General features: G+C 45.4%; 1 long non-coding RNA gene across 1 annotated transcript; it reads right to left on the bottom strand.

Moving 5' to 3' along the window:
- Positions 1–27441: 27441 nt before the first annotated feature.
- Positions 27442–122812, bottom strand: LOC115094331. The gene is made up of 3 exons (XR_003857528.1): positions 122417–122812; positions 110484–110520; positions 27442–27746 (listed from the first exon to the last, which is right to left on the bottom strand). It is a non-coding gene; the product is annotated as an uncharacterized LOC115094331 (long non-coding RNA).
- Positions 122813–144179: the final 21367 nt, after the last annotated feature.

The raw sequence follows: 144179 nt of genomic DNA, 5'->3' as shown, positions 1-144179 counted from the left end.
GCAGGCACTTCTTCTGCCCAAACCAGCTGAGCTGACAGTTCAGCTATTTACTTTGATTTGTGATAAAATGAAGAGCTAGGGCCTAGATACCATTTGCCTCTTAGTTTCTGGTCTTTTTTTTTTTTCCCCTGTGCCTTTTCAAGGACAATTGCAGGATAGCAGGGCCAGTGTACGAGTATTTGGCACTCTAGGTGAACCTTTGGTCATGCACCCCTATTCCCAACTTACCTATTAACAACAACCGCTCCAGCATAGCGCTCCCTTCTTTGGCAGTATTGACTCTCCCCCTCTGAGCCTCGTGCTGGTGAGATTTTGCCACCCCCCCCCCCCCCAAATTTTGGTGCTCTAGGTGACTGCCTAGTTTGCCTAATGGAAGCACCGACCCTGCAGGGTGGAAGGAACTCCTCCCACCCTCAGCAGTGCCATGCCTTTGCTAGCAGGGATCACCTCTGCTGCGGTAATCATCTCCCCAACGGCTCAACGCACCTCTCTAGCCCAGAAGGATGGGCTCGCACGCCGTGAAACGCACCAATGAAGCATTACTCATGCCCAGCCAATATGCCTGCAATAAACAGTTGTCCTTAATACACGGGTCTGAGAGAGAGAGAGTCCTGGGAACAGAGTCTGGCGCAGTTAAAGGCAAAAAAAAATGGCAATGTTTCTTTTTTCTTTGCAAATCAATCCCTTATTCAATTATGAACTTCAGAGACACTTCTAAACAAGGGGAAAGACTTTGTTTGTTCTAAGGGTGCTGAATTTCGCAGCCCACTAAGGAACACAGTTATATTAGGAAAGGGATGTTATAATTGGATTAAACCATGTGTTTTCTTTAATTTGGTGGCGCTGGAGATTGATGCCTTCTCCCCCATCTCCGCCCGCCACAACAGCTGTAACTCTTCATCAGGAAACCACACAGATACTTGAACTGTAACGCTGGGACGTGAGGAGGACTCCACAGCTCAACCTCAGCCATTTTCTCTTCCCCCCCCCCTTCTCTTCTTAGTTTGCTTATTCATTCTTTTCCCTCTTTTCTGCACGCATGTTGACTGCTGCTCTTTCTACTTTGCATGGCCAGAGCTTTGATCTAGGAGTCAACAGCCGTCCTGGGACATGAGCCTTGCTCAGAGGGAGCCAACAAAAAACAAAGCATTGGTCTTGACTTTTCAAGTCAACACATTTAAAAGGAAAATAGATGCTTACTGACAGCCTGCACAGTTTTCTGTAGCCAGCACAGAGTCAAGTATTTTTTTCATGAAAAGAAAGTTCTTGAAACATAGAAACGTGACAGCAGAAAAAGACGAAATGGCCTATCTTCTCTGCCCTTCCAAACCAACTGCTCAGATTTACAATCCCTGCTACTGCCTCATAGAGCCCCTGTGCTTGCCTCAGGAATACAGATACTGTCTTTGTCTCCAAAACTCCCACTGGGAGGCAGTTCCATGCATCCACCAGTCCCTCTGGAAAGAGATATTTCCTAACTATACCCCCTTTTCACCCTCAACCCATGACCCCTTGTTCTAGAGCCCTCTTTCCATTAAAAGCGGCTAGCTTCCTGCACATGGAAACCTGGGAGGTATTTAAATGTCTCTAACATATCTCCTGGATTCTGTCTTTCCTCTACGCTGTACATGTTTAGATTTTGAAGTTTGTCCCCTTACAATGAAGATCACTGATCATTTTAGTAGCGACTCCATGTGGTTTATGCCTTTCTGAAGGTGCAGTCTCCAGAACTAGAACCTCACAGTATGAGGCTGCAACATAAGGACATCTTCACAGAGAGGGTGGTGGATGCATGGAATCAGAACCACTTTTACCTATGGCCAAAAGGGGCAGCTGTGTCGGGCCCTGCAAAGCAAGGGTCTCATTGTATGAGTACACAGGGCGTTGCCCCATTGACTGTTTTGGCCAGGGCCAAATCTCAGGCATCAGAACAGTGCTCTGCTTCCTGCTCCAACATCTCCCCTCCCGGGCAGCGTTCAGGGAAGAGGAGAGGAAGGATAAACCAGGAGCACAGCAAAGCATAGCCTCTTTACTCCCTAATCCAGCCTCTCCCTTGCTGTCATTCACGGACAAGAGGGAGGGGGTTAGCCTGGAGCAGACCCTACAAAGAACAGCGACTCTGTTCTCTAATCCGTTTCCTCCTTTTGCACCCCTCTCCCCTCTGTTCTGCAGGGAGCGGACTGCAGAACAATGACAAATTCTGTTTTTCTCTGCATATTTTTCTTCTAATTTGCAGTCACCCGTTCTGTATTTGGTGAGGGTCTGTCTGTGCTCTAGATGTGTGACTGATGTGAAGTTCTGTGTAGGGATCTAGAGCAGCCTGGCTTCTTCTCTCTTTCTGATAGGAGGTGTATTGGTATTTTAGGGTCCAGTGGAATATTCACAATGTTTTCGTAGGGCCTTTTCACAGGTAGGGTTGTTGCTATTTGGGTTTTGGGAGTGAGTGCTGTTTTGTTATAGTAGGTATGTTTTATGAGTTGTAAGTGACACTTTTGCAGGGTTTTTTTTATTACTATGCAAAGTGTCTGTTAATGAAAGGAGTTTGTGCCACTGTTACTAAGATAGCATAGAAACTTGTACCCAGTCAGTATTAATCACATCATCAGTCCTAACTTTTTTGTAAAGAAGGAAAAGATTTCAGATGCCAAATCTGAGATAAATTCCCAGATTTGGTAACGTGGCAAAATCACCAGGGAGACAAAACTCCTATTTTTTGTATTTTAACCATGCTGGGATTGTCCCACCTCAAAATTATTTCTGAGCAAAAAAAATACATCTTAACAAATGTTTAGTCAAATTAGGAAGCAATTTCAAAGTCTGAAGGTTTCAAAGTTTCTAAATGTAACTCAAGATCAAGATACTTAGCTCCTATGTAGTAAAACAATTCTTAAAGAGATGAACTTTCTTCCCTCGTTGAAAGGCTTTTGAAATTAAACCCTCTGACCTGGCCAGTGTTTCAACCACAACGGCTGCCTCGGGGAGTTAACTTTATGCTTCCAGAATCTCTATCATTAAAAGAGAAAAAAAAAATTAGAAAAAAAATAAGCAAATGTCTTTACAGAATCGATCTCTACGTGCCAATTTGCCGATGTGTTCCTCCTACAACAATCGGCATTCATCTGAGGCGAACGCCTACAAAAGCTTGAAGTAATGAAGGGTAACTGCATGAAGGTATGTAAACCGATAAGTGCCAATCGTGTTCAGCCAAACCTTCCTACCCTGAATATGATCAAGCAGGTCAACTTGCAGGGATACTTCCTTTCAATTCTTCATTCACCTATGTCCAGACACGTCGTGCTGTTTTCTAAAGTCCAATCTCCGTATTCCTCAGGAGTCCCCAAAGCTCTATTACATGTAAGCATTTAGATCTTGTACTGCAATATGAACACAACGGAAATGATGGAGCTTGAATTTTATTACCCAGATGTCTTTAGCCCAACTGGACCTTGAACATGTCAATCAAATTATCCCTTGAAGTTACATATCTAAGTAATGTGAAGGTTCCTCTTCCATACTGATCTTAAAAGAGTCAGAAAAAAATGTCCCCATGCAATGCTGGCATTCTGGCCTTGAGGTTCGTTACCTGCAGATTCGAGGGTCCACCTTTGATCTTGCTGAATGAAACTCTTGTCTCGATTACCTCCCCGTGTCGATTGTTATAGGAGTAGCACATCGTCAAATTGGCGCATTGAGATTGATTCTGTAATGAAATTTGTTTATTTTTTCTAATAGTTTTTTTCTCTTTCCATGATAGAAATTTTGGAAGCTTGCATACATCTGAAGACTTTTAGACGTCGAAATTGCTTCCTAATTGACTAAACATTTTTTAAGATGTATTTTTGGCAGAGAAATAATTTTGAGGTGGGACAATCACAGCATGGTTAAAATAAAAAAATAAAATAAAATAGGAGGTTTTTCTGACTCGTGATTTTGCCTTGTTACCAAATCTGGGAATTTATCTCAGATTTGGCATCTGAAGTCTTTTCCTCCTTAACAAAAAAAAGTTAGTTCTGATGATGTGATTAATATTGACTGAGTGCAATTTCCTTTGCTATTATAGTTTTTTATTGCATCGCCAGCCTTTCTATTTTTTGAATTGCTGTTACTGAGATGACAACAGAAGTAGAATTTTATTCTTATGGTGAACTGTAAGGGGAAACCTCCTCCTTCAGCCCAGCGAGTCATTTCAGAGATTACATTCAGTATGGATTTCTTTTAATTTAATCCAAAAATATAAAGGAATCCTCCCACTCTCCTTTTCTCACTCATTTCGAGCATCGGGAAAGAAAAGCAGACTCTGGCGTCAAGTCTCATTTTTATAACTATAAAGTGAAATTATTAGCAGAGGTAACAAGGCAGAGAGGGATTTCACTTTATAAACGTGAAACTTGATGCCAGGGTCTACTTTCTCTTTTTACATATAAGTTGATCTGAAAGTGACACTTTGGATGCATGGAGTTTGGAGATTCCCCCCCCGAGGAAGAGGAATTTAAATGATGGTCCCGTGTTGGGGAAAAGAAGGGGGAAGTTTTATAATGAAAGAAAAGAGCTATGAGAAGTTTTAAGTGCATATAACAAGCAGAAACACAAGTAATGTGGATGTTCGTATTGGAGCTATGTGGATAAGTAGGACTGCAGCAGAGGCTTTGCCCAGCACGATGCTCCTGTGCATATATTAAATCATTCTGGTGCTCGAAGCGATAGTGAGAAAAGGGAGTGTGGGAGCATTCCTTTCGGTTTTTCCTTTGGGTGCACGATCCCCTGCTTTATTGGCCTTTTTTAAATTTACACATTAAGGCATTTCTTGATTATTTTTTTTTCTTTGCATTCTACCACCAGAACTACAGATGCCACTTTCATCGGACAATGGGACATGCGTTCTGAAATGTATTTATTACGTATATAGAGCAGGGTGGCCAACTCCAGTCCTCCTCGAGAGCCGCAAACAGCCCTGGTTTTCAGAATATCTACAATGAATATGCATGAGATAGCTCTGCACACAGTGGAGGCAGTGCATACACATCTATCTCATGCATATTCATCGTGGATATCCTGAAAACCAGACCTGTTTGTGGCTCTCGAGGATTGGAGTTGGCAACCACTGATATACAGCATATCTCTAGCTGTCTGTCTATATGACAAAGTTTAATATTTAAAAGAATGGGGGTAAATATACAAAGCAGGCCATGTAAGTAACTTAGCCGGTTGCCCGGTTAGAACTAATCCGGCTAAGTTACGTTGTATATTCTGCAGCACAGCAAAGCCGCTAAATATACGCATGATTGTGTGCACTTCACCAGATAAGGTACCCAGCTAAGTTTAGACCTGCTCTATGGGGCATCTAACTTAGACGTAAACTTATGTGGCTAACTTGATCTGCCCAGTACATGCCTACTTTTTGGGCGTGTATAATTTTATGTTGTAAATCACTTAGGAAGATATTTTTCTGTTAAGCGATAAATAAATGATTTTAAATAAAAATAAATAACTGTATAAGGGACTTATGCAGCTGTTAGGATTTTGCCTGCTATGCAGCTTTATTCTTTTGACTCCTGCAATGACACCTCCCCACCAGCAGAGGCCTTCAGTAAGCCTCATCAATAGCCTTGACGGGGGGGGGTGTTTGAGGGAAGAGAGTAGTGGGTCAGGAAGTTAAGGGGCTAAGAAATCAGGGCAAGCCAGTGTTCAAAGTCTTCTACTGATGCTTAATTTGACCTTGGGCAAGTTACTTAACCCTCCATTGTCTCCGTACAAACTTAGAGGGTCATTCATCAATCCAAGTTAGGGCCTTATCGTGTGATAAATGGGGTCTAACATGCGATAAATGTGTAATGTTTATCGCATCGCGTACGAGCATGCAAATTTGACAATGAGTATGCAAAAGCTGGCTTTTTATGCAAATGAGGGAATCCTACCGCATATCGCACTAAAATAATGCACAATAACACAGGATTTAACGTGGGAAATAATACTTTTTTTTTTGTGCAATAGATGGAAACCACTTAGGCCTAGTTAGGCAACATCGTGATAATGGAGCAATAGTTGCAATAGACTGTCGTAGACAAAGTAGCCCCTAAATAAACATTACACCAAAGAGATGTGGCTGGCCTAATGTATTCATAGTGATTGTCAGTCCAAAAGAAGAACGTCTTGCCATTGCCATTGTGTAGGACTGATTACACAGTGTACATAGCTTACCATAGCTTGCGCCTTTTTGCTTGCCTCTGCAGCCTTGGATTGTTGTGTCTCCGCTCCGCCCACCTTACCTCGTTGGCGACTCCCTTCGGGGTTGATGGAAGGCTAGCTGCTGCGGCGTCTCCATGCTGTTCTCCTCCAGCGTTCCCGGACCGGCTCGACGCTGCAAGCCGCCATGTTGACCAGATGCCTAAGGGCGCGCGGCCCGACTGATGTACCAGTGTTGGCGCGAACCTCAGCAGCGTCCCCGAGATGACGTTACCAGCTCCAGATACTTAAGGTCTTAGTTTTCGCTAACAAGATGAGTTAGCAAGGGATTCGCTTCCTCCTGGTCGCTGCGGATGGAATTCGCTCTCCGCAAACCCAGCTACTCTGCCTCCTCGGACTTCACTAGAGGTACCCACTCCTCGGTGGCCTTGCTCTCTCTTTCTCTTTTCAGGTCGCAGTCCGGAACCGATACTCACTTCTCAAGGGCCCACGTCCCGGACTTGCTCCTGAATACCACTTCTGCTAAGAAGTCATCGCTGCTTACAACATTAGTGAGTTTCTATCTATCTCTCAGAGCTTTCCCTGGGTCCAGGTACTCGCTCCTCGAGGGCCTAATGCATACCATCTCCTGGACTGCCTCAAGAGACTATTGTGTGAGTGTTACCATCAAGGACTTGTTCCAGAACTCTGCATATACTGCCTACTCACTTTCTTAGTTTCTCTACAGCTCAGCCACCTGGGGATCGCTGTTCCAGTATCTGAGGGACTACAGCTCAGCCGGGCATTCCAGCTCACTACTGACTCCTTTGGTGATTTAATGTATTGCTTCTAAGAAGTCTGTTGCTTAACATCAGTGAGTCTTATCTATCTCTCAGAGCTTTCCCTGGAACCAGATACTCGCTCCTCGAGGGCCTAATGCATACCAACTCCTGGGCTGTCTTAAGAGACTATTGTGTGAGTGTTACCATCAAGGACTTGTTCCTGAATGCCGCATGCTGTGCCTACTCACTTTCTTAGTTTCTCTACAGCTCAGCCACCTCGGGATCGCTGTTCCAGTATCTGAGGGACCACAGCCCAGCCAGGCGCTTCCAGCACACTACTGCCATCTCTGGTGGTTTACTATATTGTCTAATAAAAGAATTAGTGTGTGTCTGTCTCTTACACTAAGCCTGACCAGTGGTCCCTCTCGGGATTTCCCCCGAGGGCGTGGTCACCTGCCACTGGTCCAAGGATTCACCCACAACTATTCTAAATAACAACAGATTGCTAACTACCAGCTTTATCAACAGAGCTTTAATGACAGATTAATGACATGGATCCTGTCCTAGCCCTCACATGTTGAGCAAGATAGTGGCATAGGTATGATGGAACTCCAGAAGGGTGTAGGACATGGAGCCAAGTGCTCTCAAGGCCATAGAAATCACAAGTGGCTGAGCTGCTTCAAGGCACAGCCTGAAGCTACAAATTGATACTTACAATCATCAGTCACAGACTCGACATGTTACAGCCCCTTTCCTTAGGTGACATCCATGTGCATCTGAAGATCTCCACATGTACATTGGATATAGTGTCACATGGGCCTTCCTTTCAAAGACACAGGTATCAGAACTGTCTCAGCTGTTTCTAAGGCAGTACTGACCTCAGAGTGCTCACAGAGCACGCCTTCACTTACAGCCTTTTTGGAATCACATGACCAATATTGTGGCAATCCCAAACTTCTCACAGGTCATAGCAAGCTAGCATATCTCATCGGGATTGCACACTACAATGCACAGCTGTGCCCTGCTTCACCTAGATAAGCAAACGGTTAACACTCATGTACAGATGGTGAGGATCTTGGCCCATGGTCTGTCATATTGTTTATGACAGCCTCAGGGAGGCTATATGAGGATGTTGGTCAGACTATCTGAAGGCTGGTTTGGGAATAGGATGTTGAAACACACCTCTGAAATGGATAGGTTATCTTTTTTTAGTGATGATTTTAGCTTTTTTTAGTGATGATTGTAACAGCACCCACATGTCACAGAACAAAAAGTTCACCTCATGGAACCCAAGGCAAAGCTGGGTTCGAGGTTAATAATCTAGCCTGACGTGTCACAGATAGCCAATGGGAAATATAGAGATGTCCAGGCACCGCAAAGGCCTTTGCCTGTCAAGCTCAGAGCTTTATGTAGGAACATAGAAAATCTGCAGGGTAGTATGTGTATTCCAATTTCTAGTAGCTGTTACAGTCCTTATTCTATCGGTGGCCACTCTTAAAGCCCCTAGGCTGAGGACTGCAGGGGAGACAAGCTTGCAGAATAGTCATTTTCCAAGCTGATTTGCGATCTTTCAAGTTGTATGAGCTTTGAGGTCCTTATCTATCCATATGGCTGCCATTACTTGTGGCCAACGTAGCATAGTAGCTGTCCTATAGGATGGGTGTCCTGTGGTCTTTGATCTGTTTGGACTTTGTAGATACTGAGACCAAGGCAGGGGTGCTGATAGACTCTCACTCATCAACTCTCTGCATAGCATTATGGCTGGAGAAGGTGATGTCAGCTGATCAGCTCATGATCCCAAACTCAGCCTCTTTCTGAAGCCTGGCACTGTGCCAAATGTATAGGCCAACTACTTCCAGAGGTAGCATGTAGTAGGCATGATGTTTTCAGCACTTTCAGTGCTGTAATGTAGAAAGAGAAACATGTTGGGGCACCTGAGATCTGGAGGGTCCCATGTTTGTAATAAGGGCCAATCAGTGAGCATATATGCTTCCGACAGATGTCTATCAGCCTGCCAGATATAAACAATCTTCAGTGAGGAGTTATGACACTGACCACCTTATTAGCAGGTAGGGACAAGCATGGCACAGACATCATAAATGGTTGATGATGAACAGGCCAGGAACAGCCAAATAGGTCCTCGGTAGGTAACCAAAGTGCTGGAAGTATTCTGTAAGCCACACTGTCCTAAGAGATATGTGTGGCTGGGTGAGTAATTTGCTGTGTTAGCCTCTGTCCATATCTATATCTGGGGGTGATGTAGGGTTCATAGTTATCTTCCTTACCATACCAATGCATACACCAGAGTATGTACTGTGTGTGCACCCATTTAACCTATCCTGTGCTTCCACTCTTTACAATAGATGCTACAAATATGCTAATGTATAGGTGGGGAGAATATGACCTCACACATTGTAACCAAACATTCCACCTTGGCCTGACACCATTTATCATTCAGTTGAGAGGGGAGTGTTAAAATAGGCTGCGTCAGAGCTATGATATGCTGTGACACTTTGCACACCTCAGTCCCCTCAACACCTGAAACTCTTCCACCCAGTACCTAGAGTGAGCCTATTTGTATTGGTATTTGGGGGGGGGGGGGTGCCTGGTTGGAAGAGCTTCAGCTGTTGGGGAGGCTGTGATGTTTGTGTGTGTGTGTGGGGGGGGGGGGGTGGATTTAGATGATGTCCACTTATTTTGGGGATGCAGGGAAGAGGGAGGGCCAATGGCACCCTCGTTAAGGTTCTTCAAATAAATGGATTGGGGGAGGGGTCTGGGCCAGTGTGTGGATGATACCTGGGTCAGGGGAGGGGACAGTAGCCTTGCCAGGACACTTACTTGATGTTCTCATTTTCTAGACAGAGGCCTACTTATCTAGTCATCTGTATAAATAGCAACAACTGGGCAAATTACAGGTATTCTCTACACATGAATAATCCTTGTTCTTCAAGGAGTGTTTTGAAGAATAAGGAATTGAGTGTTGTTGAAGGGAGTATTTTGTAGAGAAAAAAGTGGGAGCATTTTGAGTTTTTGGAGAACAAGCAAGGGAGTAATTAAAAAAAAGTAGTTTAAAAGATAGGATAATAAGAGAAAAATTATAAAATGGAATAGAAGGGAATAATTTAATTAATTTAATTAACATAAAGCTGCTGTTAATGTATGTTTGTAATATTTTGATATAGTGTGTGCTATGTACTATTGATTGTATTGTTTTCATGAATGAATGTGGTATGAGTGATAAGAAAATATGTAATGTCAATGTTTTTTTTATAAAAGAAATGTTTTTGTAATAAAGTAATGAAGGAGGTGGAGGAAGGAAGAGACACTGCTTTTTCATTTGTTACCTGATTCCTGTGGGAAGTAAGACTTTTTCCTGGTGGTTGTCTCTTTGAGTGTGCCGGCGAGAGAAAGGGGTGAGACAGAAGATCTACCCCTCAACGGACTTAAACAGCATTTCCGGACTCTGAATACGTCATCACAGGGGGACAGGCTAACGTACAAAAGCCAGCCCCCTGCGGCGCATCGACAACGCCGGCGCGTCGCCGAAGCCGCGGCTTTGGTAGGAACAATTCGCTCTTTCAGTGATTATAAATACTTCCTAAAGTTTCTCACAGAAGAATCTTAAGAACAAAAGTTTTTACTATTTACGTTATTCTCTTTTACTTCCTTTATGCCTCCACCCGAGAAGTAGAATTTAAATAAGATCATTGAGAGAAAGTGAAGGGCTGAGGTTTTTTTCTTCTGAATATATTACCTTAAAGGACTATGCCGCACACAAAGAGGAAGGCAAAGATTCGGGAGATGGTAACTTCTTCTCCCATAACAGAGCCTTCTCAACCTCAGATTCATTCCTTTTTCCCAACTGCACTAAATAATCAACCGGAGAGCCAGGCCATTGAAGGGTCGGGTATGGAGCGGATGCCTACCCCTCCGGCTGAGACATCATTAAGTCCCCGTGCTCCGTGCACTCCTCCTCCACCTCTTACAGTTCCTTCTGAATTTCTCCAAATTATTTCCTCAGAAGAGTCTGGAGAAGGAGAGCAGACTAAGGATGGGCAGCATCAATCCAATATACTTAATAATGTTATTTCTGCACAAGTAGTCAAACCATCAGAGGTTACAATGGACTCTATCTGGGCTGCGATAAAAGCATTAGAATTGACAATTGTTAAACTAACTAAAGCAACAGAAGTCTCCAATCAACGTTTTACTAATCTAGAAACTGTGATGACAAAAACAACAGGGGAAATACATCTCTTAGAACAAAGAATGGAAAAACTGGAGACATGTTATCAGAGATTTACTAAAACAGAAATTTTGTATAAGAGGCTTGAAGCTATAGAAAATACTTTAAAATATTTAAATTTAAGAGTATTGAATTTCCCGAAGTTAGATCTTATTTCACCTTTGGAAATGTTTAAAGAGGATCTTATACATATTTTGCAAATGCCTCAAGAATCCATTCCACCAATTTCAAAAATTTATTATATTCCATCAAGAAATAAAACAACTATAGAGGAGAAATTAGAAGAACCTAAACTGAATTTGACAGCAGTTTTAGAAACAACAACAGAAACAGCAATTGCAACAAGGGTAACCTTGCATGTTACCTTTGCATTTGCATCAGATAGGGATGCAGTATTTCGTTTCTTTATGCGAAAAAGATCTGAAAAGTTTCATGGGGCTCCAATTTGGATATACCCTGATCTTTCTAGACAGACACAATTAAGAAGGAGGAAGCTGTTAGCCTTAAAAACTGAAATTGAGAAAATGGGTGGGAAAATGACACTTAGATTCCCATGTAGATGTGAGATAGTACATTTAAGTCAAAAATTTATTTTTTATGAAGTCTCACAGGTTTAAGATGTTTTTGGATTCAATAGCCCAGGGGTCCTTAGTCTTGGAAACGGAAGCTAAGTAATGGAAGTTAGTGCTCATCTTAAATTCAATTGTTAATGTTTGGGGTTTCCAAATGTTTACCTTATAACCGCTTTATAATTTCTTTATACTTCTTGAGTTGTATTTTCTTATTTCCTTTCTTAATACAGATAAATAATTGCCTATTTATTTAAGGAATTTATTTCTAAATGTATGGTTTAACACATCTGTTAATTCATTTCTATCGTATATGTTAAAAAGCATAAATTAAAAATTAAAAAAAAAAAAAGTAATGAATATTGTTTAAAAATACAGGTATATATTGTATGACTAGTCATCTGTATAACATATCCTGGTAACGAGACATTGAGCCCACCAAACAAGGCCACATCACTTGACGCTTACACTGCTATATGTACATGCTGGCAGGTTAGGCCTGCAAGAATCCCCCTTATGTAGCTGCACGTCTTTTGGGTGCATAGAATAGGTGGCATTTTTGTTCAGCTGATTATAGGGGACAGGGTCTATTGCTAACTGGAGCCACCTCACTTGTCCACTACCCATCCTAATGATTATGCACCTCTGTCTCATGCAGATCATCCTTACCTAAGAAGTATGTACAGACGAACTACCCAAGGCAGTGCAGGGGTGGGAGACACTGTGTGGAAGTCTGCCGGGTGCCAAGCAACAGCAGGCCTCATCACTGTCTGCTCTTGGCCAGTGGGCAATCTCTATCCTACACACCTCTGTGATTCCTCCTCAGGTGTCACACAGCAGCTGACATGGTCTTCTAGCAGACTGCAAGTAGATGACTTCTTTTTTTAAACAGTCAGACCTAAAAAACCTTTTATGTTGAGTTCCTTTTAAGTGGAATGAGGGGCCCTAAGTAATCTCTTGTGTGGTGGTAAGTGTCACTTCAACTAACACCACACAAGAATTACACTACTCCATGGGCCTGGAAGCTGCAGCTGCATATTTCTGCTCTCTAGAAATGAGCAAGAGCTAGTGCTTTATGTACTTTTCTAATAGGCATAGCAGCATGGAGGCAGCAGTAGGATGAGATGAGAAGAGTTGAGACACTAGCAGAAGGACCAGGAGATGAGACATGATGAGAAGAGACACTAGCAGAACCATGACTGAAGACCACATCAACGAGGCAGGAGTACAGGCAGAGCATAGAGGAAGGAATTATAAATAGGCAGCAGGACAACACAGGTAGAAAGTAGACCATCCATATCAGCACACCGGCACAGGAAGTCTGTACAGAGGTTGGGCCCAGGAGTTGTATTCTATCTAGCTAGCATAGGAATTCTTTACAGAGGACCGGCCAAGCTTCTTTGGACAAGTCTTTGCTTACATTTTTTTCCCTTTATCCCTGGGGCCTCATGGGCTTGTTCCTCTGCGGGGCTTTTTGGTTGGGGGTAGCATCTGTTTGGAAGACCAACCCCTGGACTATCCTGCTAGCTGGGGACTGCTGCATGGACTGGATTCCTCAGAAGCTGGAGATGGCATTGGTGGAAGCTCTGGCAATTGCTGAAGAATATGCATCAATGCGTTGGTCATGTTGTTTATGGAATTTGCCACGGTGGTTAGGCCCTGCATAAGGGCTGCTGTCTGATCTCGCAGGGCCTGGGTGTAGCTGATCTGAACCCTCCTCAGGCGTCCCCGCTCTGCCTGTATGTGGTGGAGTTGGATGCCATGCCTCCTTTCCATGCAGTTGAGAATTTCGTGCATTGTCTGCTCCATTTCTGCTGGTGCTGCAGGTACTGGGGTCAATGCTGTTTTTGGCATTGTCTGGCACTCCAAAGCTGACATGTACGACCTGGTGAGTTGATCCTGCTGCTGACATGGCATGCTGGAGGCAGATGGGGACAGCTGAGATTCCTCCCATTGCAGGGCTGAGTCCTCAATGAAGCCAGTCGGGTTAAAGATGTTCTTGTGGTGGCTGCTGCTCCTCCTCCTCCTCTTGGTTGCTCCACTGGGTTTCGGCATCTGTTTGGAAGAGTGCAGAGAAAGATAGGGCTGCACTACAGCTCCCTGGGGCTGTGCTGCTGGTTCCTGAGGCTTTACAGCTGGGACCAGCACTTAGAAACAAAGAAGAAGACATAAGTATGAATGCTAAGTACACATGTACTGTTTGATATAAGATGCACACTTTGCATCAATCAATGTGAGCATCTTATGCCAAAATATGTGGACATCTGTAGCAGCCTTGACATTTACAGGTGAGGTGGTCTTACCGGCTCTGGCTCACATGGTGTCCAGCTGCTCACCCATCCCCTCAAATACATCGGGTCCTAGCCATTGGATTAGGCGATCCTCCATGGGGTCATCACAATGAGGCAAGGGGCTCCTCCTCCGGTAGCACATATATGTATTCTGGCTTGCCACCTTGTTCTTAAGCTGGGCCTTTATGTCATGGTAATGGTGGGTCACCTAATCTCCAGGCCTTTCTACTCCACTGTGGTGGGATATGGCCTGGGTGATAGTGTCCATCAAAAAAAAGAAATGCAAGCCTCTGCTGGAATCCCCTAAAAGTAATCACCACAAAGCATTATAAAGGGATTCATTGTATACTTGACAAAACTCTGATTCCCGGTACCCCTGCCCAGGGTTTAAAATCACAGTATGATTTACTCCTATGGAGCCAAGTGCCGTTTTTACTTTATTCAAAGTCCTAGTAATATGCTTATTGTCCTTTGTATTTTTTGTGCTTTTTTAAATTTCATTATGTTATAAAAACCTTTTGTGCCCTTTACATACTATCCATATCTACTCTCCTTTAAATGGCTCTACTCGAACCTGACAGACTTATTTTATTTTCGCCTGGCGATTCTGGGCTCTCAATCTTCTTTTTTTTGAGTTGAGCTACTTGCCTGCCCGACACCGCCAGTGTTTCAACGCCAGTGCATCTGCTTCAGGGACTGGAGAGCTGATGAAAGACAATAATATAATTTATCAAAATGTCTAAATCCAGAGTTTTGTCCTCATGATTAAAAACTTAACTTTGCAGCGTTTCATGTTTCCCTTGCCGCCGTGAAACATGTCGGACGGTGTCCATAGTGACTCTTCCAGTTTTCAAAGAAGGTTGGGACCAATCACCTTGAAGAAAGTGAAATCACTATGAACCTCCTCTAAACCCCTAGCAAAAACTCACCTCCTCTCCTCTCTCCTACGCCCGGCACACCCTGGAAGAGACAGCTGCAGGAAGCCGGTATATATAAAGCGAGACAATAATGTGCCACGAGTAAGATGATGCACATCACGCTAGAATGTCGCGCAGTGTGTTAAATTGTCACGAGTTGCGCAAGTTAGCTACGCGATGCGGTAGATCGGAAATTTGCCTAACTGCGTCCTTTTTTTTTTTTTTTTCCCCAACAGATGGTAACGCACCATATTTCTGCTTTATTTACAATTTGATGAATCAAGGCCCTAGCTTGTAAGCCTTCGGGTGCAGGGAACATGTACCTGATTGTAACGTGCCTTGGAAAGACAAGTAAATAAATCTAAAATACATATATAGAAAAAATGAAAGGGAGCCCATCCAACAAAGTTTGCCCAGGGCCCTGTAAGGCCGTGCATGGAGTGGTTTCCCAGGGGAGGTGGGTAACAGGTTTAAAAAAAAAGCCTGGCAGCAGCACAGAGGAGCCTTTTGTGGGTAAATGAGAGTGAAATGGGAGGGTGTGGGAAAGAGAAGGAAAGTCTGCATGCAGCACTGCGACAGGAAGAAGAGAGGGCAGAGACTGGATGCTCCTGACTATTTTTACTGCCTGGAGCTTCTCCTTGTCTGTGATTACCTCAGGCACACCAGACTACCCTTCAGATTGAAATTGCTTCCTAAGGAATTTTACAGAAAAGCTTGCATCCTTAAACACTTATTAGCCTTATAAAGGAATTAACTCTACCCCCGTTTTTCTGATTTTTTTTAACTACCTTGGTTGTGTTCAAAAGCTAATAAGATTAAGCTATTAAAATGTCTGCCAGCCCTGTCCAATGGAAAATCAGCTCCATAGGAATGGTCATTAGTGCTGGTAATTCCACTTTTTTTTCGCTTTGTTTCATAAAGAGAATGAGGAATAATAATAATAATACACCTTTGTCCCTGAATATTTCATTTCATTTATTAATATTTATCAGTCGCTTTCCAGATAAAAATTGCCCAGAGTGATGTACAACAAAACACAATATAACACTAGACTCTTTTAGATGAAATCTCTCTGTTGAGAGCAAATAACTACAACAATTAGGGTAAGGGTCTTCAGATCTAAGAATGTGGAGAGAAGAATAAGCAATAGGATCAACAGAGGGATGAAGTGAGTCGATTGCTCACTGACAGGCCGATGCAATATCAGGCGCTAAGGTCATCGCACCGCTAAATGCGCGGTTGGACACCCGTTTTGGATGCGCTAGACTGGGATTAGCGCGTCCAAGCCAGCGTGTAACTAACGGCACTCATCACGTGTAAATGCGTGTCGATGAGACTATTAGCTAGTACACCCGATGTAAAAAGTTACCGCATGCTGGACGCACACATTTTTACGCTCAAAATTTAACGCCAGCCCCAGAGCTGGCGTTAAGTTTTGAGGCGCCTCAAGCCATGCACAGAAAAGTAGAAAATACTGTCTGACTTAATATTGTCGCGATACTAAGCAGGAGGAACCACAGAAGCAGCAAGAAAAAAAAAGGTCTTTAAAGCGGTTTGGTTCTGAAAAGACGCTCAATTTATGGGCGTCCGTTTCCCTAACCTGCGCACAGCCACGTCTCCTGGGCGCTCGATGCCATGGACATGCTAGGGATGCACAGTTTACACCTAGCGTGTCCTTTTTAGTGCAGCGACTCATTTGCCTATTGCATCGAGTGCTCAGGAGAGGTGATTGTGCGTACGTTAAAAAATAAAAAGTGCGTCCAATTTGGACGCACGTTTTTAGCACATCATTTTGCATCGGCCAGAGAATGTGAGAAGCAGGAGATAAGTAATGTAATTATATATAAGGAAATCAGACCCCCTTGATCCTCAGGGACAAACCCCATCTTCTTTCTTGTGTCACTTTCTTTTAAGTCACCTTGAACTTTGAAAAATTACACTGGAGGCCATCATGAGTGGTTACATTGTGAGAATTCATGAATGTATTTAAATTAATCTTTTACTAATTTAGTATACAAATTATAAAACTACATTAAACAAAATAACAACCAACCCAGAAAAAACTCCCCCAAATAAGCCCACCCCACATATACTTTAAAGAAAATCCCCTCCAACTCATCCCATATAATCAGTCAACATAACCAATGCATAAAATAGCAATCACTCACCTCCCACCCCTCCCACCTCCCACCCCAAATACATTTAACTATGAAAATCAATACCCCATAACCCCCACCCACTCCCCTGCACACCCTACTAACTGCAGATTGATAGTGATTAAATCGATAAACTCCATCAATTCATCTCTACGTAGTGGAGATTTAGGGAATTCCTCCTTGTCCTGCCCTGGTTGCCAGTAGACGAGGATGAACTAGAGGTGAAGGAAAGGCCAGAATCAAAGTCATTGTTACGGTTGATCCTTTGGAACCATGCCAGAAAGGAAGAGCGCCATGGAGTGCAAAGCCACCGAAGATCCCTTTCGGGAGTCAGTGTCATCGGACAGTAGGATGGCCACTCTGTCAGGTGTAGAAACAGTAGACGTTCAGAGCTTACTAATCCATTGCCACTTGTTCAGTACTGAATTAGTAGAAAGTGGTTTTTAAACAGGAAAAAGAAAAGCTTGATTTAAATCATATCCAGACAGACAGGTAGCCTGAAAGATCTCTTATCAGTTTACACAATGAGAGTGGCTTTGGAATGGTCTTCAAAACCCTCTCAGTTCTGCCACTGAGCAGGACAACATTAACCACAGCAAACCGTGCACGTCTTTTCTTTCAGGGAACAGTGCTGCTGAAGCAAAGTCTTGTTAATGAGTCACTTTCATGCCTTCTTGCTCGGGTTTTGCACCCCACTAGAGCGCATCTAGCACAGCTGTGACTATTTCACAGTACGTCAGTGCCACATGAATGCCTCTCTATTAGAAACGCCAAAGCATGATCGCCAATGGTGAAGCTTCTCCACCCTGTTAGCACTGAAATAAGGCATCTGCTTAGATAAGAAACATGAAGGTCTGGATGAAAGAAGACAAACATTCCCTCGCGATCAATCTTCTTCAAAGTTAAAATACCCATGTTTGGCCAACTGTGTGTTTGACTCTTCTTGCTACGTTCCACAGGAGAATGGAAAAATGTTTCACAAAAGCACCAGAATATTCTTCTGCCTAGGGGATTCCATCACTTTGCACACATTCTCACCCTGTGCCATGGCTGACCTTAGGAGACTGAGCTCAGGGCGAATCAGCAGCGGCGGGGCCAAGGAACACAAGTACAGGGCCTAGGATGGTTCCCACCCGCCTAAGGATGGCCCTGCTCTATGCTGAGACTTTTCCTATTATGTATAAGGTCAAAGCCCCTGTATGTATGAATGACACATCTTTCTTGTTAGCCAAATGAAAGATTCCAACTTTCTCTAGGACCAGTGCAGCCGCTTCACCTCTCTACTGTTCAACACAAGCAGCACTCAACCAAATTTACAGAAAGATGGAAACAGAGAAACTGATGTCAGGTAAAGACCTCCAGTTCCATCTGGTCTGCTCGGTTCCACCTTCCTGCTGCAATGCCATGTACACCACTAGATCTCCAGCTTTCTCCTCAGTTCCCAGCTGCTGAGGTTCCTCAGTGCTTGTCCCAATAGTTTTAAAGTATGGTGGTTCCAGTGCTAGTCCACTTGAATATGTAGAAATAAGGAGCAACAACCAGGCTGTAGGCATGAGCATTTTACTGAACTACTTCACTACATCTGTGACTGGATCTCGAGCGCTAAGCTCCCTTCATCCAGTCTCGAATTCTCATACAATTTTCTACCACTACCACCTCTGCTGAGGTTGTTCCATTCATGCACTGCTTCTTCCTTATGTTACTTTCAACTCATGCCATGACCCCTGGTTCTAGATCTTCCTTTCTGTCATGCTTTCTTGCCTCTTGAGGTATTTGGCTGGGCCTGTTCACCTGCCATGTTTCCACAGAAATATTGAGGTCTTTGTGCCTTATAATAAACCTGTTGTGCATGGACTGAAGGCTTGGAAAGGAATTTCCCCAGTCGGAGAAAGCCTCAGCTCCCAAAGACGTACTCCCTGAGTACTTTGTAACATGGCAGTAAGAGCTTCAAGTTACGCTCCCTAAAATACACAACTGAAAAAAAGAAATTCAGAATTACATGTCAGACAGAGTGATTCCAGGTCTCTGCAGTTATTTAGAGGTAGGAAATGTTCTCACAATTAGCTGAACTACTGAGGGCAGTGCAGTAAATCGCTGCCTGCAGAGCAAGGAGATTCCAGAATATTTGTTGAATTTCAGCAGTTTATCATCCTCCTACATGCAAATTTACCACGGAATATATCCAAACGCATTGCGATGTCTTTAGGGCACAGAATGAGTGCTGATCGAGCATTTTTTTCAGAAAATTATCAACAAAGGCTGAAATGCACATTCGCAGTCAGATTATTTTTAACCTGAATTAATCTGTCAAGGGCAATGAAAAAAATGCCACCAAAACTGCCACCCTACATGTTGAAAAATGAAGCATCTGCCACCTGCTTTGTTTGAATTCTCAAGGTCTCAGGTAGGCTGCAGTTTTCCAGAGAGGGCGCGTCACCCTGCTCAGGCCCTGGCAAGCAGGCACAGGTGACTTCTCTTGGAGTCTTGGTCCAATGTGAGAGATCTGCAGCCTGTAACTTTCACTTGTTGTCGAGCCCCACATATTCTCGTCCTGTCAGAGGGTCCTGTCTCTTTTTCTGCACACCGAGTGGGTGGAGCGGCACTGGCACTTTTTCTGTGGCAGAATGCCTTTCTGTCCAAAGGTCTATTTGAACCAATTCTCTTGCAGCATTTCTCTCAACATTTTGGTTTATTTTTGCAGACAGCTGGGGAGACCCTTGTAAGCAAAAGCTCCTGCAGGTTTGTGTAGGTGGCTGTGAGTCTGTGCTTGCCTAAATTCCTGTTCAGCACCATCCCAGCCTCCAGGACTGGATTCTGAAAAGGTGTGCACTGTATGTGTCTGCATGTGAGAGTGCGTACATTTGCATGCAACTGAGCAGGCACCATGTGTGTTTGAATGTGTTTGTGTGTGTCTGAGTGTGCACCATATGTGTTTATGTATGGGACTGAGTACGTTTGTGTATCCAAGAATGCACCGTGTATGTTTGTCTATGAGACTGAGTACATTTGTGAATCTGAGCACTCACCAAATATGTTTGTGTATGGGATTGAGTATGTTTGTGTATCTGGTAGCAACTGCAACTCTGTGCAGGCTACCCCCATGTTTCTGTTAAGGGTAGTAACTGCCGCACCGTGCAGGTTACCCCCATGTTTCTGTTAAGGGTGGTAAGTGCCGCTCTGTGCAGGTTACCCCCATGTTTCTGTTAAGGGTGGTAACTGCCGCACCGTGCAGGTTACCCCCATGTTTCTGTTAAGGGTGGTAAGTGCCGCTCTGTGCAGGTTACCTCCATGTTTCTGTTAAGGGTGGTAACTGCCGCACCGTGCAGGTTACCCCCATGTTTCTGTTAAGGGTGGTAAGTGCCGCTCTGTGCAGGTTACCCCCATGTTTCTGTTAAGGGTGGTAAGTGCCGCACCGTGCAGGTTACCCCCATGTTTCTGTTAAGGGTGGTAAGTGCCGCTCTGTGCAGGTTACCCCCATGTTTCTGTTAAGGGTAGTAACTGCCGCTCCGTGCAGGTTACCCCCTTGTTTCTGTTAAGGGTAGTAACCACCGCTCTGTGCAGGTTACCCCAAGCCTTATATATTAACAAAGGAACATTTTACTGGATGAGGAGCATTCTTGAAAATTCAGACAGTGTTGTTTGAACGAGCTTTGCTTTTGAACTCGGCCGTAGAAGCAGTCCTGCGCTTTTTCCCTAATGTCCGTATATCAGTACCCCAGACCGTAAAATTTACAGCACGTGTTGGTTGTCCTCTGAATTTAATTCCCCCTTTCCCCCCACCGCTATGTGTGTTTGTGGATGGAATTGAATATGTTTGTGCACTGTGTGTGTTTGTGTATGAGTACATTTGTGTGTGTCTGCGCATGCATCGTGTTTTTCCACCTTACTGCAGAGCTGCACATGTAATTTGAAACACACACACAACAACCAGATTTTCATCCAAACAAAATGCATGCACAGAAATAAAATTTGAACAATTGGCTGTTATGTGGTTATATATATGCAGGTCACTTTACTCACTGCAAAATGGAGAGCAACGTTATGCACATAAATGTAATATTATTTTCATGCACGAATTTTGAAATTTGAAGGTTCATGTCTGCATGCTTTGTGTGTCTGTGAGTTGGGTGTCTGCATGCTATGTGTGACTGTGAGCTGTGTGTCTGCATACTGTTTATAACTGTGAGCTCTATGTGTTTGTATGTATGCTGCATGTATGAATGTTTTTGAATTGTGCAAGAGTTTATGTGTCTGGAGGCTCTATGTGTATCTGTGTCTGAGCTGTATGTGTGTGAATGTGAGCTGTATGAACTGTGAGTGTATATGAGTTGTGTGTATGTCTGCAAGCTCTATGTGTGTTAGTGTGAACTGTGCCTGAGCTGTGTCAACAGGTTGTATGTGTGTGTGCTTGCATGCAACATTTGTGTGAGTGTGAGCCGAGTCTGCACACTGTATGTGTGTGTGTCTGAGTAGTGTGTGTATATGTCTGCATGCTGTATGTGAGCTGTGTGTGTCTGAATTGTGTGTATATCTGCATGTGTCAGTGTGAACTATGAGTGTCTGAGTTATGGGGGTGTCTTCATGCTGTTTGTGTGTAACTGTGAGCTGTATGTGAGTGAGTCTGTATGCTTTGTGTGTTTGAGTTGTGTTTGTGAGTGTATGGAGGTGTCTGCATGAATGTGTATGTCTGAGCTGTGTGTGGGGGTGTGTCTGCTTGCTGTATTGTAGCTGTGACGTTCTCACCCAGTACGTAGCAGCAGTGGACTCAGCTCTCCTTTTCTGACATAGGGGCCAATGCAATAAAGTGTGTCCAGGGTAACGCACATGTTTACACATCGTTGGACACTAGAGATGTGCATTTGTCTAAAACGAAAATACAAAACGCAACAAATAAGGCTAATTGGATTCATTTGGAGGCCCCCTGAATGAAACGAACCTTATTCGTTCATTTCAATTTTAAAAAATGCATCGGGCCTAGGCCGAGGTGCCGGTGTCGCATTTGGACATAAGCCTAAGTCCATAGCAGGGACCGTGGTCTAGGCCCAACCATGACACCGGGGTCTCAACTGAGGCCTACGGAAAAAAAAAAAAAAGAACTTACCTGATCCATCAGGTTCCATCGAAGGCCGGGTCCGATGCTGCGACCTGACTCGGAGGCCTGGTTCCGGTGCTGGGGCCTCGGCCCGAACCCAGGCCCAACTTCTGGGCCCCGGCCCAGTGTCAGGCCCAGGCCTCTGTGTTCAGGCCTGGGAGCACCTCGTCCAACATCTTTGTTCTTACATGCTTCACTGCCCAATGACAGCGTCCGCTGGGGTCACGCCAGAGTGAATTAACTCTGGCATATTCACCCCCACGGATGGCGTCATTTTGATGTACGGCAATATTGTACACATGCCATATGTGAAAATGGTGCTGTCCGCAGGGCTGAATATGCTGGAGTTCACTCCAGTGCGACCCCAGCAGATGCCGTCATATGGCAGTGACCAGAAGAAATAAGGCAGCAGACGGGGGAGCTCTCAGGCCTAGACACCGAGACCTGGTCAAGTTGCAGTGATGGGCCTGGTCTGGGCTCCGGCTTAGGCTGAGGCCCTAGCATCAGGGCATGGCCTCCGAGTCGGGTTGAGGCATTGGGCATGGGTCCGGGCCAAGGCCCCGATGTCAGAACTTGGCCTCCGGGCCTGGGTTCGGGCTGAGGCCCTGGCACCGGGACCCGGCCTCTGGGTCAGGCTGATACTTTGGCTTTGAGTAGGCCAAGGTTGCAGCATCCTATCATGTCCTCGCCCTTGAGTAGGCCAAAGTGGCGATGAGCTACTGCCTCCTCAGCCATCGCAAGGCCGAGGTTTTGGTCTGAGCCTAGGCCCAAGCCAGCAGATCCTTATTGGACTGGGTAGTGGGGTCCGGGGCCAGGTAGAAGACCTCGTTTTCTGGCCCTTTTTTTTTTCTTTGTTTGATTTGTTTTTCTTCTCATGGCTGAAAATGAATCAAACAATCCACGAACTAAAATTTGTGGAAAAAAGGCCTCCCGAAAATGAACTGAATAATGAAAATGAAAATATTTTCTCTGCACATCTGTATTGGACATATGTTTTGGACTTGCTCGATTAACACCCAATGCAATAAGAAGATTAGCACATCCAAAACAGTCACCCAAATGCGTAGACGATAGCACCCATTACATGTAAATTCCATGTAGATAAGGCTATTAGCTATTATCCCCAATGCAGAAAATTGCTGGGCACCCAACGCACACTTTTTAATGCAGCAAATTTAATTCCAGCCCCGGAGGTGGTGTAAAGTCAATCTGCGAGTCAAGGGCTTATGAGAAATTTTAAAATACGGTCCTCTGTGGATCCTCCTACTTAGTATCATTGTGACATTTAAATTTATTGCTTGCAGTGTTGAAAAATAAGTGTATAATGGTTTGATTTAAGGAAAAAAAAATTCTTCTGGCGCACAACTTAGACACCCATAGCAAGGAGTGCTTAGCTATGGGTGTCTTCAGCAACCTCAGCAAAGTCGGCTAGAAGCAGGATAAAAATGGATGCTCGTACTGAATGCCTGTTGCAATTGTGGTCACCTGATGCTTTTGAGTGCTAGGGATGCGCAATTCTCCCCTAGCACGTCCTTTTCTTTATAAAGCCCCTCATTTAAATATCACATCGGGCGCTCATGGGAAGTGGTTGTCTGCACATTAGGAAAATGTGCACTCATTAAATACATTCTGTGGGCTAGGCAGGATGGTTATTCCATATCAACTGTCCAGTCACACATCGCAGGTTTTTCCTTCTTTCAAAAGATTGGTGGTTGGGGTAACCCGGTGGTGAACTTTGCAGTGAAGCGAGTGTTAGGTGGTTGAGCGAAGGGTCAGGGTCGTGGTCGTCAGGGACAAAAGGCAGCCGATCAAGTGTTCTGAGCTCGTGGTGATTTCGGGGCAGTTGAGTGTGGTATGTTGGTTGGAGTATGAGGTCATGCTTTTCCAGATGGCGTTCGATTTTGCATTTTTTTGGGACTATGAGAGTCGGGGAATTGGTGGCAGATTCCAGAGATAACGCAAGCAATGTGGGGTTACTAACAATCAGTGTGTGGATATTTAGGGATCAGTGGTGCTTTCAGATTCATAGGTCAAAAGTGGATCAGAGAGGCCCAAGGGCAGGTGGTTACCTTTGTCCCTTCATCAGATGCTTTGACTTGTCCGGTGTGTAGTGGGTAGGCTTTCACGAAGGTGAGACCGTTGGTCAGAGTTTCATTCTTGGTACATGCTGATGGGTCCCCCTTAAAAAGATTCCAGTTTGCGCAGGTGTTGCGATTGGTGGTCTTGAGCCTGGAGTGGAATGCAAACATCTATAGTATGCATTCTTTCCTTAGCAGGACTGCTACAACTGCTGAAGAGATGGGGTAGCCTGAGGATCTGATTCGGTTCATAGGGAGGTGGCGATCTGGGGCCTTTGCTCCGTATGTGAGAATGTAACGTTGTGGGGGTCTGTGGGCTTGGGGGCGAGTTGTTGTGCATTTTGTTAATGGTTTTACATGTTCTTTCAGAGTTGCAAGGAGTTCACATTGATCAGGGGTGTGCCTGGATTGCGGGCCACTCTTTTGTACACTAGGCTCAGCACAGGGCATTGCGGAGGCCGTATGGGGAACATCTGAATTTGGAAGCAAAGAAAATGAGGATTCATTGGTTTGGTAATTGTGGAATGAAGTGGGAGCAATTGTTTTCAGTGTTTCGGGGGTGGTAAAGGTATGGGGGGTTACTGGAAATTATTTTGGTACATCTCGGGGGTAACAACAATGGGGCCTGTTCTTGCACAGAGTTTGTTGCAATGGCAAGAAAGGATTTTGCAAGCATAATGAATGAAATGCCAAATACATGGGTGAGTTGGTTAGACATGATTAGATTTAAATTGAAGAATGGAAGCATGATGTTGAGAAATTGAATAGGACAATTGGGAGGTGGGTGGAGGGGCAAGGTGGTTTCTGGGTAAGACATGAGTGGGCGTGGGATGGTCATGAGGAGTTATATCGAGCAGATGGTGTCCATTTGTTGGAAGAGGGGTTTGATTTGTTTAACAACACAATTCAGAAGACTTTGGAAAGGTTGATTAACGGGAGTTAGTTGGGCCTCAGTATAGGGCAACAAGTGTAACTGTGGTTCCAAAAGCTTTCAACTGTGGTTGCTCTTGTTTAGTGGCAGAAACCCGAGCTCAAATTGTCAATTGTTAATGATTTACGTTGTTAAAGAGGAGGCAGTTGGAGGGAGGCAACTCGTGTAGCCAGGGGACTGTTATACGAGGCGCCATGCTGTAGGCTCGCCCTCGCTTGGATGTGGCAGGGTGAGGAATAATGGAGGACTGTTAACTCTGTATGCCACTGGGGGCATGGTGGCATGCGATTTGGTGGGGGGAGGGGGCTGGGATGAATATGATTTATCTTTATATTGTTGTTCGGGCTCGGGTTATTTTTTATTTCACAATAAACTGCGGCTTTTTGTAAAGCCATATATTGTGTATTGTGTTGTTGTAGGGGGAAGGAGGGAAAGGTAGACGATGCATAAGTCCCGCCTTGCACATGTTAAACAATAAAATACATCATAAAACACTAAAAACTACAAGAACAAAAGCAGAAAACAGTGACCCGAGCCTACAGAAAGGCCTCAGGAATAAAAGAATGCCTTAGCCAGTTTCCTAATGTGTAGATTAATGTGTGGCCAGATGAACCTCGAGTCAAGTTGTTCCATACAAGAGGGCCACAGAAGAAAAAGCACATTTCCTGGTCCATAGCAGCTGGGCCTTTTAAAGAGAGCGCCCTGTGGTGAACGAAGTAAACGTGCAGGAATGTAAAATACAAACTGGTTTTGTAAATAAACAGCACCCCTGTTCCAAAAGCTTTCAACGACAGACAGGTGACCTTAAATGATATGACACAGGTAATCAATGTAATTTGGAAAAACAGAGGACAAAGATTCCCTATAACCACAGCCAACAACAATGCGAGCAGTGTTAACTGGAGACAGCGAATACCGTATATTTAGATGGTAACTCAATCAAAAGAGGATTACAAAAGTCAAGTCTAGTAGTAATTAACACATGAACTTCTTGGTGAAAGATCATAAATCAGGTCTTACAGACCTGCCTGTTCTGTGGAACCATGGACAGAGAGCTGTCAGTTAGGACCCTAAGATTATGAACCTGGTATGGCTACCTCATCAAAAAGAGAATCATGTTAGATCCAGGGATTTTGGTCTAGTCAGTCAGATGAAATGCAAAGCCTGGGTACACACTGGCCCTACAGGAGCCAATTTCAGTTCCTGGTCCATCAGGCTCAAAGGTTTATAGGGCCTAATTCCAACAGTAAGACTTGCCATCATGTTCTCCAAAGGCTGAAGCAGGAGGCGAAGAGCTATGGGAGCAAGCACAAAGCACAATGGACAGGGAAGAGTTTTCATTTAAGAAGGAAACAATATTACTGCACCTTCCTGCTCTTCCATGTGCAGCTGACAACTGAAGACATGTCATCATGTGATAAGCTGTGTAATCATGTGACTTTTACCAAATGTTTACCACGTTCACCAAGAAGACTTCTACCTTCTCATCTTAGTCACGCTCAGCACTGGTCTTGCAAAATGATATTATTATATATAATATTAATATGCTCAGCCTGATCTTGTCTGTCTGTTGGCAAAGTGATGGAATTTGCATGTGCTGTCCACCAGCCACTAACCACCAGATTATAAAACAAAATATAAAAAAAAAAAAATACAGGTCCTGGTTCTGACCCAGTCCTGCTGCACTGAAGCACCCCCAGGATCCACTGACCCACCAACCTCTCCCTACCCCATCCCTTACTAAATCCTGCTTCAGTGGGCAGGAGCCATGGGGGATGGCTCCTGCCCCAGTCCTCTGCCTTAGCAAAATGGCCACCAGTCAACCCGAGAGCTGGCGTCATTATTTTGAATAGCAAATTTTGCGTTTCAATATAATGGCACTGGTCCTTGGGTTGACTGGCGGCCATTTTGTTAAGCCAGAGGACTGGGGAAGAAGCAACAGGGGATGGCTCCTGTCCAGTGTTCCCTCAAATGTGCAAACATTTTCTTTTTGTGCAACTTTTTATAAACAACTAAATACAAAACAAAATCTAGACCATGCTTCCATGTAAACACATAAATCAAAACAACAAAGAACAGGAAGAACTGGAAATGTATTTCCTATTTAAAAAAAAACCTTTAACTTCTTTGTGAACTGGTGCCATTTAGCCAGTGTTGCAGGTCTACCAGCAGCACTGGCTAAATGGCACCAAACATATATCAGTATTCTTCTGATTAGAAAGGCTTTCTATCATGAGATCCACTCTTGGGGAACAATATTTTTAAAACTTTTTATATAAATGCATTTAGAAACACTTATCCTGTGTTGCAATAAAGCCCAATAGTCTTTCAATAAACGGTGAGCCTCGGTTGGTCCACTGACTGCTATGAGAAGAATGCCATTCTCAAAATGGCTTTCAATTGTATAATAGAACAACGCCAAGATGTTAATGAAATAGCAGTGGCTTCGGATTATAGCCCTCCAGATAGACAGACACCACAGTGCTTTGGTGTCCTCGGCGGAAAAGTCCTTGATATCGTATCTGTAAAATAAAAATCTTCAATTGTAACTCTAACCAAATCAAAGGAAAAAAGACTCCTCTATAAACTTGCTGACTCACTTCAGACTCATCTCAGTATCTCATTTGAAAAGGGCGGCCACGTACATCATAGTCCTGTCATAATTTAAAGGGGCTTTAACAAATCATCCATTACATGAGGAGGACATGTCATCCATTGGGCCAAACCAACTGCTAAACACTTTAGTAAAACACAGCCCATTCAATGTCTTTATTTAAACCCCCTTGGTGTCATAGTATTCCATTAAACAATATATTTTTGTTCTTTCTGTATAAGCCAAAGGGGAAAGTCTCCAGCCTGGAATCAATCCCACAGTCCCAAACTTCCACTGGATGTAGTGCTTCAATCCAGAGAACCATATTACTCCCACCCCCGATGAATGCAGCTTAGATGTTCTTGAATTTTAGTCCTGATTACTCAGGTAGTTTTTCCAATGTATAGCTTGCAAGGGCACCATACTATGCAGATCACCTCTTTTGTAGAACATGATATAAAGTCCCTTAAAGTATACGGTTGAGGACCTGGAATGTAAGAGGATCACTGCTGAATGATCATAGACCTGCAGTGACCATAGGAAAAATGTCCTTTCTGACCATCACAGTCTCCTGTGATGGAGCACAAATCAAAAGCCGAAATCACAATGCGGTCTTTAATGTTAGGCTCGCTGTAAAGCGAAAGTTGGCATCTTTTGGATAGTGGAGTGCAGATGAAGGATCTCCCAGTGGTGTCTAATGTGTATGGTGTATATGGCAAAACGCACACTGTCTGTGTATCCTTCTCAGGCTGTCAAGATTGTAACAGCAAATCTCAATTTACCTATCTCCCTCTCTTGTAGGCTTGTTGTACCACTCTAACGGGTTAACCTCACTCAAGAAAATGTCATTTCATATACTGGGCTTGACATAGATATCAACCTGTGGTAGAATACAATATCTACAGTCTCAAAAATTGGCCAAATGGCAGGCTTTGGCATAAATGTCTGGGGTGACCATTGTGTAAAAATGTGTTGTGATCTGTGGCTTTACAATAAATGGAAAAATGAAAACCCCTAGGTGTATACATAATAGTAATAGGCAATTGGCAGTATAAGAAAATCGTAAATTTGTATCACATGTATTGAACCATTCAAAAGATTGCTGCAGCAAGGTTTGGACAAGCTGCTGGAGGAGAAGTCCAGCTGTTAGTCGTTGGCTTATGGAATAGCCACTGCTTATTACCGGCATTATTTATTTATTTTTGTTTTATTTTATTTTATTTTTATATACATTAGTAGCATGGGATCTAGTTATTGTTCGGGTACTTGTATCCTGGATTGGCCACTGTTGGAAACAGGATGCTGGGCTTGATGGATCCTCGGTCTGACTCAGTATGGCAACCTCTTATGTTCTTAGTAATTCCATACCCCAAATTACAACAAGAGGACATCATCTATAGAGCGTTTCGATAGTTTGATTTTATCTTTGAATGGGCAATGAGTCAACTACTGTGATTCAAACCCCCCCACGTAAAGATTGGCTATATTGAGGGGAATTGATGCTCTCATTGGTAGTACCCCTTTTATTTGTTGACAAAAAACAGCTATCAAAACTAAAGAAATTCTCTTTCATAGCAATAGCCAAATCCAATAAAAGCCACTGGTGGTACTCTTCTTGTCGCTAATCTAGTATCCAAAAACATCCTGACAATGTCAATAGCTGTCCCTTGCGGTATATTTGTATTCAACATTGTAATGTCAGTGGCTACCATGATCAAGTCAGGGATGGGTATTGGTATCTGTTCGAGAATAGATGTAATATGGGCAGAGTCTCTAATTTAGGAGGGTAAACAAAACACAACATTTCTTAAAAGCATATTAAAAAAATGGAGAGTGGTTGAGGTTCTAACAGCAATCCCCAGGCTGAAATAATGGGTTGCCCAGGTGGTTTAATACGTCATTTATGTATGTTAGGCAAGATGTAAAAAACAGGGCAAACTGGATACTCAACCCGCAGAAAAGCTGATTCTTCTTTAGCTGTAATCCAGTTATGCAAAAAAGCCTCATCAAACAAATCATCTCTATTCTCTTTTTGAGATCTAATGTGGGATCTCCTGTCAATGGCTCTAATATACTGTATTACTCAACTGACTTTCCACCTCACCTACATAATCCGCAGTATTTAAGACAACCACCACCCCTCCCTTATTTGCTGCTTTAATAATGATGCCTTGATCTCTTTCTAATTATTACAAACCCAGCCTCTCCCCACGGGTGAGATTTTGAAAAATGTCAGGGCACTGAGACTCCTGATTAGTCTGTTGCAAATCCCTCTTTACCAACTCTCTAAAAGTAGCAATGACCACAGCTCCAGGAGGAACCCAAGGTGAGGGTTTCCTTACCTCAGAGTTGACAGAGGAGTCCGTGGATGACACGGAGAAAATGATTTCAACTGCAAAGGCCAAATACATTTTTGTAAAGAAACTTCAGAATCAAACAAATGAAAACTGTTCATCCAGTTCAAATCTGGGCATTACAAGCCAGGATAATGCAAATAATATTGGGATTTCTTGTGCATGCACAAGTAAGTATTCAACCCCTGACAAACTAAGTAACTTAGCCGGATAACACTTAAGTGACTTATGCACTGTTTATCCAGCTATCTCCCCTTTGAATTTCGAGCCCACTGGGTTTTGCTGGATGCACAGGGTTCATGACCTCTGTGCACGCAGACACATGCACAGCTTAGGGAGAACAGTGCTCCTGTCCCCGGAAGCCCAACGGACCCAAGATTTGGCAAGGGCTGGGTGAGGAGAGGTCGGTGGGGGCCTTCTCTGAATCTGGTTCGGGGGGAGGGTACTTTCATTTCTTTAACATTTTAGGGGGGGGTTGTATGTTTAGTGTTTCTTCCTTTTGGATAATCTGGGGGGGTGGGGGGTGAGGAATTGTGCTGGGGAGAGGTTGAGGAGGGGGTTTGGGAATGTTCTGGGGCCACAATGGGCAGGGGAGAATGCAGTGCTGGGATCGGGCTGAGGGCAGGAGGTCAGGGTGTGCTGGGGGGACGGGGACATAATGTGCTGGGGGTGGATCAGTGAGGAGAAAAGAGGTCAAGTGCGCTGGGGTCAAAGTGTGCTGAAGTTGAGCTGGGGATAGGTGTGCTGGACTCTTGCTGGAGAGGGGGGGCCGAGCATGCTGGGCTACATTGGAGTATGGGGGTGGCAGGCTGTGCTGGGTTCGAGCTGAGGTGGTCAGAGTGTGCTGGAGTCAACAGTTGGGGGATCGGGCTGGGCAAGTGAAAAGAAGAGCTAGAATTGGGTAGAGGCAGCATGAGCTGGGGTTAGGCTAAGGAGGAAGACTGGAGTGCTAGGGAAAGGCTGGAACAGGGGCTGGGGATAGTCTGAGGAGAGAGAAAGACATGCTGGGATCAGGCTATGGCTGGGGGTCAGGCTGGAGAAGGTGGGCTGAGTGAGCAGTGTGCTACGACTGGATTAGGGAGGGTGGTCAGGAGTGTGCTGCGCCACGTTGGGCAGGGGACAAGAGAGTCCTGTGATAGAGATGGGGGCAGGGGATTGGCTGGAGAGTGGGATCAGAGTCCAGCTCAGAAGAAGGGAAGGAGGGCTGGGGATGGGGAGCAGGGCAGTAAATCGTAGCCACTGCGGGAGTATTAACAGATTTCAGGTAGTCCTGGTATGATCTGCATCGCACTGAACACTCAGTCCAGGACAAGGTTAATCCGCTGGTAACGTCAAATCTTCCACACCCTTGTGGCAGAGATCCAGCTGGAGTATCTCAGCCATTGGGTAGTGCTGCTGGGCAGACTGGATGAACTATTTTGGTCTTTATCTGCCATCGTTTTCCGTGTTACCATGAGAGAAGCAGGGGTCCTCTCACTGGTTCTCAACCAGTTCTGGAAACAGAGCTGGTGTGTCACTGACAGACAGTATTGCTGGGACATAGAAAGAGTAAAGGGTATCATGTTCAGCGGAGCTCGGGCTGTGGCAGACGAAACATGCAGAGGCGCATCCCTCCCCATGTACTTACGAAGTGGGGACTCACCAGTGGCTGGAAGCGGTACCATGCCTTTGACTATAAGCTGTTTCACGCTTCCCGTCTGCTCTTTAATGGGTGCCAATCACTCAAGCTTCTTTCTTGGCTGATGTAGTATAACTTTCTAAAATCTATTAACTGGCTTTCTAAATTTTAATTTACTATAATTGAAATTAATTTCCACAGCTGTAATTTTCAGTGATGTACAATCACAGAACTTTTGCTGTTTATAGCCAATTAGGTTTAAGCCTGTGTTTGGTCTAGTGGCTGCTCTGCCAAAACATTGTCAGGGTAGAAGCATCCAGCTGTGAGACACCACAAGGTGCCGCATGTGCTGTGAATTAGAGGGACCTGCAGGAGGGAAACGGGCAGAGCGCCTCTGTGTTCCCAGGCGTACTGCTGCCCCGATAACATCTGAGGCACGCTGGGGAAGGCAGCTCAGTTACAGTGGCGGATCACACAGCTCCTGGACAAGGATGATAGATAGCAGGAGTGGACCCACCCTTCAAAAACCTCTCTCATTTGGTTCCTTCACAGTTCACCTGGAAAGGTGCAGCGCACGATAGGACTTCTTAAGGCAGGGCTTCCCAAGCTGTGGGTCAGGACCCCAACCGGAGTCAGGAAACCTCCCACTGGGGTCACTTCGACTGGCTGCAGCCTTCAGGAACCGGCAGCGGCAGCACCGTTCGTAGAAGAAGTCAGCATGGGGGGGCCTGGGAGCCAGCGCACGCGTGTAGGTCCTTCGTGAGCCCTGCCTGAGGCCTCCGCAGGGCCTGTGAGCTCGCGCTGGCTTTCAGGTCCCCCATGCTGGCCTTTGTAACTTTCTAATGCTGCTGCTGCTGCCCTTGCAGATAACTTTCAGTCTTGGGACCAGCCATGAATGGATGGGAAAGTCAAGAGTGCATGAACTGTGCAGCGTGTGCCACTGCTCTTCCCTTCTCACCCACCACTGAAACTTCCCAAGAGAAAAGTGTTGTCCGTCGTCAGCCTCTTCCCATCAGTTATCATCCACCTTTGGCCCAGGGCTCAAAAGAAAATATTACTGCTGACCCCGGCCAGGAGGAGGTTTGGAGGGAGGAATTAAGACGCAGGAGGTGTTTGAGGGTTGGATCAGACGGACAGAGATTGCTGCGGAGGGTGAAAGAGAGGGGGGGGGGGGAAATGATTGGGCGATGAGAGAGGAGCAGCTAGGTGTGTGCGAGAGAAAGTTTGGAGGGAGGAGATGAGAGAAGGGATGGGGATTGTTAGTGTGAGGAGGGAATGACAAAGGATTAGTTGGGGGTTATAAGAAGGGCTTGGGGCAAGCGACTTCTCACGCATCTCCCCCTCACAGACTCCGAAGATAGCTTCTGGGAGACCTCGCCTAGGTTTAATACAATTGCTGTTTGGGGGAAGCAGCTCCTTTCCGACCTGCCTGCCCCACATCTGACACGCCTTGCCGCGAGAGGGAGCGTGGATCTGGGTCCTGAGAGCTCGCCGCACTTATTGCCATGCGCTTTTAAGCTGATCTGTCAGCAATATTTAGCGGCTTCTATGAGGGAAATTCAATTTAAGCTATTACACAGATTCCCAGGGCTTGGGGTGTTTTGATGAAACTGGGGGACTCTGACACCAGTCTAAAGTGTAAAGCAGTCGCGGGAGATCTTTGTCACATGTTCACTGGGTGTCCTAAGCTGCAGCCCTTTTGGCATCATGTTATCACTCATCTGGTCCGGAGAATCCTTTTATTTATCTCTGGGATAAGCGGGATCTCATTCCACAGGGGGTAGGACATTTCTTGCGGGAGCTAATCCTCCTGGCATGAAAGGCGATTTTGGCTAATTGGAAGTCGGATGAGGCACCTTCTTTTGCACAGTGGAAAGCAATGGTGTCTTATCCTGCATGCTTGGGATCTTTCCGGAGGAGAAATCTGGCATCCCACAAGGTGCTTCGAGCTTTGAAAGGTTATTTTCTCTGGTGGTGGCATTAGGAGCTTCAGGACTGCACCTGGTGTTCACAGTGCTTAGCTATTTATACTGCTTGACTAAGCTTGTTTGATGGTGTGTGCGGTTCTCGATGGGCGTGCGAACGTGTGAGCGTGCGGGGAGTGACTGAGGCGCGATTGCTTGTTTTACGTTGGGTTGCAACCTTTGCCTGGGATGGGGTCACCGTGAAAAATCTGGGTCATTGTAGTTAGATTATAGCCAGCGTTGTGACTGTTTTCTTTCTCTCGGCTGTTATAACTTTGTTCTTTTGTCTGTTTTGTCAATGACCCAATAAAGATGAATTAAAAAAAAAAAAAGAAGGGCTTGGGGGCCAGAGAGAATCAGCTGGGGAGGTGGGAGGAGGCAGGGGATGTAACGGGATCAGCTGGAGGGGGTAGAGGTGGAGGTTGAGAGAAAAGATCGACTAGGGAGAATGGATGTTGAAAGAGGGGATCCACTGAAGGGGACAATAGTAAGAGAGGAGATCCTCTGGAGGAGGTGGAGGTTGAAGGGATCAACTGGAGAAGGCAGAAGTGTGGAGAGGGAATCAGTTGGAGTGCAGAGAGGGTGAGAGTGGACTGAATGTTGCAGAGGGCCCGCCCTCCTGCTCATTTATTTTGGTTGTCCTTTAGTCTGGGCTCATGTGAATGGGGTCACATTGGTTATAAACCTGAAAAGCCTGGTATTGAGGCATGAATCTATCCCCTCGGCTCTGTAGCCCTGGATGGGCAGGCTGGAAGTCTCCTGTCTCATTTGCCAGCCTCTGCTGTATTGATTTTCTGTTTGTTTTCTGCCTTGTATGGGTAAATATTCCCTTTTAACTCTGAATACAACCATTAAAAATAGATGATTGCCTTTATTAAAATTCTTTTACATTCAAATTGGCTTTTAATATTTTATGAAACGCTCTTTGAAGAGTGTGCTTGATGGGCGATGCTGTCAGCTGAAGACTCTATCATAGTGTGAGGCTGGTGTCCAGCCCAGGATTCCCCCCTCACTCTCCACTGATTGTATTTTACAGTAGTACTGGTGGTTCCGGTGGCAATCTCTGTGCGCCGGGCAAGGTCATAAGACACCAAACCGGACCAAAGTCAAAACGTTCCTGCTGATACACCACGTCAAGAACAGGCCACCTCAAAATGACCGCAGTGTTTCTCCTGGTGCCTGAAAAGCACCGAACTGGATAGAAAGGCCTGCACGTCCTATGCCGCCCAGTATCTCCGAGGGAAGGGGATCATTAATGCAGCATTTGTCATGCAACACAGTCTGTTTGCTGAAAGCTTTGACCTCATGGGTCTAGAAAGTAACACAGTAACAAAGTGGATGAGCGAGAAGGGACTAATTGGCCCACTCACGTCTGCCCAGTTAATCCAGTCCACAATGCTACGTTTATATCCCAGTTTCCAGCCTTAGAGGCTTGACTGCTTGTAAGGTATCACACCTTATCCAAAGCAGTTTTTTGTTTTCTTCCTTATTTTTTTGGCTGTCATTCGGGGTAGATGAGCATACAAATTCCCAGACTTCATCTGGCACTCAGGCACCCTCTGCCCCCCACCCCCCCACCCCCATGGCCTACCACCAAGTTTTGTAATAATCAAACAGTAGGGATGTGCATTCATTTGTAACGCATGCCAAAAATGCAATCAGTGAGGCCATTTTCAGTTTGTTTCAAATGGAACCAACTGGAAATAGCCTCCTGCCAAAATACCCCAAGATTTTTGTATTCATGGCATAAGAACATAAGAACATGCCATACTGGGTCAGACCAAGGGTCCATCAAGCCCAGCATCCTGTTTCCAACAGTGGCCAACCCAGGCCATAAGAACCTGGCAAGTACCCAAAAACTAAGCCTATTCCATGTTACCATTGTTAATAGCAGTGGCTATTCTCTAAGTGAACCTAATAGCAGGTAATGGACTTCTCCAAGAACTTATCCAATCCTTTTTTAAACACCGCTATACTAACTGCACTAACCACATCCTCTGGCAACAAATTCCAGAGTTTAATTGTGCATTGAGTAAAAAAGAACTTTCTCCGATTAGTTTTAAATGTGCCCCATACTAACTTCATGGAGTGCCCCCTAGTCTTTCTACTATCCGAAAGAGTAAATAACCGATTCACATCTACCCGTTCTAGACCTCTCATAATTTTAAACACCTCTATCATATCCCCCCTCAGCCGACTCTTCTCCAAGCTGAAAAGTCCTAACCTCTTTAGTCTTTCCTCATAAGGGAGCTGTTCCATTCCCCTTATCATTTTGGTAGCCCTTCTCTGTACCTTCTCCATCGCAACTATATCTTTTTTGAGATGTGGCGACCAGAACTGTACACAGTATTCAAGGTGCGGTCTCACCATGGAGCGATACAGAGGCATTATGACATTTTCTGTTTTATTCACCATTCCCTTTCTAATTCCCAACATTGTTTGCTTTTTTGACTGCCGCAGCACACTGAACCGACAATTTCAATGTGTTATCCACTATGACGCCTAGATCTCTTTCTTGGATTGTAGCACCTAATATGGAACCAAACATTGTGTAATTATAGCATGGGTTATTTTTCCCTATATGCATCACCTTGCACCTATCGACATTAAATTTCATCTGCCACTTGGATGCCCAATTTTCCAGTCTCACAAGGTCTTCCTGCAATTTATCACAATCTGCTTGTGATTTAACTACTCTGAACAATTTTGTGTCATCTGCAAATTTGATTATCTCACTCGTCGTATTTCTTTCCAGATCATTTATAAATATATTGAAAAGTAAGGGTCCCAATACAGATCCCTGAGGCACTCCACTGTCCACTCCCTTCCACTGAGAAAACTGTCCATTTAATCCTACTCTCTGTTTCCTGTCTTTTAGCCAGTTTGCAATCCATGAAAGGACATCGCCACCTATCCCATGACTTTTTACTTTTCCTAGAAGCCTCTCATGAGGAACTTTGTCAAACGCCTTCTGAAAATCCAAGTATTCTACATCTACCGGTTCACCTTTATCCACATGTTTATTAACTCCTTCAAAAAAAGTGAAGCATATAAAAAAAACAAACAAAAAAATATAACAAATGGACCTCCCATGGTCCTGGGTGAGCCTTCCCAGCCGAATTTACCCATGCAAGCCACTAAGGCCTAGTGACGAGCTGGGCCCGTGTCAGGAAGGACTCAGCACTGGGCCCAGGCAGCTTTTTGTCCCGGGAAGGCCCAGCCAGGGCTGCCAGAGGTCCATTTTTTAAATTGGTTCTTTTTTTTTTGTTTGTTTTCTTATTTTTTTCCCTTGTTTAATGATTTGTTTTTTGTTTTTTTTAATTCAGCAAACAAACCAAACAAAACAAAGAACATTAAACAAACTGAATAAAAACCAGCAAAGAAAAAAAAAAACTAACCAAAATTTTGGAGGCTTCACATCCATTATAACAACTGCAAAAATGCATTTCCTTTACCTGCTCTTTTTCTTCCTATGACCTCTCCCCGTTCATCTGCTCTTGAGGGAGTGAAAGATGGGTTGTTGGTAAGGTTGCAACCTCCTAAAACTGGTTCCTACTTCCGTCTCTATATCTGTCCCAAGTATGCCTGAATTCTGCCACAATGCTGGTCAGGCCCAGATACAGGCAAATGCTGAGGGCACCAGGTGCCTGGGCTGAAGAAGAGTTTGCCTGCACTTGCTTTAGTGCTGCTTTAAAAAGGCACTGCAATGATACACTAAATACTGCCCACTGAACATCTACAGATGCAATGAGGGCCAGATTTAAGATTCTGTAGCCTATAGGTATGATTGGAGAGTGGAGTGGGGTCTACCCCTCTCCACCAGTCCTGCCTATAGGTGCCAAAATCTTAAATCCTGCCCTGTCAGTAAAGACGTATTTTTCAAGTCTCTTCTTAACCTTGGAAACCTTGCTATGTCAGTTTGGTGGTTCAGGTGAGATGCCATGCTGTCTTGGTAGATGTAGATAAGTCAGCGTCTTGCTATACTCACAGAGGATGGCATTATCCTGTCTCTTTGATGATGGAATACATTAGTAACAGAGTGAATTTCAATGTATCACTGGCCACTCCAAGCCCACTATATGTTTTTTATTATCAGCAAGTCTCTTGTGCAAGCTGTCACACAATACTGGTGCCAATGCAAGATCAAAGCTTGCAACAGCTGGGTATGCTGCCCCCTAGCACCTGAAAGATTTTGGACTTTGTCTTCTTAGCGATAGTACCGAGGGGCCTGCAGTACCTGAGAGTTTGGCTCCGGAATTCTTTTAATGTGCAGGTCAGGTACGTCAGAGATGGACTCCAAGCACTGTTCACATTCAAAGGCTTTGACCTTGCAGGGTTTTAGATACCCAGGCAATGGAATATTTCTCCGTCGCTCGAAGGCCTGCATCCAGGGCCCATCCACTGTCCTGAGAGAAGTTGCAATGCCATATGCATCAAGCAGTTTGTGGGAGCTTCTGGGTGGGTTGTCCCTGGTATAGGCACTGAGAAATACAATTGGGAGTCCCTGTGCTTTACTCGTCCGTGTGCCAAGTTCTGGTACTGAGCAAGCGTGCAGTCAGCTTCCCGGTGAGTCGGTAACAGATCGTTGGTGACAGGTTCCTCTGCTCCCACCTTCAGGGTACAAAATGACTCCTCATGGCAAAAATCTGCCCACAGCAGCTGCAGCCAGATCTGAAACCGACTCGCTTTTTGAGGTCGCCGTCTTCGAATCTTTTCCCAGGTTGTTTCAATAAGCATTGCTCCATTAGCCTCCAGCACATATTAAGGAGAGAGACTGGATTTTGGTGAATCTCGAGGTTTTTTCCTGCCTCAAGAACTGCCTTCAGAAACAAACCTGAGGTGTGAATCTAAGAAAGGATGAAAGTCATTGCCATGCATATGACCCCAAGTTCTTGTGAAACTCCCGGAAAAAGCCTGTCAGTTCCTTGCTGCTCTTCCTGGTTCAGTATGCAAAAGGATTGATTCTTTACTGAGCAGGTTATGCAGATGGGGGGGATGCCAACTGGCATTTCAATGTATTAAGGTTGAGATCTTTATAAACCTGCTGATCTGGTAATTCTATCCACAGGTGCTACTTATGCATTAATTAATTCATTCATTCATTCAATCCTCTCTGCCTCAAATGGCACATAAGGCCTCCATAAGAGAACACCACTGCTGCCAACCTGTGACCTGGGTGATGATGGTCTCCCACGAGAGGGAGCACATCGTCAGCTCTTTCTCCGCTTTCTCTACAACAGCGGTCTTTTTCTAAATAAAAAAAGGTGCCAGGCTGAGGCCAGCGGCGGAAAAGGAAACCAAGACGAGGTTCTAGCCTGATCTGGCAAAAAAAAAAATCATCCCTGCTCTACGGCATCTCCACTAGGGATTGATTGTGTGGCGATGGAGTCCTAGCTTACCTGTAGTGCTGCGTACGCCACTAGACAGGCTCCTGCCGGCAGGTGAAGCAGCCCCTCTGCTCCTGCGCTTCTTTCAGACCTCAGTGGTCTGCAGTGACCTGAGTTTTGGTCCCTTCCTTCCTCTCAGGTGTCCAGCAAAGGTTCCACACGTTTCTGCAGCCTTGGGTAGGCTATAGGGACAGGACCCACTGGTCTTCAGCATTCAGCGTCTGTATCAACGGCACACACCACTTTCAGTACCTGGCAGTGAAAAATTCAATGTTTTCACAGGAGTCCTGAGCGGCGGGGGAAGGTGGGCTGTGGAACCTCCAGGACACCCGAGCACTGCTTTTTCCCTTCTGCTTAACTTACTCTGCCCACATCCACCTCCTGCCCTGACTCAGCTGAGCTGTCATTTAAGTTCCACCCACTCCCCAGAGCTCTCATCTACCTCATGGTTAAATGTTCTTAAAAACTAAATGACAGGCAATTTCTGCTAATCCTCACCCAGTTCCGAAGCAGTGACAGAAGCTTCAAAGCTGTGACAATTTCCATTTCATTTCAGGCTGCCTGGAATTTTTTAATAATCATGTCAGAGCGGTGGAGAAATGATTCCCAGCTGCCCTTCTTCAGGAGGCATTATTTTCTTTTTAATCTTAGTTCTGACAAATATACACCGATTTCCCAACCCTCTCAGTCTCGGGGCTTCCACGTGTCTCCTTCATTCTTTGTCGCCTTCCTATTTCTTGCCCCCTGGTGCCATCGGCTCCAGGACATGCACGTCCTGGGGGCTTTATGCGTCGTTCCCCGTCTGCAGGAAAAGGGAGACTGTAAGCAGCGACCCAGGCTCTTGCGAGTGGCAGCCCCCAACCAGCATCGGGAGACCCTGAAGGGCACCCAAGCAGTGCACTGCTGTGCTGAAAGGGGCTCCTGGGGTCAGTGCTGAAACATCTCCAGCAAGCAAAGAGCGAGCTCCACCTTCCTCCTCACAGGGCACAGAGAGGAGTAATTCAGCCACTTGCACGTAGGACCATGCGCCAGGCATTACATAATAGTGACCAATAGGAAGGGCCTTTCCTAGCAATTAATGCTGTGCCGGGAAGAGACAAGGGCCTACAAAACCCAAGAAAATAACTCACTCAGCTACAAGGGGCAGGAATTACTGCCTTACTTTATTCTGTTTTATAGCCTGCCTCCTCACAAGATAACAGCGATAAACACAAAGAGAAGGATCGGTAAAAAGGACTTTTATCGAATCTTGCCCGACTCTGGCCGAGTTTCGCTCTTCTAGGAGCTGCCTCAGGGGCTTATCAGCCACATCTGTTGGCTCTTCCACGGGCACACTATTTTTTAAGAATTGTAAGGTATTGAAAGTTGTATCTTTTCATACATTGGAACTATGTATGAGAAGTATACTTATTGCTTGAAACCTCACTAATATAGCGATTGTTTCAACACCAATATATACTCGTTTGCTGCGGCGCGTCTTGGAGTCATTACTATACTCCATGACGCGCTGCAGATTTGCTGCAAACAAACGAGTATATATTGGTGTTGAAACAATCGCTATATTAGTGAGGTTTCAAGCAATAAGTAGACTTCTCATACATAGTTCCAATGTATGAAAAGATACAACTTTCAATACCTTACAATTCTTAAAAAATAGTGTGCCCGTGGAAGAGCCAACAGATGTGGCTGATAAGCCCCTGAGTCAGCTCCTAGAAGAGCGAAACTCGGCCAGAGTCGGGCAAGATTCAATAAAAGTCCTTTTTACCGATCCTTCTCTTCGCTGCTAGCCATATTGGATCGGCTTCCGCTTTGTTTTTTGGGATCATCCTCACAAAATAATACTCAAGAGTGGATTAACAGTAGCCATACGGCACAAATATAATCACGTGACATAAAAATAAACACAAGAAGCACAAAACAGAACAAGCAATATAAAACCAATAATCAATACCGTAGGGCTCAGCATAAAATACCGCTGCGCTCAGTACCAAATCATAGTCAAGCCTGATCAGTTCACAACACTGGCATCAAAGGCTTGATTAGGGTTTAATCATCCTCCTAAAGACGAAAGAGTTGTCAGTTTTGCAAAGAGAAATAGGAAGATGATTCCAGACATTTGGGCCCATGTCGGAGAAAGCTCTCCTCCTAGTCCCTACTGAATGAATCTCTCTTGCAGATGGAAATGCCAGGTGAGCTTCATCTATGGACCTAAGTTCCCCTAACAGAGATGTTAGAGCCCTACTAACTAAATTGTGGGGGGCTCTAAAAACCAGCGTAAGCACTGTAAAATTGCATCCAAACGAAAGAGGCAGCAGGTGAAGGTCTGCAAGAAGTGGAGTAATATGGTCCCATTTGCAAAGACCATTAATCAGTCTTGCTGCATTATTTTGAATAACCTGGAGATAATCAATGGGATATTTAGATAACCCCAAATAAACACTGTTGCATTAGTCAAATCTGGACAATAGCAGTGCCTAAACCACAGTGTTCAAATTATGGCGCAATATGAGAGGACGCAGCTGCTTTGCCACATAAAGGTAGTAAGAAATATATCTAATAACGGCAGAGACTTTGCAATCCACCAACACTCTGCACACACGAATGGATTTAGATGGAACAAATAAAGCAACTTTCAATACAATGGAGGGGGGCAAGAAATGACAGGAAAGATTTTCTCATCTAAAGTAGCTCTGACAATGAAACTTAACTTCATGACCCTCAACCAACTAGAGGGTTGGCCAGTCCGAGTGCCAGGGAGCTCTGCTTGGACCCGTGCATCCACTTCTGTGATATTTAATGGAAAACAACAGATTCATGCGTGGTATTGGGAAGGGGCTAAATATGACCTCTTCTGACCATTATACAGTTACCTTCCACCCCACAACAGAGGGCACCTGCAGCCTTCTTACTGGGCTCAGGCGCTGCCATTGAAACAAACCCTCCTTCTCCTCCTCCTCCATTCCCATCCACAAACTAGGGCAAGCCAGGACGCTGATGCACCCGGTAATGGTTTGCTGATCTGAGGATTTCAGAGCAATTTCAGAGGTTGACTCAGGTTTCTGTGTATGTCTATAGATTAGTTCTGCAGCGGAAACCCAAAAGGTTTTAAGAGCTAATACATAAAAAAAAAAAAGATCTTTATCTGCTACTGGAATTCAAGTGCCAGCGAAGAGTAAATGATATTTTGATATGCAACCTCACAGGGAAGGAAGGAAAGAAATGGAAATGGAAAGTGATGTGCAGAGCAGCCGACAGATGATTAAAACTGACGCTGAAAGTCCTTGTGACTCTCTGTTCAAGGATTTCCTGCACAGCTGTTGCAGGAGACAGCCCTGCCTTAATTTTTAAAGCCATCACTTATTAAACATCTCCTATTTGCATCTTAACACCTTCTTCTTACTTAATTCTAATCAACAGAGGATTCGGGGACAGGCACGTCAGACTCCATTACTGCTCCGAAGAAGAGAAGGTGGCTCAGGAATTCTCCATCCATCACGCATGTAAATTCCTCACTGGCCACAGACTTTCTAAATGTGCCAGATCCAAGTATGCAGGAACTAGGAGATCTACTCTCTGCTTTAGACAGATTTTTTTTTAAGGTGATTGAATTATGAATATATATATAAAAGATGCACGAATGGACAGTAGCCAGGGTTGAGGCCTTGACGACTGGTCCTGCTGCTCACAAGTTTCACACTTCTACTAATTTTCAGTCCCTTTTGTGTCTGTCAATTGTGCCACACAGATAGGAACCCAGCATGGTCCACTTACCCCAGTCTCTTCTACAACTACACTGCCCATAACAGCACCTGGTCAGACAGCACGCACAAACATGCAGCAATCCTTCGTGCAAGATCCTCCTTTGTGGTGTAACATGCATCAGTCATTTCCCTGTAACGACAATCAATTACCCAGCACAACACCTGCCTTTTAGGGACATGCTTTTAAGAAGTTGCCTAATGGCTTGCTCTTCTCACAGGAGATGTGCACAACACCTGCCAGTCATAAGTTATATAAAAGGAGGCCAGGGGGGCAAGAATGGGGGAGGGGGGGGGGCGGAGAGCGTGCGTCCTACCTGGCCAGCCCAGGAGGAATGAAAACTAAGGCTACACTGGAGGTTATGCTTGGGGATATTTATGGAAACAATCTATGCTATATCCAAGTTATGAAATGTGCTAGAGCCACTCAAAAGCAGAACAAGCAGCAGTGATTGCTGGCTAGTCCAGGGTCCCTCTGTAGAAAAGAGAGCATGTGCTCATGCAGTTAATTCTGGGACTTGTAGTTTGAGAGGCAGAAGGTTTATGCTTTCTTATGAAACAAGCTCTTTCAAGAACTACAAGTCCTAGAGCCCTTTGTGCATATAGAGAGGAGAGGGACAAAGTACTGTGAAATCCATAGTCAGAAGTTATCCAGCTAAATGAAGATTTGGGCACTTATCCACCTAAATTCTAGCTATTTAACTGAAGCTATTATAAAGTAACTTTGCCTCTCACCGGCTTACTCAATATTGCCTAAACACAGGGGGCTCAACAAATCCCTCATGGGTTTCCCATCCTTTCTGGCCAAAAAAAATGAGAAGATGTGTGGTGCTGGGACCCCCTCCCCTCCTGCCCATGCCTCTGTTGCACGAAAAATATATTGTGCCCTAGACCATGAGAGAAAATTTGCATGCACTGCCTCCATAACATGCAAATTTTCTCTCATGTATATTCATTGTGGATATCCTGAAAACCCGACTGGCTGGTGGGCCCCCAGCACAGGGTTGGGGACCACTGCCCTAGACCCGCTCCTTATCCTGCATTGTCCAGGGGCTCTGGACCCCCCTTCCCACTTCCCACCCTCATCTTCCTGACCCACCCAAAATCCCCAAGCTGGAAGGTGGTAGAGTCTTACTGTGCTCCCAGTATCCAGCGTCAGAGCAGCACTGTCAGATCCCCTGCATTAACTCTTTAATAGTTAACCAGCCAGGGAGCAGTTACCCAGCTAACTTTAGGCCTTCAAATTCTCTAACCAGAAATAGCCAAGTATATTTCTCCCGCTAGTACCAATCCAGCACTAGCCAGATAAACCTAAGCCTCGACTCTAAAACGCCACTGATTGGCCTCTTTTTCTCCTGTAAAATTTTAACCGAGTCAGAGTAATGACTTATCCAGGTGAATGTAACTGCTGAGGGGCCGTGAAATTAAAAACTCAGGATTTGTCCAGCTAATTTCAAAGTTGGCTGGACAAATCCTTTTGAATATTGATCTGACAATTTAAGAAATACCTAGAATGAGAAGCCCTAATTATGACAGATAAGATCCACTGCTGACAACACTCTTGGTCAGACACGCTGGAGTGTGCCTGCTGATGCTATCCGTCCAGTTACAAAGCGTCTTCCAGCTACCCTGAACACATTGGAATGTGCTCTTGAATTAAACTTCACACACAAAAAGCTCAATCACCGGAAAGCTACTTCAGCTCATGTTCATGCCTTTTGTCTGTTTGCTTCTGGTACAAGGTTCTTTCAGGTACTGATGATAGAAGCAGGATTTTACAAGCCAGGGAATTCTCTCTTGACTCTGAGGCAGCTCTCTGTTGATATTATTATTGGAGATCGGTGGCCCAAAATCCCACAGGAACCGTGTCTTGTAGCAGAAAACGTGGGAATTTTGCCACAACTACCAGAGAAGAGAGGCAAGAAGTGGAAAAGATTTGCTGATGTGAAAACTGAGGAATGTAAGGATCAAATGCTCCTCCGGCCTGCAGATGGTGCTGTGAGCTTCTTGGACTATCTTTCTAGTCCTCCCAGCCCAGTGCCCCTTGCTGGCCATCTTATTTCCTGTATAGATTTGTATTTATACTGAGGCAGTTTTGTCAGTCAATTGCCAGAGCTTGGTCCTACCTTCTGGTCCTTGTACTCTGGCTCCGTTCGTCTCAGGTTCTACCTACAGCATTCGTGCCTGATCTCCGTCCTGTTCCTTGATACCTGGTTTGTTCCAGCTCCTTGCTCCATTCCAGGCCTCTTGCTCCTCGTTTGCAATAGGGGCTTCTCCAAATTTCCATGCTTTGCTAACAGCCAGCACCGGAGGGCTTAACTTGAAGGGAAGGTGGCTGGAATAGGCGAAAGACTAGTATCATCAACAACCTGTCTTTGACTATCCTGACAACAGTTACAAGGAACTATGTTTTAACAGTTCTGAAAAGGATCCAGAATCTTTAACCAGGAGTCATTTTGATTCAATTATAGACCACTCTTCCCATGTCCCCATTATAAAGGGAGGCTACATGTTCAGGGGGAAGAGACTCACTCATAGGTTCTTGAGTTTACACACTAACAAATCACTCTCCATACTCTGGAAGGTGCTTCAACAATAAACTTTAGTCAAATAAATCTTCTGCAATTGTAACAATCTGGCAAATAGTACATTTATTAATCTTCATATTCCTTGTGTTTATAGACCGCTCTCCCGGCGTTTATAAGTAAAAGCCGCCCAAAGCGACATAGAGAAGCAAAATTATAAAAACAAACATACAACTACACAAAACAAAGATACAAATAAAATTATAAACACATCAACATAAAACAAATATAATAAATGAATCAACAGACATTTATTTGGTGATGGATTTGTCTTCCATTTATACAGTAAAAAGTCACATGCACTAAAGAGTATGGTTCTCCTAAAGCAGTGTGCCTCAGGAACGTTCTTCCAGTGTGGCAGTGCTGGCAGCCTTCTTGGGCTCAGGCTAGATTCTATAGACAGTGCCCCACATCTCTTGCTTGCTGCTTCAGCCCCTCTTTCTTGAACCCAGGGCATCCAGAACACTGAGGAAGGCAGGAAGAGAGAAGCAGGAGCAGGGAGCCAGCACTGCAGCAGTAAACAGCAGGGAAGAGCATCAGCTCCCTGCTCTTGCTCCTCCCACCCTGCTGCCTGGAGTATAGGGCTCTTCTGATCCCCAGACCTTATCCCAATCACATGGCTGGGGCAAGGTCAGATCTGCTTCGTACCCAACCTGATGCAGGATCCGATTTAAGGTACAGGGGGGTACGGGAGGGGATGGGGGTGTGGTGGGGCCTGGGATCATTTTTTTAAATTAGGAGTCATCTGTGTCTCTAGATGGCGTAGGAGGAAGGCTATGACATCGGGGCGTCATCTGTGTCACTAGAGGTGACATTGGGGTCGTTTGTATTATTAGGGAGTTGAGGGAGGGGCTATGGACTTGGGGGTCATCTGTATCACTAGCAGGTGGGGGAGGGGCCTATGGACATTGGGTCATCTGTGCCACTAAGGGGGGAGGGGCTATGGACATTGGGGTTTGTCTCTGTCACTAGGGGGTGGGAGCAATGGACATCACGGGTCATCCTTCTCACTAGGGGGGAGGGGAAGGGAAGGGGTGGCCTTCATTGATTGGAGGGATTTGGGGGGAAGGGGAGGCCAGGACTATCACTGTGCAGGTGCTCTTTTTTTTTTTTTTTTTACATTTTGGGGGGAGTCAGGACCACCTCGGCTGACAGCCCTGGGTTGAGATAGAGGTCAGCACTGACCCCCGCTCAACCTCCCCCATTTGCTGCGACTTTGGTTTTTCGAGCCAGCAGCCCTTTAAGGTGATGGCAGTCCCGTGAGGTTGGGGCCACCATTGCATTAAAGGGCCGCTCACCGCATTCTTTTATGCCACAGGATTTGGCCGTGACACAAAAGAACGTGCCATACAGCAATGATGCTTTTTCGGGGGAGAGTTCCCCACCAACGTGGCGACATCCCCCCATGATAGTGGGTTCCCTCCTGCAATAAAACATCGCAATTTAGTGAATCTAGGGGTAAGATTGTGAGCCCTCTGGGGATGGGGAATTACCTGCAGTTCCTGAATGTAATCCTCTTTGAAGTAATCGACCAGTCACAAAAGGCCAAATATGAATTAAATTAGTGGGAATCTTAAAGGTTTCTACTCAACTTTGAACAATGTGATCTATGAATAAGAGCACAGAGACAAAGTAACAAATAACATTTGTTTTATATTTCATTTAATACTAAAATATGTGACATTAAACTCCAAGGAACTGGAACAGGTATAGACAACTTGCTCCTCAAGTTTTAAAAACAGGTCTGGTTTTCAGGACATTCGCAATGAATATGCATGAGATAGATTTGTAAGCATTGGAGGCAGTGTATGCAAAAGTACCTCATGCATATTCATAGGCACAGAAAAATATGATTGCAGAAAAAGACCTTATGGCCCATCTATTCTCCCCATAATTTTAGTTTTACAATTCCCATCACTCCCCCAGAGATTCCCTGTGTTTATCCCATGCTTTCTTGAAATCAGATCCTGTCCCACCACCTCCACTGGAAGGCTGTTCCATACATCCACCACCCACTCTGTAAAGAAATATTTCCCAAGATTACTCCCAAATCTACCCCTTTCAACCTCATCTCACGTCTCCGCATTCTAGAGCCTCCTTTCCATTGAAAGAGGTTCACCTCCTGTGCATGGAACCTTTGAGATATCTGAATGTCTCTATCACAGCTCCCCTATCTCACCTTTCCTCTAGGGTACACATGTTTAAATCTTTAAGTCTATCCCTATATGCTTTAGAACAAAGACTAATGATCATTTTAGTTGCCTCTGGACCGACTCCATCCTGTTTATGTCCTTTTGAAGGTGCGGTCTCCAGAATTGTACACAGTATTCCAAGTGAGGTCTCACCAGGGACCTATACAGGGACAATATCACCTCCCTTTTTCTTCCATATGCAGCCAAACCTATATCTAGCTATTGCCATCACTTTATCCACCTGTTTGACCACCTTAAATTCATCAGATACAATCACCCCCAGATCCCGCTCTTCTTTTGTGCTTAAAAGAATTTCACCTACAATACTGTACCTCTCCCTTGACCTACAATACTGTACCTCTCCCTTGGGTTTTTGCAACCTATATGCATTATTTTGCATACTTTAGTATTAAATCTCTAGATCATTCTGCAAGCTTCACTAAATCCCTCCTCATTTTCTACACCTTCCTGGCTGTCTACTCTGTTGCAGATTTTAGTATCATCAGCAAAAACACAAACCTCTCCTGACAACCCTTCAGTTATGTCACTCATAAAATTTTGAAAAGAACCAGTCCAAGTGCTGATCCCTGAAGCAGTCTCCTCTGAGTAAACTCCATGTACCACTACCCTCTGTTGCCTCCCACTCAGCCAGTTTCTAACCCAGTCAGTCACTCTAGGCTCCATACCAAGGACGCTCAATTTATTTGTAAGTCTCCTGTGTGGAACCATGTCAAAGGCCTTGCTGAAAACAAGTATACTAAATGTAGAGCTCTCCCTTGATCCAACACTCTGATCACCCAATCAATGAAATTGATCAGATTAGTCTGACAAGATTTACCTCTGGTAAAACCCTGCTGTCACAGATCTTGCAATCCATTGGATTCCAAAACTGCACTATCCTCTGTTTTAGCAGCAATTCCATTAATTTACTCAACACAGAGATCAGATTAATCAATCTGTAGTTCGCAGCCTCTTCCTTACTTCCATTTTTATGAAAAGGAACCACATCCATCTGTCTCCAGTCCTCCAGAACTACTCCAGACTCTGAAGAAGCATTGAACAAGTAAGCCAGAGGAGCTGCCAGGACTTCTCTAAGTTCCCTCAATACCCTCAGATGTACCCCATCCGACCCCATTGCCTTATCTACTTTAAGTGTTGATATGGTTGTGGAGCCTTGGATCGGGACGAGTGATGATGTAACCACTGAGGGATTGCCCCCAATGGTTCTCGCCTCCGCATGTGAGCTGGTGAGGACAACCCGGCAGGAGCTTCACCTACACCAGCCCTCGTTCCCCGCAGGTTGGGCCCTTGGGTGCTGGGGCAGACAGGACTTAGGTGCGGGTGCCTCGTCAAAGACAGTGAAGCTGAAGATGATGATAAGGCCAGAGGTCTGGGTCAGGGCAGGCAGCGAAGATGCGGAACAAAGTCCAATCCGAGGATCCAAGGCAGGCAGCAGACAGGCAAGGACGAGGTACCAGGCCAAGGATCGAGACGGGCAGCAGGCAGGCAGAGTCGAGAAGACACGCCAAGGTCAAACCAGGAGATCAAGCCGAGGAAAGGATCACAGGAGCTGGAGGACAAGAAGGAAACCGGAGACAGGAATGGCGGCACGGGCAGGAAAGCAGGAACTGGAATGACAGGACTCAGGAATTCAAGGACTGAAGCAGGAGCAGGAATGGAACCAGAATCAGGATCAAAGGCAGGAACAGGAACGAGAGACGTCTGGAACAGCAACTAGCACTCCGAGGAGACGACCTGTTGCAAAGGCAAAGAGCTGGAGACTGCTGTGGGGTTTAAATACCCTTCTGGAGTGATGTCAACCATCAGGACCGGGCCGAGGTTTCCCACCGCCACCCCTTTAAAGGGCGGAGTATCCCGCGCGCGCGCCTAAGGAGAGCCCCACCGGTCGGAGAAAGACGGCGTTTGCTGCCACGTGTGAGGCCATGGTCGGCCTGCCGCGGAGCGGGGCACGCTGCGCCATACTGCGGCGGCGGCTGGCAACAGAGAAGGTAGGGGGGACCGGCCAAGGCCTGCTGCGGCCGGGAGCTGCAACAGTGTAGTTAGCTCCTCACGAATACACTTTTCTGATCATTGAAGTTTACCTCGCTTCCAATCATATATGTATTTGTTTTATGTGGTCCTGCTCCTGGCCCTTCCACAGTGAATATCTTCTGCATATTCCTCCTCTTCACCTCTGAGTCTCATGATTCCACTTTTGCACTTCCTTCTATTACTAACATATCTAAAATAAGTCTTGTCCCTCCATTTTACATATTTGCTATTTTATTTTCATTTTCATTTTTGCATTCCTGACTGCTTTCCCAGCTTCTCTTAGCTTTTCCAGATATTGTCGCCTGTCTTCCTCTTTCTGTGATCTCTTGTAGTTTATGAATGCGAACCTTTTCTCTCTTACCTTTTAGCTACTTCTTTTTCCATTTTCCTGACAAAAAGGTTAGTTGCCCTTATAATCTCTCTCACTGTTCTTCTACTTCCCCTAGATTTTCCCATCCAGCTAAAGACTCCTTGAGTTACTCCCTCATTTTCACAAAATTAGTTTTCCTAAAGTCTAAGACCCTCATCTTTGAATGAACCACACCATTCAGTGATCACTGGTCCCAGATGATCATCCACTACAACATCAGAGATCCTGTCCCCATTGGTAAGCACCAGGTCCAGTATCACCCCCTCCCATGTGGGTTCCGTTACCAGTTGACAGAACAAGAAAAGTGGAAAAATGGTGCCAACGTCTAGAAGATATAACAGCCAGGATGTCCCAATCAACATCCGGCAGATTGAAATCCCCTAGCAAAAGCACTTCTCCTTTAATACCAATTTTGAGAATACCCTCCATTAAATCTCTATTTGTGATGGAGGTCTATAAAATACACCAATATAAATAGACCAGTGAAAAGTGCTGGCATTGCTTGGGTTATCTGGTCCATAACAGATATACATTTTAAAAATGAGCAAAAGTGACATGATATATATTGTTTCATTTTATAAAGCAATTAACAGAAAGCATATAGAAACTTAGAGGACCTCTCTAAAAACTACATTGACAGTAGTTTTTGGCCGCTGCAGATTGAATCCTGCAGTGGCCAAAGAAGGGAAGGGCTGCCATGGACCCCATCCCACTTTGGATGAAGAAGGGGTCTGGTGGTGGCTGAAGAAGCCATGTGTGTGTGTCTGTGGTTGTGTGTGAGTGTGTGTGTGTGGGAGAGAGCCTATGTGTATAGGGGGAGGGTGTATATATGTGTGCGGAGAAGCCTGTGTATATGTGGTGTGAATGTGTATGTGTCTGTGATAGCTTTCCACTATCTGTATCAATAAAAGCATCCTTTGACACCGATCTACTCTTCCTGTATTTGCATTCTTGCTGCGCTGGATCAACATCCATGTTGCGTTTTGTGTGTGTGTGTGTGTGTGTGTGTGTGTCAGGGGAAATGTGTGTGTGTGTGTGTGTATATGGGGAAACCTGTTTGTGTGTGTGTGTGTGTGTGTATGTGTGTGTGTTGTATGTGTGCAGGAAAGCCTGTGTCTGTGTGTGTGTGTGTGTGCTTGCCAGTTCCTGTGCCTGCCTGTTCTTGTGTGTGCGAGCATGATAGACAAGGCTTTGCAGACAGAGCATATTAGCAAAACATACCCAGTGTTGCTTGGGTTATTTGGTTCAAAACTGATGTTAATGTTCAAAACCAAAAAAAGTGGGAGAGTTAAATATTGTTTTAATCTATTAACAAATTAAGAGAAGAGCCTGTGTATGTGTGGGACCCTGACAGACAGGGCTTTGCAGACAGAGCACATTGTCTTTGCACAGTGAACCTTCCACTGTTCCAGGCTGACCACAGACCGACACAACAATTTGATTGACTGACCGACCAACACTGCTTTTATAAATATAGATGTTGCATTCCATCTTTCCAGATTAACCCATGATGCCTCATTTTTATCTCATAACCCATGTTACTTTAATATTAGTTTTGTACTTATAGTGCCAAACCCTTTCCTTCTTACCCAGTCCTTTCTGAATAGATTGCAACCTGGTATAACTATATCCCAGTAATGGTTTTCTGTATATTACATCTCCGTGACAACCACTACATCTAAATCAGCTTCTTTGATGACTGCATCTAGGTCTGAGACTTTATTTCCCATACTATGAGTAGTAGTGTACATAAATTTCCAAATGTTGCCCTTTTCTTCCCCATTTCTATACAAGTATTTAATGCTTTACTTACCTTAAGGTTTTGTTTATGCACCCCCCGATGATCCTATTTAAAGTCCTGTTCAGTAGGTTTGCCAGTCTGTTGGAAGATGCTGTACCCCTTCTTCGACAGAAGACCCTATCTCTGATGAGCAGTCCTTGAAACATCATCCCATGGTCCAGGAAACTGAAACACTCTCGCCTACAGCCATTCATTCCCTGCCTGGGTCTTTATCCTTGACTGGGAGGATGGAGGAGAATACCACCTGTGCACCTGTCTGCTTTACTCTCTCACCCAGAGCCATGAGATCACTTTTGATACGATCTGTGTGGAATCTCAGAGTATCATTTGTGCCAACAGGGATGAGGAGCATTGGATAGTAGTCAGTGGGCTTTTCAGCAATCTCCATAATGTTTTGGATTTTGGCACCTGGTAGACAGCACAATTTATGGGACAACTTGTCTAGTCAGCAAATGGATGCTTCCATGCCCCTCAGAAGTGAGTCACCAAACACCCTTTACCCTCTTCCTCCCAATTGCAGTGGTTGTTGAGCCTGCAGCTTTGGGATTTGCATGTTTCAGTTCCCCCTCATCCTAGGATGGTTTCTTCTCCTCCACTTCCAGGGCTGCATAACAGTTCTTCAGCTCAAGGGAAATCGGAATCGTGGTATAGGGTCTAATAACTGTAGAAATCTGGGTCCATCTGTCATCTTGTGGTCCCTCTGCTTGAGTTTTCCATCTTTGACACCTCAATAAGCATTTCATCATTGTAGTCCTCATTCTCGTGAATGCTTCTCAGTCTCACCATCTCCTCTCTGAGTTCTGCCACCTGTTTCCTAAGGGAGTCCATCTGCAGACGTCTCTCACACTCAACTGGTTCTTCACTGTAGATCGGGACATCTGTCTGTACAGCAATAGAAGTGGTAGCAGCAGCAACACCTTTGGCAATAACAATGTTTCCTGGCCATGCTTCATTTGTTGGGAGCTTCTGATACCTGTTGAGAGAAATGAGAAAGACTTGCCAAAGTCCCTGCCTTTTCCACAACTATTCTGCAAGTAAAATTAGCTAAGCCTGTGGAAACTAACTTCCATCTCTACATTCAGAATCCCTGCCCGTGGTCCTGCTTGCTTGCTTACTTGATGCTTATGAATATGATATTGCCAGTTACCTGCCAACTCTCCAAACCTGCCGGTGTTCGGGCGGCAACTCTCATTCCTATGCCCATAATTGAAACCCCTTTTGAAAGGGTGGCCATGGGCCCCTAGAAAGAACAGCTCAAGGTCCTAAGTATATTCTCATGATCCGAGGTTATGCTACAAGATATCCCAAGGCACTACCCCTGAGAATTACGAAGACCCCGACAGTAACGATGGCCCTAATGGAGGTTTTCTCTTAGCTGGGGCACTCTAAAGAGATCCTGATGGACCAAGGAACCCCGTTCCTCTTTAAAGTAATGAAACAACTCTGCAGCCTACTTAAGGTAAAAACTGTGTACATCAGTGTACCATCCACAGACTGACGGCCTCAAGGAGTGCTTCAACTGGACACTTAAACAAATTTTGTGAAAATTCATAGATGAAGATGGCAAAAATTGGGATTTGCTACTGCCCTATGTACTATTCACAATCTACAAAGTGCCCCAGAGTTCAATGGGCTTTTCGCCTTTCGAGTTATTATACAAGAGAAGACCAAGAGGCATATTAGATGTGGCTCGAGAGACATGGGAGGATGAAGAACCCCAGAAGGAATCTTGTGGACAATGTCAGGCAGAACATAAGATATGCCATACTGGGTTACACCAAAGGTCCATCAAGCCCAGAATCCTGTTTCCAACAGTGGCCAATCCAAGTCACAACTACCTGGCAAGTACCCAAACATTAGATAGATTGCTTACCAATTACTGTCATAGTTTATGGATTTATCCTCCAGGAACTTATGCAAACCTTTTTTAAACCCAGGTACACTAACTGCTTTAACCACATCCTCTGGTAATAAATTCCAGAGCTTAGTTATGAGTTGAGTGAAAAAGAATTTTCTCTGATTTGTTTTAAATGAGCTACTTGCTAACTTCATGGAGTGTCCCCTAGTCCTTTTATAGTCTTGAGAGTAAATAACCAATTTACATTTACCTGTTCATGTCCTTTCATGATTGTGTAAACCTCTATTACATTCCCCCTTAGACGTCTCTTCTCCAAGCTGAACAGCCCTAACCTTTTTAGCCTTTCCTCATAGGGGAGCCGTTCCATCTCCTTTATCATTTTGGTCACCCTTCTCCATACTTTCTCTAGTGAAACTATATCTTTTTCAGATGCAGTGACCAGAATTGCACATAGTATTCAAGGTGCAGTCTCAACATGGAGTGATACAGAGGCATTATTAAATCCACTATTTTATTCGCCATTCCCTTCCTAATAATTCCTAACATTCTGTTTGCTTTTTTGACCACCACAGCACACTGAGCCCACAATTTCAATGTATTATCCATTATGACGCCTAGATCATAATGGTAACTCCTAATATGTAGCCTAACATTGTGCAACTATAGCAAGGGTTATTTTTCCCTATATGCATCACCATGCACTTGTCCACATTAAATTTCATCTGCCATTTGGAAGCCCATGTTGCACCCGTCGGCCACAGAAGCCTGCGGCCTCTCTGTCTCACTTCTTTTCAGCCTTTCTCCGTTCCAGTTGACAAGGTGACTGCCTCCGCTTCCACACACCGACCACTCTGGTGTCCCTGGACCAAAAAGGGCGATTGCGTTCGCCATTTTCCTTCTGGGATCACCTAGGGCGCGCACACGCTGGCCCTCCTTTTACGTATGTCATGGTGGGAACCTCAGAGGCGTCCCCTCTGCATGACGTCATTACCTCCAGGAATTTAAACTCTAAACTCCATTCCAGCTACGAGTTAGCAAGGATTCGTTCCTGCTGATTTCGCTCAGTTTACAGATGCCTTCGCTCTGTACTCTCTCCGGATGACCCAGGTACCCGCTCCTCAGGGGCCTTGCTACGTTCCTGTTTTACCCTTCGGGGTCAGCTTGTTCCAGTTAGGACGCTCTTGGTACCCGCTCCTTGGGGGCCTTGCCTCGTCCTGGGCCTCTGCTCCTCGGAGGTCCCTACCTTCCTCATCCTATCGATACAGAGTGAGTATCCCAGTTTCCAGTCTCTTTCTCTCTCTCACCTTGCTACAGTGTGGATTCACGGCGTACCCCGCTCTGCGGACCACTACCGGATCTACCTCACAGGCTTACCATCTACAACGTGGATTCATGGCGTACCCCGCTCTGCGGACCACTACCGGATCCACAGTCTATTGGTGCGGAGTATCAGCGAGAGCACTCCTCTGAGACCACCCTCCTCTATGCAGAGATATTCTGCCCGCTCCTCGGGTTATTTCCATCATTGGCTGTATAATACTCTCTTGACTTCTGTGTGTGTATCATTAGAGCAAGTCTATCGCAGCAAGTCTCCACAGGGCTCCTCCCTATGGGAGGTTCCATCACTTGCTACATCCAAGGACCCACAACACCAACAAAACATAACAGCCCAATCTTCCAGCCTCACAAGGTCCTCCTGCAGTTTATCACAATCCGCTTGAGATTTAACAACTCTGAACAATTTTGTGTCATTCGTAAATTTGATCACCTCACATGTTATACCCTTTTCCAGATCATTTATAAATATATTAAAAAGCACGGGTCCAAGTACAGATCCCTGAGGCACTCCACTGTTTACCTTTTTCCACTATGAAAACAGACCATTTAATCCTACTGTTTCCTGTCTTTTAACCAGTTTGAAATCCACAAAAAGACATTGCCTCCTATCCCATGACTTTTTAGTTTTCTTAGAAGCCTCTCATGAAGGACTTTGTCGAACACCTTCTGAAAATCCACATACACCACATCTACCAGTTCACGTTTGGCCACATGTTTATTCACCCCTTCAAAAGAATGTAGGAGATTTTTGAGGCAAGACTTCCTTTGGGTTAATCCATGCTGGCTGTCTGCATTAAATCATGTCTGTCTAAATGTTCTGTGATTTTATTCTTTATAACAGTTTCCACAATTTTTCCCGGCACTAAAGTCAGGCTCACTGGTCTATAATTTCCTGGATGAGCCCTGGAGCCCTTTCTATAAATCGGGGTTACATTGGCCACTGCTAGCCTTTAGGTACAACGGCTATTTTTAAATTATTTATTTATTTATTGATTGATTTATTTATTTAAAAGTATTTATATCCCGCGCCTTCCAAAGTTCAGGGCACGTTACATATTGAGAACACACATAATTAATTCAAGATATATGATCTAAAACTAAAAGATTAAACACAATAAATAATAATAATAATAAAGCATAATAAAATGCATTGAAGATAAAAAATGGTAAAAACAAAATAATACAAATGAAAATAAAATAAAACAATAAAATGTGGGAGGGAGAGAGGAGGATAGTAAATCTATCAAATCTGGGAAGGCTTCGAGGAAGAGATGGTGCTTAAGAGCTTTTTTGAAATCTTTTTTGCTGGCAGTTAATCTTAAGTCGGGAGGTAGTGTTCCAAAGGATGGGACCTGCAATTGAGAAAGCCCATTTTCTGGTTATGTCTAGCCTGGTTGCTTTAGGGGACAGAATTTGCAAAAGAAGTTTGTTTTTGGAACTGAGGTTTTTGCAAGGAGTGTATATGTGTAAGGCAGCAGATAACCAAGTGGAGTTATTATTATAAATCAAGCTATGAATGATTGTTAGGCTTTTGTATAGAATATGCCACTTAACTGGTAACCAGTGTAGTTGATGAAGTATTGTTGATATGTGATTGTGTGGTTTACTATTGGTGAGGAGTCTTGCTGCTGAGTTTTGTAAAAGCTGGAGGGGTAGTATAGTGGATTGCGGTAGGCCTAGGTATAGCAAGTTGTAGTAATCTATGCCGGTGAGGATTAGAGACTGAAGTATAGTGTGAAAATGGTTTGAATCAAGTAAAGGTTTTATATGTCTAAGGAGATGAAGTTTGTAGAAAGAGGTCTTAAGTAGAGCTTTGATGTGTGTAGTCAAGTCTAGCTTTGGATCAATTATAATGCTGAGATTCCGAATATGTTTCTTGATATTAATAGCAGAATTATCTATAGTGATGGATTCTGGAATGCTGTCAAATTGTGGATTTCCTAAGATTAGAATTTCGATTTTGGATAGATTTAGGCTGAGTTTGTTGTGTAATAACCGTTTTTTAACTGTGGATAAGGAAAGTTCGAGAAATTTGAATGTGACGAGCCAAATGTGTTTGATTGGAAAGTAAAATTGAATGTCGTTGGCGTAAATTCTATATTTTACGCCTAGAGTGGATAATAACTGACAGGTGGGTGTTAGATAGATTTGAATAATGCAGCAGATAAAGCAGATTCTTGTGGAACATCAGTAGTTAGAGCAAATGGGGCAGAACAAGTTTGATCTATGAATATTTGTTGATGTTAATTGTAATAGGTCTGAAATTTCATTTTTTAGTTCTTTTAGAACCCTGGGGTGTATACTAACCGGTCCAGGTGATTTACTACTCTTCTGTTTGTCAATCTCTTCGGCCTCTACACCTGTCCCGTACCTTCTCAGAGGAGCGTTGTGTCTCTGGCATAGAGGTAGCCTGGTAGTAGGCCTCAACCACTTCTGAGGTCTTATTCAGTGTCAGAGTCTTCTTGGTAGACCCTTCACAGGGGCTGTCCAAGGTCATCTAGGAACTGCTCCAGGAGAATTATCTTGGAGACCTCTTCACCAGTCTTCCCCTCTGGACAGAGCCACTTCCAGGCAATGGAAAAGACTTCTTGGATTCTCCCCAGGCTGCAGGAAGCCAGACCAGAAGCATTGCTGATAGGTCTCTGGGATGAGCCCAGATCTCTGAAGAATGGTGGTCTTAACTTCCTGGTACATGGCTGTGTGTATCAGGGTTTGTGGTCTGAAAAGCAGCTTGGCAATCTCCAATTAGTAAATTACCTAGGTAGGTTGCCCACCTGTCCTCAGGCCAGCCTGTTAGTCTAGCAGTCTGCTGAAATTATTTAAGAAGCTATTGGGATCCTCTCTAGGGTTCACCTTCAGTACGACCATGGCCAAGGGAGGGGGTTTAGTCACTGCTGTTTGCACTTTCTGTGCCACTTGAGTCAATACGGTGTTCTGTGGAGCCACTTGTTCCTACAACGCATGTTGCTGATTATTATTCACCTGCAAAGCATTTTGCAGCTGTTGCTGCCTGATAGCCAAAAACTGTTATGACTTGCTCCATATTTGCCTGAATTTTGGTGGAGGGTAAGTGCTAGGCATACACTTCTCTGGGGAAAGAAGAAAGCAAATGTTGCTTACCTGTAACAGGTGTTCTCATAAGGACAGCAGGATGTTAGTCCTCACATATGGGTGACATCATCAGGATGGAGCCCAATCACGGAAAACTTCTGTCAAAGTTTCCAGAACTTTGACTGGCCCCTACTGGGCATGCCCAGCATGGCACTAACCCTGCAGCCAGCAGGGGTCCCCCTTCAGTCTTAATTGAAAGCTACAGGGAGTGCCGAAAAATAAATAACAAAATGTTACGAACCCAACATTGCGGGGCGGCGGGCGGGTTTCATGAGGACTAACATCCTGCTGTCCTGTGAGAACACCTGTTACAGGTAAGCAACATTTGCTTTCTCACAGGACAAGCAGGATGGTAGTCCTCACATATGGGTGAGTACCGAGCTGAGGATGTCCGAACATGCACCAAATGTACCCAACGGAGTGCAACAGGCACAACAACTGGGGTGGAATTTGGAAGAGGGCATCCTGAACCCCATCGGGCAGGCGGAAGGGTGTTGGTACATCACGTTGGAAATAGGTTACGCAGGACAGACTGGCCGAAGATGGAATATTGTCTTCCGGCTTTGTCCAAGCAATAGTGGGCTGCAAAGGTGTGGAGAGAACTCCAGGTGGCAGCCCTGCAAATGTCAGGAAGCGGCACCGATCGTAGGTGTGCTACTGAAGTCGCCATGGCCCTCACAGAGTGTGCTTTGACACGGTCTTGAAAAGGAATGCCTGCTTGCTGATAGCAAAGAGATATGCAGTCCGCGAAACAGGAGGAGAGAGTCTGCTTTCACACAGGTTGCCCTAATTTGTTGGGATGGAAAGAGACGAACAACTGAGTGCTCTTCCTGTGGGCAACTGTACGGTCTAGGTAGAACACTAGAGCCCGTTTACAGTCAAGGGTATGCAGAGCCTGTTCCCCTGGATTAGAATGGGGCCTGGGAAAGAAGGTAGGCAGTATGATGGATTGATTAATGTGAAATTCTGAAACTACCTTAGGTAAAAACTTAGAGCAAGTGCGGAGTACCGCCCGATCCTGCAGGAGCTTAGTGTAAGGCTGATAGGTAACTAGGGCCTGTAACTCACTAACCCTGCAAGCTGAAGTGATAGCCAAAAGGAAAATCACTTTCCATGTGAGATATTTTAGGTCACAGGAGTGAAGAGGCTCGAATGGTGGTTTCATGAGCCGACCAAGAACCAGATTGAGGTCCCAAGAAAGGGCCGGAGGATGTAAAGGTGGCTTGATATGGAGCAAGCCCTTTAAAAAGCGTGTTACGAGGGGTTGTACTGATATAGGAACATCCCCGACACCTTTATGGAAGGCGACTACCGCACTGACATGCATTCTGATTGAAGAGGTTTTTAAACCTGACTCCGACAAATGCCAGAGATAGTCCAAAAACCTTGGGATTGGACAGGAAAAGGGATCAAGGGACTGCGAAGTGCACCATGATGTGTACCTTTTCCATTTATAGGAATAAGATTTTCTTGTGGAAGGCTTCCGTGAAGCAATCAGGACACGAGAAACTGAATCTGAAAGGTTAAGTGGTTGAAGGATTAACCTTTCAACATCCATGCCGTCAGAGAAAAGGCTTGAAGATTGGGATGGCGTAGGCATCCGTCGTTTTGAGTGATCAGATGCGGGTCCATTCCCAAGGGAATGTGCCTGCAGATGGAGAGATCCTGAAGTATTGGAAACCACACTTGGCGTGGCCAGTGAGGTGCTATCAGGATCATGGTTCCCTTGTCCTGACGTAACTTCACGAGAGTCTTCCAGAGAAGAGGAAGTGGAGGGAATGCATAGAACAGACCGGTTGCCCACAAGAGGGAGAATGCATCTCTGGGTGGAGAGCACTCGCTCTGAATGAGGGAGCAGAAGTTGTTGACTTTGTGGTTCTGAGGGGACGCAAAGAGGTCTGTCTGGGGATAACCCCATTGTTGGAAGATGAAGTCCGTTACCGAGGAGTTGAGAGACCACTCGTGCAGTTGGAAGACACGACTCAGTTTGTCTGCCAAGACATTGTCCACTCCCGGCAAGTAGGTGGCCCTGAGGTACATCGAGTGGGAGAGCACTTCCGACCAAATCTGCACAGCTTCTTGACACAGGAGGAAAAAGCCTGTGCCTCCCTGCTTGTTGATGTACCACATGGCCACCTGGCTGTCCGTCTGAATCAGGATGACGTGATTTGACAGGCGTTCCTGAAAAGCCCTGAGAGCATATCACATTGCTCGAAGTTCTAGGAAGTTTATTTGATGCTTGGCTTCCTCTGGAGACCAAGACCCTTGTGTCTGTAGATTGTCCACGTGGGCTCCCCACCCAAGGTTGGAAGCATCGGTGGTGAGAATGAGTTGAGGATCTTGCACTTGAAAGGGCAGTCCCTGGAGGAGATTGTTGTGATTTTTCCACCAGGCGAGAGACAGACGGAGTGAGTCGGTGATGTGGACAATGGTCGACAGAGGCTGAACAGCTTGAATCCATTGTGACCTCAGAGTCCAATGCATGAGCCTCATGGCCAGGCGGGCCATAGGTGTGACATGGACTGAGGACGCCATATGTCCTAAAAGGAAGAGGAATTGGTGAGCTGTTGCTGTATGCTGAGACTGAAATTGGTGAGCGAGAGACACGAGGGTTAGCGCTCGTTGTTGAGATAGAAAGGCTTTTGCCTGCAAGGTGTCCAAGTCTGCCCCAATGAATGACAAGGTTTGAGATGGGACTAAATAGGATTTTTCGTAATTGACGAGAAATCCTAGAGAAATTAGAGAGTGTAGGGTCAAATCGAGGGACAACCGAGCGGCTTGCTGGGTTGGAGCCCTGATTAACCAGTTGTCCAGACAGGGGTAGACGTGAACACCTTCTTTCCTGAGAAAAGCTGCGACAACCACGAGACATTTGGTAAAGACTTGTGGTGCCGATGCTAGGCCGAACGGAAGCATGAGGTATTGATAGTGCTTTGGGCCTACTAAAAACCTGAGGTACTTGTGATGAGCTGGAGTTATCGCAATGTGTGTGTATGCGTCCTGAAGGTCCAGAGAGCAGAGCCAGTCTCCTCTTTGCAGAAGAGGTAGAAGCGAGCCCAAGGTTACCATCTTGAACTTTTCTCGCTGTAGGTACTTGTTGAGAGCACGTAGGTTCAGAATTGGACGAACTCCCCCGGATTTTTTGGGGATCAAAAAGTCCCGAGAATAGAACCCTAGGCCTTGCTGCGAGAGTGGGACGGGTTCTAGTGCTCTTAACTAGAGAAGAAGGGAAACCTCCTGTTCCAGAAGGACAGAATGGTCAGATACTCTCCATGCTTGCAGAGGTGGTGAGTCCGGTGGAAGAGCAAGAAAGTTTAGGTGGTAACCCTGAGCAATGATTGATGGCACCCATTGGTCGTTTGTGATTGATTGCCACATGCCGTGAAAGTGGCACAATTGACCTCCCACTGGTATGCTTGGCAGAGGAATCAGGCTGCTGCTCTCCAAGTGAAAGTCAAAAACCTGAAGCAGGCCCCGGCTGGGGAACTGCTTGCGGCTTTTGCTTTCGGGCCTAGCGAGGCTGAGGTTTTTGGGAAGGCCTCGAGTTTGGGACCTTGCTGGTGGAGGATAGTACTTCCTTGGACGGAAGGATGACTTCTTAGAGTCCTTCCTAAAGGGCTGTCTTGAGGGGAAGTCGGTAGGTATCGATGAGAGCTGTTTAAGGGTCTCATGATGGTCCTTTAATTCAGCCACTATTTGCTGGATCTGTTCACCAAACAGATTGTCTCCTACACATGGTAGGTCGGATAGCCTGTCTTGTACTTCTGGCCGAAAGTCAGAAGATTTGAGCCAGGCCCATCGTCTTGCCGAAATGGCAGCTGCAGACACTCTAGTAGAGGTTCGAAGATATCGTAAGCTGTTCTTATCTCATGCTTTCCTGCCTCAAACCCTTTGTTGACAAGGATTTGAAGCTGTTGTTGGAATTGGTCAGGCAGGGTTTCAGAGAAGTCCTGTATCTGCTTGAAAATGACCCTATTGTATTGGGTCATATACAGCTGGAAAGCAGCAATTCTGGAGATGAGCATGGCCCCTTGGAACACTCATCGACCAATACTGTCTAGGAACTTGTGTTCCTTAACAGGAGGGGTAGATGAGTGAGGCTTCATCCTTTTTGCTTTCTTTTGAGCCGATTCCACCACAATTGAATGGTGGTCGAGCTGAGATTTTTGAAAGCCGAGGGCTGACTGCACTAAATAGGTAGTGTTAGCTTTTCTATGGACTGGGGCAATGGATCCTGGGTTTTCCCAGTTCTTTTTGAGGAGGTCAAGAAGAACTTGATGAACGGGAATAGAAGTGATCACTTTAGGGGCATCCAGGAATTGGAGGAGCTCCATCATCTGGTGCCTATCATCCTGCTCCGTCTGAAGCTGAAAAGGAACCAACTCTGACATTTCCTTCACAAAATTAATGAAAGAAAGGTCCTCTGGAGGAGAACGCTTTCTACTTTCAGTAGGAGAGGGAGGAGAAGGTAAGTCATTGGCAACTGTGGAAGTATCATCACCCCAGGTGTTATAAGGATCAGGAGACTGACCTGTAGGATGAGAAGGGGGTTGGATACCCAAAGGCCCCGGCTGAGGCTCCGAGAAAATCGAAGGAATCGCCGGGGGCACCGTGGACGGCCTGGAAGGCATCGGTGCCGGTATCGAAGGCATCAATGGCACCGATGTGCGTATCGCCCCCGATGGATGAATCGGTGGTGAGGGACGAATTGGCATCGATGGCTGAGGCAATACTCCAGAAGGAGGAATGTGGAACGGTGTTTCTCCTCCCAATGAAGCTGTCAACGGGGAGTGCACCGGAGCCATCGGAGACCCGGGAATCACCGGTGGAAGGGCGGTCATGAGCGCCTCCATCCGGGATAGCAGCGGTGCCAGCGCTGCTGTCATCGGGTCGGTGACCGGTTCCACTCTCGGTGCCGGTGTCGATGCCGGAGGAACCTGGAGCCTTTGCATCGCCTTGTCGATGGCCTCCTGGACCAGCCGGTCCAGTTCTTCCCGGAGACCTGGAGCAAGCAGCCCCGGCTCCGTGACGGAAGAGGGAGGTGGAGGCACAGTTGGAGGGACCACCTTTACAGGCGGAATCGCGACTCCCAAACCCCGATCGGGTGAGGGTGGCCTCGATGTCCTGGTCGCAGGAATGGTCGGTGCCAATTCTGGATGGGGCTTCTTCGATGGTGGCTCGGACGGTGGCGAGGTCGATGATTTCGCTCCCTCGACGGTCCGAGATTTACGAAGCCGATAGTGATGTTTCTCCCTACGATCCCCTCAATCTTGTGGGGGAGTAACAGGAGTCGATGGCCGTGATGGCGGACGGTCACCGGACGGTGACCGGACGGTGGTCGATGCTGGTGCGATTTCGTCGGTGCCGGTTCCGATGACGTCGATGCGTTGGACGGCGTCGGGGTGTGAGCACGGAAGAGGAGTCCCATTCTTCTCCATTCTGGCTTTGTGACCTTTTGGTGTCATGAGGGCACATTTGGTGCAAGTCAGGACATCATGCTCACGGCCTAAACACATTACACAGACTCCATGAGGGTCTGTGATAGACATGGTACGAATACAGTCTGGGCACCGACAAAACCCCGACGCCATGGCCAAACTCGACGGTAATCGATGAAAGACGGTCAAAAAACTTACCGGAGTACCGCGGCCTGAGAAAAGTTAGAGGAGGGTACCCCTGTTGGGCAATTTAAGTTTAATTAACTCCGTGAGGAAAATTCCTGTCAGGAATCTCTTCAGAGCTCCTAAACCGTGAGGCTACTGCTGCGTGGAAAAAAGAAGACTGAAGGGGGACCCCTGATGGCTGCAGGGTTAGTGCCATGCTGGGCATGCCCAGTAGGGGCCAGTCAAAGTTCTGGAAACTTTGACAGAAGTTTTCCGTGACTGGACTCCATCCTGATGATGTCACCCATATGTGAGGACTACCATCCTGCTTGTCCTGTGAGAAAGAGAGAAAAAAAACTAAATCCTGCTGGCCTATCCGGCCCTGCCTCACTTTTTGAATCCTTTCTATAGCAAATGGGCTATCTCCCCTTAGCCTCTTTGTCACACCATTAGGCGAGAAAAAAGGGAGGCCCCAGGAAACAGGGGAAAGAAAATCTCAGTTTTTTTTCCTACTGCAGCTATGGGTTAGTGTCTGTGATTCCCTCTTTAGGCTACCTAATTCCACTTCTCCCACCACATGTATCATTATGGACCTGCCACGGCATCTGGAACAGCCAAGGAAGATAGCAGATTGTTCTGGTTAGGAACAACATTTATTTACAAGAAAAAATCATCAGAACAAAACCGTAGCTCACTTCACTTAAATACGGGCATTCCATGGGCTCAAAGCAGCTCCCCAGGAACTGCCTAACTCTTCTGGGTCCTGATCCTTTATAGTTTTAGGCAGGGAACCTCCCAGGACCCAGAATCCTTTGTGTCTCTGTGCCTTAAGGTGGACCAGGCAGATGGGTCTAGCCTGTATTTTAGTAGTCTGAGGGAGTCTTCTGTATATTCCCTCACACTCCCCCTGAATTTTACTCAAGTGTTGACACAAATGACTAAATTTATCTAAATTACTTCTGTGTGTTACTCTGCCAACCAAGGTCAGATTATTCTGTGTAGTCCAACTCCCTAATTAGTGGGGTAGTCTATAAAGTTAGAATGGAAGTAGAGGTGGGTAGTGGGGAGGGAGGCCCTTCCCTTCTGCTCTTTTTTTCTAAACCTAAGCAGCAATAATACTCAACAAACAAAAAAGCAATGCAAAAAATCCCTTTTTCAAAAAGAAAAGAACAAATGTAATTAAGAAAAAATATCCCCCTTCAAAATAAGGTCTCAGGAATTGAATTAAAGCCAGAAAAATCACCTATTTGTAGTTTAGCTCCTCAAAGAAAGGAAAATTTTTTTTAGCTTCACTGGCTATATAGAGAACTCAGGCCCTGGTACAATTAACACAGATAACAAGCTCCTTTCAATTCCCAAGGCTTCAAACAAAAACTTTCCCTTTGAACTACTAAATCTAAAGGCAGAAAAAAAACAAGAAAAAAATTCTAGAGCAAGGCAACTCCTTCCCTTCTACTCTTTCTTTCTAAACCTAAACGATAATAATACCCAACAAACAAAAAAGCAATGTAAAATATTCCTTTTTCCAAAATGAAAACAAAAAAGCAATTAAGAAAAAATATCTCTCTTCATCGTGGATATCCTGAAAACCTGACCTGCTTGTCGTACTCAAGGATCGGAGTTGCTTACCCCTGCATTAGGAGAAAGTTTTTAACATCTACTCCACAAGTATCCAACTGATCTCTCTGAGAATTTCCCTTCTGAAACGCTGCATTCGAAAAAAGTCTTCATATCTGTTTTTGGAAAAGAGTATAAACTACCCGCCAATTATCTTATTTTATGAGAGTTACAAAAAGTTACTGAAGGGTGCATAGGGCTACGGACTATTGCACACTGCCAGTGACTGTAGCAGCAACTGAAAGACGTTTTAACCAGTGAGCATGCATCAAAGACTGCAGGCGTTCAACTATGGGACAAGAGTGGTGTAGGCACTTTACTGTTTAGTCTATTGAGTGTGAACTTGCAAGAGAAACTGACTTTGAGGGGATAATTCATGATTTTGCAATAAAAAAAGGTGAAAAAAATTAAACTTTAACAGGAATTGGTCTATTTATAAAATGTTTGCAGCTATGTTGGACCATTAGAACAAAAAAATAAATCAAATAACTGAGTGGATAGCACCATTACTAGGACCAATAAACAAAAAACTACAAAAGAATGAGTACAGCAGAATGTAATTTCAGAATTAAACTAGAAAGGGTTTTTTTTTTCATGATTCCTGAGATTTCTGTATGCAGGATGGTGTGTGTGGGAGGCGGCCTGACTTACAAGTTTGTATTGGGCTAAAAGAAATGGTGTGAGGCCGCTGAAGGGGACAAGCAGGTAGAGATGTGAATAGTGAAAGATTACAGTAAGTAGAAGCATCAGTCTCTCTCCATAGCAACGCTCTCTCCAGGTGCTCCCTATCACACTAAATACCAGTCTCTCCACATAGCACCACTCTCTCCAGGTGCTCCCTATCACACTAAATACCAGTCTCTCCACATAGCACCACTCTCTCCAGGTGCTCCCTATCACACTAATACCAGTCTCTCCACATAGCACCACTCTCTCCAAGTGCTCCCTATCACACTAATACCAGTCTCTCCACATAGCACCACTCTCTCCAGGTGCTCCCTATCACACTAATACCAGTCTCTCCACATAGCACCACTCTCTCCAGGTGCTCCCTATCACACTAATACCAGTCTCTCCACATAGCACCACTCTCTCCAGGTGCTCCCTATCACACTAAATACCAGTCTCTCCACATAGCACCACTCTCTCCAGGTGCTCCCTATCACACTAAATACCAGTCTCTCCACATAGCACCACTCTCTCCATGTGCTCCCTATCACACTAAATACCAGTCTCTCCACATAGCACCGCTCTCTCCAGGTTCTCCCTATCACACTAAATACCAGTCTCTCCACATAGCACCACTCTCTCCAGGTGCTCCCTATCATACTAAATACCAGTCTCTCCACATAGCACCACTCTCTGCAGGTGCTCCCTATCACACTAAATACCAGTCTCTCCACATAGTACCGCTCTCTCCAGGTGCTCCCTATCACACTAAATACCAGTCTCTCCACATAGCACCGCTCTCTCCAGGTGCTCCCTATCACACTAAATACCAGTCTCTCCACATAGCACCGCTCTCTCCAGGTGCTCCCTATCACACTAAATACCAGTCTCTCCACATAGCACCGCTCTCTCCAGGTGCTCCCTATCACACTAAATACCAGTCTCTCCACATAGCACCGCTCTCTCCAGGTTCTCCCTATCACACTAAATACCAGTCTCTCCACATAGCACCGCTCTCTCCAGGTGCTTCCTATCACACTAAATACCAGTCTCTCCACATAGCACCGCTCTCTCCAGGTGCTCCCTATCACACTAAATACCAGTCTCTCCACATAGCACCGCTCTCTCCAGGTGCTCCCTATCACACTAAATACCAGTCTCTCCACATAGCACCGCTCTCTCCAGGTGCTCCCTATCACACTAAATACCAGTCTCTCCACATAGCACCGCTCTCTCCAGGTGCTTCCTATCACACTAAATACCAGTCTCTCCACATAGCACCGCTCTCTCCAGGTGCTCCCTATCACACTAAATACCAGTCTCTCCACATAGCACCGCTCTCTCCAGGTGCTCCCTATCACACTAAATACCAGTCTCTCCACATAGCACCGCTCTCTCCAGGTTCTCCCTATCACACTAAATACCAGTCTCTCCACATAGCACCGCTCTCTCCAGGTGCTTCCTATCACACTAAATACCAGTCTCTCCACATAGCACCGCTCTCTCCAGGTGCTTCCTATCACACTAAATACCAGTCTCTCCACATAGCACTGCTCTCTATAGGTACTCCCTATCACAGTAAGTACAGTCTCTCCCCATAGCACCGCTCTCAATAGGTACTCCCTAGTAAGTACAGACTCTCCCCTTAGCACCGCTCTCTCCAGGTACTCCCTATCACAGTAAGTACAGTCTCTCCCCATAACACCGCTCTCTATATGTACTCCCTATCACAGTATGTACAGTCTCTCCCCATAGCACCGCTCTCTCCAGGTACACCCTATCACTGTAAGTACAGTCTCTCCCCATAGCACCACTCTCTCCAGGTACACCCTATCACTGTAAGTACAGTCTCTCCCCATAGCACCACTCTCTCCAGGTACACCCCTATCACTGTAAGTACAGTCTCTCCCCATAGCACCGCTCTCTCCAGGTACTCCCTATCACAGTAAGTACAGTCTCTCCCCATAGCACCACTCTCTCCAGGTACACCCTATCACTGTAAGTACAGTCTCTCCCCATAGCACCACTCTCTCCAGGTACACCCTATCACTGTAAGTACAGTCTCTCCCCATAGCACCGCTCTCTCCAGGTACTCCCTATCACAGTAAGTACAGTCTCTCCCCATAGCACCACTCTCTCCAGGTACACCCTATCACTGTAAGTACAGTCTCTCCCCATAGCACCACTCTCTCCAGGTACACCCTATCACTGTAAGTACAGTGTCTCCCTGTCTCATAGCTCTCGCAAGGTAGTCTACACAAGGAATGACTCTGAAGATAAGAGTCAGTACCTGTCTCTCCTCAGGTGGTAATGATTTGAAGTGCACACGCGATGTGATATGGATGGATCATGAGAACCCACTGGCACATTACACACATACCTTCTAATTAGCAAGAGTTCTGCTCTACAATTATTAAATATTCTGAGCGCAGCTCTCACTGCTTCCTTCTCATCCTCAGGTTAGGAGCAGTTACTAATGGGAGAATTCTATGAACCCTGTAATTAACAGACACCCACCTAACCACACTGGCATCCATGTATCAACACATCCAGCACAAACAGTGAAGAAATCTCAGCTCAGAGCCCCAGTTCAAATAGACTCCCCTCCATTAGTCCGCAGCTGGCCAAGACCCCCATGTTTGTCCTAGCCTCAGAACAAGGGAGGTGCTTCTGACCTCTGAGTGCCAAAGGCAGAGTAGGCTCCAGACAGCAGCTGTGATTTAGCAAAGGACTTTATAGCCTGCATTGCCTGTTCTTTCCTATCCAGAAACCAAAAGGGAAACAAATACACAGCTTACATACACCACTGCACCTAGAGGTAATTGTGCTTAATGGGTGTGGGGAATGAGGGTCTCAGAAGTGGAACAGCAGGGGGTGCTGCAGGGCAGGAATGGGGTGTATTGATGGATGTGTTTGCATAATATCCCCACTATCTCATTACTTTATAGCCCATGTAAATACGCCCAGTTTACACAAAACAATCAAGGCTGTTACACAATATATAGCTAGATAGCTAGATAGATATAGAAAGTACTGCTTTATGTAGATAAATATTATATACACAGTGGCAGAAACATAATTATATTAGAACAAGCTTGGCTCTTGTTACTGAAACACTGCTGGATGACTCAGGATTTGCAGCAGATTAGTTGAAACCACCAGTTACCCAGAGAAACAAAAAGCTTTCTTTATTCTTCACATGGAAGCACAGAAACAAAAAAAAAAAACAAAACAAGTATGCAATCGTCCCCCAAACCTGGAAGTGCTCATTACCCCCACCTGTAACTCACTGATTGAAGCCCTGCACTAGGGCTTTTATATGCTGCTCGAGCTTCCAAGGAGACCCTGTGCTGCGATTGGCACGTGCTCCGTTTGTGGTATGCCGGGGTCTCCTCTGTCATTGTCTGTGCAGAATTTGGCAATTCTGTGCGGGGGTGTGTGGAATTCTGCACAAATTCTGCGCTCCGCAATAACGCAGAATTCCCCCAGTACTAATTCTCTATTGTTGGTCCACAGTTGTGGAATGAGTTCCCTGACTTTATCAGAACCTCAACCTGTATTGCCACCTTTAAGGTACCATGTCAGGGTGAATGGGATTTCTAGGCTGAGAGCCTGCCACAAAACTGCTGGCTTTCCCAGGAATTCTAGTACATTTGTCTTGTTTCGTGGGAGAGTCAGACACACCCCTGTAGCCATCCAATTGGGCCAGCACTAGGTGTGCCTCTTATTCGCAGCACTATATAAGCCATGCTCAGGAGCTACATAGTGCTAGTTCAACAGCCATCTTGGTGTCTGCCCTGTGGAAGTGCTACTGCTTTGTTTCCTGATGTTCAAGCCTTGCCTAAGTATTCAAGCCTTGACCGGGTGAATGTATTTGTGCTCCAAGATTCCTGTACTTGCATTCCTGCCCATAAAACTTCCTGCTTCAAGGTTCAGTCTCCAGTGTCCTGCTTGTGTCCAGTTCCAGAGTTCCTGTTCCATGTCTTTCTCCTGGTGATTCTGCAGCTCCTGACTTTGCCACCGTGTCTCCACCCTACCTCTCCAAGTAAGCACATTCCCCTCAGGACAGCCTTGATCGCCAAGCACAGACACCCATGACAAAGCAGTAAAAGCTCATTTATTTAAATCAACATTTGGCAAAGATGTATAAAGTTAATTATTACTTCTTGTATTTTTCCCTAAAGAAGCACATTTAAACTCCTTTAGTAACATCTGAAGTGTTGTATTACACTGTCCTACCATTGTGTTCCACATGAATCTGTATGCAGAGATCTTGTCCTTATTGTTCCTATTTACCACAGGCATGTTTTGGGGGTTTTTTTGGTTTTTTTTTATTTCTTGGTTCAATTTGATTTTGTTATGAGTTGTATAGTTTTATACTTTTTAGTATTTCTGTATGTTGATTTTATTATTATTGTTATATTTTAATGTTTATTATTTTTCTAGTAATCTTATATATGTTAATTTATAATCCGCAGTGAGCAACAGATATGAGCAGAATATAAATGTTTAAATAGAATAAATAAATATCATACTCTTTCTATAACAGCACTAGGAACTGGATGAACTTGTATCATAGCATCTACTTCTGGAATTTCCCCAGGAACTTATGGAAATATTACCTGGGAAATATACTGCTGTCCACAAGCAATCTCTGTCAATGGGAATAGAGTCCTTATAGTCCTTACAAGTCTCACACACCCACTGCATGATAGGGACACACTCATTTATATCCAAGCCTTAGTTATCCCATCCACATAGGGTACTCTTCATCAATTTCAAGAACTATTTGGTCTGTCACATCTACAATTCTAGATCCAAGATCCTGGGTCTCCTCCATTGGACATCCAGAAAACACATCCAGGAACATGTCTCTCATAGTGCTCTCCTCTTCAGCAACCACTCATTCTCATGTAGCAGTGTACACAGCATGGATACTGTTCTGCAGAGTTAACACCATCTTCACAGCTCTCCATTCATCAATCGATAAGGGACAAATAGGAATCATGGACCATCATATGCTGAATTTGCTGGTCTCAACGTTCACGTTTGGCACCATGGGCTACTTCTGCGGCCCTTTGGTCTTCCAAAGACAAATCTCGCATAGTACCCTCAAGCTATGACTGGTTCAGGCGATTCACACTGATCACTCATTGCCTCCACAGGGTCAGCACAAGCGTCGTACATAGAAACGGTCACTCTGACTCCTGGCATGTTGATCCCCATACCTGCAGCAGGCGTTCTCTTAGCACTACACAGAATGGCAATTAGGCCTTCGCAACACAGCACCCGATGGCACCTCGTGTCCCAGATCAGCCCACATCAGTTCATGTCAATTGGTCAGCAAATGATAACACTCAATGACAAGTCTAACATGCGCAGTTTGATGCTCTTCATGCTACTTTCATGTGCTTTTGGTCACAAGATGTCCCCCATAGTGGGAACAGCAACCATTTTAAATAACTGTCGTGGTTTGCAAATATGTAGTAGTTTCAGCTTAACATGTGTCGAAAACATTCGGAAACAGTTCAGGACACATTTTCTTCACATAAACTCACTTGTGCAAGGCAAATAGGATCCCTGTTTGAGTGCCAAAAGTGTGTAATCCCTGGGCCTTTAGTCCTATATAAAGGCCCTAGGAAACACACCTCAAACACAATCTCTTACAATTATATCTTCCCAAGTTAATTTATCTGAGTGTCCACAATTCCCTGAGCAGGTGAGAGAATTTTCTTCTAGGCCCTGTGCATTGCTTTAAGTCAAATCCCAATTTTAAAGTCAAGTGTAAACAGCACTAACTATCACAGCAGCAATAACTGAAGAATTAAAAGAAGAACTGAATGGTTTCCAACATAACTTTACTGATGAATGCTGAAATCATTCAGTTTCGCCATCAGAACGGTTTACAGTAATCGTGAACAAGTAGTTAAAACGTCATCACAACGTATTATCTTAAAGTCGGTTTACATTTTCGGGATTTGTGTGTTAGTTAATACATATAACATGTTGTACTAAAGCGTAGGTTGGGGTTACAAACTGAGGTAGAAAGGTGGGTATGTAAGTAGGTTGGGGTTATATATAAGTATACATAAGTATATCCACAAGCTGGGGGCAGGGGGCAAGGTCCAATGGCAGCGAGCCTAAGAACCATGTAACACAGGGGGAGCATGAAGGGCAGTCCCTTGAGCCTATAAGGCACCTAGGAAGACTCAAGTTAGATTGAGGGGCATTCAAGCTCTTCCGATAGTGAGAGAAAGTGGAGGGGGGAGGGAGCTTCTCTTAAGGGCAAAGGCTCCTCTTAAAGGCAAAGGCTCACAGATTTTTATCATGGGTTACATATATAAGTATACATAAGTATATAAGACTTGCCATATTGGGTCAGACCAAGGGTCCATCAAGCCCAATATCCTATTTCCAACAATGGCCAAGCCAGGCCTCAAGTACTTGGCAGGATCCTAAGGGGTAGATAGTTCCAAGCTGCTTAGCCTAAGAATAAGCAGTGGATTTCTACAAATCTACCTTAATAATGGTTAATGGACCTTTCCTCCAGGAACTTGTCCAAATCTTTTTTAAACATAGCTACTCTAACATCTTTCACCACATCCTCTGGCAATGAATTCCAGAACTTAATTATGCGTTGAGTAAAAAAAATATTTTCTCTAATTAGTTTTAAACGTATCAGCTAGTAACTTAATTTTGTGTCCCTTAGTCTTCGTACTTTTTGAAAGAGTAAACAATCAACATTAACATGTTCCGCTCCTCTCATTTTATGGACCTGTATTATAACCCCCTCAGCAGTCTATTCTCCAAGCTGAAGAGTTCTAACCTCTTTAGCCTTTTCTCAAAGGGTAATCAATCCATCCCCTTTATCATTTTTGTTGCCATTCTCTGTACCTTTTCTAATTCTGCTATATCTTTCTTGAGATGTGATGATCTCAAGATGAGGTCACACCATGGAGCGATATGGAGGCATTATGATATTCTCTGTTTTATTCTCCATTCCTTTCCTAATAAGCCCTAGCATTCTATTTGCTTTTTTGGCTGTTGCTGCTGCTGCTGCACATTGAGCAGAAGATTTCAACATATTATCAATGACACCTAACTCCTTTTCCTGAGTGGTGACTCCTAAGGTGAAACCTTGCATCATGAAGCTATAATTTAGGTTACTCTTCCCTAAGTACATCACTTTGCAATTGTCCACATTAAATTTCATTTGCCATTTACATGCTCAGTCTCTCAGTTTTGCAATGTCCTCTTGCAATTTCTCACAATCCTCTTGTGATTTAGCAACTTGGAATAATTTTGTGTCATCGGCAAATTTGATCACTTCACTTGTTCCCATTTCCAGGCTGTTTATAAGTAAATTAAAAAATAGTGGTTCTAAAACAGATCCCTGGGGCACTCCACTATTCACCTTTCTCCATTGGAAAAATCTACCATTTAGCCTTACTCTCTGTTTTCTATATCTTTTAACCAGTCACAATGCACAATAGGACACTGCCCCCTATCCAGGGCTGGTGCGTCCTATTAGGTGAACTAGGCAGTCACCTTGGGTGCAAACCATTAGGGGACACCAAAGAGCAGCCAAGTGGGGCTGCAAGTAGACATTTGGTGGGCCGCGAGCAGTGCCCATCCTGCTCGCGATGGGAGCAAATGAGGTGCCGGGGGGAGCAGGCAGAAGGTTTGCCTAATAACCTTGCACCGGCCCTGCCCCTATCCCATGACTCTTTAATTTCCGAAGAAGTTTCTCATGAGGGACTTTGTCAAATACTTTCTGGAAAATCCAGATACACTATATCAACTGGCTCCCCTTTATCCACGTTTATTTATACCCTCAAAAAATGTAGCAGATTGATAAGGCCAAGACTTCCCTTGGCTAACAGTTTATATCACAACAGTGATATCACAAATTCAAGTCTTTAAGGAGATTTGTGACCTCTCTTCTCACCAATAAATTTATATAGATGGTTCAAATAATTTCCAATCTATAAATCCAATTTCTCTTCCTCTCCAATCAATTATGGGGTAGTTTGTAATCTGCATCCCATTAAATAGTGATAGTTCTTATTGTCCAATTTAGACAAAGTCGAAAAAAACATTCCTGTGAAAGTTGATAAGGAACTCAATAATGTGCAAATTATATTTCCACTAAATATTCAAATTACTTCTGTTGCCCTATCTGAATCATACAATTCTGTGAAAAGGAGGAAAAGACCTCAGAACTTGAGCAAGTCTAGTCAATACAACTTAAGATCTTGCTCTGCCCAATTCAATCATTGGTCATAAAAAAAACCTCCAACCTGCCTTTTATTCAAATGTGAAAATATTTTTTAATTTTTCTTGTAAAAATGTATCTCATAGTGATGTCCATTTTAGTCCACAAATAATTGGAATGTATTGCCGACGTTGGCCAGCGTTTTCCGACAAGGCTTCTTCAGGGCATGAATCTAAAACAGATATACTTTATTACAAGTCTTTTTGACACTACAAAATTGTAATATTTACTCACTATTGTTAAAAATCCAGCAGCATCTTACTCCCCGTTCTGAACGCTCTCACTCTGACTTGTTGAGCAAAGAACATTGGCACATGTTCAGTGTATTTAAACACAACCATAGTTAAGAGCATGCACAAAAGCACTACTGTTAATGATATATGATAGTGAGGTGCCCCATGGATGCAGTAGTGAGGTGCCCCAGTGGGTCTGCATTCTGGGTTATGAGATAGCAAGGTGTGCCAGTGGGGCTGTGCTCAGATTTGCAGTACATGTGGTAGTACATCTCTGTTTCAATACACTTGAAGGTCAAGTCAGAGTACAGAAAGAGTGATAGAAGAGATTTGATATTCCCCAGTGGGAGATGTTGGGGTTTTAAGAAAACTCTTGTACCCTTGTGGTTCATATTTCTTCAGGGAGCCTCTCTGGCTGATAATAAAGAGGTGCTAGAGGGAGTCTCTCCAAGGGGAGAGGACTTCCAGCATTATCTTCTGTCCTGGAAAGGTGGCTAGGGCCCAAGATCAGGGTGCCCAGGCCTTCAGGACTGCAGAGATCTTCTCTGGGTTCACGAGGGATACCTGAGATTTGTAAAGATCCAAGAAAGAAGTCTCTAAGAAGAGGGGAGTTAGCATAGTTGCTTACCTGTAACAGATGTTCTCCAAGAAAGCAGGATGTCAGGCCTCACACATGAGTAACATCATCCGATGGAACCCATCATGGAACTCTGATCTCAAAGAATCTAGAGCTTGCAGTATGCTCTACTGAGCATGTGCAGCTGTAGTCACCTCCCTGCCACCTAGGCAGAGTCCCTCAGTCCATGATATAGCTAATACATGGAGAAACCAACTTCCAGGGGAGGTGGGAGGGTATTGTGAGGACTGACATCCTGCTGTCCTTAGAGAAACCTGTTACAGGTAAGCAATCCTACTTTCTTTGAGGACAAATAGGATGTCAGTCCTCACATATGGGAGACATCATCCGATGGAGCATGGCAGAGAACTTTGATCTCAAAGATTCTAGAGCTTTCAGAATGCTTTACTGAGCATGTGCGGCTATAGCCACCTGCCTGTCTCTCAGGCAGAGTCCCTCAGTCCATCATATAGTAAATACAAGGAAAAAAAACCCAACTCCCAGGGGAGGTGGGAGGGTATTGTGGGGACTGACATCCTGCTGTCCTTAGAGAACACCTGTTACAGGTAAACAACTCTGCTTTCTCCTAGGACTAGCAGGATGGCAGTCCTCACACATGATTGAATCCCAAGCTAGAGGCTGCCAGGAAAATGGGGGAACCCTTTACTGCAGAAGCACCACCAGCCCCCACCACCCCTTATGGTGAGGCAGCCCACCTATAAAGCTCTAGGAGGGAAAAGATTTGGGTTTTTCACCTCAAAGAGAATGATACAACAGACAGAGACAGAAACCCCGTTAGGCAACAAGTGTCCGAAGGCAGGAGTGTAATGTGAGCAGGGGGTGAGAAGTCCACCAAGCCGCACAAAACCAGCATAATCAGAGCTTACGAACAGTGAACCTGACTAGTCTAGTACCAGTAGGACTAGGACCCTAAGGTCCTGGACCAGAAAGTACAGGAAAGGCACAAGATAACTGGAAATCAGCTGGGGCTAGAAAGCCCAGCAGAAAGAAAAACTGTGATTTATTATCAACTGAGTAACAAGACATATTAGGCAAGCAGAGCGATGCCCAAAGTATATCCAAAAGGAAGAGTGGGCATGGAAACCAAACGTCCACCCAGAGAAGTAGCTGCAAGAAGTATCCAGGTCTGAGCAGCCCCCACCCGCTGAGCTACTACAAGAACAAGATCAGACCTCCAAGCTCAGATAGGATAAGACCCCGAGTCTTATCCTATCTGAGCAGCAGGACAGCGAGCTGCTATTGAAACTCAGCTGAACTATGTACTTCACCATCAGGGGAAGCCTGGCAAAAGGGAAGCACTTCAGCCAGGGAACTGGCCAAGGTAGAGGAAGGATCATTTACCCTTTTCATGAAGGTATATGCCCCCTAGCTTCTTCCTGGACTGTGTGACTAAATGTCAGAAGAGGTCAACAACACAAGGAGGCATACCCCTTGGCTACAGAACAAAGGAAACAGCCTCTTAGCTGTAGAAAATACAGATGGGAGACTTCCAACCCTATGAACCCCTTCCAATCCCAGCAGGGAGTCGCCGCTGAGACAGGTACTGCCCACAGGGCCCATCTCCCCTCAGTAAAGATACTGAAAGATGATCAAGGAGTTAAAGCAGACACTTAGAGAAGATAAGGCCATCGTGGAAAGATTAAATGATTTCTTTTCTTCAGTGTTTACTGAAGAGGATGTTGGAGAGATACCCGTTCCAGAGAAGGTTTTTATGGGTGATTCAGATCAACTGAAACAAATCACGGTGAACATGGAAGATGTGGTAGGCCTGACTGACAAACTGAAGAGTAGTAAATCACCGGATGGTATAAACCCCAGGGTTCTGAAAGAGCTAAAAAATGAAATTTCAGACCGATTAGTAAAAATTTGTAATCTATCATTAAAATCATCTTGTACCTGAAGATTGGAAGATTACCAATGTAACCCTGCTTTTTATAAAGGGATCATGGGGTGATCTGGGAAACTACAGACGGTGAGCCTGACTTCAGTGCCAGAAAAAATTATGGAAACTATTATAAAGAATAAAATCACAAAACATTTAGATAGACATGGTTTAATGGTTTAATGGGACAACAATGGTTCGACAAAGTCCTGCATGAGAGGTTTCTAAGAAAACTAAAAAGTCATGGGATAGGAGGTGATGTCCTTTAGTGGATTGCAAGCTGGTTAAAAGACAGGAAACATAGAGTAGGATTAAATGGTCAGTTTTCACAGTGGAAAAAGGTAATCAGTGGAGTGCCTCAGGGTTCTGTACTTGGACCAGTGCTTTTTAATATATTTATAAATGATCTGGAAAGGGGTACAACGAGTGAGGTGATCAAATTTGTGGATGACACAAAATTATGCAGAGTAGTTATATCTCAAGCGGATTGTGATGAATTGCAGAAGGATCTTGAGAGACTGGAAGATGGGCTTCCAAATGGCAGATGAAATTTAATGTGGACAAGTGCAAAGTGATGCATACAGAGAAAAATAACCCTTGCTGTAGTTACACAATGTTAGGTTCTATCTTAGGAGTTACCACCCAGGAAAGAGGTCTAAGCATCATAGTGGATAAAACATTGAAATCGTCAGCTCAGTGTGCTGCGGTGATCAAAAAAGCAAACAGAATGTTAGGAATTATTAGGAAGGGAATGGAAAATAAAACAGAGGATGTCATAATGCCCCTGTATTGCTCCATGGTGAGACCGCACTTTGAATACTGTGTGCATTTCTGGTCACCGCATCTCAAAAAGGATATAGCTGCACTGGAGAAAGTGCAGAGAAGGGCGACCAAAATGATAAGGGACATGAAATGGCTGCCCTATGAGGAAAGGCTATATAAGTTAGGGCTGTTCAGTTTGCAGAAGAGACTTCTGAGGGGAGATATGATAGAAGTCTACAAAATCATGAAAGGACTTGAACAAGTTAATGTAAATCAGTTATTTACTCTCTCAGAGAAGGACCAGGGGGCACTCCATGAAGCTAGCAAGTAGCTCATTTAAAACAAATCAAAGAAAATTCTTTTTCACTCAGCACAGAGTTAAGCTCTGGAATTCATTGCCAGATGATGTGGTTACAGCAGTTAGTGTAACTGGGTTTAAATAAGTTCCTAGAGGATAAATCCATAAACTGCTGTGATGGTAATTAATAAGCAAAGTAGCTTGTGATATATCTAATGTTTGGGTACTTGTGACTTGGATTGGTCCTAGTTTGATGTTACCCAGGTAGAGAGTCCATCAAGCTAGGTTGAGAGAACATTGTACAAATCTCATCGTTGTGTGCGTTTCCTCACTCCGAAGGACATCAAATCTTCACAAGAGTGTACTGTTCTGTTCTTATGTCTCACTCTGCATGTCAAAGTGGCCCCTAACCCCTATACTACTACCTAAACCTCACCTCGAGTTACTAGGTGGGCCTCCTATAGTAGCATAAAGAGGCTCGCTCTCTCTCTTTCTCTCTCAGGCCCTTCCCCTTCCTCTACCCCTTTTAAAAATTAGCATTGCACCATGCGTTATGGTGCTTTTCGTATGCGAAAACGCCATAATGTGAGTTGGAAAATAACCCCCTAAGTAAGAAGTCCATAAACCTCTCTGCTGAAGGTGACAACAGGAATGCTAGAAGAGGCAGCCCCTATGGTAGAGGACTTCCTCACCGATATGGAAACCCTGAAGGAACCAGAGGAGGACCAGTCTGATCAGCACAGCAGACTGCCCACCAACTGAGCCTAGGTGTCAAACTATGGCTCAAGATAACCCACTGTTCCACCTGATAATATCATAGCACACAAGCAGAAACATCCGCTTGGAAAGAGACTGCCATGTCTGCCAACATACATGTCTACTGACAGGGTCATCTCTGAAATTTTGATTATTTTGATTAGTTTTTTTATACCGGTGTTGGTACAAACCTTCACACCAGTTAACAATGTTTCTTAAAATAGTAAAAACATAAAATACATAAAAAGGAATAAAAAGTACATAATACATAAAAAGGAATAAAAAATACATAAATTTCATTAAAAAAAAAACAAGAAAAGCAATCATAAAAATACTAATACATAAGTAAATTAAAAGATGCTCAAATCTAAAACTAAAATTATAAAAAAGAACTAAACTAAAATGATACTTCTAACTAGCTACTACTTGAAAAACTTGAACATATAACCAGGTTTTCAAAGCTTTCTTAAACTCTTTTAAGTTACCCTGAAGCCTTAATTCAACGGGTAGGGAATTCCAAAGACCTGGACCTGCTAATGACACCGCCCTTTCTCTAACAGATGTAAGTCTGGCTGTGGAAAAAGGAAAAAGGAACCCTAAGTGACTGCAATATGGCTGGGGATCCATTTTTGTGTGATCCTCCACCCCTGACCCAAGTCGCACTAGATAGGGCAAGCTGTCACAAGATGCTAGTGAAGAAAGAGTGGGAGAAGAAATCTCCCCTCAGAGATGGAGTGCCAACCAACTCAACACTGAGTGGTTGGCACTCCACTTCACTTCATGCCACTCCAGGAGTGGCATGAAGTGAAACTATGTCCATTGTGCTCAGCAGGTATCCGAAGAGGCACTCTGCACATGTGAAAGGAATCCTCTCATCTGCTACTGGGGAGCAGATTTCCAGGAGAGGGAATCCTCAACTCTACGAGGAGTCCTGATCGGGGAATCTTATCACCCGCCACAAGGCACCCTTGCTGTGCAACAGTGCAATGTGGAAGTAAGAGCTCCTGATGGGCAGCCTTCATATCCCATGGGAAAACTGAGGGTAGCTGCCACTCAGAGGCTAAGCCAACTCAGAGGATGGGATATGAAAACAACCCCTTCTCTGAGGAGAAAACAAGGCTCAGAGAGGGAACTACTGAAGGCACCTCTCAAAAGTCAAAAGTCAGACCTCACACCTCAGAGGTGGGGGGAAGAGCACACCGTTCCAACCATATCCGTTCGATTCTGGAAACCCTTCCACTCTCCGAACTAGAGTGAGGTACAGACGCTAACCTATGAGATCCTCTTGGCAACTGGAACAGTCTCTGGTGGTCACCTAGTCAGACACTAGGGCCAACATGACAACCAGGCACAGGAAAAGCCAGCAAAAATGACCCAGCTAACCCACGTTGCTGCACTGATTCACGTGAGTCAAGGGCTGTATCATTGCCCCAGTTGAAGCCACGCACCGGAGAGGGAATGCAACCTGGAGATTCCCTCTAAAGGGGATCCAGAGGGTAAGACAATGAGGGAGGAAGCCCATATTGGCCCAGTCCCCACCTGAAAGGGAGAGGTACTCTGGTATCCACTCCAAAATGGAGTAAATTGGGTTGTATTCTCTGCCAAGACATCCCAGAGCACCGGTGAGTGCAGCGCACCAGTATGGGATGTCTGCTGGTACCAGAACAAACGCACACATGCCAGCAGGCATCTAATAACAGTGGTGCCCCTTCAGTGAATCTGCATCCTGCAACAGCAGCACTGTGTACCCACGCTGCGGTACTCTGTCAAACGAACAATGATGCACATTTACAGAATGGCACAGTACCCGTGGGCCTAGCAGTCCATGCCATAGCCTGGTTGGGCACAAACACTGCGGCGGTGGATCGCATGTGAGGTGTCACCATTGGTGTCCAATAGCTCAAATGAAGGCACTAAAAACATCCTTAGTGCAACTTGCTGATAGCTCCTGATCGCAATCAAGAGCCACTACCATGATGCACCTGGCACAGGCAGTCCGGCATGGAACTGTATCTTAGTACGCATGGTGATAGTTCACGATACTGGGGATGCCTTGTGTGGTACCTACCACATGTGATGGAAGGAATGGCACCCAGGGAGTCTACAGCACCCAGGTGCCACCCACAACAGGGATGATGGTGAATGTACCCACGGCAATGTGGTAGTGCTGCCACTCACAGCACCCCAACACTCCACGGTGCTGATAATAATGGTAGTGCTCCGGCAGTGCACCTGTGAACAGAGGCATAGACGACCCTTGCCAAAGGCAACCCCAATGTCAGTACTCCCGATGACTCACAATGGTGGCTGCAGCACTCTCCATGCTCAAGTGAGGGCAATGGCATTGACTGTATTGCCCTTCGTCACTTGGAAGCCCCCAGTGGCGCTTCCATGGTGTCCCCAGTGCTTGCTGACATTGACATCCTGCAACCACTACCCAACGGTGATGGCACCCTTGGCATTCAATGACGTGGATGCTGCCCCTAGCACTCATCAACACACTTGGCACGTGATGGCAGCCACGCCGTTGAATGGCATCCACAGCACGTGATGGCAACCATGGTGCTCAATGGCGACTATGGTGCGTGGTGGCAACTCAGGTGCTCAATGGTGCCCATGTGCTTGATGAGAACATGGTGCTCTATGTGCACAATAGGCAGACGAAGGTGCCAATGGCCTTCAAGATGCCCATGTTGCTTGAAGGCATCCATGGCACTCAATGGTGTCTATGGTGCACCATATTGATGCACCAGATGGCAGCATGCGCAACCTTGGAGTACAACATCGGGAGCCCCCATGGTGCTTGCCGGTGTCCATGGGACTCGATGGCACATGGCGCTCAATGGTGTTCATGGTGCCCCATGGCGCCAAACGTGACAATGGTATCCCCAGTGCATGATGGCATCTGTGACACCATGCATTTCGATGGCACCTTCATTGCTCAATAGCACCCATGGCATCCCTCTTGACAGTGGTGACAGTGCTCATTAGCACCCCTGATGGTGCTGAGCAGTGCCCACAGTACTGGACTCAAAGGCATCAACAACACCCACGGTGCTTGATAGCATTCATTGACGGTGCCCACAGTGCTTGACTGTCCCCGTGGCGCTTGATGGCATCTATGGCATTGATGGCCCAAAAGCTGCCATGTGATGGTGCTTGGTAGCATCGATGATGCTCAACGGTATCAAGAACTTCATTGGTGCCCACAGCATTGATGGCACCCAATGGTGCTTGACAACCACCATGTCCCAGTGTTCAACGGCACTCATGTTGCTTGACATCATCGAAGGTGTCAGTGGCTACCATGATGTCTGATGGTGTCCCAGTGCATGATGGTTTCCATGATGCTCAACAGCGTCAATGATGCTCCCAGCACACAATGGCCTCAATGGCGACATCGTCAAATGATAACATCCAAGGCCTTCGATCTACAACTCTGACTGGTGTCCATGGCATCTGATGGCTTCATGGTGTCCATGAAACTCGATGGCATCCACGGCATTTGATGGCATCATGGGCTTCCATGGCATTCAATGGCATCCATGGAGCTTGATGGTGGCCAGAGCCCTCGATGGTGCCCCCCCTGATGCTCAATGCGTTTCTGGGGCTATTGCTGCTCTGCCACGCTTATGCGTGGGCAACTAATTCTGGACATGGCATTGATGATGCATCAGCAAAGTTGATCACCCAGGCTCATGCTCCCCTTCTTCCTGAAGGAGATACATTGCCAGATTAATCTGACATGCAGAAGAGGAGGCCACATTATCTAGGGCAGTAGCCAAGGAGACTAATTCCCCAGAGTGTGGGGAGAATTAGCTCTCCCTTCCATGGGAATTCCTGGTCCTGAATTCCTCCATGGTCTGAGCCTCCATCAATGCCAGGCAATTGGAGAGAATTTCCTGAAACTCGTGCCTGGGTAGGAACTCATGCAAGTCCCCAGCCCAGAGACCTACATGGACTGCACATCGACAGTCCGAACAGGCACTTGACAAATGCAAAAACAGGCATGTTAAGGAGAGGACACAGGAATATGCTGCAGGTTCAGCATTATTTATTAAGGGGAAAACCTCTGGCAGCCGCAAAGTGCACTAGGCCCACCATGCACCCAACAGAAAGGTGCTAAAAAGAGAGTGAAAAAACAAATTAAACCTAAACAACCGCAAGTGAAGCGAGGGAAAATGAAAAAAAAACCAAGGCTCTGCCTGAAAAAACAGCTGCTTACAGCTCCAGAACGGATTTGATTTTTGAACAATAACTATCGTGTGGAGTATTTTCCCTTTTTCTGGACTGTTTGCAGAGGAGTGCCAGGATAAAACGAGCCTTGAGGGCCTCAAAAGACTATTCCTCTCCCCCGGTGTGCGGGCAGAGACCAGGAAATTAGGGGAAGCCCTAGCCCATGACCTCCCACGTGAGTCCCTGCAGAGCAGAAGTTGGGGCATAGTTAGTAACCCTTGCATTGATTGATCATGTTGTCTCGTCCTGGTATGAACCTCCCACACTGGGATCACTCTCCCATCACTGCGATGGATTTTAACGTAGGGGTCTTGGGGACACTGGACACTGTGAAGAGGAGATGGGCTCCCATGCAGATCTCTAGAAATAAATCACTTCTCCGCAGATATGTTCTGGTCACACGGCTGGGACTCCTGCCTGGCCTTTAGCCTTTCTCTTGGACACCGGGGCCGCAGTCCAAGCCAGGGATGGACCCTTTCATGTCGTTCCCTGCTGATCAGGGAGCGGCCGACGCATTTCAATTTATACCTCAAAGGCCTCCTTATTATGCTGCAAAATCTTTTCCCTTGCAGCCCTTGCTTTGCCATTTGGGATCATTTATTTAACATAATTCTGTTTTCTCTCTGCTCTCTGGGGGGGGAGTATACTTGTGTGCAGGGCAGGGGGGGTCAGGCTAATGATGAAGACAGAGAACATGTGCTGTCCTCTCCTCCCTCTGAAATGATTGGTATGGGACTGTGGCAAGGGCATTGCTCCCAGAGGAGGGTTTAGAGCAATGTGCAGAGGGGACAAAAGGGTGAAAGTAAGGGATCGAAAGGAATTATTTTTTCTCCAAAGCCAGGGCATATGGAAGCCCTCAGTGAGGTAGAAAGATCCCAGCACGTGTCCGGAGCTGAGCAGAATCACTGCAGCTGCCGACAAACAATTTTACTGCACCCACGAGAGCATAAAACCTCACAAGAGCCGCGCAAGAAAACTCAGCAATGAAACACACACCACGGGACTGGGGCCATGCGTGAAAGATGTCAGAAGCTGTTCATGAGAAGGAAGGATCTCCCGACGTTACAGTTTCTCCCACAGTATCAGGCTCTTCCTAATGCTAACGCTGAAGCCTACAGAGTTTTGTGCACCTGAACAGAAACAAAATCTGGAGGCCTGACAGTCTCAGCGCAGATGTCAGGAGGATGCTGGGACGCAGAGGCCCCGGAGGAGACACCAAGCTCCAGAGGGGACATCGTACGGACAGCAAAGTTAAGGCACCATGGCACACATCTTCATGCAAAGACACACTAAGGCCGTGGACGACGGTGGCACAGAAAGCACGTGTGTGCAGATAAATCCTACTTTATATGGGCAAAACATGATTTGTGCCCAGAAACCATGTTTTCTGTGCATTCAATGCGATTTCTGTCCATAAATCATCTTTTGCTGTGCTCTAAGCCTTTTCTGGTTAGTGTGCATTTTTTTTAAAACTCCCGATGCATTAGCAGACCATTAGCTTACTGCATCGGGAATTATGTTTTTAACATTTGCTTGCGTGTTAAGAAACTGCGCTGAATTTCAGGCAGAGTTTTAAAGCTCAGCTTTTTGCATCGATCCCATAGATTCCTTCCGGGCCAAAGATTTAATTTTGGGCTGATTCACCAATTACGTAAACTGTTGATTCTTTACCATTTTACTTCATTAAAGCTTCTTACTATTTAAGCCCACCAACGAGCCACCTGCTTTAGTTCCTTCCAGCTTTAAACAGCCCCAGTCATGGCCTTGCTCACTTAAATCAAAAGCTCTTTTGCTGGGCATCTTGTAGGTCTTTCTTGAATAGAACGTAAGCTCCAAGGAATAGGGACTGTCCAGTGTTTATGTGCCTCTGCACATGCTGTGTACATTCATGCTGATCTGTGCTATACAAATGATTATTAATAATAATAATAATAATAATAATAATGGTCGCTTTTTCTGATGAGAGTCACTTGCATATGAAGGAACATAATGAGGTGACATAAAGCTGTTAAAAGCCAAATGTTTGTTTATTTTTATAATGCATAATTACTACCAGGGGAAGAAACAACTTGACGATAAGCCCCCTAGCTTCAGGCTGAGCCGGTGCTGGTTTTTCAAGGCCTGTTTCAAAGCACTCTGTGCCAAGGTCAGAAAGTGGGGTCGACAGGTCAGGGCTCACAGGAGATGTGGAGGATCTGGAGCTGCCAGTTCCTGCAGGGAGTTTACACCGGTGCAACCCCGGGTGGGGCCATAAAAATGTTGGTAAGTTCTTTGGGACAGGAACCCCGACTAGCTCTTCTCTGATGCCCCCTTTCGGCTGGGGGAAGAAAAGTGTCCTTTCAGGTCCCAGCGCAGGGGTGGCTGACTTCCTCTTGGTTATCCATTTCTCTTTCTGTCAGGCCGATGCCATAGAGTATGCTCAGCCTAGCGCACAGGTTACCCTGTGGTTGAACATGCGTTTTGGTCGCCCTAGACTAACACCCGAAGCAACAAGAGGATTAACGCATCCAACAAAGGCGTAGCTAATAGTTCTCATCATGTGTAAATTCCATGTAGATGAGGCTATTAGTTATTACCCCTCCCCCCCACGATGGAAAAAAATCGCTGTGCGCCTGATGTGCAGTTTTTAACATGGCAAATTTAACGCCGACCCAGAGCTGACGTAAAGTCTTGCCGTGCGTCAAGGTCTCAACTAAAAAGCAAAAAATACTACTTTTCTCTGGTTCCTCCTACTTAGTGTTGTCACGATACTAAGATATGTTTTCGGGCAACGAGTAAAAATTATTTAAAAAATGAAAGGCTTGATGGAAAAAAACAAATTTGGGGACGCACAAAATACACGCTCCAGGCCTTGTATATTGTGCGTGCGTGTATATTGTGCCAGTAAATTATCTGCGGCGGGACAAAAACGGACACTTGCACTGAGCGTGCGTTTTCCTAACCTGCGCACAGCCATGTCTCCTGGGTGCCCGATGCTGTTGAGCACTAGGGACGCACAATCTATCCCTAGCGCTTCCTTTTTAGTGCAGCAGCTCATTAGAATATTGCATCGTGCGCCAGGGAGAGGTGGATGTGCGCACGTTGAAAAAAAAACGCGTGCTACGTGCCCAAATAAAAGACCCTGGAGTCACCGTGTTATTGTGCAAAATTAACGTCTTTTCTGTCCAAACAATGGTGATGAATGGCACAATAACTCAAACTGCAGCATCGCAGAATCCTCTTGTTTTCTTTTCTTACAGCCTCCTCCCTCTGTCTTGCGGGACTCACATATCAGGGCCAGGGAAAACAGATACTCTCATGGATTTCATAAATTGGAGCTCCCAGACTGGTCAAAAACCCCTTCCACGTTGATAAAAAAAATGATAAAAGTCTTTGGCACAGAGAATAAATCTTCTCTGTCTCTCCCCAGGATGGTGAAACACCGGATGGGTGTCCACAGTGATGTTTGATTTCCCTTGCTCACGGTTAGCAGATCTTCAGGATCACCTTGGTTCTTGCACAGTCTCGTTATTTCTTCTCTCTGGATCCCTGATGGGAGGAATGCCCCTTGAAGCAAGCAGCTCTCCTTGCTTCAGATAGGAAGGAAGAGCAGCCAAAACTTCCTCCTGCATCTTTTGTCTCCAACTCAATTTAACACCAGAGTTCCTCCTTATAACGGGTCACCACCACTTCAGGGGCAGGTCTTCCCTATCCCTGGGCATCCCAGACACAGGGTTCCCCATGCCCTGAATCCAGGAAAGGCCCAGGTGTCCAGTGAGGCTTCTGCCACTTAAAATCTTAAAACCCAAGCAAACAGACCAAGGGGGGTGGACTGGAAAAGGAAAATTGTCCTGACCCTGCTGCAGGTACCAGAATGCATATATATGAGAGAATGAGAGAGAGAGAGAGAGAGAGAGAGAGAGAGAGAGAGAGAGAGAGAGAGAGAGAGAGAGAGAGAGAGAGAGAGAGAGAGAGAGAGAGAGGGCATAATATCATAGCCCATAGGCAGGTATTTGTATCCCTATGGTAGGCCCACCTAGTAACTCAAGGTGGGGATTAGATAAGTGTGTAGGGGGTTAGGGGCCACTTTGACATGCAATGTGACAGCTACGAACAGAACAGTGGTCTCTTGTGAAGATTTGCTGGCCTTCGGAGTGAGGAAACTCACTCCAATATGAGATTTGGGCAAGGTTCTCTCAACCTAGCTTGATGGACTCTCTACCTGGGTAACATCAAGCTAGGCTGAGAGAACATTTGAAAGAGGTGTAGTTAAAATCTGCGTTATGGCTGTGCGATAGCTCTTCGCAGTCAGGCTGACCCAGCCCACTCTCCGCCCCTAACTCCTCCTATTTTTAGAATTTGCATCGCACCATACGATATGGTGCGATCGCATGCGGTAAACACGTTTTCGCATGCGTTAAAGGCCTATCGCATGCGAAAACTGGGCTTTTCGCATGCGATAAGCCCTTAACACATGCGAAAACGCCTTACCGCATTTTGAAAAATGACCCCCCTAAGATGGTAGCTGTATAGTTGGAGATCCCAGCAGGCAGAAGTAGTTGGCTGCAGGCACCAAGGCCAGGAGAGCAGGCCCTCGAGGAGCGAGTACCTGGTCCCAGAGAGGTATCTGAAATAAAGCATAGGGCCCCGAGGAGTGGGTACCCAGGTTAGAGGTGAATGGCCCCGGAGGGCAGAGAGAGCTTCCAGCGGCAGCACGGAAGCGGCAGAGTAGCTCAGACCGGAGGCAATCCAATCCTTGCTAACTCGATTTGTTAACAAACGAAGGGCAGGCTAAATACCCGGATGGCTTGAAGTCACTCGAGGGGGACGCCCCCGAGGTTCCCACCATGTCATGGATAAAGACGTGGGTGGTATGCGCGCGCGCACCCTAGGAGGCCCTCAGGAGAAACATGGCAGATAGCCTTACCATAGCTGTTCTGGGGACGCCGGAGAACGCGGCAAGCAGACGCAGCGGTAGCCATCTTCCCAAGGCTAGTGGGGAGAGCAGAGAGAAAGGTGAGGCACAGAGGTCAAAGCCGCCTGAGACCAATGAACGCAACACATAATTTGTGGCTTTTAAAATACGCAGATATTCACATATATTGGACTTTTAGTGTGAGCAACGCTTTTCAAATTCACCCCTAAGTGAGGTTTCACCAAAATGCATTTTCCAAAACAATTCCACTCAGGCCCAATGTGAAGAGCATGCCAAGGTCAGAACCCCGGTGGGGGTCAGCTCAGGTTTAGGTCATATCTTCTCCCAAAGCACTATGGGGATTTTTTTCTCTAGGAGGCAGAGTAAGAAGGGTTGCCATTGAATTACTAAATTGAAACATAACCAGTTTTTGTAAAGTTATTCTATAAAATGCTTAGTTACAGGGAGTAATTACTATCAGAGAACTGTAACTGCATCAGGGAAAAACCTTTTCACAGAATACCCTCCTGGAGGAGGTAGTAAGGACAAAAATGGTGACAGAATTCAAAAGGGTGTGGGATAAATATACAGGATCCCTAGTGGCAAGAGGATGGAAATGAAGCACTGGAGAATATGGGGTAACTTTTCTGTAAGGAAGGACTGCCAGGTAGGACCTGAACTAAAAAGTGAGAGTTGTGGCGGTTATGGCCCTGAATGCCTTGCTGGGCAGACTGGGTGGAGTACTTTGGTTTTTATCTGTTACTATATCATACTGTGTCACTAGTTAAACAAAGAATTGGCACAAAGGAGCATCTCCCTGCTTTAGCCCTAGTAAAAGTCACTGACTTCTCTCGCTCTCCCCCCTAAAATCGCTGCGGAGTTGGCAGATATTGGGAGCACCAGCTGAAGTTACAGTCGCAGGGACTTCCACTCTCCTCCCAGGTCCGGCACTGCCTTACATGCATTCTGGCCATAGACTGAACTGTGATGCAGACAGATGCACCCTCCACAGGCAATCTCTCTCTAATGAAAGGTACGTAAAAGTGAAGTAACTAATTACAGCTATGCTGACCTTTTACTTCCTTCTGACCCAAATGAAGGTAGCTCTCTCCCTCCTGCACCACACGCATCCCTCTTCCTGAATCAGATCCAGAAGACCCCCAGATCCTGCCCTCACAAAGCAACTCAACGTGGATGCTCCATATGAGAGAAACTGCTCCCTCGCAGGTGTAACTCAACTTTGTGTCAGGAGGACATTGCTCTTTAAGCAGGCTTATGCTTGAATGTTCATGGTAGTTGATTTTTGGCATCCCACATTCACTGTTACAAAAATTTGCAGAGCCCACCTTCAGTTTTGAAGAATAAGGAACGTGTTTAGCTGACTTCTGACGAGCATGTGTGTGTGTATTATGTTGTTTAGGCTGTAATTATTTTTTTAAGGTTAAAAGCATCATTTTAATTATATATGTTGATCTGTACATTGCTTAGTGCTACTGCATAGGCGATTAATAAATCCCAATAAATGTAAAAAGATGCTTTGGCACGGAGTGAGGGGAACCTTTCTCATAGTACTTTATTAAGTATCTTCTGCAGGGAGGGGATGTCTCCAAAGCTTATGCCCTCTAGCACATCAAAGGTATCACAACCGTCAGACTCCAGTTTTCCACAGGGCTAGAACTGTGCATGGATTACATACCAAGGATGCCACAGTGTCCCTGCCAGGGGAGGGTGTGACACCAGCAGAGCCCCAGGCACACTCTCCTTATGGCTGATCTGACTGAGTACTCACAGGTCCCTAGCCTGGTTACCAGGACTGGGGTCTGTTTTACTTCTTCCAAAGTGCCCTAGGCAAGCTTGCTCCCATTGCTCTCCAGCAAACATCTGCAATCATTTATTGGCGTACAAGTGGCAGTATTAACGGGACCATAAATTGTCCTGATCCATGCTAACATCTGTACATTATTGTCAATTAAAGCACTGCTTGATCAGGCCGCTTTGTGTGACTGTTAAAGACGAAGCAATCAAATCTGCATTTACCTCCCGATTCTCAGATAAATTGACTTGTCATTCTGAAACTTAAAAATGGCTGCATGCCCAGCTTGTTCCTGAAAGGGTCAGTACTGAAGGACTCTCCGCTGATAAAGGTGACAAGGAGGATGTGAGAACCATGCTCGCGCAAGTAGTTTCTAGCGCTTTTCAACTGGACCCCATTGAAAATGACATAAGCCTTTTCAGATCAATGTCATTTTCAGTAGAATAGATCACAGGCCCATGTTCCGCCTTCCCTCCAACTTTGATCCCAATCAGTCCTCTTTTTCAGAAGTAATCCTGCCCTAAAACAGAGAGACAGCAGTGTTCACTGCTCTAGTTCTAAAGACACTAAAATAAAATTTGGGATTTGCTGGCAAGTTGATTTGCAACTTCCTGCTGAGATTGCCGAGAGTAGCAGACCTGGAGGAGCAGAGGCAGACAGAGAGGTATATACTTAGAGACATTCAGCAACATAGTGGCCAAGTCCCAACTCCAGTCTGGCAGTCCCTGTGCTGCCTTGGAGAATGATCCTGTAGTAAGGCCCTGCTCTCCAGATGATCCTTTTGCACCAAGGATGAGTCTCCAAGGGCTAATGCCCAGGAGGGAAGGGTTAGGTTGGCTGCCATAGTTGGCGATTTGATTATTAGGAGTGTAGATAATGGCTGATAAAACTAACGACGGTATAAAAAAACACATAAATAAATAAACTGATTACTTGTCAACTTGCCTTCTGGGGAAAAGGTGGTGACCTCACACAACACCTAGATAGGATTTTAGACAGTGCTGGGGAGGAGCCAATTGTCATGATACATGTGGGCACTAACGACTTAGGAAAGTATGGGAGGGAGGTTATGGAAGTCAAATTTAGGCACTCAGGTAGGAAGTTGAAATCCTCCCATTAAAAGATTTCAAATTACCCCTGTTAACTGGATGAGTAAATTGTAAATATAAACAAAAAACACACTTTGAAATATATGCATGCCAATGCCAGAAGTATAAGAAGTAATATGGGAGAGTTAGTGTATAGCAATGAATGAAGAGGTAGACATAATTAGCATCTCAGAGACTTGGTGGAAGGAGATAACCAAATGGACACTGCTATACTAGGGTACAAATTATATCACAGTGATAGGGTGGATCAAATAGGTGTGTGTGGGGGGGAACTTAGGGATGACAGAGTCCAACAGAATAAAGATCCCATAGGAGATTAAATGCACAGTAGACTCTATGTGTGGAAATTACATGTGTGATGGGGAAAGATCATAGCAGTGGGGATATACTACCATGCACCTGGCCAAAATGAACAGACAGATAATGAAATGCTAAAAGAAATTAGGAAAGCTAACAAATTTGACAGCACAATTATAATGGAAGTTTTCAATTACCCAAATACTGACTAGATGAATGTCACATCAGGACATGTTATGGAGGTAAAGTTTCTAGATTAAATATATGACTGCAGCTGGTCCAGGAAATGATGAGCGGGAGAGCCATTTTAGACCTAATTCTTAGTGCAACACAAGATTTGGTACAAGAGGTAACAGAAGTGGGCTTAGAACAGTGATCATAACATGATCAAATTTGACTTCATGACTGGAAAGAGAACATTAAAGTTACTGCTCTAGTATTTAACTTTCAAAAAGAAGACTAATAAAATGAGGTAAATAGTTGCAAAATAACTAAATGATGCAATCACAAAGGTTAAGAGTTTACATTAGGCATGGACATTGTTTAAAAATAACATCTCAGAAGCCCAGACGAGATGTATTGCACGCATTAAGAATGGTGGAAGCAGGGCCAAACGACTGCTGGCATGGTTAAAAGGTGAGGTGAAAGAGGCTATTTTAGCTAAAAGAGCTTCTTTCAAAAATTGGAAACAGGATCCATCTAAAGAAAATAAGAACAAGCATAAGCATTGGCAAGTTAGATGTAAAACACTGGTAAGGCAGGCAAAAAAAGAATTTGAAAGGAAGCAAAAACTACTAATAAAAACTTTAAAAAAATATATCCGAAGCACGAAGCCTGTGAAGGAGTCAGCTGGATTGTAGATGTTCAAGGGGTTAAAGGGACGTAGTGGAAAAACTAAATGAATTCTTCGTATCGGTGTATTCTGAAAAGGATATTGGGGAGATACTCATGCCAGAAATGGTATTTAATGGTGATGATTTGGAAGAACTGAAACAAATCACGGTGAACCTGGAAGATGTAATACTGCAAATTGCATGGACTAGATGGGTTTACACCCCAGAGTTCTGAAAGACCTAACAAATGAAACGGCAGATTTATTATTAGTAATTCGTAGCCTATCATTATCTATTTTACCTAAAGGTTGGAGGGTGGCCAATGTAATGCTGATTTTTAAAAAGGGCTCCAGGGGTGATCTTGGAAAATATAGACCAGTGAGTCTGACTTTGGTGCTGGGAAAAATCATGGAAACTGTTCTAAAGATCAAAATCACAGAACATTTAGCAAGACATGGTTTAATGTGACACAGTCAGCATGGCTTTACCCAAGGCAAGTCTTGCCTCACCGATCTGCTACATTTTTTTGAAAGGGTTAATAGACATATGGATAATGGCAAGCCGGTGGAAGAAGTGCATTTGGCTTTTCAGAAGGCGTTTGACAAAGTCTCTCATGAGAGACTCCTGAGAAAATCAAGTCATGGGATAGGAAGCAATGACTTATTGTGGATTGGAAACCAGTTAAAAGACAGGAAACAGAAAGTAGGATTAAATGGTCTGTTTTCTCAGTGGAGAAAGGTAAATAGTAGGGATGTGCAGAGGGACCGCATACGTTACATTCGGTATTTGTATTCGTGGGGGGCAGATACGTTGCATTTGGCAAGGGGGGGTCCCCGATCCGTTCATGTGTTCCATTCTTATTCGTTTCCCAGGTTAAAATTAATTAACTACAACCCCCCACCCTCCTGACCCCCCAAGACTTGCCAAAACTCCCTGGTGGTCCAGCGGGGGTCCGGGAGCCATTTCCTGCACTCACGCCGTCAGCTGCCAGTATTCAAAATGCCACCGATAGCCATTGACCTTACTATATCACAGGGGCTACCGGTGCCATTGGTCGCTCCTTTAAACGGCCAAATAATTTGGTGAAGATTTGTTGTATTCGTGGGAATCGCGATATGTTTTGCTTCCCCATGAATACAACGAATATGGCCCTATACGTTACGGATTGCCAATACGTTGCAAACGAATGCACACCCCTAGTAAACAGTGGAGTGCCTCAGGAATCTGTACTTGAACCGGTGCTTTTCAATATAAGTATAAATGTTCTGGAAATGGGAACAATGAGTGAAGTCATCAGATTTGCAGCTGACACAAAATGATTCCAAGTTGCTAAATGACATGCAGATTTTGAGAAATTGCAGGAGGACCTTACGAGACTGGAAGACTGGGCATCCAAATGGCAAATGAAATGTAACGTGGAAAAGTACCAAGAGATGCACATAGAGAAAACTAATCCAAACTGTAGTTACATGTCAGGTTCTATCTTAGGCATCACCACCCAGGAAAGAGATCTAGAGGTCATTGTGGACAATACTTTGAAATCCTTGGCTCAGTGTGCGGTCAGAAAAGCAAACAGAATGTTAGGAATTATTAGGATGGGAATGGAGAATAAACAGAGGATGTCATAATATCTCTGTATCGCTCCATGGTGAGACTGCACCTAGAAAACTGTGTGCAATTCTGGTTGCTGCATCTCATAAAAGATAGAACTGAACTAGAAAAGGTATAAAGGTGGCCAAAATGATAAAGGGGATGGAATGATTCCCCTATGAGGAAAGGTAATAGAAGTTAGGGCTGTTCGGCTTGGAGGAGAGACAATTGAGGTCTATAAAATCATGAGTGGAATAGAACAGGTAAATGTGAATCGGTTATTTACTCTTTCAAATAATACAAGGACTAAGGGGCACTCCATGAAGTTAGCAAGTAGCACATTTAAAACAAAATGGAGAAAAATCTTTTTTATTCAACTCTTAATTAAGCTCTGGAATTCATTGCCAGAGCATGTGGTTAAGGCAGTTAGCATAGCTGAGTTTAAAAAAGGTTTGGACAAGTTCTTGGAGAAATCCATAAACTGTTATTAACAAGGTAGAATTAAGAAAGCCAATAATTAACCCTGGGCATTAGCAGCAAGGGATCTATCTATTTTTTGGGATCTTGCCAGGGATTTGTGATACTGGGCTTGAAGGACCCTCAGTCTGACCTAGTATGGCAATTTGTGTTCTTATGTGTTTTCTTTAAAGTCTATTTTTTCCCCATCCGACATTTGTATACTGCAAAGTGAGAACAGAATATGGCTCTGCTACTGTTTGATCAGCTGAGAGATGAACAAATCCTAAGCATCAGGGTCTATGTTAATTCTGCAGAACCTGAGCAAACAAAGTTATCTGTAACCAGGTATGAAGTGGAAGTCACAGGGTACCTGCACACAGCTGCCCAAAGATTTCCGTTTAGGCAGCAATCTTCACAGACACAAAACTATGCTATTATGTCACCCCAAATATCTAAGAATTTCCCACTCTGCGCCACTCACACTTTGAGTTATTCACGGTACATCTTCCTTTAATTTTAATACATTCTTTTTGAGTTTTTAGACTAATTATGTTTTTAAAAATATAAAACCCATGTGCCTGGGCCGGTGCAGGGGATCTATGTTCCAATCCTCTGTCTGGTAGCACTGGTTTTCAGTCCCAGGGAGCGTACAGTGGCAGTCCCTTTCAGCCTCGCAGGAAGCACTGGCCCTGGAGCCAGTGAAGGATTTCCGGCCATCCAGGCATGAGATGTCCAGGCCATGAGGGCACAAGAAAGTACAATTTACTAAAATAGTATTCACTTTTTATGCTGGCCAAACTCCATTTATAAAAAATCACCTTCCATTCAGCCATTTGTGCTGTACTCAAATTTTGGGTGTCTCGGTGTACTGCTGTCTCCTCCTGAGTGTAGAGGGTGCTGCTGTCTCTGAGTTCTCGCTTCAGCTATTCCTGCTTTGGTTGCTGCTGTCTCTTCCCCTCAGGTCTGTGGGAAAGCTGTCCAGACGCTCAGCCAATAGCTGCACTAATATTGGTGGCTATTGGATTATTGAGAGACCCTGTGGTTAGAAATGAGAGGGGAGGTAGTCTTGATGCTCAGCTACACAGGAAGGAAGAGTACAAGGAAGTAGGTGACAAAGCCTTCCTTGGATAAGCAGTGATATCTTGTAGGCTGGCAGCTGGGGCGTATCCTTGGCAGTGTGGGCTGACAGGATGGGCTAGTTACTCTCTTTCTGTTGTCAGCTACATTAAGGTCAATTTTCAAAAGGCTTATCTTGCTGAGGTCTGGTTTTAGCTGGTTAAATCTTTCAAGTTCAAAATTCCCCCCTTTTACCTGGCTAAATTTGTGCAGGTAGAATCACTGCCCACTCAAACGTAGGCAGATAGGAAAAGGGTCTGGTCAGGGGCTTTCCCCAGCAGCTTCTTAAATTTAGCTGAGTACGGCAATATTCAGTGCTTCCCGGCTACATTTCTGTGTGTAACCCTTGGGTGGGATGGATCCTTTTGGTTGCCACCAGGGGGCACACAGGAAAAAAAAGAGAGAAGGACCCTTTCTGCACAGTGCTCCATCAATGTCTCTCAGTCTCTGCTTCACCCCACCAGACAGCTTTACTTTCTGAGTCCCAGGCTCCCAGTGTGGGGAAGAACAATAGTTCTTATACCCTGCTCCTTGCATGACCAGCCCTTTCTCCCTTTGTATACAGCACTGACAATTACCACTCTCAGTCTCTGCTTCACCCCACCAGATAGCTTTACTTTCTGAGTCCCAGGCTCCCAGTGTGGGGAAGAACAATAGTTCTTATACCCTGCTCCTTGCATGACCAGCCCTTTCTCCCTTTGTATACAGCACTGATAATTACCACTCTCAGTCTCTGCTTCACTCCACCAAACAGCTTTACTTTCTGAGTCCCAGGCTCCCAGTGTGGGGAAGAACAATAGTTCTTATACCCTGCTCCTTGCATGACCAGCCCTTTCTCCCTTTGTATACAGCACTGACAATTACCACTCTCAGTCTCTGCTTCACCCCACCAGATAGCTTTACTTTCTGAGTCCCAGGCTCCCAGTGTGGGGAAGAACAATAGTTCTTATACCCTGCTCCTTGCATGACCAGCCCTTTCTCCCTTTGTATACAGCACTGATAATTACCACTCTCAGTCTCTGCTTCACTCCACCAAACAGCTTTACTTTCTGAGTCCCAGGCTCCCAGTGTGGGGAAGAACAATAGTTCTTATACCCTGCTCCTTGCATGACCAGCCCTTTCTCCCTTTGTATACAGCACTGATAATTACCACTCTCAGTCTCTGCTTCACCCCTCCAGACAGCTTTACTGAGTCCCAGGCTCCCAGTGTGGGGAAGAACATTAGTTCTTATACCCTGGCTCCTTGCATGACCAGCCCTTTCTAAGTCCTTCGTACACAGATAAACAAGGTCTCTGCATCCAATAAACGCACATGAGAAGAATGATGGTTTCCAACTTTTTTTCTGATAGCTGATTAGATGACTGAATAACATTTACATTTTAATTTGCTTCTCAGTTCAAGTCAAAAAATAATAAAAAAGAAGAAAGATTTAATAAAATTGAGACTCCACTTGTTTAGCAAAGTCTCCACTTCTACTGGAAGCTCTGTACTTATGCTGAATTCCTTCATCCACTTCCATCAAATCCAATATCCATCTTCACTCCCCAATTCAACTCTTAGCTCTTCCCACTGAAGGTGGTCAGAATATACTCACAGTCCCAATACTTTATCTGAACTTTAGTTCCTAATTTAATCCTCTTCCAGAATCCTTTATAAATTCTATAAATTCTTAGGCAGTGCCTGGAGGCCACAGGGCACCTCTCTCTCACCTTCTCTTATACTTACAGGTGACTTTTAAAAGGCCTGTGAGCTCCAAAAGCAGGAGATATGCACACAAGTCGGGCCAGTGCACTCCAAGTGGATTTTAAAAGCCGTCCGAGGATGCCCAAATCTCCCGCTGCGCGTACAAGGAAAACGTTTGCAAAAAGGGACTGGGAGCGGGGCGGCGTGGGGCGTGGGCAATGTCAGGGGAAGGCCACGAGATGTGCACGTAAATACTCATGCGAACAGGCGCACGCCCAGGTCCCCTGCCATGTAACTTTACTACTGCAATGGATGGCGGATAAGTCACAAAACAAAAAAAACTAGGCTAGTCGGTGGGGTTTTAAGGGGCGGAAGAGTGGCTATTAAATTAGGGAGGTTTGGAAGTCCTCTCCCTTAAATGGGTGAACTGGGAACGAACTGTGAAAATGGCGAATAGCGTCGGCACACATCCCTTAGAAAATTCCCCCACTTACGTGGTAGGAGCCGCATTAGGCACGTCCATTTAAAATTGTGTGCACGTGTGCATGCGTCCAGGCTATTTTGCAACATGCGTGCATATACGGACGTATGTTTCAAAATGGACGCATCTATGGACATGAGCCGGCAACTGCGCGCACATGTGCATCCGCGTGCCTGTTTAAAAATTACCATCCCTGTTGAAATTACAGTGAAATTCTCGGCTCAGTGTGCTGTGCTGGTCAAGAAAGCAAACATTATGACATTTTCTGTTTTATTCACCATTCCCTTCCTAATAATTCCTAACAATGTTAGGAATTATTAGGAAGGGAATGGTGAATAAAACAGAAAATGTCATAATACCTCTGTATCGCTCCATGGTGAGACCACACCTTGAATACTGTGTACAATTCTGGTCACCACATTTCAAAAAAGATATAGTTGCGATGGAGAAGGTACAGAGAAGGACGATGGAACAGCTCCCCTATGAGGAAAGACTAAAGAGGTTAGGATTGTTCAGCTTGGAGAAGAGACGGCTAAGGGGGGATATGATAGAGGAAATTAAAATCATGAGAGGTCTAGAACGGGTAGATGTGAATCAGTTATTTACTCTTTCGGATAATAGGACTAGGGAGCACTCCATGAAGTTAGCAAGTAGCACATTTAAAATTAATCAGAGAAAATTCTTTTTCACTCAATGCACAATTAAGCTCTGGAATTCATTGGCAGTTAGTATAGATGGGTTTAAAAAAGGTTTGGAGAAATTCCTGGAGGAGAAGTCTATAAACTGCTATTAATCATTAGGGAACAGCCACTGCTTGTTGCCGGCATCAGTAGCTTGGGATCTATTTAATGTTTGGGTACTTGCCAGGTTCTTATGGCCTGGATTGGCCACTGTTGGAAACAGGATGCTGGGCTTGATGGACCCTTGGTCTGACCCAGTATGGGCAGTTCTTATGTTTCCATACAGCAACAAAGTCCGTGTTACCTTTCCTTTGCATCCTTTAGTTTCCTTCCTTTAGTGCACTCTGCGGGGATCCCTTCCTTTAGATGAATCTCTCCACACTTCTGTTTCTTTCAGGATGAAAGACTTCACTCTCTAAGCTGTTTGATTTACTTAGTCCCAGGTACCAAGGGCATCAGCTCCAAGTGGAACAGAAATATTATTTGTACTATCTCGTTTGCACTATCAAGCAAAGGAGACAGTGCAAAAAGACAGTTAATGCAAAAATATACTTCCTCTGCATCAGTCACCAGACAGCTTTATCCTCTGGAGGAGAGACAGAAGTCTGCCAGAATCTTCCCTGACACAGCAGACGCCCCAATCCACTGCAAACAAGTACCAAAGCTCTCTTAGAGAATTCACAACAATTGACTTAAAAGAGCCCAAGACAAAGCTAAATGGCTGGATAAGAACATAAGATGTGCCATGCTGGGTCAGACCAATGGTCCCTCAAGCCCAGCATCCTGTTTCCAACAGAGGCCAAACCAGGCCACAAGAACCTGGCAAGTAGCCAAGCATTAGATAATTCGCAAGCTACTATTGCTTATTAATTACCGTACTAGCCGTTTATGGATTTAACCTCTAGGAACTTATCCAAACCTTTTTTAAAGCCAGTAACACTAACTGCTGAAACCACATCTTCTGGCAATGAATTCCAGAGCTTAACTATGCGCTGAGTGAAAAAGAATTTCCTTCAATTTGTTTAAATGAGCTACTTGCTAACTTCATGGAGTTCCCCCTGGTCCTTCTATTATCTGAGAGAGTAAATAACTGATTCACAAGTCCTTTCATAATTTTGTTGACTTCTATCATATCCCCTCAAACTGAACATCTCTAACCTCTTTAGCCTTTCCTCATAGGGCAGTTGTTCCATCCCATTTATCATTTTGGTTGCCCTTCCCTGTACCTTCTCCATCGCAACTATATCTTTTTTGAGATGTGGTGACCAGAATTGTACACAGTATTCAAGGTGCGGTCTCACCATGGAGCGATACAGAGGCATTATGACATTTTCCGTTCTATTAACCATTCCCTTTCTAATAATTCCCAACATTCTGTTTGCTTTTTTGACTGCCACAGCACACTGTACCGACGATTTCAATGTGTTATCCACTATGACGCCTAGATCTTTTTCCTGGGCTGTAGCTCCTAATATGGAACCTAACATTGTGTAACTATAACATGGGTTATTTTTCCCGATATGCATCACCTTGCACTTGTCCACATTAAATTTCATCTGCCATTTGGAAGCCCAATCTTCCAGTCTCACAAGGTCCTCCTGCAATTTATCACAATCTGCTTGAGATTTAACTACTCTGCATAATTTTTTGTCATCCATAAATCTGATCACCTCACTCTTCGTATCCCTTTCCAGATAATTTATAAATACTTATAATAAAAAGCACCAGTTCAAGTACAGATCCCTGAGGCACTCCACTGTTTACCTTTTTCCACTGTGAAAATTGTCCATTTAATCCTACTCTCCTGCCTTTTAACCAGTATGCAATCCACGAAAGGACATCGCCTCCTATCCCATAACTTTCTAGTTTTCTTCGAAGCCTCTCATGCGGGACTTTGTCGAACGCCTTCTGGGAATCCAAATACACCACATCTACTGGTTCACCTTTATCCACATGTTTATTAACTCCTTCAAAAAAATGTAGGAGTAACAGTAGGCTGATCCCTAAATGGGAAATCTTTCTTACGCCTTTCCCATAGCTTAAGAAAAATTAGCAAGCAGGAGGGTGAAAACAACCTGCTTCCAATGAAGCTGTACTAAATATCCACAAGGACAGATGGTGCATTGGGATGATAAACAGCTAAGTGACACCATCTGCTGTTCCCACATGGGGGAGCAAAATCCAAACCTCTCTCTCACTAATTTCTACACAGAACCTCTCCAGTCAATCGGTGCAGTCCTTTTACTTAGGGAAACCAAAGGTTCCCTACATGTGGACCACTCCAACTTCACAAATACCTGGCCTAAATCTTATTTATCTGGATATTCAGTGGCACTTTCAGCCAGATTAGTGCCACTGAATAATATCCAGAGGAAAATAACTGCTTAAACTTAACTGCTCAATGCACTTTTAAGTTTGAAGCTCAATGATATCAGGCTCATGCTGAATTCATAAACCAGGTGACTCGGGGTATGCTCTGCTTGTGCTGTATTCACACATTAGTTTTCCCAGGGTGTGTTCTCTCCACCGCTGATGTAACTCTTCTGCTGTCTGTGCTGTATTCATACATTAGGTGTCCCAGGGTGTGTTCTCTCCTCCCCAGATGTCTCTCTTCTGCTGTCTGTGCTGTTTTCATACATTAGTTTTCCCAGGGTGTGTTCTCTCCTCCTCAGATGTCTCTCGTCTGCTGTCTGTGCTGTATTCATACAGGGTGTGTTCTCTCCTCCCCAGATGTCTCTCTTCTGCTGTCTGTGCTGTATTCATACATTAGGTGTCTCAGGGTGTGCTCTCTCCTCCCCAGATGTCTCTCTTCTGCTGTCTGTGCTGTATTCATACATTAGTTGTCCCAGGGTGTGTTCTCTCCTCTGCTGATGTCTCTCTTCTGCTGTCTGTGCTGTATTCACACATTAGTTTTCCCAGGGTGTGTTCCTGCCTCTCCTGATGTCTCTTTTCTGCTGTCCATGCTGTTTTCATACATTAGTTTTCCCAGGGTGTGTTCTCTCCTCCTCAGATGTCTCTCGTCTGCTGTCTGTGCTGTATTCATACAGGGTGTGTTCTCTCCTCCCCAGATGTCTCTCTTCTGCTGTCTGTGCTGTATTCATACATTAGGTGTCTCAGGGTGTGCTCTCTCCTCCCCAGATGTCTCTCTTCTGCTGTCTGTGCTGTTTTCATACATAGGGTGTCTTAGGGTGTGTTCTCTCCTCTGCTGATGTCTCTCTTCTGCTGTCTGTGCTGTATTCATACATTAGGTGTCTCAGGGTATGCTCTCTCCTCCCCAGATGTCTCTCTTCTGCTGTCTGTGCTGTATTCATACATTAGGTGTCTCAGGGTGTGCTCTCTCCTCCCCAGATGTCTCTCTTCTGCTGTCTGTGCTGTATTCATACATTAGGTGTCTCAGGGTATGCTCTCTCCTCCCCAGATGTCTCTCTTCTGCTGTCTGTGCTGTATTCATACAGGGTGTGTTCTCTCCTCCCCAGATGTCTCTCTTCTGCTGTCTGTGCTGTATTCATACATTAGGTGTCTCAGGGTGTGTTCTCTCCTCCCCAGATGTCTCTCTTCTGCTGTCTGTGCTGTATTCATACATTAGGTGTCTCAGGGTGTGCTCTCTCCTCCCCAGATGTCTCTGTTCTGCTGTCTGTGCTGTATTCATACATTAGGTGTCTCAGGGTATGCTCTCTCCTCCCCAGATGTCTCTCTTCTGCTGTCTGTGCTGTATTCATACAGGGTGTGTTCTCTCCTCCCCAGATGTCTCTCTTCTGCTGTCTGTGCTGTATTCATACATTAGGTGTCTCATGGTGTGCTCTCTCCTCCCCAGATGTCTCTGTTCTGCTGTCTGTGCTGTATTCATACATTAGGTGTCTCGGGGTGTGCTCTCTCCTCCCCAGATGTCTCTTTTCTGCTGTCTGTGCTGTATTCATACATTAGGTGTCTCGGGGTGTGCTCTCTCCTCCCCAGATGTCTCTCTTCTGCTGTCTGTGCTGTATTCATACATTAGGTGTCTCAGGGTGTGCTCTCTCCTCCCCAGATGTCTCTCTTCTGCTGTCTGTGCTGTATTCATACATTAGGTGTCTCGGGGTGTGCTCTCTCCTCCCCAGAGGTCTCTCTTCTGCTGTCTGTGCTGTTTTCATACATAGGGTGTCTTAGGGTGTGCTCTGTCTGTGCTGTATTCATACATTAGCAGGCAGATACAATACAGTGCACTCAACCAAGCGCACTGTTTAACCCGTGGATGGACACGGGTTTCAGAAGCGTGCCACAACCCCTTATTCTATAAGTGGATTAAGTGTGTCCAAAATGAGCGTCCAAACACCCGCGAAACTAATAGCGATCATCACATCAAATGCATTTTGATGAGGCCATTAGCTATTCTCCCCCGATTCAAAAGAAAATGAGCGTCCGACACACACATATTTACCCTCAGAAATTAACGCTTGCCCAGAGGAGGCGTTAACTTCTGAGCAGTGATATTAAGTCGGAGATACAAAAAGGACAAGAATGTTAATAAAAAAAAAAAAAGTGTGGCAGCATCAGTTTAGGAAAATAAACACTCGTAAAATTGAGTGTCCAGTTTCCTAACCCGTTGTCAGCCACCTCTCCTGAGCATCCATTGCCAAAGAGGCCCTAGGGGCGCACATTTGTCCCTAGCGCCTCCTTGGCAGCGCGACCCCTTCAATTAAATATTTGATTGCGAGCCCAGGAGAGGTGGCTGCGTGCACGTTAGGAAAGCACTGAGTGCCCGTATTCCATGCTGATTTACTGCCTTGGCCTTTAGGTGTCCCAGGGTGTGCTCTCTCCAGCCCTGACATCTCTTTTCTGCTGTCTGTGCTGTATTCATACATTAGGTGTCTCAGGGTGTGTTCTCTCCAGCCCTGACATCTCTTTTCTGCTGTCTGTGCTGTATTCATACATTAGGTGTCTCAGGGTGTGCTCTCTCCTCCCCCTGATCTCTTTTCTGCTGTCTGTGCTGTATTCATACATTAGGTGTCCCAGGGTGAGCTCTCTCCACCTCTGATCTCTTTTCCAGCCCTGACATCTCTTTTCTGCTGTCTGTGCTGTATTCATACATTAGGTGTCCCAGGTTGTGCTCTTGCCTCCCCTGACGTCTCTCTTCTGCTATATGCACTGTATTCACATATCAGTTGTCCCATGTTGTGCTCTTGCCTCCCCTGATGTCTCTCTTCTGCTGTCTGTGCTGTATTCATGCGTTAGGTGTCCCAGGGTGTGCTCTCTCCTCCCCTGACGTCTCTCTTCTGCTGTCTGTGCTGTATTCATGCGTTAGGTGTCCCAGGGTGTGCTTTCTCCTGCCCTGAAGTTTCTCTTCTGCTGTCTTTGCTATATTCATATTTTGGGTGTCTGCAAGAGATGCTGTCTCTTCCCCTAAGCTTTTCATGCCGCATTCATACTTTGGTTGTCTCAGGATGTGACTTTCCCCTCCCCTGAAGTCTCTCTTCAACTGTTCATGCTGTATTCATATTTCATGTCTCTCAGGATACTTCTGTCTCCTTCTCCGAAATCTCTCTTCAGCAATTTGTGCTGTAACCAGGTCCAGCGTGACTGGATGTGCATAACGTGTATCTGTACGGGGCAGCACACCCTTGGGTGCAGTGCTGGCAACAGAAGAGGCCGCCGGCCCGCCAGCAGAGCCAACCCGCTGAAGAGGAAGAGAGGCTACTCACATACCCTGAGACACAATACTGCACTGCCACAGTGTTTCCTCCTGCTTTAGCACCAACTATCCCCGCAGGGCCGATGAGAAGAGGAGCCCGACGGGCCGTGGTGGAGCTCATCCCAATAGGCCTGAAGAGAAGATAAGCCTGGGGCCATGACAGAGCTCATCCCATCAGGCCCAAAGTGAATAGGAGGCCATGTATGTGTTTATCTGAGTCAATGTGAGAGTTTATGTCTGTGTGTGAATCTGTCTGGGTCTGTGTGAAAGCTTGTGTGTGTGTGTGACAGCTTGTATGCATGTGTGTGCCTGACAGCCTGTATGCATGTGTGTGCCTGTGTGAAAGCGTGTGTGTGTGTGTGTGTGTGTGTGTGTGTGTGTGTGTGTGTGTGTGTGTGTGTGTGAGACAGCCTGTATGCATGTATGTGTCAGCCTGTATGCATGTGTGTGTCTGTGTGAAAGCTTGTATGTGTGTGGCTGTGTGACCGTCTGTATGCATGTATTTGGCTGTGTGAGAGTTTGTATATGGCCGAGAGAGAGCCTATGTGCTTGTGTGCGTTTCTGTGTGAGAGCCTGTGTATATGTCTGAGAGAGTATGTTTGAGAGCATAGGCATGTATATGAGACAGGGAGTGTGTGAGAGAATCAATGTGTGTGTGTGTGTGTGAGAGAGACAGAGAGAAAAGATAGTTTGTACAGCCCTATCTCCCTGAATCCAAGAAAATCTCAGGGTAACTGGAAATCAAAAGATCCCAGGTATGGAGAGCAGGAGATTTTTAAATCCTTATTAGTTTTAATTATTGGGTGGAATTTGATGTTTTTGCTCTTTTGAAATATTTTACTGTTTTTTTGGGAAATGTTAGAACATTTTTCAATTATTGGATTTTTTAAAATATTGTATTGGTGTTTTGGAAATTTTGGATATTCAAGTCATTAACTGGTTTGAAATATTTATTCATGTTATGACTGATTTTACTATTATTATGTTTTATATTTCTCAATTGTATTTAATGTTTTATGAAGAATGGTTATGTTTTTGTTTTCCATCGTTGCTCTGCATGTTACTTGTTGTGGGTTTCAGTTCTCAGCATGTTTCTATTTATACTTTCTGATCTCTTTATTCTGTATTTGGTCAGGGTCTCTCTGTATTCTGCATATGGGTCTGAGGTGAGCTATTTTGCTGGCATGTTGTTTCTGTGCAGGGATCTATAGCAGCCTGGCTTGTTCTGTTTTCCCAATAGGGGGTGTATTGGTGTTCTAGGGCCTGGTGTAATAAGAACATAAGAACATAAGAAAATGCCATACTGGGTCAGACCAAGGGTCCATCAAGCCCAGCATCCTGTTTCCAACAGTGGCCAATCCAGGCCATAAGAACCTGGCAAGTACCCAAAAACTAAGTCTATTCCATGTAACCATTGCTAATGGCAGTGGCTATTCTCTAAGTGAACCTAATAGCAGGTAATGGACTTCTCCTCCAAGAACTTATCCAATCCTTTTTTAAACACAGCTATACTACCTGCACGAACCACATTCTCTGGCAACAAATTCCAGAGTTTAATTGTGCGTTGAGTAAAAAAGAACTTTCTCCGATTAGTTTTAAATGTGCCCCATGCTAACTTCATGGAGTGTCCCCTAGTCCTTCTACTATCTGAAAGAGTAAATAACCGATTCACATCTACCCGTTCTAGTCCTCTCATGATTTTAAACACCTCTATCATATCCCCCCTCAGTCGTCTCTTCTCCAAGCTGAAAAGTCCTAATCTTTTTAGTCTTTCCTCATAGGGGAGTTGTTCCATTCCCCTTATCATTTTGGTAGCCCTTCTCTGTACCTTCTCCATCGCAATTATATCTTTTTTGAGATGCGGCGACCAGAATTGTACACAGTATTCAAGGTGCGGTCTCACCATGGAGCGATACAGAGGCATTATGACATTTTCCGTTTTATTCATCATTCCTTTTCTAATAATTCCCAACATTCTGTTTGCTTTTTTGACTGCCGCAGCACACTGAACCGACGATTTCAATGTGTTATCCACTATGACACCTAGATCTCTTTCTTGGGTTGTAGCACCTAATATGGAACCCAACATCGTGTAATTATAGCATGGGTTATTTTTCCCTATATGCATCACCTTGCACTTTTCCACATTAAATTTCATCTGCCATTTGGATGCCCAATTTTCCAGTCTCACAAGGTCTTCCTGCAATTTATCACAATCTGCTTGTGATTTAACTACTCTGCACAATTTTGTGTCATCTGCAAATTTGATTATCTCACTCGTCGTATTTCTTTCCAGATCATTTATAAATATATTGAACAGTAAGGGTCCCAATACAGATCCCTGAGGCACTCCACTGTCCCACTCCCTTCCACTGAGAAAAATTGCCCATTTAATCCTACTCTCTGTTTCCTGTCTTTTAGCCAGTTTGCAATCCACGAAAGGACATCGCCACCTATCCCATGACTTTTTACTTTTCCTAGAAGCCTCTCATGAGGAACTTTGTCAAACGCCTTCTGAAAATCCAAGTATACTATATCTACCGGTTCACCTTTATCCACATGTTTATTAACTCCTTCAAAAAAGTGAAGTGAGAGAGAGGTTTGGATTTTGCTCCCCCATGTGGGAACAGCAGATGGTGTCACTTAGCTGTTTATCATCCCAATGCACCATCTGTCCTTGTGGATATTTAGTACAGCAAGCAGGAGGGTGAAAACAACCTGCTTCCAATGAAGCAGTATTGCTTTTTCATAGATAAGGTTGCTACTGTTTGAGAGCTTGTAGTTAGGATTGTTTTGGTATGGGAGGTTTACTATATTGTAATGGTAATTACGTTTATTCATAGCTTTCTGAGGTGCCATTATAAATTCCATAGGAGTTCCAAGTGTCTTTTTTGCAGAGTTTTCTGGTTGGTAAGTGATATTTTGCCTCAGAAGACTGTACTTGTGATGAGCGCTCTCTCATTCACTCCGTGTTGGCCGCGCGTTAAATAGACACTAATCTCCCTATTGCATTAGGGGGTGGATTAGCACCTATTTATCCCACGCCGACTACAGATTATACAGTGCGTTCAGCTGAGCGCACTGTATTGCATCAGCCCCTATGGTATGTTCAGCTCATGAGACTCCATCTAAGAGATCTGAGCCTACAGCACAATCAGAAGGCATGGCAAACAATTCCTGAGAGACATGCAGAGACATGCCCTGGACTGTGAGAAATACCGAGCTCTGAGCAATGCTCTGAGCTTGGAGAGACATCCTGAGAAGATATGATGTGAGATGCTTTGAGCTCTGAGAAATATCCTGAGCTCTGAGAAACGCTATGAGAGACATCCTGAGCTCTGGTAGAGGCTCTGACACACATCCTGAGCTCTGAGAGTCACTTAGAGGTAGAATTTTGTATGCTATGTGGGTTGCAGGAAAGGGGTAATCAGACATTGCATTATCTGTGTGCATTGCTGCATGTCAGACCAGTTGGAGTCTGGTCTGTCAGCTGAGTCTTGAAATCTGTGCAATGTGAGGAGCTAGAGGAAAGTGAAAGTTGCAGCATAACCCACACAGCACGGCACATACTCTGTGTGTGCAGCAGTGTCCCACAAGTCTGGAAGCTATGAGGATCTACCTGTGTATCAGCAACTCCCACACAAGAAGGATGTGATCCCTGTCTGCCGTATGTGTGAGTGCCTGTGAGTGTTGTTCATGAGAAAATGCATTAAGGGCAGGTTAGATAATAAAAGGTGAAGTACTTAGTTATGTAAAGGAACAGACTAAGATGAGCAGAACCATTACTCTGTAATATCACACTGTCCCCAGGATTCCCTACCACTCCCTAGGACTACCTACAGCTCTTAGACTCTGTGATGTCACAATGTCCCCAGCATTCCCTGCCACTCCCAGGCTCAGTGATGTCACACTATCCCCAGGACTCCCTGCCACTCCCAGGTTCTGTGATGTCACATTATCCCTAGGATTACCTACAGCTCCCAGGATGTCTAATGTCACAATGTCCTCAGGATTCCCCACAACTCCCAGGCTCAATGATGTCACACTATCCCCAGGACTCCTTGCCACTCCCAGGCTCTGTTATGTTACACTGTCCCCAAGATTCCCTGCCGTTCACAGGCTCTTTGCTGTCACATTATCCTTAGGACTACCTACAACTCCCAGGCTCTGTGATGTCACACTATTCCCAGGATTTCCTACCACTCCCAGGCTTTGTGATATTATATTATCCCCAGAATTCCCTTCCACTCCCAGACTGTGATGTCACATTATCCCTAGGATTACCTACAGCTCCCAGGATGTCTAATGTCACACTGTCCCCAGGATTCCCTGCACTCCAGGCTCTGTGATGTCACATTATCCCTAGGACTACCTACAGCTCCCAGGCTCTGTGATGTCACACTGTCCCCAAGATTCCCTGCACTCCCAGGCTCTGTGATATCAGACTGTCCCCAGGAATTCTTGCCACTCACAGACTCTGTGATGTCACATTATCATTAGGACTACCTACAAGATCCCAGTCTATGTCATGTCACATGGTCCCCAGGATTCCTCACCATTCCCAAGCTCTGTGATGTCATATTATCCCTAGGACTACCTACAAGCTCCCAGTCTATGTGATGTCACATGGTCCCCAGGATTCCTCACCATTCCCAGGCTCTGTGATGTCATATTATCCCTAGGACTACCTACAAGCTCCCAGTCTATGTGATGTCACATGGTCCCCAGGATTCCTCACCGTTCCCAGGCTCTGTGATGTCATATTATCCTTAGGACTACCTGCCGCTCCCAGGCTTTGAGAAAGTATTCGTGCATAAGCATGATTTACTCAGACTCTACAAATTATTATTTCATTAATTTATTTCATTAATGTAGCAAGTTAGTCTTAACTTCATGACTCTTATAAATGTTAATTGTGTAAATCTCTATTTTGTTTGGATTAAAGGCACAGGGCAGCCTGTCTCGCCCTGCTCAGTTACTCAGGTTAAAGGTTCAGTACACACTCTGAATATACAGAGTAATTTTAATGGCTCTTTTCTCTGTATCTCTTGATTTCTCTTAGCATTTGCATTGACGTTCTCAATGGTTCTTTCATAGAAGACAAAGCACTCGATTCACCCAAATTCAGAACTTAGAAAAATTTCCAGCAGAAAGCTAGTCTTGACTTTGCTGAATAAAACTAATCACAGACTATATCTGAAACATCAGGGCTCCGATACCTTCTATATCTCAGATAAAACCCCTTATGGAACTATTTAGACTGGTCTCTGCTTTGAATCATCATGTTATATGTTTTATCAGCACAAACCTCATTATCCCTGTCCCCAAAGGCAGAGTCACTCTCCTGACATCACTCACATCTGGAAGTGGGCAGAGGGGAAACACTGAGCATGCTCCCACCGTGATGTCACTTGAACTAAGGGCAAGAAGCCAAACCATGCCTGCCCACACTTCAGTCATCACTCTGTTGAAAACCACAGGAAGGAGTGGGGAAAAGAGAAAGCTTTTATTCTGGGATGAAAAATATACTGTTATAATTAAAAGAAAGTTAGAACATAAGACTTGTCATACTGGGTCAGACCAAGGGTCCATCAAGCCCAGCATCCTGTTTCCAACAGTGGCCAATAAGGCAACAATTACCCGGCAGAATCCCAAACAGTAGATGGATCCCATGCTGCTAACGTCCAGGGATAAGCAGTGGCTTTTCCCATATCTATCTGGTTAATAACAGTTTATGGACTTCTCCAAAAACTTGGCCAAATCTTTTTTAAACTCGGTTATATTAGCTGCCTTTACCACATCCTCCGGCAATGAATTCCAGAGCTTACTTTTTTCTGATTTGATTTAAATGTGCTACTTACTAACTTCATGGCGTGCTCCCAAGTCTTTCTATTATCTGAAAGGATAAATAGCCAATTCACATTTACCCATTCATTATTTTATAGCCTCTATCATATCCCCCCTCAGCCTTCTCTTCTCCAAACTGAACAGCCCTAACCTCTTCAGCCTTTCCTTATAGGGGAGCTGTTCCATCCCCTTTATCATTTTGGTTGCCCTTCTCTGTACTTTCTCCACTGCAACTATATCTCTTTTGAGATGCGGTGACCAGAATTGTACACAATATTCAAGATGCAGTTTAACCGTGGAGCGATACAAAGGCATTATGACATTTTCCATTTTATTCACATATGGACCTTAACATCATGTAACTACACCAAGGGTTATTTTTCCCTATATGCACTTGTCCATATTAAATTTCATCTACCATTTGGATGCCCAATCTTCAAGTCTCGCAAAGTCCTCCTGCAATTTATCGCAATTTGTATGTGATTTAACCACTCTGAATAATTTTGTGTTATCTGCAAATTTGATCACCTCACTCGACGTTCCCTTTTCCAGATCATTTATAGAGACAACACTATGCAAGAGCTAGGGAAGGGTTGTTTAGAAATCCAAAAAATGAAAACAAAATATTGCAGCTTCTTTACACTTTGCCTTTTTCTCAGCACTGCACATCAGGGAGGAACATTCTTGTCACAAGCACATGCCTGGTTTTTACAATTCTGAAGCCTCAGGCTGCACTCTGTCTCTTTTAAAAGGGGATAGCCAGGCAGCTCAGATCTGCACAAGTACAGCAAGGTAGCACAGGGAGGGTAGGGCGATGAGGAAGGAATATGCAGCTTCCTTACCCCAAAGAGCCATGCTTAGCCTTTAACACTCCAAAGCCTGAAAGACACAAGAAAGGAGAGGTACATTATAAGGTGAACTATGAAAACACACGCACATCCAAACTATGACCCTGAAGAAGAACCAGCAGTCAAATAACAGTTTACATATAAGGAATTTTCCATGTAAATGCATCTTTTATATTGTGAATTTTTTTTGCCTATGTATCTTTCTATATGCCATGTGTTCTAGACAATGTCAGATAACCCGAGGGTTGACCTTTCAGGAAAGGTGTTGTATGTGTGATGTGCAAGCAGTGCACAAAGGATCTGTGTGTGCAATAATTTGTATGGTAGAGAAATGACTGGATGTCCTTTTGCTTGTTAGTGCTATGAGTTGTCGTTGTAGGATACGGCATGCATGATAATGCAGGTGAGTTATATCACTACTATAGACGTTTTATGATTTCCTTTCTATCCTGTGGATGCACTGTGCCATGGAGATGCCGTGTGTTTGAACTGAGTCATTATAAAAGGAGGGAAAGGATATGGATGCACACAGCATTCGGTATAGTATAAAATGTGAGTGTAAGAGAGATAGGGAGTGAACGTGTTGAGGAAAGGAAAAGCAGTTTTAAATGAGGATAAGAGAGGGGGATATTCATGTTATAATGAGTTTCTAGGTTATTTCACAGCAGCTTTTAAACGGGGAGAGCCATGATCCCTAAAGGTAGAGTGATCCGGCCTTTAAAAGCAGCTTTGGCATGGGAATCTTTAGCCAGTGTTTGCAAATTAGGGGAATGGTCTTAAAATGTTTTTTTCTGGTATTATCTGATAGTTAAGAAGATCCTTTGTTGCAGAACTTGCAGTTACTCTTCCCGCTTTTCCTCAAGTGCAAAAAAGTTGTTGAAGTTGCTCCCATAAGAGCTCAGTGGAAGCGGAATGGGCTACGGCAGTGCTCCAGCCCAGCCTTACAGCAGCCAGGAAGAGGAGGAGGATACTGGGGGTCTGAGGGGTGCCAGAGATGAATAAAAGTGAGTATTTATTTGATGAATCAGTCTTCCTGGATACATTTGGAGGCAAGATGGAGGGTACAAATGAAGCGTCTAAGGTGACGACTCCTGCCAAATGCTCCAAATTATCTTTACTCAGGCCTTGACAAATATTTTCTTTCTTTTTTTTTTTTCACTGAATTTCTCCGCAATAGCTGCTTTTCCAACAGTGCTATTTCCCTATTTCTCACTGTTCCTCCAGAAGCTGAAACATTTTTGGATGAATCAGCCTAAAATGATTTGTTGATGTCATGAAGGTGGTCATAATAGATCTTCCTGTGCTTATACTTGTGCTAAATCAGACCAAGCTGGACTTGTTTATAGCAGAAGGCAGCATGCAATGCTCTCATTTTCTCTTTACACTTGAATATCCATGCAAAACTAGTATTTTCATATGAAAATGTTAAGATAGAGACATAGAACATTTGCAAATAATTTTTTTTTCAGAATTGATGAAAAGATGTAAGTTAAATTACGAGTTATCAAGCTTGTGTTCTGGGATCTGGAACTGAATCCTAGCAGACTTCTTGTGGATGAGTGTGAAAGGCAACTGCAGGAAGGCTGCTCCAGGTAGGTGAAGCTGGGGCGGGGATAAGGATTTAGGTGCAGATTTTGGATTTTCTGCACGCCTTCCTGCAGGTTCACACACTAAAGTGGGTGGCACTTCCTGGGTGGAACTTGTGCCCATGCTAGGGACTTCGCCTCGAGCACGTTTTTTCAAAGCGGTTTCATGTGCATCAAATTGTTCTGAAGATGAGCAGTAAAGTCTGCGAGAAGCAGGCACCCGCTATGAATGGCCTCCGTAGCCGTAGGCAGATTCTATAAGATCTCGCACACCTGCTCCTCCCAAGGAGAGAAGTCTGGCGCTAAACCCACACAAGGAGGCGGCGCTGCTTCACATGAAGATGCAGTGTGAACCTCTGTCCATGCTGCAGCTGCATGGCGTTCGTGCAAGCACTGAGCTGCAGACACATCCGAACCAATAAATGTAGGCAGAACACAGCACCAAAGTTAACCCTTTGCATCAGAGGAAGCACAGAAAGATTTTGAAGAGGGCTAAAGGATGGGTCACTTCCTCTATACTCAGGTACACTCTCAATACCGGGGCTAAGTCTCTGCTAATGCTGTGGATTTCTTTTCTTTTCTTTTCCTTGGTTGGAGGGTTCTCTGTTAAAGGGGGGGGGGGCAGGTATGGGGGAGGTATCCTCCAAGGCCCTGAGCGTTATGTGGGTCAATCTGCAAGTGCAATAGAAGAACCAAAGGGAGGACAACATCAACTCTTTACCGAAGTACAACTGTAATGCCCTCTCTCACAGGGATGGGGAAACCTGTCTGCAGCTCGGAACGGGGTTCTTTTGCTTAATATTTTCGAAAGAAGGGGAACGACGATGGAAACGTGAAATGGATTATAAAGCAGATTTCAGAGGAGGAGGAGGGGGTGATGATTTTGTATAAATGAGTGTGAATAGGGCCATGGCGTACACCCCAGGAGAGTGAAAGAGCTGGTGGCACCGCTTGCAGCTCTGTTTATTAACTTGTCCTTGAAAATGGACAATGTTCCAGGGACCGGAGGAGAGCAGACAGCGTCCTGTTACACGCAAGAGAGAACGGGGAAGAGGTGGGCACCTGCAGACTTGTTGATCTAACAGCAGTAATGGGTTGAAAGATGGACAAGAGAGAGCAGCACCACAAACTACTTATCTAGCTGAGGCCCCAGGATCTGAGCTCACAGCCTTTCTGCCTCTCCAACCAAGCACTTTACTACCAAGCTAGAGCAGAAAATACTTCTATCTGCCCTGTTTTCTTTAGCCAAATTGCCCATATCCATCTGCTTATTATTATCACGCCCTCTCACAAGCCCCTTGAAACTAAGAGGACCTCAGACAACATGGATTCAGAAGGGGGAACATCTTTAAAGAGGTGACGAGGTGGGTCAGAGCTGTTGCCAGTCTGGGCTTAATTAAGGTTTTTGGTATGGTCCTGCATAGAAAACTGGTAAACAAACTGGTCAGTACAGTATGGGAAGAGGCCAAAGGGTTACAAATTGGAAAGCTGAGCAGCAAGACACGGTGGGGCCGATGCAATAAAGTGCGCCCAGGTTTACGCATGGTCGGATGCGTGTTTTGGGTGCGCTAGACAAGAACCCGGAGCAATAAGGAGATTAGCGCTTCTAAAACGCGCGCCCAAATAACTGCGTAGCCGATCGCTAACGTCCTCATCTACATGGAATTTACATGTGATGAGCGCTATTACTCCCACCCATCCCCACCCGATGCAAAAAAAAATCGCTGTGCACCCGGCGCGCACTTTTTAACCCGTCAGATTTAACTCCAGCAAGACAAGGACTCATGATAAATTAAAAATGACTGTCCTCTGTGGTTCCTCCTAACTAGTATCATTGTGACACTATAGTTGGTGTTTAACAATATAGGTATAACATAATGGGCTGGATTTTCAAAACGTTACGCACGTAAATCCTCCAGATTTAGGTGCATAACCGGCATTATGTACGCCGGGCCTATCTTCAAAAGGCCCAGCGATGCGCATAAAGCCCCGGGACGCGTGTAAGTCCCGGGGCTTTACAAAAGGGGCGGGGCAGTCCAGGGGTGGGGGAGGGGTGTGGCCAGAGGCCTCTGCCCGGCAGCTGGGCTAGGGATCGCGCTCCGGCAGTTGGGCGGCGCGCGCAACTTACTTCAGCCCCACGGCTGAAGTAAGTTTTAAAACAAAAAAAAAGAAAGTAACAAAGGTAGGGGGGGAAGGGCGGGGGAGGTAGGGGAAGGGAAGTAAAGGTGGGGTGGGGAGGTAAGGAAGTTCAATTTCGGAGCGGCCTGGGAGGGAACATTGGAAGGCAGCAGGGCTCCGATAGGGCTCGGTGTGCGCAAGGTGCACAATTGTGCATCCCCTTGCACGCGCCGACCCCGGATTTTATAACATGCGTGCGCCTGCATGTTATAAAATTGGGCGTACATGTGCACGCGCGCTGGGTAGCGCGCACACATGTAGGCCACGCGCATATGTTTTAAAATCCAGCCCAATGGCTTAATGTAAAAAAAAAAATAAAAATTGTACATGCACAGTGTACACCCACAGCACGCACACACAACAGCAAGCGGTGAAATCGGCCTGAAGCGTGACGAAGCGGAAGTGCGCCCCGTTGCAGTTCTGGGCGCCCGATGCATTTGAGCGCTAGGGACGCACAACGTTTCCCTAGCGCGCCCTTTTTCAAGCAGCAGCTCATTTTAATATGGCAGGGGGACGCCCAGGAGAAGTGGCTGTGCCGTGCGCGAGGAAAGCGGGCGCCTTTTATTGCATCGGCCCCCCAGAGAGCAGAGGTTAATGAAGCCTGTTCTGCTGAAGGGAAAGGGATCAGTGGGCTTCCTCAGGGTTCGGCACTGGGACTGCTTCTCTTTAATATTCTTTATCTGAGGAACCCGAGAGGAAAATGTGCTTGCTGGCAGGGGATTCGAAAATCTGTAACAGAGTGGACAAAGCAGAAGCGGCACAAAAATGAAACTTGAACGGCGGTCAAGGATTTGTGCATTAGCTAGGTTTCACTTCGAAGGATAAGAGCTGGAAACAAGACAGGGATCTGCGAGCCATCATCTCAGGTGAAAAAGGAACTGGGGAGCTGGCAGTGTGCGCGGGTGCAGAAGGAGAGGTACCATGCACAGGACATGAAAAGGACATTGCCTCTGTACGGGTACTAAGGAGACCCCCACCTTGAATACTGTGTTCAGTCATCAGAGTTGTAGATGACAGCAATATTTAAAGCTGTTAAAACACGATCAGGCTGCGAGGAACTGCAGAGGGGCCTTGCAAGACTGGGCAACCGCGCATCCGAATGGCAGATGGAATTTAAGGTGGATAAATGTAAAGTGATGCACAGAGGGAAAAATAATCCCAACACAGGGACACAGCGCCGGGTTTGTGTATTGGGAGTCAAGGCCCAGGAAAAGGACCTTGGAGTCCTTGTGGACAACCCATTGTAATCCTCAGCTCAGTGCGTGGCGGGAGTCAAAAAAGCAAATAGGATGCTAGGAACTACATGAAAAGGAATGGAGAATAAAACAGAAAATATCGTATCGCCTCTGTTTTGAGCCATGCTGCGACTGCACCTCGAATCCTGTGTGCAGTTCTGCTCGCTCCATCTCCGGAAAACACATATAGGAACTCGAAAAGGTTAGTCCTGGGGGAATTCTGCGCCACTGTGGAGCGCAGAATTTGTGCAGAATTCCCCCTCCCCCGGTGCAGAATTGCCATTTTCTGTGCAGAAAATAGCAGAGGAGATCCTGGCGTGCTGCAAACGGAGCGTGTTCCTCATTTGCCGCGGGACGCACTCCATTCGCAGCAAAGATGAAGGCCCTGCCGTGTCATTCGCGGCGAAGATGGAAGGCCCCGGTGAGAGAGAATGTGTGTATGAGAGAGAGCAGGAGGATGTGAGAGAGAGCATGGGAGGTAAGAGAGCGAGGGGTGGGATGCTTGAGTGTGGGTTTCAGAGAGAGAGAGCCTATATGAGGAGATTGTGAAAGAGTGGGTATGTGTTTGAGAGATTGGGGGGCTCGGGTGTATGAAAAAGGGATCATGTGTATGTGAGGGTGCTAACCTGTGTGAAGGGATTGTGTATGTGTGAGAGAGAGCCTGTGTGAAGGGCTGCATGAGAGAGACATATGTAGCCTGTGTGAGGATGTATGTGTGAGAAAGAAAGGGAGCTTGTGTGGTTCTGTATGCAAGAGAGAGGGACCCTGTATGAGGGGATGTGTGTGTGCGAGAGAGTGAGGGAGCCTGTATGAGGGTGAGTCTATGTGTACTAGAGAGAGGGAGCATGTGTGTGAGAGAGGGAGGGACAGAGGGAGCCTGTGAGAGGGGCAGTACTGATAATGGGGTCAAACTCTGGGACTGGCGATAAAGTGGAAGGGGTTGAGCCTAAAGGTGGAGGGAAGAGAGATACTGGCAGCTGGAGGAGTTGGGGCCTGAGAGGGCAAAGTGACCAGGGGAGCAGGGAGAGTGAGTGGAAGGGGCACTCTTACAGTGAATTTCTAGGGAAATTCTGCTCAAAATATTTAAAATTCTGCATCATTAAGTAATAACCTTTTATGTAATTACTTAAAGACTGTCATGTAAATTGTGTTATTTTGACCAATATAAAGTTTGCAGAATTTTTTGTGCACAGAATTTTGTTTTTGTGCGCAGAATTCCCCCAGGGGTAAAAGGTGCAGAAAAGGGCTGAAAAAATGATGGAAGAGCTCCCATAGGAAGAAAGGCTAAACAGCTTAGGGCTCTTCATCCTGGAAAAAAGAATGACTGAGAGAGAGACTATAAAATCATGCGGAAGTGGAGCGGGTATATAACCCTTTCAGTGAGTACTAAGACTAGGGGAGACTTCATGAAACTAGCAGGTAGCAGACTGAAAACAAATCAGAGAACCTGCATTAGAGGAGTGACAATGGGGGGGAGGGGGAGAGAGAGAGAGACCCCCCCCCTAAGGTGTCTGGATCCAAGCTCTCCGAGATAAGTAAGAATTAACAACACCAAAAGCACACAGTGAGAACGGCCTCCCACTCCTCAGAAACTGCTGGGAAGTCTGGGCAAACATTTACATTTTTCTTTACGCATTTGTGTCCTTGCTCTGCCGTGATCACCCATGGCTGGCCGTGGTTAGTGTCAGCAAGGAACCGGTGCTACTATTCTGCAACAATTTTCAAAAAAAGCAAAAAGGCAGACCTGCAGAATTGTTATTGAGGCTCAGGGTTTTTTCCCCCCCACAGATATAAAAACAGGAGGAACCCTTTTAGTGGACCTGTAGCCATCCCTTTAAGCTGAAGCAGGGGGTAGGTCCAGGAGTAAGAATGCTCACATTGATATAAAAAAAACCCTATGCACAAAGTGTAAAAATCTATTTATAAAATGCTAAGCAGATAATACACCTATTTTGAATATGTCTTTAATGAATGCTTAGGGGGAACTTCAAGAGAGGATATGGCTTAAACCCCTGTGATTATCTGCACATTCCTGGTCTGGATTCCTGACGAAGCTAAGCAAATGCATTTCAGATAGGATGGCAGGTTTCTGTATCTATTAGCACTATCTTTACCTGGCATTTGCATTTCAAGTAGGGATTGTTGCTCCTAATCCTTCTTTAATACTGCAAGATTTGCTGATGTGGAATATGAGCGGATGCTGGGGAAGAGAAATTGCCTGGAACCTCAGGCCGTTACTGCTAGCATCCAGCACCCGGATCCCATGAACCCCAGCGACGTAGCTGCAGAGAAAGGGGTGTGGGGGGGGGGGGGGGAAGCTCGGCATGGGTAGAGACCCACCTGGACCGCTGCAAGAGTCCAGGATGCCCCCCCCCCATCCCACACCTCACCCACGCCAGCCGTACCCTGCTCCTAGAGATAGAAGAGAGGCAGAGCATTGCCTGTCTGTCCCCCAAATTGTGGTGAAGGAGACTTGTGCTGACAGAGGGAACTGGCAAGAGACAGCGAGCGGGCCTGCTCCAAGCCCTCGGCTGCTGTTTCCCATCCAAGCTGACAACGCATGTCTGTGGAGGCTCTGTTGGAACAGGCTCTGGGTGCACCTCCGTCAGATCCACGGGTGCCAAGCGCCTTCAGGCTGTTCCCTTGCTGATAAACAGGAAAGATTAGGGGCCTGCAGGAACGGATCCAGCTCAGAGCAAGCAGAGCAAAGAAGACAGTCAGCACTGCCAGTGCACAAAGCTCAGGTGAGTGTCCCGATGTGGTAATCTGCCCTGCAGAGGTCAGAAAGCAGCTGGCAGAGCACAGAGACCTTGATAGGGAGCCCCTCCCACAGGGGTCTGAGAGCAAGCTCATAGTAACAGCAAACGACGGCAGGCATCCGGGCTGCCCAGCAAGTTGTTCAGGGTAGTACCTTGCCCTTCCTTGCAGGTCACCCCCCATGCAGAAATGTTACGCTCAATGTTAAGAAAGGCTGCTGCCTTTATTCACGTCCATCCTGGAGTCTGTAGGAATCCCCGGCTCTTGTGAATTCCATTACAGTTCTTGTCTTCACCACCTCTTTTGGGAGGGCAGTCCAGGCATCCATCACGGGTGCAGTGGACAAATATTTCTTTACATTGTTCCTGAGCTTTCTCACTTGGAGTTTCAGATCGCGATCTCTGCTTTTACAACTTCCTTTCCACTGGAAAAGGTTTGATTTTTTTGGGGCATGATCAGTTCCTGTCAGTTATTTAAAAGCGTGTGTCCTACCTGCCTTGGCCCTGTGACCCTACCTCTCCTCGGGTTTCCACACCATTCTGGTTGCCTCTGCCTGGACCGGCTTGCATCCTTTTGTAGATACAGCTCCAGAACTGAACATAGTACTTCAGGTGAGGCCTCACCCAAGCCTCCTTCTCCTATGCAGCCCGGTCTGCCTCTGGCCTTGCCTACCACCTTGTCACACTGCTTTGCAGGGAGCATGGTAGGGGGTCACACAGGCGTCAGAGAGCAGCCCTCTCAGTCTCCATGTGATTTCTCGCATTATGTTTATCTTTCAAACCACTTTGTTGAGGACAGAAATTAAGCAAAAGGAAGAGAATCCTAAGCATCACTTAGGGAGATTTTTTTTTTTTTTATCAACGAAGCGCTTAACAAATGATTTTTTAAATAAGTATCACAAGGTCCACCACCTTTACAGCAAGCTGGCAAGTTAGCAAGCTGGCAAATTATCCAGCTGGCAAGTTATCCAGCTATCCACATTCCTAATGATTACATTGCCAGTAACAATGGCCATCCTACTACTACTATTTAATATTTTTAAAGCACTACGTGTCCTAACCCTATTCTCCTGGACACACAAACCCTGAAGATGAATCCTCTGAGTGAGAGGATAACACACATCACCTGGAGAACAGATCCTCGCTACAGTATCAGTCTTCAGCTTCCTTCCTTCCTCAAAAGCCATGATCTTTAAAAAGAAGCCTTCCCTTAAGGCTGGAGTGAATAGCAGCGCATGGGATTTTTTTGTCTGTATATTTCTAATGTCTGGTTGCTTATTCTCTGCTTGGTGAAGGTCTGTGTTCTGCATGTGTGACCGAGGTGAGGCATTCTGCTACTGTTTAGTTTCTGTGTTGGGATGTGCTGCACTCCAGCTTGTTCAATTTTCCCAATGAGAGGTGTATTGGTGTTTTAAGGCCCAGTAGAATATCTGTGCCGTTGCCTTTTCATGGGTATGGTTGTTGCTGTTTGAGCTCTGGGAGTTAGTACTGTTTTGGTATGGCAGGTTTGCTATATAGGTTTTTGTGGGGCTTTGTGTTACTTCTCTAGTAATGGAGGGATTTTGTGCCACTAATACTGAGATGACAAAAGAATTTGAATTTTTTTCTATAGGTGATACTACAGGGAAACGTCTTTGTTCAACCCAGCCAGCCATTCCATAGATTATCTTCAACATGTGCAGTATGGATTTCTTTTAATTTATAAATATATGTATTTCTTGATTTCATTCTTTGCAGTCTACCCCCCAAAATTACAGATGACACAGACACAATGACATGATTTCTGAAATATATTTGGATTATGTATATATGTACATAACTACATTAAATATTTTAAAAAATGGGGGTCAATATTTAAAGCACTTCATTCGGCTAAGTTTGGATTTAGTCAGACAAACAGGGGGATTTAAAAATCCCGCCTGTTTGATTGCCCCTGATATAGCCAAATAAGTTATTAGCTGATTAAAAACTTATCCAGCTATCAGGTCGATACTGTAAGACCGCGGAGAGCGGACGAACGCCCGCTCTCCCGGCGCGCGCACCAGCCCTTCGCCGGTGCGGGCGATTCAGTATTTAAATGAGGTGATGCGGGAAAAACGGGGAAAAGGAGGCGCTAGGGACACTAGCGCCTCCTTTTTGTCAGGAGCGGCGGCTGTCAGCGGGTTTGACAGCCGACGCTCAATTTTGCCGGCGTCGGTTCTCGAGCCCGCTGACAGCCACGGGCTCGGAAACCGGACGCCGGCAAAATTGAGCGTCTGGTTTTCGGCCCGACAGCCGCGGGCCGAATTCTAATTTTTTTTATTTTTTTTTTACTTTTGGGGACCTCCGACTTAATATCCCCATGATATTAAGTCGGAGGGTGCACAGAAAAGCAGTTTTTACTGCTTTTCTGTGCACTTTCCTGGTGCCGGAAGAAATTAGCGCCGACCTTTGGGTCGGCGCTAATTTCTTAGAGTAAAATGTGCGGCTTGGCTGCACATTTTACTTACTGGATCCCGCGCGCATACCTAATAGGGCCATCAACATGCATTTGCATGTTGAGGGCGCTATTAGGTGCCGCGGGTGGGCCGCGTGTTTTCCTCCCCTTACTGAATAAGGGGTAAGGGAAAACACGCGTCCAGAGCAGGCTGACAGTGCGCTCCGACGGAGCACACTTTACTGTATCGACCTGTATGTTAGGAGAGTTCCATGCATGTTTTCCAGCTAAAACACCCAGATAACTTTAGGACAGACAGAAAGCAATCCTAAAATTAGCTGGATAAACTTAGCTGCCACTGAATATCCCATCCAAGTTAGCCGGATAAGTTTATCTGGCTAGCTTTCCTAGGAAGCCACTCAGTGGTTGAAAATGATCCTCATGATTTCCAATTATCAGGGCTGACTCTGGGTGGGTGCGGGACCCCACGCAGCCTTCCTGGAGGTTGAAAAGCAGGAGCGTAAGGTGTTTCATCCATTCCCCTCTCTTTCTCCTTCAGATGCAAAGCCAGTAGCATGCTGCTAATTTGGAAGTGCCTACAACTGGTGGAGGAAAGAGAGAGAGAGAGAGGGGGGCAGTAGCAGTGGACAGTTTAGTAAACCTGCTGCATCAGCCCTGCTCTTCCAGCTCAGGCCCTCTACTGCATGGGGCCTGGAGCAATCGCCCCAAGGATGACCTTGCCAATGATCTGTTTTTACAGGATTGTTCTGGGAGGAGTGGTGGTGAAGTCATATGACTGTTGATTTTAATAATCAAAATCTCAGCGGGGCCTATGGGCCTGAAATTTAATTGGGAGGAGGGGTGCACAGGCTTAAGGTTCACCTCAGTACCTAATATCCTTCGCCAGCCCTGCCCACGGCACAAGACCCTTGCCACCGTACTTACACCAGCCCGTGTGGGCCAGAAGGATGAAGATGCTTCACGCTGCACTGCATGGGTGGTAGGCCACAAGAAGGAAAAGCCAGCACAGAGGAGGAAAGCTGCAACAGCATCAGATTAGCTGGGGAAGGGCAGGAGGGGAGTGCTGGGCTCAGGGAGGAGAGGCAGAGAAGCAATAAATAAAGGGGGGGCCTGACAGCAGCATGTTCACAATAATGTCCCTTCCCGAGGTGAGATCAGAGCTTGGATTCATCCTCACTTGGTTTCAAAATGTAAACTATGATGGCATCAGCTTTGGCAGTTTCAGGTTTTGGTGGCTGAGTACATAAATGTATGTGAGGCGTGAGACTCCTTTAGCACACAAGTTTCCGCATTTTGACACGTTCGTGTGGCTCTGTAATACTTTGCAGCTTTATCTGAACGATCTCACATGCTCCTAAAGACGCAAGAAGCTACTAAAATAAACATATCTGCCCTGCACAAAAATCTATACAGCAGAGCCCCTCTTATCAGGATACGGAGACCTTGTGGCCTGTATTCAGGGGGGGCGTGCAGGAGGTGGCTTGGTCAGTCTGAAAGAGAAGCAGGCGCGCTGCTGAGGCGGGAAGGCGGGGGCCCGCATGGCGCGTCTGCTCTGCTTGGCGGCAGAAAACGCGGCGTCTGCCGGTTTTAAAGTTGCCCGTGACGGGGACGTGTCAAGGATGCGCTCCTGGAGCCTGTGCGGAGGGAAACGGCGGCGTTGGGAGCCGGAGAGAAACTGGGTCATCTCCTCCTGCTTGTCAGAGTAAATAGGCCAACGTGCACACAGCTTATTTACCTTCCTGCAGGGCAGACGGAGCCAAGAAGTAATAAATCACTCCGTCCGCGCCACCTCCAGGGGACGACAGATGCTGCCGAGGCTCGGCATTCGCACACCAGTGCTCTCTCGCTCTCCTACCTCTGCCTTACATTCGGTTCTTTCCTCTTTCCTCCCACGCCTCTGTCCCTCTCAGTCTTCCTCCTTCCCTCTCACGTGTCTGGATCTCTGCCTGGGCCACGGGACGCGGAAAGGCGCGGGTTTAATTCTGACCTTGGAGCTTAATTGGCGTGGGAGCCCACCTCGCTTTTCTGAGCACTCAGTGCCGGGCTAACAGGCAGCTCTTCAGGAGAGATTGTCTCATGCAAAACTGGGACTGCGCTCTTTGTTTGAGGCTATCAGAGAGATCTGAGTGGTCTAATGAACTCCTCTAACTGGCTCTACCACCCCAGTCAAATTACCCGCTAGCAGGGGCTCGCTAATGACACTCGAGGGAGCACTGACTGCAGAACAAGTGAGCAGGCATGAGGTGCCCAGGGACAAATGAACTTTACTGGAGCCGCTGACTGTGTAAGACCTTGGTTGTGCCTCGGTTTTAAATCCCAGCTCTCCCACTGACTGTGCAAACAACAGGGGCAGGACAGAAGTGGAATTTTCGGGAAAGCTGCAATTTATCTCCCATCCGTTTAAAACAGTGGTTCCCAACCCGACCCCCCAGCCAGCAACATGCAAATTTTCTCTCATGCATATTCATTGTGGATATCCTGAAAACCCCGACTGGCTGGGGGGTCCCCAGGAGCGGGCTGGGAACCACTGGGTTGCCAATATATTAGGCAGCCGTGAGATTCCCCCTTTTACCCTTCCCTTCATCCATACAACCCACTGCCAGCGCACTTTGTTTATTGATATAACAGGATCCAGTTTTATTATATATTATATTATATATTCCAATGTATCAATGTCAAACAAATCAAATCTATAATTATGCATTACATATCCTAAAACCTCTATTAGAATTTGAAGATTTCTGTACTATTCTGCAGACACATATTTTCTCTAAATTAGATTACTGTAACTGTTTGCTATTAGGCTTACCTACCAGTTCACTTAGATCTTTACAAGTATTACTAAATACTGCACCACGTGCCCTCATGGGCAGTCATCGGTTTGACCATATTGTATACTCTTCACTGGCTACATGGTCAATATCGAGTACAATATAAGGTGCTTTCTTTGATACATAAAATGATCAATAATGAAGTCATAAACTGGACTGGTACAGCATTATACCTCTATGTTTCCCAAGAATGCTTTGCTCTATTCCTACTGTACGTTCTCACTTGGGTGAGGTTTGTGAGAGAACCATCTCCGTTGTTGGACTTATACTATGGAACGAAATACCTGAATAATTGAGACTGTGTCATGACTAGACAATCTTCAAACGAGAATTAAAAACACGGTTGTTTAAATGAGCGTCCCATTATGCGGCTTCGTCCTTACAACACACACAATTGCATGCATTTATCTGAAAATCATATTTGAGTCAGAGTAGTGCATTTTTGAGTCATTATGTTTGTGAGATGTATATTTTTATATAACTTTATTCTATATTGTTTGTTTTTATCTTCATTTTCATCCTTATGTAAGTTTTATATTATATTATGCCTTTGTTCATTATGCTATCCTTGCCTTTGCCACTTAATATATTATGAATGTTATCTTTTGTAAACTGCCCTGATGTATCTGGAAGGAAGGTATACTTGTAAATTAAAAAATAAAATAAATAAATGTATTTTACACATGTGGCATTACAGGCCCGAGCCAGCCCCTATACCTCCACCTGTGGAGCGCCTACTTCCTCCGCTGCCCCAGCCTGCCATCCAGGACCAGATAGAACGAGCTAGCAGTGGGTGCAGGCATTCGGGTCCAGACCACACCCCACGTCCGTCACCCTCCATCCACCAGGCCAGGCAATGTCAAATTCCTTCCTTGCTAACCCACCCTTTCTTGCGCTCACTGGCTCAGGTATCCACTCCCCTCAGCTGTGACAGAGACATTGCATATCATATCCTTAATGAGCCCCTTAACTCCATTGCTGTGAGGTGCTCCCTCTCTTTGCCAGGTTTAAACCCCATCTAAAGACCCACCCTTTTGAAGCTGCTTTTAAATCTTAGGCCTGATTATCTGTTTTTAGCCCCATTAACTAACTTTTTTTTTTCTTTACTTTTTTAACCATTGTCTTACCTTATGAAGGGTAAAGAAGGGTATTGGATTCTGAAGACAGCCAACGCTGGGCCCTGACTTTTATGGTCCGGGATACTAATATGTAGACATAAGGGAAAAAGCACAGGACGGCTTCTACTGCCAAGTCCGAAAGCAAAGTACGTTCAAGCAGCACGGTCTGAATTATCAGGGAGCCTGCTCACCCTATAAAAATGTTTCAGTAATTTTGTTTTGGGTTTGACAGCTGCTTGCTCTTGCTAGTAAATGTTACTATTCTTAACATAAAGCATAGGGGTAACCTGCATGGAGCAGCAGTTGCTGCCATGGGAAGCTTGCTGGGCAGACTGGATGGACCATTTGGTCTTTTTCTGACAATACTGTGTTATTGTTACTATGTTAAATGTCCCAAGTCTCTTGTCCTGTATGTTTTTCTTATTAGACTGTAAGCTCTACTGAGCAGGGAATATCTTTTTTGTGTGTTTGTACAGTGCTGCGTATGCTGTGTAGCGCTGTAGAAATGCTAAGTAGTTGTAGCAGTAGTGGGTGGGTGGGCGCAGGAAAGGGAAAAAGAGGGCGAGTCACGGCTTGCTTTTTTTTTTATGTCCCTACCTGCTGGCTGGTTTCCACCTACTTACCAGTCCCCCGACCCTCCCCCTCCACATGCTCTGGTAGGGCAATGGCACCAAGTTAACTTCACCTGCCCAGGTACTCCAGTCTGGGGGCTTCTCCTTTGTAGGAATCATGTATAAAATGACCTTAGCACAATTTAGTATTTCAGAACCTTTGTGCTGTATGTATTATCTTTACCTTTTATCTTTATTGCAAATTCTTAGTCACCTAAGAGGGTAAAACTAGGCAATTTACAAAAATAACATTCATAATAAAACATTCATTACATAAAACAATAAAACAGAAATACTTAAAATAAATAAAAAAGCATAAAAAATAAAATAACTTAATACATGAATATATAATAACAGACATACTGTTGTGACCTTAAAGAGCGAGTTGGGCAATAAAGATGTCTGTAATATAGAAAGCTGCATCCTACACCAGACTTTCAGTTTCTTACAGTATAAGATCTGGTGCCAGCAGTCAGAAGTGGAGTTTGCCTGCTTACTCTGGGGAGAGAAGAAATAGGGAGGTCATACTGGCAGTGGGGAGGGGAGCTGATTTAGCAACAGCAACTGGAACATTTGTGGGGGGTGATGTTCCATATCCCCCCCCCCCAAAAAAAAAAACAAACCAAAATTATACCAAGGCCAACCATTTTTCTCCTTAATGCCTCTGTCTGCTGTGGCTCAATAAGAAAAATATTCACACAAGGAAAGGCTCAGAAACTCCAATGGGAGCCTATAGCAGAAACTTGAGACTGTCACATCGTCACTGGATTTCTGAGGACTTGTGTGCACCTGGAGTGAGCGCCGGTGGGAGATGAAACCATGCAGTCGCTTACAGTCTGGTGAGAAGACGAGCGCCAGCATGGCACAAGATGTTATTGGCTTCAGAGAGCTGAGAAAAAGCAAAAACAGAGCCTGCTCTAGAAAGAGTGAAATTTCCCGCAGGGGCAGCTCAAGGCAACCTGCTGCCTGAGGCAAGGAACAAGAGGGCGCCCCCACCCCCAAACTGATCCCTGCGCCTCAGGGGGGCAAAAGGTAAAGAAGTCAGATGGAGAGATGGACATGGATTAGTAGCAGTGGCCACACTTTCTCTCCCTGACCTCAGCACTCTCTCCAGTTCCCTCCCACACAACTCCAGTACTGGCCTTAGAAATACAGAAATATGCAATCTTTAGATATAAAAATTCTACATAAATAAAGGCATTTTTTCATTTTCTTGCAGCCATGTATCCCTGGATCACACATCACCAGCAGAACTGAGCCAAACTATCTCCAACACAAATTTCAAATTTTGTCTAAATAATCAAGAAGTAGTACACATGCCTAGACTTGGCCTGACATTAACTGTATCTGGCAACTTAGCTATAAGACATTACAAGGAAAACTCCTAAGGGCCCTATATGCAATAAAGCACTAGCCAGTTCTAGACACCCCCAGCAAAACTATTTTTTAAATTGTTTGACAGCAGTGAATCAACACATTCAGAAAATGAATGCAAGATCATATTCAGATGATATTTAAACCTCACAAATTACACAAAATATACCACAAGTATGAAGACAAATACAGAATAAAGAGACCATAAAACAAAAATAGAAATGGGCAGACAAAAACTGAACTGGAAACCGCAACAAGCCAGATGTTGTATGCAGCACAACATTACAATTCTTCATAAAACGTCAAACAATATAATCAAGAAACATATATCATGATCCATAATAAAGCTATATTAATAAAAACAATAAATATTTCAAAACATTTGATGAATAGAACATCCAATAATTAAAAAATGTTATACATTTCCCAAAGCACCAATAAAATATTTCAAAATGGTAGAAACATCAAATAACACCCAATAATTAAAACTAATAAAGATTTTTTAAAAATCTCTCCATACATGGGATTTTTTTCATTTCCTGAGAAGTGGATTGGAGGAGGCGAATGCATAAACTTAATCCTCTGTCTCAGACACACACATGTTCATTCTTTCTCACACACCCTCTTTTCATACACATGCCCATACATTCCCTTTCTCTCACATACACAAGCTCTGTCTCACTCCCTCAAACATATACTCACACACATATGTGATACACAGGCTCACACACATACACTTACACATATTCATTCTCGCATACACATTGTTATGGTTAAGCAGTGTTTGGGTGGGTTCTCGGTTACTGTAGCAGATGACCATGCCCACAGGGAGGAGCCCCGTGAGGTGCCACAGTACTGGGCTAAACACAGGATGCACAAACACAGAATTAGTTCTTTATTAGACAGCTTGAAGTATACCACCAGAGGTGGCAGTAGTGAGGTAGTCTGGAATGTAGCAGTCTCAGGACCCTGGGCAGAAGGGACCCTTCTCACCCCATTGGTAAAGGGGAACTCCAATGTAGATCTCCCAGTAAGGCAGTACTGTGGATGAGATAGACTGAGAGTTAGATTACTCACTAGATGGTTGCTGTAGGTATGCGATTCCACCAGGTTGATGAAGATGGTACAGGCACCGAGGTAGGGAGAGCAGGCCCTCGAGGAGCGAGTACCTGATCCCTGTAAGGCACCTGAAATAAAGCAGAGGGCTCCTAGGTTAGCAGTTACCCCAAAGAGCAGAGAGAGAGCTTCCAGCAGAAGCATGGAAGCGGCAGAGTAGCTTAGACCAGCCGAGACCAAGTCCTTGCTAACAATGAGCCAGCAACATAGTACAGGCTATATACCCGGATGGCGTGACGTCAGTAGAGGGGAACGCCCCCGAGGTTTGCGCCATTGCTGGAATAAAGATGTGGGTGGTGTGCACGCGCGCACCCTAGTAGGCCCTTGGGAGGAGCATGGCGGGAGGCAGCACCATAGCCGTTCCGGGGACGCCGGAGAGGTTGGCTTGTAGATGCGGCGGCAGCCATTTTCACTAGGGATGCGGGAGGAGCCATGAACAAGGTGAGGCAAACGGGGCGAAGCTGTCTAGCACTGACAGACGCAACACACATACACACACAAGCTCTCACTCTTGCTCCCTCGCACACAGGATCTTGCTCCCTAGCACATGCATGCACACACACACACACACACACATACTCTTGCTCGCTACATGCACACGCACACATACACAGACACCCACATCCCTACACACACTCTCACTCTCAGAGCCTCCCCATATCTTCAAGCCACATTGGGATGGGGGTCTGCCATGGCCTGGTGGTGTCCAGGGCAACTGCCCGATGCATCCTACTCAAAGATCAACACTGCTTACACACCAGTCTCTTCCTCTCTCTCTCTCTCTTTCACTGTCATATCCTCCTCCCCAGATCAGACTCTATCTCACTCTGTCACTGTCATCCCTACCCCAGACCAGTCTCTCTCGCCACCTACTGTCACCTTCTCCCCCCAGACAAGCTCTCTCTCTTGCCACTGTCCAGTCCCTCTGCCAGACCAGTCTCTCTCTCATTCTTAATTACTGTAAATCCAACCCCCTAGACTAGTCTCTCTCATCAGTTGCTGACACCTCTACCCAGACCATTCTCTCCCTTTCTCGCTCTTTCCAGTCACTGTCACCCCTCCCCCAGACCAGTGTATCTCTTTTCTCTCCAGTCAGCATCACCCGTGCCCCAAACTCTCTCTCCGGTCAGTGTCATTCCTTGCTCCAGACCAATCTTTCTCTTCACTCTCTCTTACTTCTGTCATTGTCACTCCCCCAGACCAGTGTGTCTCTTTCTCACCACCAGACCATAGTCACTGTCATCCCTTCACTTCATAGCAGCCTCTAGCTCTCAAATCACTGTGACCCCAGACCAGTCTATCTTTCCAGTCACGTCACCCCCTCCCCAGACCGGTCTTTCCCTTGCTCTGTCATTGTCACTGCCTCCCCCAGACCCTTCTCTCTCTCACACCACTGTCAACCCCCTTTCCCCATACCAGACTCTCTTTCTCTCCCCCCAATCACTTTCACAACCCCCAGACTATTCTCTCTCATCACTGTCACCCCTCTCCCCAGACTCTTCCTCTCTCTCCAGTCACTGTCACTCCCATCTCGAGACCAGTTTCTTTCTCTTGCCAGTCACTGTCACCCCTGCCCCCAGACTAGTCTCTTTCTCTCTCTCTCTCTTCAGTCACTGTGTGTCACCCCCTGACCCCAGAACAGTCTCTATCTTTTCCTACTTCAATCATTGTCACTTTCTCTCCACAAGTGGGGAGGAGTCAGATTGTATTTGGCCAAATTCAGAGGCTCCTGTGGGAGTTTGACAACAGCTCACCTCAGCAGTGCTATTAAACAGTTGCAGCAGCCTATTCAACACCTGGCTGCTTGCACCAGATCTCCTGCTCCACTCCCCTCTCAGGCTGCCTCTTCCGGTCCCTGTTTGTTGCCTTACAAAGATGCCACTGCCTCTGTTCTCTCGTAGTTGCACCCCCATGACTCTGCCTCTTTCTCTAACACTCCATCTGCAATCAGCTCAATTTCCTGAGGACCCTGCCAAGCCGCTGAGCAACAGAGGGGACGGACAGGGCTCAACTGAAGCTGGGCAATGAAATGCCACCAGTGCTGCAATTCTTTTAAGACTAGTGCTTTCCTTTTTTTACTTTTTTTTTTTTCTGTGCTATCCCGCGGGGACAGGCATGTGAACTGACAGGGCACAGCACTGGCATCAAGCAACGCAGCAACTTGAGCAAGGCAGAACTAGCAAAGGGGACCAGTCAGCACTTTGCTCGGCATAGGTCTACAGCACGAGGCAGAAGAAACTGGTGAGCCTGATAAGATGCACCTTTCCTCTTAATTGTTTTTAAATGTGTGGTGTCTGCATTCTAATTGGTTCCTGTGAGGCACTGAGGCAGACGCTACAGGGGCGTTCTGCTAGGGGAGGGGGAGGGTTTTGGTTTTTTTTTGCCGCCTCAGAATTCTGCCGCCTGGAGCGGCTGCCTCACCCTGCCTCATTATAGCACCGCCCCTGTTTCACCATAATATTCTGTAGAGTCCTATGACTTTAGAGCACTGAGAGCTTCCGGCCATTGGATCTGTGTTTTACTGCCAGCTCTTTCATCTTTAGCTGAGGAGTCAATGTGGCTGCCTGATTCTGGGAGACTTTCACTCCATCCCACCTGAGCTGATTGGGGTTATAGAAAGCTCCCAGCATTAATCACTGCAGGGCAGCATCCTGACGGGCTGGCTGTGACTCAGAGCCTTGCAGCTGCCGGTGGGAAAAGGCAGGAGGATTCCCTCCCCACACTCTGCTGCACATACCGAGCAATCCTGCCTTAGGCTGCTAGGCGGGACTATTGTTCTACACAGCATCAAGGCTGAAGAGGCCACCACACAAGGAAAAAAAAATCATCTGGCTCTTCTTAAAAGAGCCGAAGTGCTTGTACCTGCCACTCAGTGCTACCGAACCTGCCGCTGCTGGCTTGGCCCTAACAAGAGCAGGCAGCCTCGTTCTCCAGGCTCTTCTTGTGATAGCTAAGTTTACGTTCAGCAAAGAAAGGGAAGCTGGGGAGAAGTGACGTGAGCTCTCGTATAGACGGTGAAAGCGGTCAGGATCCCACCAGAGATCCTGGCAGAGGGCCCTCCGTTCTAAAGGTACCAGATAGAGGGGGGGGGGAGGGGCATTTTTAAAGGAACCAGGAAGAGGACGGGGTAAGGGGGGGTGGTGGGGAGCAGCCGCCCTCCAGAGCCCACCACATCATTTCATATGTATTTGGAAGGGTTTCAGGGGATGGGGGAGTCTTGAAGGCGGGGGAACACAAACTTTTTTTTTTTAAACAGTGCCACTTGACCGGTTATCTTTTCAATATATCTGGTTAAGAAGTAAGTTATCTGGCCATGCAAGGCCAGATAGGTGGAAATCGGCCAAGTTAGTTGGATGACATTTTCCATTCCCACCCTGGCACACTGCTGGAATCCCCTTACTTTATCCAGCTAACTATCTAACTAAACTTTATTTGGATATATGGTCCCAATTTTCAAAAAGTGGCCTTTTAGCTGGATAACTTGTGTTTTCCGGCTATATACCTTTGCATAATATTGACCACTCTATTTCTTTCACTTTGGCTCATTTTGGGATTGAAAAGGGTGCATCTTTTATTTATTTGCTGTTTTTTTTAACCAGGCAGTTTCTTCTTGCTTATTTGTCCTACCAGCTCATTTGGAACCATAGCTGACATTTGGTGCTATGAGCCGGAGGATTTTTTCCTCTTTCGTATCCCCTTTTAATTCACGCCAGTCATTACACTGACAGGTCTTGGTGGGGGACCATGCAGCACAGCCCGGAAGCCAGCCACTAAGTGCAGCATTCCCTGCACCAGCCAACCCTGGAATCAAACCCAGGTCCCGTCACATAGCGGTGTCTGGAGTCTAAGCCACTAGACCAGCTAGTGCATCTTTTAGTTTGGCCACAACGCCATTCTCCCCCAAGTCCTTTCTTCAACAGTCTGTGCTGGATTCTTTCTTTACATTTATCAGTGTGACATCAGCCATGGGGCTCTGCTAAAGATCCTCTTTTCAGCTGTCCGTGCTGTATTCAGGCTTTACATGTTTTCAGTGTGATGCCTGCATGGGACTCTGCAGATCTGCTCTTTAGCAGTCTGTGCTGTATTCACACGTTACGTATTTCGGTGTGACACCTGCATGGAACTGTGCAAAAGATCTGCTCTTCAGCTGTCTGTGCTGTATTCATGCTTTATGTTTATCAGTGTGGCACCTGCATGGGGATCTGCAGATCTGATCTTTAGCTGTCCGTGCTGTATTCATGCTTTACGTGTGTCTGTGTGACACCTGCATGGGGCTCTGCAGATCTGCTCTTTAGCTGTCCATAATTCATAATGAGAAGTTGTTTAGTAGGCGGGGTTTTCAAAACTTTAAAGGTCAGAATGAAAAGGGGAGATTTTATATTGGAATATTATAGAAGCAGGGAAGGTGGGGCTTCTAGAGTCTTATTGGCTCATTTTAAACATTTGTGACAAAATCCTGCCTGTTGTTGTAGTTTCTGAATTGAATGCTCGGTGACCATCTGCGGTTTATGAGGTCTGTTAAAAATCAATACAAATTGTATCTTTAAGGGACGGGGAGATCTTAATGAATTTCCTGAAATGTAATTGCTGTCTGAATTATCCAGAAGTTGTTTTACAAATGCAGGTGCTTTAACTATTTCATTTCACTTCTGAATTGCTTTCCAGATAAAATCGCCCAAAGCGATGTTCAAGCATAACCTATAAATAACAACATGAACCCCAAAATACACATCCAATACACACAATAGTACAATAAAATAAAAAAACAAAAATAAAACCTAATACATAAGAACAGACATTACAGCATTAAAACCCAACCCTGCCTATTCCACAGCTATCGTTCCCAGTCAATCGTAAGGGACATTAACCTGGTTTGGAGCCCTTTCTCTAAACCGCAAAAGCTTGACTTCTCTTACTGAAGATGGAAGAGAATTCCACAAGCAGGGTAAAGCTGCAGAAAAAGCTATTTTGAAGCCGCACATGGTGAAAAGCTTTCGCACCTGGAAGCTGTAACAGTTTTCTTATTAAATCTAATGGCCTGCCTGCTCTCAAAGCAACCTATTCTACCTTTCAAATGCGGTGGGCAATTACCTCTCTGCTAAGGCCAGATATTTAAACTGATGACATAAGGAAACTGGTAGCCAATGTAACTGTAGCAACAAAAGGCGCTGCGGGTACTCTTCGAGGGCTGCCAGTTAGCGATCTTACAGCCATATTCTGTATAATCTGTAATCTACGAATAGCTGAGACAAACCGAGACACGACTAAAGCACAAGTGACCTTCAGCTTCTCACGATAGGACAGGAAACCCCCTCGGGCTGTGTCTCAGTAATATGACTGTTCTCACCCGGGCCCCTCCCCCCCTCCCTGAAATCTGGGCCAGTGAAGCTCCCAGTCACTGTTCTGTGGGGATGAGTAAGACATGAGGCAGCGAGCTATCATGTGGATGTGGGTGTGAGACAGAACAGGCAGGACTGCTGCACATTCCTAGGGCTTTGGCGGGAGAAGGTCCGGAGAAGCCCCAGCCGGGGCAGTATTCCAGTCCCTCTCGCCCCCACCATGCTGGGAGAAGGAGCCACGGACAGGGTGGGCAGCTCTAGGCTTGGCGCCGGCAAAGCCAAACCCTCAGCATCCACAGACCAGGAAGCAATGCGGTTAGCGAAGCTTTCCCTACTTCACGACGTAGCTCAGCCAGAATACCGAGACTGAACAAAATTATATAGCATTTGCTGGGGGCACTCTTGAACGCAGAGTGCTGCTCCTTGAGTCTGTATATTTTTTTTTAAAATGAATTTTAAGTGCAGAGGAAAAATATACAGTTAAGGCATATACAGTCTCCGAGTCTGCAGCATAATCCCAGGTGCCCTGTGGCAATTACAGTCAGACAGCAGGGCCTCCAACCAGGCAAATGTCTTAGCCCTTGTAACCTGAGTTGTAATGAAATATTAGAAAAACATTATTGTGTTATTTTCAAAACGTTTACTTGTCTCTTTCAATCAAGAGCCGCTCTCCCAGGGGTGACAGAACGTCCCACGCAGGGGCGGCTCCTCCAGGGGGGCTGCACTTAGCAACCAGGAGCATTCGTTGTGAATGCCTTCCATCTGCACTCCCCCTTCCCCGCTGGCTCGCCGAGGCAGGTCCTTGGGGAGCCCCTGCATTAGCTGGCAGGAACTGTTACCCCAGTTCCAGCTGTCCTCCCTCGGTTCCCGGGCTCCGTCGGCCCCCTGAACCAGGATCCCCTGTGCCACAGAGCACAGCCCCTATGTCCTGAGCCATGTGGCCAGCCGCAGTCCAGAAGTACTTGAAGAGAAACATTTCATTCATCTATTTCCACGGGCTCTTTCCAGGAAGGCATCCCCTTCTCCATGTGAACGTCTCTTCCATCTGCAGCTGCATCGTTTTCAGATGAGCCACTTGGCAGCTGCGTTGTTATGACTTCAGTGGCCTGATGTGCGATGCCAACAAGTCCACATTCCAGCTCAGTTTCCATTCCTGATGAAAGAAAAACAGATCTCTTAATATTTGAATAAATGTTTTTGCTGGCTCGCGAAGTCACAGGTTCTTTTGAGGCACTGGAGTCTGCCCCCAACCAGCTGTTAGCATGGACAGGATATGCATTCAGAGCTGAAAGACGCTCCCAAGGCAGGGGATCCACAGCCTGTAATAAAGGCCAGCACTGACCACAACATCCCCCAGCAGGAAACCCAGAAATCACACTAACCCTCCCAAAATCTTCTCCTACACCAAACAATCTGCCACGAATCAACGACTGGAGGAGCTTCCTGGACTGTCTGTTAGCGAGTACAGAAACTTTCACCCTCCTGTTTGAAGGTCCATGTTGACTGAATGAATCATCTCATTCACGAGGCCTCTGTAGGCCCACACGGACCCTGAATTATGGGATTTCCTCTAGATACTGCCAATGAGAAATCTGCACAAATGAACCATTTAGTCATGGTTAAGAAAAGCTTTTCTACCGTTCTTTGAGCAATCAGGCCCTGTCTTTGCCGTATCTTTCCACAATCCCTCTCCTATCCCACGTCTCCTTCTCGGTTTCTCTGTTTCTCTCTCCAACTTCTCACTTTTCTCCCACTGCTTCCTGTGATGATGGAGTAGTGAACATGTTCAAGGGAACTGCAAGAGCAATATTCTTTTCCAAAAGGACTTTATAGTAAGACAAGAACATTTTGTAACTTTACTGCAGACTCCTTTTCGGAATGAAATATCTGTATGTGTATGCTAGGAAACCACTCTCTCGGCATCCTCCTACCATCTACAAATTCCTTTCCTTCTGGTCCAATAACCTCATGAGAACCGATGGATTCGTGGGGAGATCAGGTGGCAGCATTATCTGATGGCCATTCAGGGCTCCGTGTGGCCCGAGCAGTGTCCAGGCAGTTCTGCTCACTCAGACTGTCGTGGTGGCCGGGAGGGGCGGGGGTGCGCACAAACTTTCTCCTCTCTCATACACACACTCTCACTCCCCCACACAATCACTCTCACACATTCTAATACACAAACACACACAAACGCTGACTAACACACTGTCACACACACCCGCTTACTCTAACTCACTCCCATACACAAACACACACACAGATGTTCACGCTTACTCACACACACTCACCTACTACACACTCTCTCACACATACTAAGAGGCCGATGCAATAAAAGCGCGTAGAAAACGGGCGCTCGCGTTGAGCGCCCCTTTTCCTAATGCATGCCGTCCGCCTCTGCTGGGTGCCTGATGCGATATGGTAATGAGTTGTCGCACTGAAAAGGACACGCTAGGGATAAATTGTGCATCCCTAGCATGTCCTTGGCATTGGGCGCCCAGAAGATGTGACTTTGCAGTATAGTTCCCTCTAAGATGAGCGCATGAGCGATTGCTCATTCATTTCAGAGCATCTCTCACAGGTTTTACATGGTTACTCAATGCATTTTTTGTGCATTATACAGAAATGCAACAGTAATACTGATGCTCAAAAACTGTTGGCTTAAAAAAAATTGTTGCTCGCAAGAAAAAAAATTTTGCACGCACCTAGTCATTCGTTGGAGGGAGCATTGCTTTGCAGATTAGGAAAACGGACACTCCATTTACAAGGGTCCATTTTCCTAACCGGCGCACAGCCACGGGTTAGGAAAACAAATGCTGGTACTGTTTTCCTAATATAACTGCCATGAAGACTTTTTTTATTCACAATCCTGCTTTCTGTGATTCCTCCTACTTGGTATTGTGATGATATTAAATTGGAGGAACAACAGAAAAGCAATTTTTTGGCTTTGTTGAGGCTTGGGGGATCTCAAAACTTAACGCTAGCTCCTGGACTGGCGTTAATATTTGTAGGTTAACAGTGCACATGGAGCGCACAGTGAGTTTTTTGTATCTGGAGTACTAGCTGATAGCCTCATCAACATGGCATTTACATATGATGAGTGCTATGCGCTGGTTTGGACGCTCTAATCCCATTATTACATCAGGAGTTATTCCAGCACCTTCAAAACGCACGTCCAACTGCATGTCAAGTTGTGTGCGAGGCTGAGTGCACTATATTGCATTGGCCTATCTGTGAGTTACTAACTTTGTCACTGTGGAAAGGCTGTGTTGATATATAGGACAGAAAGAGGAAATGTCCTTGAATCTCAGAGTGGTTACTGGAGGTTCATGTGCCATACCTTGATACAGCGGTGTATGCTGTACCTGAGAATAGATTTTGGAGAGAAGAATTTGCTGCTAACAGACTTCACTGCGAATTCCTGTTTGTATCGGTCCTGATGTTTTATGGTATCCGAGGTCTTCTGTAATTAAACAGACACTGTTGGAACCACCAACTTTGGAAATGACATGTGAATTTGGGTCTTTTTTTTTTTTTTTTTGCATTGGGCAGTGGGATTCCTGAGCTGTGTATCCAAGTCTGGGTTATTTCAGATCTCAGTGTACTACAGAGAGGACTAATCCTATCCAATGAAGAAAAGTATCTTGTGCCCAATCCACTAGAACATCTGCTTGATCACCTATCAATAAGTACCCTAATAGCCAGAGAAGGGTTTGGAACCCACTCATCGAACAAAAGATTACACACTAAAATCCTCCAACACAGCAGAAGCTCATCGGAATATAAAATCAGAATCAGAGAAACTTGGGAAGGTAGCATGAAGGGACCCTAAAAGCGCTGACTAGATAGGCCCTTGGAGGAATTCTGGGGGGAATGTGCATTGCTGAGTAATGTGCACTGTTGCAGGGGTGCATGATGGGGACTTGCAGATCTCTGTAAAGGAGCAGGAGCATGCAGGAGTACAATGAAAGCTGCCGCACAGGCACTTTGGGTGGGAGTTTGGCAGGAAACGGGAGTGAAGTCGGGGGTGGGGCGGGCCTGTCTCCCCTTCCTTGCTCTCAGTGGCCGGTGCCAGCAGGGCCGCAGGTCCAGGAGATGCAGAATATACCCCTGAGCGCTGTTGCTCCACCACCAGGGAGGAATCCTGGGGAACTCCTTTCTGTCACCTGGGAAGAAGATGTAAAAGGACTTGTGAGCAGTGAAAGTGATATTTTGCAGAAAAGGATGGACTAGGGGCTGGTCCCTGGTGCTGAAGGGAAGACGAGAAGGGAGCTTAAAGGGGATTCTCGGAGGAAGTGTGTTCTGTTGTTGCTGCTTCTAACGCTCTAGAAACCTGTGAACCCTGAGAAATCTGGTAACCCCTGAACTGTGAAATAAAAAGTGTGTTGTTGAGGACACCCTTTGGAGTGAAACCCTCCTTTACCCCAAGGTGTGGGTTCCACAGGGGCCGCCCTCAGTTATGGAAAATGTTGGGGAGCAGTCAGAGGGGTCCCAGCAGGGAAGGAGGCATTTGGTGAAGGCTTCCCTGTCCAGCACAATATATACATCCCTTCCTCTGAGCCAGGTCCACATCACCTTCTGCTGGAGCAGTTTTGCTTCTGGATTCACACAGGGATTGGTGCCCAGATCACAAACGGGCATCAGACCCTTTATCACTGTAGGCACCCCAACAGGGAAAAACAGAATTTCTTAGTTGTAAGTGCAGTCATTACTTTGGTTCTGCACATCCGAAAGGAAAAAGCAGGGATGCAAGTTGCAGTCCAAGTCTCTCAGTTTGTGCTTTCTGTGGGCACAAGCAGAGAGACTCTCAAAGGTCAGAGTTTGCAGTTGGCAGCGACCCTCCATCATCTCTCAATAATATTATCTGGGACAAAGCCCCGACTCATGACTTTGCAGGCTCTCAGAAGTAAGAGCTGATGGTGATCAGTTTCAGTGGACATTTGCTTTCTTCCAGGTATCTCCTCTTCCTGTTTCTTGCCCTGCAACAGCCTTCAGCAGGTCCTCGTCATCCAACAGATGGGATCTCCCCTCCTACGGGTGGGGCAGGAACCCCAGGCAGATTTAGTCACTGGGCTGGTGCATCTTAAATCACCGGAGCAGGAGTCTGAGGGGAAAAGCTCTCTCCTGATTGGTTCTGTGATTCTTCAAAGCACTATCTGGCCTTTCTCCTGATTGGCTCTCTAGGCATCCAGTTCCTGGCTGGTGGAAATAGTTATCAGTCGCAGTGCTGGGTTGGCACAGTACCTACAGCAAGCCTGTGCACAAAATGGCTTCCCACTTAACCCCATAGTGACTGGATCTAAACAAGCCTGTACAGAAGCTGTGCTCACACTCTCGCGCTGCCATGGAGAGAAATGAGCAAAACAGGCTGGTGCCATCCCAGCCAAGCATGGTCAAGGTATATCTGCAGGCACTAGGATTGAACTGGGGCAGTGTTTGTATGGTGAAACATACACTGCTGCTGTCGTGCTGTTCCTGTTCTGTGGTAAATCAGTATGTATATGTGTGTGTGTGCACATATTTATGGGTGCTTGGAGCTTGCACTTCTGCTGCGTGCACCATACTTGATCCATGGTGAGGCCATGTGTGTGTATTTGGGGAAAATGCTGCCTGTGCTGTACCTGTTCAGTGGTGGGGCAGTGTATGTGTGTGTGTGTGTGAGGGAAGCTTGCACTGCTGCCGCCTGTGCTGTACCTGTTCTATGGTAGGGCAATGTGTATGTATGTATGGGAAACTTGTAGTGGTTTTACAGTCCATGTTGTACCCTGTTCTGAACCAAAAACAACTGTTACACTGGTAGTCAATTCATATATGTTAATTTCGCCAAATATATGTAGGCCCCTCACTCAAAGGGTCTGTCAAAATCATACAGACTCCTAATTAGGTATAGGGCCACCTTGCTTTAATTGTAAACTTATTTAAATTATTTGCAGTTTTTACTTTTTTTACTTTTTTTAAAATGTCAAGCAGGATAATCACTCCTGGGCAATAGGTCACCGCTGTTTATAGCACAGAAGTATCAAAAAGGTTATAGGAAGAACCATAATACTCATCTGTTGCCAAATTTTGGCTGGTCTCCCTCTCCCCGACACGCGCGTGTTTCGAACCCGAAGTTCTGCCTCAGGGGGATGTCCTTCTGTATCTGGTACTCCAAGAATTGTCCCACTTTCAAAACGCGATTTGCCTCTGATGCTCAATGTCTTGGCTTCTTCAAAGCTATCTTCATTTTCAGCGGCCGCATCTCGCCGCTCTTGTACAAGAGCGGCGAGATGCGGCCGCTGAAAATGAAGATAGCTTTTGAAGAAGCCAAGACATTGAGCATCAGAGGCAAATCGCGTTTTGAAAGTGGGACAATTCTTGGAGTACCAGATACAGAAGGACATCCCCCTGAGGCAGAACTTCGGGTTCGAAACACGCGCGTGTCGGGGAGAGGGAGACCAGCCAAAATTTGGCAACAGATGAGTATTATGGTTCTTCCTGTAACCTTTTTGATACTTCTGTGCTATAAACAGCGGTGACCTATTGCCCAGGAGTGATTATCCTGCTTGACATTTTAAAAAAAGTAAAAAAAGTAAAAACTGCAAATAATTTAAATAAGTTTACAATTAAAGCAAGGTGGCCCTATACCTAATTAGGAGTCTGTATGATTTTGACAGACCCTTTGAGTGAGGGGCCTACATATATTTGGCGAAATTAACATATATGAATTGACTACCAGTGTAACAGTTGTTTTTGGTTCTGTGGGTTCACATATAAATTACGCTGGATTACAGTGTGTGAAAGGGTAGAGTTTTGTGATTGGTACCCTGTTCTGAGCCAGGATAGGGGGAAGCTTGTATTGTTGGGGTCTGGAATAATTTTCATGCAGGGGGAAAGGGTTACAGGAGTATTTCGTTGGATGATTGATATAATGTTGATGGATTTCGCTTCCCCATAATAATTCAAATAGGTGTTAATTACAGTAGAACTGGGAGCAAGAATTAATTTTCTCCTTGGTTATTAACATGCTTGCTGCACTGTTTTGGAATTGTAATATTTTCTGTATGACAACATCCTTAGGATAATAAGGAGCCTTGTGTGAGACCTAGCTGCATCAGAGCTTGAACCAGGGGCTTCTGAGGCCAGAGAACGGATGCCCTGACCAGTGGACTAACCTGAGGGCAACCAGGAGGAATGGCCTCAAGGATTGTTTTCAAAACTATGCCCTTGAGGAACCAGATTGGTTGGAGGACCAGTGAAAAGGGGCTGCTGGGAACAAGGAAGCATTCCCAGCAACTTGAAGGCTGCCCGTTCTGACACTGGATTTGACCTGCTTGCCTACAACGCTATATAGCCCACATCTGGACAAGGCCTATGCGCCCGTGGACTTCATCGATTCAGGACTGGAATTGTTTTGTTCTGATTGCCAAGATCAAAGCCGACTTGGTTGTATCTGTTACCTGGTATAACCTAGATATGTATGTAACACCCCCTTTACTGCTTACCTCGCGGGGCGTCCCTGGGTCTGGGACCAACCTGGCGGGAGCCCTTCTAGGCTTCTTTTAACAAAACAAATGAATGTAGAGAGGTATGGTTTAGGGGTCGGGGAGGAGAGGAGAGGGAAAAGGGAGGAAGGTTAGGTAGGGGGTTAGGGAAGTTCCCTCCCAGTCCACTTCTTTATTGGAGGTAGGTTGACGAAGTCCCAGCAACCTGCCTAGGCCTATGCAAGGCCGAGGCTTCAGTCTGGGCCTAGGCATCAGGACCAGGCCTCAAAGCTTGGTCCCAACGTCTAGGCCCAGACAGAAGCCTCAATCTTGTATAGGACTAGGCTGCTGTAGGTTGCTGCGACCTCGCCCTAGGCTCTACTTAATGCCCAGGCTTCAACCTTGGCCTAGGCCTTGCTATTGGATCCCATGTGGCCCCAGCATTTTTTTGGATGCAACAGATGGTGGAGAGCAAGGGAGGCCTCAGGAGGCTCTGTTTTTTTTTAAATCTTTTTTTTTAATGTTTGTTTTTTTTTAAACTAAATACATGAAATAAACATTTGACGAAACGAAATTCATGGGAAACTAAACCCCTGATCATGAAATGGAAAATGAAACAAAATTTGTTCTTACCCCTAGTGCCTGGAGGCATCACACAGTAGAAGAGTGCCACTCCAGAGCCAAAATGAAACCCTTCTGTAGATGGCACAGAGGCAGAGTGAAGTCACAAAGGAGTTCCTTCAAGCCATGGCAAAATGATGAGCAAACCTTAAGTGCAGAGTCTGATTGAGGCTTTGGAATGTACCTTAAGAATGTTTTTATACACCTGAGGGTGATTTTTTCCAAACTGCCAGAAGTGGAGAGCAGATAAAGGCCCCAAGTCCAGTTCCAATCCTTTCCAGAGATATACGCTCTGCAGAAAATGTTTCCATTCTTCCAGCTGAAGGGCACAGGGAGAATTAAAGAGTATGACATCTACCCTCACATCGTTCTTATGAAGCTCACTTGACTTCAGCACCTTCTCCTGAAAAATATTCAGCAAAACATTGAAACCGTCCATGGACCAGCATCAGCATAGACAATCCTACAGTCCCCCTCATGTCACCCAAAATAATAATTTGATTGAATGTAGGATGTGGCAACTCTGTCTGAGTTACTACATGTATGCCCTTAAAACCAGCAGATTTTCTGCTCCATTCATTTATTTGTACCCTGGGGAATATTATGCATTCAATTTTACAGTCATTTGTCTTAATTTTGTGGGATACAGGTTCCCAAATCTCTTGCCTTTTCATTTGTCTACTGAAGCAATCTGATACTGGAAAGAGGAGACAGACAGACAAAGGTGTAACACAAGGAAATATTTCCTATCAACAAAATATTTTTTCAAGTAAAGGCTGTGGTGGATGCATGGCCAACCTCCCAGCTGAGGAGGTGAAGGTGTAAATAGTTAAAAAAAATTCAAGAAAGCCTGGGATAAGCACAGAGGATCCTTAGCTGTGGGAGAGTGAGGGGTAAAGCCTGGGATGAGCACAGAGGATCCTTAGCTGTGGGGAGTGAGGGGTAAAGCCTGGGATAAGCACAGAGGATCCTTAGCTGTGGGGAGTGAGGGGTAAAGCTGGGATAAGCACAGAGGATCCTTAGCTGTGGGGGAGTGAGGGGTAAAGCCTGGGATGAGCACAGAGGATCCTTAGCTGTGGGGAGTGAGGGGTAAAGCCTGGGATAAGCACAGAGGATCCTTAGCTGTGGGAGAGTGAGGGGTAAAGCTGGGATAAGCACAGAGGATCCTTAGCTGTGAGGGAGTGAGGGGTAAAGCTTGGGATAAGCACAGAGGATCCTTAGCTGTGGGGAGTGAGGGGTAAAGCTGGGATAAGCACAGAGGATCCTTAGCTGTGGGGAGTGAGGGGTAAAGCCTGGGATAAGCACAGAAGATCCTTAGCTGTGGGGGAGTGAGGGGTAAAGCCTGGGATAAGCACAGAGGATCCTTATCTGTGGGGGGAGTGAGGGGTAAAGCCTGAGCTAAGCACAGAGTATCCTTAACTGTGGGGGAGTGAGGGGTAAAGCCTGAGCTAAGCACAGAGGATCCTTAGCTGGGGGGGAGTGAGGGGTAAAGCCTGGGATAAGCACAGAGGATCCTTAGCTTTGGGGGGAGTGAGGATAAAACTTGGGATAAGCAGGGAGTAATGGACTTTACAATCTTTATCTGCTCTCCTGTTCTGTGTTTCTAGTAGTCCAGTTGGGGATGCATCAATATATAATTTCATAATACCATTTAGCAATGTGAAAAGGAGAAAACAAAAAGGATGCACAGTCTCGCCAGATAATAAGAAAAGTATCACTGCGACATCAAATAATTACCTAGCACACCACAATGAGGTAGCAGCTGGACTGAAACCAGCATGGTACAGTGCTCCAGAAACCAATAGGTTTAATGCTGGCAGGTTGGCAGTGTCTGGATATTGTTCAGCAAGGCCACGAGGATTAACCAAGGAATAACTTCACTAGTTTTGGAAGCTGTTTAGATTACGACAAAACTTAGTGATCCGACATGTTGGGTGCTAGATTAAAGTATTACTGCTGCTCAGTGTGCACAGCAAGCTGGGAGCTCATCTATTCATCTGCCCAAGATAGCAGAGAACCAGGGAAGACCATGGCAAATATTGACTTAGATTAGGAGCTTTGTGGTTGAAGACTGGGACTTATCCTTGCCAGTGGACAGGAATTCGTGGCAGACTGGATGGGCCCTTGGTCTTCCTCCGCCATTATCTTTGTTATTACTTTCAGGGCATCTTCCAAACTGTGCGCATCGGGGCAAAGTCTTTAGGTACTTTTTACCCACTACTTTGCAAAGAAAAAATATGCATGTACTTCCATTTCAGATTTGTGCAGGTGGATTTTCTTTGGTAAATAATGCAAGTAAACATAAAACTACAATCTGTGGGTGAGACCTTGTGAGCCTCCCTTCCATGTGACTAAAAGTTTCTGCAATGTTCCACAACCCACGGGCTTTTTCCCGTGCTGAGGGCAGTTTTATCCACATCGATGGCTTTGTAAATTGCCTCTCGTGTTGCCCAGGATAATCCTCCAGCTCCTTCTTAATAGGTCTCATGGGTCTCATGTGCTTTATTAACCAAGCAAATGAATAAATCACCACAAAACTGAGAGCAACGTAATAACTTGCCAGATTTTAAAATGCTCACCTACTCCTGGGATCCCACATTGCAGAGCCACCGCCCTTTCATGGTAACGCAGAGCAACGCCTGCCTTGCTTTGCTTACCTGCTTGCACGGGATCTCTTGTCGAGGGTAACCTGTCCCTCTGTATCAGACGGAACAGAAACAAAACTCTTTCTGATCTGCTCACTCCAGACTGAAACGATTCTGCTGAAATAAGACTGAATGGAAATGCTGCTCATTGTGGGCGCATGGAGCTTAATCTTCTCAGTCCAAGAGACAGCAAAATACATCACAGGCAAGAGGAAGGGCGAGCCACTGAGCGAGAATGAAACATCTTTGGTAAAGAAGACTACACTAGTGGAATGGGCCTGGCCACGTCTTCAGTGCCGCAGCCTCCAGCTCACAGAAACATTAAGGCTCGCTGTTTCTTCTTTTCCATCTCTCCGTTTAAAACAAGATCCAGTTCAGGACTG

The sequence above is a fragment of the Rhinatrema bivittatum genome, chromosome 6 (genome assembly GCF_901001135.1).
Source record: "Rhinatrema bivittatum chromosome 6, aRhiBiv1.1, whole genome shotgun sequence".
NCBI lineage: Eukaryota > Metazoa > Chordata > Amphibia > Gymnophiona > Rhinatrematidae > Rhinatrema > Rhinatrema bivittatum.
Note: the sequence above shows the minus strand (reverse complement) of the source record. Positions and strands in the feature narration are given on the sequence as shown.